General features: G+C 40.3%; 4 protein-coding genes and 6 gene segments (V, D, J or C); 6 read left to right on the plus strand and 4 right to left on the minus strand.

The window, feature by feature from the left end:
- Positions 1–254: 254 nt before the first annotated feature.
- Positions 255–28,691, minus strand: SUCLG1 (succinate-CoA ligase GDP/ADP-forming subunit alpha). Its single transcript, XM_053458132.1, has 9 exons — positions 28,565–28,691; positions 25,133–25,236; positions 21,178–21,294; positions 20,831–21,043; positions 20,004–20,061; positions 12,218–12,301; positions 9,729–9,880; positions 4,655–4,843; positions 255–488 (listed from the first exon to the last, which is right to left on the minus strand). The coding sequence occupies exons 1-9, from the start codon at positions 28,596–28,598 to the stop codon at positions 462–464; spliced, it is 978 nt and encodes a 325-aa protein (XP_053314107.1). The 5' UTR covers positions 28,599–28,691; the 3' UTR covers positions 255–461.
- Positions 28,692–33,239: 4,548 nt separating this feature from the next.
- Positions 33,240–35,575, plus strand: LOC128467908 (immunoglobulin kappa variable 3-11-like). The segment is given in 3 exon segments: positions 33,240–33,350; positions 33,577–33,891; positions 35,391–35,575. Coding segments are annotated over 3 exon segments (549 nt in total).
- Positions 35,576–51,157: 15,582 nt separating this feature from the next.
- Positions 51,158–52,184, plus strand: LOC128468823 (immunoglobulin kappa variable 4-1-like). The segment is given in 3 exon segments: positions 51,158–51,206; positions 51,415–51,729; positions 52,084–52,184. Coding segments are annotated over 3 exon segments (465 nt in total).
- Positions 52,185–55,773: 3,589 nt separating this feature from the next.
- On the plus strand, positions 55,774–56,866 carry LOC128478282 (immunoglobulin kappa variable 4-1-like). The segment is given in 2 exon segments: positions 55,774–55,907; positions 56,102–56,866. Coding segments are annotated over 2 exon segments (507 nt in total).
- Positions 56,867–61,608: 4,742 nt separating this feature from the next.
- On the plus strand, positions 61,609–62,506 carry LOC128478266 (immunoglobulin kappa variable 4-1-like). The segment is given in 2 exon segments: positions 61,609–61,742; positions 61,984–62,506. Coding segments are annotated over 2 exon segments (543 nt in total).
- A 4,399-nt stretch (positions 62,507–66,905) lies between these two features.
- LOC128469831 (immunoglobulin kappa variable 3-15-like) lies at positions 66,906–67,665 on the plus strand. The segment is given in 2 exon segments: positions 66,906–67,046; positions 67,286–67,665. Coding segments are annotated over 2 exon segments (429 nt in total).
- A 7,113-nt stretch (positions 67,666–74,778) lies between these two features.
- On the minus strand, positions 74,779–76,840 carry LOC128470763 (nicotinamide N-methyltransferase-like). Its single transcript, XM_053452985.1, has 3 exons — positions 76,690–76,840; positions 76,084–76,291; positions 74,779–75,202 (listed from the first exon to the last, which is right to left on the minus strand). Exons 1-3 carry the CDS (start codon positions 76,838–76,840, stop codon positions 74,779–74,781), a joined length of 783 nt encoding a protein of 260 aa, XP_053308960.1.
- Positions 76,841–82,747: 5,907 nt separating this feature from the next.
- On the minus strand, positions 82,748–86,675 carry LOC128471744 (nicotinamide N-methyltransferase-like). Its single transcript, XM_053454074.1, has 3 exons — positions 86,525–86,675; positions 85,092–85,299; positions 82,748–83,171 (listed from the first exon to the last, which is right to left on the minus strand). Exons 1-3 carry the CDS (start codon positions 86,673–86,675, stop codon positions 82,748–82,750), a joined length of 783 nt encoding a protein of 260 aa, XP_053310049.1.
- Positions 86,676–89,781: 3,106 nt separating this feature from the next.
- LOC128472269 (immunoglobulin kappa variable 4-1-like) lies at positions 89,782–95,545 on the plus strand. The segment is given in 3 exon segments: positions 89,782–89,901; positions 90,141–90,423; positions 95,482–95,545. Coding segments are annotated over 3 exon segments (396 nt in total).
- A 47,251-nt stretch (positions 95,546–142,796) lies between these two features.
- Positions 142,797–144,179, minus strand: part of LOC128472412 (nicotinamide N-methyltransferase-like) — a 1,671-nt gene continuing 288 nt past the window's right edge. Inside the window, exons 2-3 of the mRNA XM_053454286.1 lie at positions 143,836–144,043; positions 142,797–143,226 (exon numbers count right to left, since the gene is read on the minus strand). Coding sequence (XP_053310261.1) covers positions 142,797–143,226; positions 143,836–144,043 — 638 coding nt within the window. The remainder of the gene's footprint in view (positions 143,227–143,835; positions 144,044–144,179) is intronic.

Consider the following 144,179-nt stretch of genomic DNA (forward strand, 5'->3'; position numbering starts at 1 on the left):
AAGAAACTGATTGTATCGTGCCGCATCGGACCTTTATACTAATTAAGAACAAAATATCTAACAAAGTTATTATTAGGTAATTTCAGCAACACAGGGAGACACGATGACTTCTTTAAAACCCACCAATGAGATAGTTCCCAGGGTCGTACAATTACACCAAGAGGGTTTCTTTCTAACTCATACATGTGATAGTAAAGTCAGAAAGTTTAAGTGATCTACAAAAAAATTGGATAAAATGAAAGCCGAAACGTGTCTAGCATCCAAAATAAATGCAAGAATTTATTTGGGAAGGACGTACAGTCATATGAAGAGACCCATCTTAGACTCTGTGTTAGGAGAAATAAAATAACAGTTATGGCTTCATGTGGTGGTGCAAGACAATGGAGTAATCCTCGGTACGCAACAGAAACAAGATGGACGATATGGTGGAAGTGTACGGAGAAGACCTCTCTTCCGTTCTTCTACAGCATCTTCCTCTTCTCAAATTCCTGTGGAGTGAATGAATACACATTGATAGTCTGTTAACACCAAGAAATGTTCTTATAAATAATGGAATTGAAACAAAATAAAAATGCAAGAACTAAACATAGCAAGCGTGACACAGGGGGATACGGCTGGGGAGGATGCAGGAACTCTTTGTGCCAAATCTTCAGATTCATAATCTCAATAAATCATACAGGACCTTTCTTAAATTAGAACACAAGCCATCAACTGCATACTTAACCAAAATTATACAAATTGGATATCAGTTTGTCATAATAATGTTTCATCCGAGTGGTGAGCGGTCATTTGCTGCCATCTACCGTAGTATGGAGGGAAAGCACACACACACATTACTATTTTAAATGGAATCCTGCAGATTTGTCAGACATCTTCATATAAAGAACTCGATTAATCCATTCAGTGTAACGTTCAATCTGACGCAGCGTTGCTGTTTTAATTCTAGAACCGAGTCCATGGAAGGGGCTGGGGTGTACACTAATTCAGAAATAGTTTGTTTAAACTATGTAACACCAGCAGTTGAAATTAATATTATATATATATGCAGGGGAAAAAAAGGACCGGTGTCTGAGGATTAAATAAACATTATTTCAACGATAAACGTAAAAAAGGTTTTCTTTTATACTACTGCATGATACAAAATCTCAGCGATTCATTAACTGGTGGATGTTAGCTTAATTTTGAGGTCTTAAGAGGTTTCCAGACACGTACTCCATCGATAGGTTACAGATCTGGAGAAGGTGAAAGAAAGTAAAGGAGAATAATAAAGTAAACTAGTTGGAACTGCAACTATTCGGGCAGTTACAACATATTACAACATACGCTGAAAAAAAACTAAAAAGGTCTGCTGTATGATTAGAAACCCTAACTTTTCTTATAAAAATAAATATATATATATATAGGAACACCTAAAAGGAAAACTGTATCGGCTCACATAAGAAGGTATAGCTTGTTTCTGAATAAATCAATAGTTCCTCGACGTTTCAGAAAGATCTAAGAGAACCTCAGTTAATTACGAAGAGCCTATGTAAGATTTCGGCTTTGACGAGGCCACATGGATAATTTGTGGTCCTTGCACAGAGGTGAAGAGTCTAGCGCTACGAGTCTATGAGAGGATACGGCGGAGTCTCGCTATATACCTTCCGCGGCTAAACTGTGAACATGAGCGCTGGTGAAGCTGCAGCCTGAGGGTAGAGGGGCTTCCCCAGCAAATCTACGCCTCAGTGATATGTACAAAACTGAACATCTAGAAACGGTCTCTCCCTCCCATCAGGGCAAAACAATCACGGCGTAACAATGTTCATATTAAAACGTGATATAGTTTATGGAGATATATAGCTGAGATCTGGGGCAGAAGGGGACAAAACAAACACCTCAACTAGATGCTGCCCTGCTGCTGCATCTGACCTCCTCCTCCGTGGTCTGATGATTCCTCAAGCAGCCAATCAGCAGCAGGAAAGCTCTCCCATAGAAATCAATGGAATTGCTCTCTGCAAGGCCTTCCAAGCATTTGCAAAAGGGATACGATGAAAATATAAAGGGGCCATGCAGCAATCATACCCGTTAAAGTGCATCCGATGGCTGGAATGGGCCTTCAGACCGCTGTGACGCCTCTATTAAAAGGGACAGTGTAGCATCCAAAATAGCCATAGCCATGAAAACCGCTCATTAAATGCATTAAATGCACGTGTAGCTACCCACAAGGTACATTTGTTTCCTGTGCTTTCCTTTAGCAGAAGCCGCTGCACAAAACTCTTTCAACGAACCGAGTTCCACGCCAGGTTTTGGCAGCTTGAAGCGCCAATCTGCTGCAAGAAAGCCCTCCCACTGAAAGTATGTATACGCGTATGTATATGGGGGTCCGGCTAAACACCCTGTGGCTCCTTGGTGAGCTGGAGCTGGATGGTGGGGAGTATAGTCTGCATGGACAGTAGTAAGCAGTAGATTGTTTCAGCCAAGCGAGTCTCCTGCAAGCCAAGAAGCTTGGGGACAGAGAAATAGCGCATCAATGGGTGGAGTGTCCCCTATAAGAGTTATACATACATACATTCTATCTTTTGGCTTTTATGAAGCAGCACTATTTTTCCATCTTTATTTGGTTTGTGATCCCCATTAGAATAATCATTTTATTTGTGAAACACAATTTCCATCACTAATTTAACAGAGCAATGGAGAGAAGAAAAAAAAAATAAGATGTCACTTGTCATGTTTTTATACAGAGGCGCTGAAAATACTAAAATGTATTATTCACCCTTGTTACAGGTCCTCAAACCATGAAAACTTGATGATAAATGATACTTCTTGGAGATGCAGAATCGTGGTGAATAAATATCCAGATTTAATTCATATTATAATTCTCTGCTATAAATGACCTATACTATAATATATATATATATATATATATATATATATATATATATATATATATATATATATATATATATATATATATATATTAAAAAGTATAGGTTATATAATATAATAATATAATTGCCAGCTCTTCTGGACAGATTGTAAAGGAAACCCGCTTACCAACACTACCGTAAAGCAGCGATATTAGTTTATCACACAATAAATTGAAAGCATATTTATCTCCGGTATTGTAAGAGTACCGTCTGTATCGCTATAATGAAAGAGCTACTGTTGGGTGCTGGAAACAAAAGAAATTATTGGAGTACATGACCGGTACTTTACAATTCCCGTTGTATTAACCAGAAGCGTATGACTAAGCTGCATTGACTTTTTGATGATTGATTTGGTACAAAAGCCTTTTGTAATAGTTCTGCTTATCCGAGAGACGTTGCTCATCTCGCCAGTCTCGAGCCTAGAGACTAGTAATCAGATAATCTGGTTTTGTTTCCAGGGAAGTGAGAAGTCTCGACAACCCACTTTATTCTATACAGAAAACTTCAACGTTCCACTCTCACAAATCACATGCTGAGCTATGAGCTATATATTGGATTAATGAATTGAAGGTGTGTAGCTATGCATGTGAACTATCAGTAAGGATTTTTATTATTCACTTTTTACCTTCTTTTTGGTTACTTTTGAGTGCTTGCTCAACAGGTCCAGCCAAAATGTTCCAAGGGACAGGGTTTCAGACCTCCGTAAATTATACACAGGGGAGGAGGGACTCTATCTATACAGGACCGACATACAAAACCATCAACAAGGTACAGAGGTACCTGAAAACCACAACTCATTTGGCATCTGACACTATGTCGGAACGTGCAGCTCAGTCAGTCTACTGGCTGGTAATAATTTAGCAGCCATCAAAGTAGATCCAACAACCGGGCGCTGATGGTTTCAGGTCTGGAATGCTCACCTGCAGCATGTGTAGAGAGCGGTGTGTTCCGTGCGCATGAATGTATAGCGTTTGCATTGTAGCGAGAGTGCAATATGATTGATTAAAAAGTTCAGCATTGGTCATGCCTAACAACATAACTATCGCGCGTAACAAGCGACAATCAAGGAGATTGCACAAAATGTAACGCAAAACACACCTACGAGAGGTTTTTCCTCCTCCTCCTCCTACGGTCTTCAAACAAAAAAGTAAAAGCAGTATAAAAACACATGTCGCACTTAAGAATTAAAGGTATCTGGCAGGTTGCTATTTGAAGTGATAAAACGCGCGGAATTATCGTGCTTCGGAAAGCAATCCAGCCAAACCTGCCGCGAACACAATCAGGATGTGTGCGACAATTACATGTTATTAGGAGACAAAACGAAGTTGTTTGCAGCTACAAAATACCTCCAGCCTTACTGAATGCAACGTTTCGTAAGTAGCGTGACTGCGTGCCGTTTCCTGACAGCTGTGCCGTTATGGAGATATTTTTTTTTTTGCCGTTTGCCTGCCACTGTGCCAAATGTAATTTTAATTCTACGCAATTAAGTTTGGCTCGCGCTGGATGGCGTTGCGACCGGGTTTGACAGCGAGATTTTAGCCGTTTTGAGTGTTTTGTCCATCTACGGTTGGAAAATAAACAAGAAAGGGGGAGGAGGGGGGGGGATATTTCTGCTTCCAATTCAAACATCTGATATAGATGAAGAACGCATTGATTTAACAATCACAACCGCTCGGCCCTGCTTAGAGGCTGCTGTGTCGCAGTCAGCGGTACGATTCGAGAGAATATGGAACATCTGCGCGAGTTACCTTGTGCATGGTGCTGCCCAGCTGAGCCGGAGACATACTGACAACCACGCCGGCTCTCTGCAAAGCGGCAATCTTCTCTTTCGCTCCACCTTTCCCGCCCGCGATGATTGCCCCGGCGTGTCCCATTCTTCTGCCTGGGGGAGCGGTCAGCCCAGCGATGAACGAAACCACAGGCTTGGCGTTAGGGCCCTAAAACAAAAGACAAAAACAGTTAAGAACAAAATAAAAAAAAACAGAAGAGTGGGTAGAGATCATAAAATTTCCCAAGAGCTCGGCAATCGATGGCAGACGCAGAAGAATGGTACAAGCCTCGGGCTTGCTGTGGAGTCTGTTCGCTCAAAGTGAAGCAGCGCATGAACTTGCGCGGATAAGAGAGACAAACTCAGGAAAGACCAACAGATGTCAAGGCTGAGCGAATGAATGAGATTATATAAAAGACCACCCAACACCCCATTTCTCACCAAAACGCTGCGGTAAATAGACAAAAAACCAACTACTTAGAACATTTATAACAAACTTCACAACGCGATTTATAACTATTCTCCTGGTCTCAAGTAGTTTCATGGTTAGCATTAATTAAGTTAAAACGGGCAATGTCTACGCTTTCAAATACATTTTAGATAAGTGAATTAGTCTACAACACGGGCTGAAGTTTTCAGAAAACACAGATCAGTAAATAGCAGAGCAAATGAACTTTCGCACTAAATAAGAAAACAAGAATAATCGATGTTAGTAAAGCAGGAGCATTTATCCTGCCAGGACAAAGCAGCAAATTAGGAAATTCTTTAATTATTTAGCCCATGGTATTAACAAACTAACCCTCGAGTGGCTGATATGGAATAAAGTAATCGATCACTTACAAGTTTCAATGTTTGTCCCTAAGCACAGGAGCAAGGAAAACGCAGGGGCGGAAAAAGTAACGGAATGCCCCTTGAAATGTATGTATAAAAAGCCATTCTGATCTCGATATATACTACAATCGTTGGTATAGGTTCAAATTCTGTTAATTTTGACTTTCTTCCACTGCCGTTTATTCTGAAGCACGTTTTTTAAGCCAAAATGGAGTAAGGCTGAGTGGTTTGAATCGAGAGCAGATGTGAAAGTGGCTTAAAACACTACCCTCTTCAAGTGACTGTCAGGAAGACGGGGCAACAGGGACCCGGAGCCTGGATGCAGAGCGCCGTCTATCATTATCTCAGACAGACTTGGCGTCGTCTCTGAAGATGGCACAGAGAACCCATTTCGTGCAATTATAAAAAACATCGCAAAATAAATGAAAAGCGACTTCGCAAAAACGGGTTGGCCGCGAGAAAACGGAACTAGTAACCCTTTATGATGCCGAGCACATCAATCCCCACAACCCCTCTACCTCATTTCCAGCAGGCAGGTGCTTTCTACTCCTACAATACATCCCTCCACATAGAACGGGTATCCTCTCCGCTACTCGAACAGCCTCCCCATGATGTATAGCGAAGACAAGAAGACTAAAACCCCGATGAGTATTTGGGAGTTGAGATGCTTCACTTCATCTGAACCCAGAGTTTAGCGACTGAATGACAACAAAGTGTTCCGCTATTAAAAGGGAAACTCCTACCGTTTTTGTTACTAGTAGTAAAAAGAAAAAAAAAAGTTTCTCAAATCATTGTTAAAATAATAGTTTTCACACACAATGTTTGTTTAGATTGCTGAATATTAGTTAAGGCTAGTGTTCTAGCCCTTTTCCTAGGCAAGCGTCCCCTTATAATACTGCCGCATGGTAAACGATAGAATGGCTCCATCTTAATCACCTAGTGGCAGCCTCTAATGACTAATCAGTCTTTTTTTTCCCCCTCCTAAGTCTTCTTACCCCAATTATTTATTGGGCTTAGGGCTATCCCAGCCTTTATATGTATATTCATTCACCTTTTTTGGACATATGAAATAATGACCACCAGCCACAGCCTCTCTCGAAGTCTGTATATCGCATTCTATGGAAACCCATCATAGGAGGGCGACACGGCATTGGCTGGAGGCCAACCCCTGGCCCACCTCATATTCACGAAAAGAGAAGTACCAGATGGAGCAAACGGGGTGAAAACTCTCTTCTCATCGGTTCTTTGGTCAGATGCTCACAATGACCTTTCCGTATTCCCAGCATGTCCAGCTCGGCTTGTGCATGGCTTGCTGCACCCCTTGTCATGGCTACAACCCCACACCTCTAGGACCCCCTACAAGCACAAATCATGTGAAAATCCTATCCGCTGTCATTGGCATGCCTTGGTCAAGCCTCGGGTTTCTTAAACAATATGGAAATATTCCCGTATAAATAAATACACAGAGGTTGCGGATCCCTCTGGAAAATAAATGATGTTCTATTAAAAGTTACAGTCAAGTGTCACACGCAGCCCCACCGATAAAGAACGCAAATTTAAGTATTTTAAAATGCATTTTGTTTTATCCAGTCTGACAAAAAGGGAATATGTTGGTCATTAGTGGACTACAGGACAGAAGCCTAGCTGAAATGAGGAGATTTAAAGTGAGTATATACTGTATTAACTTTACTTCGCAAAGTTCTGAGTCACAGATTAAACTTTTTAATAAGTAGGAATGTACAGTCCCGGCGTTCCAGAGCGTCTACAAGCGTCACCAATTATTTATTGAAGTTTTAAAATAACAGCCGCTTCGACAAAAAGAGATGAATGTTTTAATAGCTGGCAGAACTTTGAGCAAATGGATTACCCCCCAAAAAATACATTGTGCTTCAGTAGCTGTAGCCTTGGTCCTGATCAGAGATGGATGGACACCAAAGCCAGAGACGGGAAGCGTTTCCTTCTTACTGCTCCTTCAGTTCAGAAACTTATATTTCTCACAAATACAATAGATTAGTAAAAAAAAATAAAAAAAAAATAAATTGTTTTAAATTGTCTGTCATTCACGGGTTAATTAGAGCCAATCATGGTAAGAGGCAGCAGTTCCTCTATTAAGAAAGCAGTGTCCCGGAAATTGCCTCTGTCCTTTATATTTAAAAAAAAAACTAAGAACTTTAAAAAAAGAACTAGAATTAAAATAAGAATTGTGAGAATTCTGGAAATGCCAGCCAAAATAAATAAATAAATAAATGGATGTTTAATAAACCTTCAATTCTGTGGCTAGCATCCCACATGGTTAAGAGACTTTTTAATTGTAAGATAAATCAACGCATTTAGAAAAATACATAAAACCAACTAAAAGTAAGATTAGATAGGATAGACACATGCTGAAAACATGCAATGGCAATCACACGGGGGGGGAGGGGAGACAACAAAACCTGTTGGAGGTTAATGGCCTTGGCCTTTAGGGAGCTATCCACTTTCATTTAGATTTTTTCCCATTTAAAGATTTTGCGTACATTGTAGAGCTGAAACAACGAATCGATAAAATCGATAATAATCGATAACGGAAATCATCGATAACGATTTCCGTTATCGATTAATCGAGTGATCAATTCGTTGTTGGAGCACTCGGCTCCTTTTACTTACCTCCGCGAGCGTTCCCCGCTTCTGCTACACGCTCTGCAGTCTCCGCCTTCTTTCAGCTACGTGACGGATGTGACGCGTTCCGGAGGTAAGTATTCTTCATGTCTATGTGCACGGATCGCACAGAGCCACTCGCACAGAGCGAATCGCTCTGTGCGAGTGGCTCCACTCGCACAGAGCGGTTCGCTCTGTGCGAGTGGCTCCACTCGCACAGAGCGGTTCGCTCTGTGCGAGTGGCTCCATTCGCACAGAGCGGTTCGCTCTGTGCGAGTGGCTCCATTCGCACAGAGCGGTTCGCTCTGTGCGAGTGGCTCCATTCGCACAGAGCGGTTCGCTCTGTGCGAGTGGCTCCATTCGCACAGAGCGGTTCGCTCTGTGCGAGTGGCTCCATTCGCACAGAGCGGTTCGCTCTGTGCGAGTGGCTCCATTCGCACAGAGCGGTTCGCTCTGTGCGAGTGGCTCCATTCGCACAGAGCGGTTCGTGAGTGTGGGTGCAGGGCAGAGTGGGGGTGGGGGTGCAGGGCAGAGTGGGGGTGGGGGTGCAGGGCAGAGTGGGGGTGGGGGTGCAGGGCAGAGTGGGGGTGGGGGGTGCAGGGCAGGAGACTGGGTGCAAGGCAGAGTGGGGGTGGGGATGCAGGGTGTGAGTGTGGGTGCAGAGCAGAGTGGGAGACTGGGTGCAGGGCAGAGTGGGGGTGGGGATGCAGGGCAGGGTGTGAGTGTGGGTGCAGGGCAGAGTGGGTGCAGGGCAGAGTGTGAGTGTGGGGGCAGGGCAGAATGTGGGGGCAGGGCTGGGTGCAGGGCAGAGTTAGAGACTGGGTGCAGGGGCACAGTGCAAAGTGCTGGGTGCAAAGTGCCAGTGCTGGGTGCAAAGTGCCAGGGCTGGGTGCAAAGTGCCAGGGCTGGGTGCAAAGTGCTGGGTGCAAAGTGCCAGGGCTGGGTGCAAAGTGCAAAGTGCTGGTGCAAAGTGCTGAATGCTGGGTGCAAAGTGCTGGATGCAAAGTGCCAGGGCTGGGGCAAAGTGCTGGGTGCAAAGTGCTGGGTGCAAAGTGCCAGGGCTGGGTGCAAAGTGCTGGGTGCAAAGTGCTGGGTGCAAAGTGCAAAGTGCTGGGGCAAAGTTTCTTGAACAGTAATAGTCCACCTCTTTTCAGAATGTTTGGGGTTATTTTGTTTCATAAATATTGTGTTTGGGTTCTTGTACTTTGAAAATATTGTTTTTTATTACATCATAACAAAATAAGAATGTTAATGTAAATTTTAAGTTGTTTTTTAACATCCAGTTCATTAAATTCTTTTAAATAAACGAAAAATTTGCATATTGTTTTTTTTTATCCGATTAATCGAAAAAATAATCGGCCGATTAATCGATTATTAAAATAATCGTTAGTTGCAGCCCTAGTACATTGTACTACTTATTTGGAAATAAATGAGTTATTTTGGCTGACTAGCATGTAAGAGTCCCTCAAGGATCTTCTCTCCTCGTATCTGGTCTCAGACTCAAAAGACGGAAGATCTTTAAGATACTTAAACAAAAAAAAAACCTTTCCACAATATACGCCGAGCCGACGGTTTCAAACACTTACGGAATTGTGTTCCTTTAAGAAGTCAGCCGCATTTTCCTCGGCGCTGCCACCGATTTCCCCGATCAAGATGATGCCTTCTGTTTTAGGATCCTTCAGGAAGACGTCGAGGCAGTCGATGAAGTTGGTTCCGTTGAATGGATCTCCACCAACGCCTTCAAGGGTAGCATAAGGGAAGACATATTTGGGAACGTTACAAATTTAATACACCTTTCAGAAGAGAGAATTTAACAGAAACGTTCCAGCTAGTACACCAATACAGCACAAACCGGTTAAAACCAAACCAGCATTGATGGTAACCCCGTGATAGGCAGGCTTTGTGGGTCTGGCCGAGACGTGTATGTATGCATGCATGTAAGTATATTCATTAACACTCAGGTTTTACTATTATCAAAGTGGTCTTCAGGGAAAGTCTCAAGCAGTGGTCCACAAGCTTGTTCTCCACTAGCTACTTGAGAGGTCATGGCCACCGGCCTGATGAATCCTCCACACTTACCCTTCACAATTAGTATGGCTTCCTTACAAGAAAATACGTACCTCGTCTTTTACAAGATGTACAGATTTTAGAGTAAAAGGGTCTTGGCGTCTCCCCTCTACATTGACATCACTCCACAAAGTGGTAAGTGATGGCAGAGCATGTTTAGATTTATACAGACTGGGGTCGTAGCCAAGTTTTAAAACGAAATTTATTCTCGGTGTAGTCTGGGTACGGATATCAATGTCATCATCGCTCCGCCGAGCGGACCAGGCAATGAACTGCTCGAGCAGAATATATCATATCTTTTTAACTGGAAAAGGACCAGGGGTAAATTGGTTTAAATACTTTAAATAAGATAAAGTAACTGTCAGAAAATCAAACTGACTGCCATAATCTGGTTTCTCGGAGAGACACAAAACCTATTATTTACCAATTCACTTTAAATTACGTTTAATGACATTTTGATGCATGTCTGCTACCTCGGGCTCTGCGGATCGCTTTGCAGCAATGCAAAGATATCCTGCCCCGGGAGCCCTGATTACATTCAATGAAAACCTCCTCTCTCATATTGTGCTTCAGACGCCATCGAAAGGAAAATAGAAATCTCAATGAAGACCATAAATAAAGAATAAAAGTTTGACGACTGCTCGACAGCCCTGCTTTACTTTATGTACATATAGGAACGCAATATCATAATTTACGGATTCTCAACTTTCCATCGTGAAATATTCTCTTAATTGCGTCCATTAGCTGAGTTCTGCAGATTATCACAATAATGTGCCCGCAGCCGATTAACCGACACAGTATGTAACAGACTTTGATGGCAGATGGGACCCATTCGGCCCCATCTAGTCTGCCCATTTCCCCTGATATCAGATTCAAACCTTAATCAGTCGTTGGTCTCGTCTTAGATTCAGGACACTAGATGGGTATAAGTATAGATATACTTAGGACTTATTAACATATGTGCACTCATAAAGAGGAGCATTTATTTACTGTCTGGGGTACTTTTTGACTTGTAGCTACCTTCAACTATGGAGGGTGGTTGTTTTTTCGTGTGCATGTACACTCAGGATAAAGGTCAGCCGATTATATTATCTTACCCCTGTGTGAACGCAGCGAGGCCCCATTACAAATATCGACATTCCGGCTGTCTTTAATTATTGCCCACCAACGCCATTGCAGAACATGCGCTATACACATCCAACACACTATCCTTTTGCACATTTGATTGACGTTCTCACTTCTATTTTACATTCATTTATTTCCTTATAACCTCTGTATAGCCGAATAATAACTCTTCCCAAAGCAAAATAACAGGGCCAATGAGCACCAGAGGTATTTGTACGCTCGTATCGCAGGCGTTTTTCGTTGAATTATAAAGCTTGCAAATAAGGTGAAAACCCCGTTAAAAAAACCTGCGCTCGCTGCGAGTTACCTCTAAACTCATGGGTGGCCAAACAGACTCCGGGCTTTGCAATTTTCACCATAAACCGCGATTAGCTCCTGTAAAGTATATACTGGGTTTTCACCGATACCCGGCGGCAGAACTGCTAAGTCCCATAGGTCAGGGAGTTAGGGCTTCTAAATGTTACAATCTTAAATGTGTTTGCCTTGTTCTGAGATATAGAGAACCCATTCCTTGCATTGGATCAGCTTCTCCACCAGGTTACAAACTCCCACCATGGTGGACAATTACTCTGCCTACTGCATTGAACCAACGGGCACAATGCCCCTTTTTATGCATATGGAGCCTGCCTAGGGGCTCACCTAGCCACCAATCACTCTTTATATATGAATGTGTTAGTGTTAGAATGTCTTTGTGTTAGAATGTCTTTGTGTTAGAATTGTAATGACATCTTAACGAACAAGAGGATCTTGCTTCATTAAGCCAACATCAAAATGTATATATGCATATATTTTATATAAAATGGAAGAAAGGTATTGTTATGGTATATTAAACACGGATTTTCTTAATACACTACACGTGTTCCACTAAGCACAAGCTACATACCGATGCACAACGACTGCCCCAATCCAACCTGCGTTGTCTGATGAACAGCTTCGTAAGTCAGAGTTCCAGATCTCGACACAATACCTACAGGAGGAAAAAAAACAAAAAGTTTAACTTTATATAGATGTGGTTTGATGCAAGCATCTAGGCGAAAGGCATTTGCAAACGTAGACGCAGAGAGATGTTTTAGGAAATCAGAGAGTCAAATTCTTCCAGGAATCGTTTTTCATCTCTACATATATTGGTGTGTTTTACGAGCTACATGTGGTAGAGCAGTGATCTGTCCTGAATATAAATGCAGCTACTGCACTGCTGTTCTGTATATCAAAAGCCACAGCAGACAGCTCCAGCAAAGCTCCACTGGTGCGGAATGCAGCTTTTAATATAGAATGTGACGGCAGATAAGACCCATTCGGCCCGTCTATTCTGCTCGTTTTTCCTGCTGTTGAGTCAGACCTTAATCAGTTGTTGTTCTCGTCTTAGATTCAGGAGCCATTTGCATGTTACTGTACCGAGGCATTCGATTGGCACTGTTTTTAAGAATGACGTACAGTGTATGTCATTAGTCCTCTGGGGACACCTTTTCATGGCGTACCTGGCATGTCGGTGGTCGCAAAAGGGTTACATTTATATTTTTTAATCGCACAACCAGTCAATCCCATAAAAAGGTAACAGCAATCAAAGTGAGATAAATAATGCAGGTTTTAGCGCAGGATGTGCTTTAACTAGCTACATGTCTCTTCTATGGGGTGTCTATTATACATATTACCCTATTGCTCACCAGGTGCGGTTTCATCTAGAAAACTCACTTGTCTGTATTCTCCCGACATGGCAGGTCTAGTGCACTTAGAAGTGCAAGCAAAGGCATTAAGAGTATGCTTTTTGCCGTGTCCCAATGCTAGCTGCTGGACTCAGGACTGAGCTATAGGGTCTAAAAACGAGGGTTTTCAGGGGGGCAGTCGTATTTCAGATCCTTGACGTCACTATGCATTATGAAGGACCATACCCAATACGTTTCTGCCGCCATAACTGCTTGGCTGGCCCTGAATAATGTATGGTTCAATCAGTGAGACTTCTCTCCTCACAGACTCAGTTATGCATTATGCAGGGCCAGCTTAGCCCTTCTTGTTGAAGAAGCTTGCAGATGAAATGAATGTTAAAGTGAGAGTTGACTCTTCAGCTCTCATTCAAACTCTCCTGCCATCTGCCCCTTTAGTGAATAGACCCCCCTCTTACAGAACCTGCCCCACATGCTATGAGCCCGTCCCACGAAAGGGACAGAAGGGCTTTGGCTCTCTGCAGAGGATTTCACATAGAAACACGAGGTTGGGATGACTGGCGGATTCCTACAAAAGCTTCAGTCATCTAAATAAATGTTCCCTTAAGGTCATTGTACCGCATTTCAGTGACAAGAAAACAAGACTGTAGCGTTTATCTTCTGACTTTTCTATTAGGTTAGCAACAAAACCCCCCAGTGATTTATCGTATGTTTTTTAGTGCCCTTATTTCGCACCGAAGTGTTCCGCCCTGCACATTCTACAAAGGTTTTTTATTCCATTGGAATTTCAAGTTAACTCTAAGACTGCGCCATTAAGCTACCACTTTATGAGCGCACAAAAAAAAATATATCTACCAAATGTAATTGCATTCTTATTTGATTTTTCAATTTTCAGTTTATGGGTACTTTCCTCCGCGAAGACCTGCGCAGAATGCTAATTCTGTCGCCTTCTATGGGATTCTGTTTAAGTTCCAGTAAGGTATAAAAATACACTAGTCAGAGAACCTAATTATCTTCTGAGAGCACAAAAAAGATTTTGTCAAGGGCTCTTTGGAGTTTTTTTTTCCCTTCCTTACAGAAACCAGCAATTCTTCTAATGAAAAAGTAGGGGGCAAAAAATACACCGATACACAGGAGACCATAAATTGCCCGTTACCAATAACACCAGTGGGATATACCTGTGCGAGATGTGAAGAGGTCCGCTGTGTCCGATGGGAAAAACCCATTCTCATATATAAAATAAAAATAAATATTTGTTCCATCAGCTTACGAGATCTAGCAAAATGGAGCACCCCTCGCTTTGGGGGAGCGGCTTTGTGATGGGTGTGGCTAGCTGGGGCAGGGTTAGTCTCAAACAATTTAAATTTGTATGGGGCGGGAGGGGAAAAGGGCAGAGAGTGGGCATGACCTGAAAAACACAAGAAGTGGGGCTTCATCCGGAATCTCCAGGCTAAACCTAGACAGTTCCCAGACATCAGTACTGAGAACAGGTACTTTTATTATTCAAATTTCTAGAGAAATAAAGTATCACAGGCGTATCTCCTCAAACTTTATTAAAGCAAACAAGAAGACACAAAATAAACTGAAATTGGAAAACACCACCACCTACTGACGGAATCGTATTCTAACCAAACGGTTTCGTCAACATTATAACCATTGCCGTTCCAAAAGTGCTCCACAATATTCCGATTCAAAACATAAGTGGAAGCGAGAATTGCTGAAGTGGAATGGTTGCTGTCACAGCTTTTAGCGTAACTAAAATGTATCAATTAAAGTTACCTACAGCTTGTACTTTTTGTTTGTGGTTAATCACTTTGAGTATTATATATATATATATATATATATATATATATATATATATATATATATATATATATATATATATATATATATATATTTTTTTTTTTTTTTTTTTGGTCAGTGACCAATTATCAGCATTCTCTTCACTGCAGTAGTAACCATTGCGTCTTTTAACTCTTTAACAGAAGGCCCCTGTGTTGAGCACGGAAGACTTCCGTTGGGAGGGAAGATGGCTGCTGAATGGCTCAAAAGGGTGCGTTTTTATTACAGCAAATTAACAATTTAACTATATTAAATTTAATATACATGGCTATCTTTTAGGGAATTTTAGTAATTAAGTTAGCCATCTCTGGCAAGATACAAGGCATCAGGAGGAGATATTTTTTTAAAGTTTGATATAAATAGTTCATAGGTATGTATAGCTCTACATGCTTAGATCTATATAAACGAATAACGTCTGTCAAAACAGCTATATAAAATAGATGATTATGCTTTCAAAATAACCAGAAATGCAAAGATTCTGAAAGCTAAAAGAAAACATTTGAAGTCTTTTTTTTCCTAAGAATAACTATCGCTTATGTCTGCCAAACCCCAAAATGTAATCTTTGAACATATACTTTTGGTGTATTTGGTTCATTTAATTTTGCAGATTTCCCCCTGGGGGCTAATTGCCGATTGTTCGCATTATTACAGTTATTTAACGTGAGGTCAGTCGGAATTCGGAACAAAATGTGTCATAATTTGAAAAGACCAATTTCTACGCACACAATTCCATAAGCTCCAAGTTATCCCGGCAGTTTCTTCTCTGTATATTATTACAGAAGGGCTGCACAATGCCACGGGGGGAAATAAGTAGACTTGTCCCCTCTGTTCCGTTTATGAAGCCCAATAACCACGTGAAAAATTACTAAGAAATTATTTAAATTCACACCGCCTCAGGTGACATCACAGCAGGCCGATCGGCTAACTCAAAACCTCCTGTTAATTTACGAGCCGCCGGAGAAGGAATTGTACCGACCGTACACACAATTCCCTCTCCAGAGACCATCCAAGAGCAGGCAAATCCTTTGACTAGAACTGAACTCCTGACAAAAGTAAACAATCGTAATCAACGCAGAATCTTAAACGGACTCTTATTAAACCTGCTGGCGACAGAAAAGAACGGAAATATTTTGGACGGAGTCGACTATTTATAACCATAGTTAACCATCTTCTCGGGATGCGGCCCCGCTGATGTCGGTAGGGCGGTTCCCCGGATGAAAATGGGTGTGGCTGGAGAGGAAGTGGGCGGGGATGGTGCCTCAACACTGCTGCCTCAACCCGGAGTTTCTCAGTGATGAGCCGGAGACCCAGAGAAGCATGGGGTTTGTTTCGAGGAGGCCATAATTATCATAAATTGTTGTCTAGACAAAAGAAGACCATTGGTATTCTGTTGAGACAAAAAGCTAATGCCACCGCAGGGTATACCGCATTTGCTCGATTATAAGACGAGGTTTTTTCCAGAGCAAATGCTCTGAAAAATACCCCTCGTCTTATAATCGAGGTCGTCTTCTAATCAGACCTCATTCTGCTGGGGCCGTGCTGCTTACCGGGCTTTGATCGCGAGCAGCAGGAGAACAGGAAGCTAGCACAGTCCTCACATAACTCTACCTCCCCCTCCTTCCTCTGGGGGCGGGGCCAGAGAAGTTGCTAACACAGCCGGGCCCCTGCAGAACTCTGCGAGTGGGAGAGTGGCATATAGAGGGTTAAAAGGCACATCATGGGGCAGAGTGGCAAATAGGGGGGTATAAGGCATTTCTGGGGGCAGAGTGGCAAGCCTGGGGGCAGATGTGCATAACTAGGGGGCAGGTTGGCAAATAAAAAAATATATTTTTCTCAATCATAGCTTTTATTAAATATGAAAATTAGTTTACATGAATTAATATTTACTAGTAAAACTTTTCCTATAGGCTTTTTGTTTTTTTCCTAAATTAATATTTTGATTTTGGGGGGGGGTCGTCTTATAATCGAGCAAATACGGTACTAAAGGTAACTAAAGCTCAAAACAATCAAATTCAAATAACCATAGAAAAAAGTAGTTAAAAATTTAACCCTTTTCGCACCCAATATCTTATACCTAGCAATGTAATTACCAAGCTCTTTATACAAATAAATATGTGAACACAAGATTTAATTTGTATTCGTTTATTCCAAGCAGTATAAAATTTAAAAGAAAAAAAAATGCGCTTGTTTCTATATATACACTAATATCTTTACTTACATATGGGTATCGGAAAGTACAAAAACAAATATATACAGAGGAGTTATTTTTGAGTAAGATTTCTGAACCATTGAAGTATATTTATAATGTTCATCAGTACCATTAGAAATATGGGATTTTTAACTCCTATTAAAGTGAAACAAGAAGAAGAAAAAATATATACCATAAAGGTTTTAGTGGTTCCCACCTTGGAGTTAAATTGACATGCCTGTATACAACTGGAGACGTGCGGCTATTCCTAATGAGACATCTGATAAATATGGATTTTTAGCTATCTCCCAGAAGATACGTCTGTGGGCTCGACAATATTTTGCTGGCAAGATGAAGACTTAATATAAAAGAAAACAGACGGGAGATAGAATATGACCCCTGTGGTTTCCAGTAGTTTTAGGCCCAGGGATGGCCCAAGACATGGTGCTGTCTGGGTCCAAGGATAAAATGCCCCCCCAATCACATGTACAGTTTGCCAATTAAGCTTGCACTCTAAAATACTGCATAACTACCCGCTTCTCTTGTATAAGAGACACATTTCTTTACTGTTGGGGTTTATTACTTTCAGGGAGTTTTTTTTTGTAGCCCAGAGAGTGCTACATATATATTAACATACACATATAAGCATCTAATCATGAGCAAAAATTAAGTAAATTAAACAGTAGGTGAAAGAACAACAGTTTCTTCATCATGAAAGACCCACAAACTTATTTTACATAAAAAAAATAAGTAAATGTTTACTTTTAAATTATAATAAATTGCATGCTATGTGGGTATATCTACAATTGATTCCCTTTGCAGGACATTGAAGATCTCATCTTGAAGTGGCAGGAAAAATCTCACAACGGCAAAATTAAAAAATAAAAAAATAAAAAAACCCACACCTTTTATTGAATATATTTAAATAGGTGATACAAATTGAAAATATCAAGCATGCGCTGCGTTAAATGTGAATAAACTCATGAGTTGAATTCACATTTCACATAGCATGCTTGATGTAATAGTTTCATTTTTTTATCCATTTTTAAATACATTCAATAAAAGTTAGTTTTTTTTTTAATTTTGCAATTGTGAGACCTTTCCTGCCACTTACAGGATTGCATCTTTTAAACAATAAATGTTATGGTGATCATAACAATGCTGAATGATCACGATTTATAATTTATAGAATGTAAGGGCCCTACTCACGTGGCGTTCTGTAAGTCAAATATACTACTTGTAATGTCCTGTCCACCCATTGTACAGCGCTACGGAATATGATGATGCTATATAAAAATCATATAATAGCCATATATCATGATCGTAATTCAGGAAACAAAAAAGGAGCATGCCTCAGAATTATGAAGAAGCTCTGTGATCAGGCGGTCACCTGAGGCGAGGGAATGATGTATTCACAACTATGAAGACACCTTTGCCTTAATATTGTAGCGAATGATTCATGTCTGTATAGTGCAATACATCTTTTTTTCCCCAAAAATGTCAATGAAACAAGAAAATGTTTGGTCATAATGTATGTTCTGGACATGTGGCATGGCAGATTGTACAAAGCTATGCAATAAATAGTGCACTCTTAAAATGATGGCGATGCCGCGTTCATCGCCTTTTGTGCCGAGAAATAAAAAAATAAATAAAAAAGGAAGACGAAATGATGGCTTCTGCAAGGACACAATATTTTCTCATAAAAAAGTACTTTCTGGTTGATGAAAAACCAAGGCGGATTTGGAAACGTCCTTCGGAGGCTATAAATATAACATGGGGCTTTTCCTTGTAGACAGTATATCAGTCTATGAGAGACAAGTTCTCGCTAACAGAGGTTAAAATATATGTGCAAAGCCATGGGGGGGTTAAGGAAAAAGGGAATTGTTTAAAGATCCAAGTATGGACAATAACAGAATTCTGTACAAACATACAGACAAGTAAGGCTGCCATTATAAAGGATAAATTAAAAAACTTCTGATTTTTAGCATAGCTACACATTCGTCAGTTTAAGTGGCAGGAAAGAGCTCCTACCGAAACCAATGGGAGCACTTTCCATACATGGTGGGGGTCTGCTCAGACCCCACAGCCATCCTAGAATCAGCGCTGGATCTGACTGGAAGAGAGTATATCATATGCAGGTTTCCAGCCGAACACATCTTGGGCGCAGCATTTAGCTGCAGATGGGGAGAAGGGAAAATACATACGGGGGGCTTCTGCATTCGCAAAATGGAACCATTTATCTGTGGTACGCATTTAACTGCATATGATGCCTGGGGGTCCCTTTAACCAGCTTGAGTTTGCTTTTCAATCACTATATCAGTTTATAGATATCAGGTTGCAAGTTAGGGACTATTTTTAAGTGGAGCGAATCGTCAGAATTAAAGGCTATACAAAGCGAAATGTAACTGTGTGAAGAGTAGTAGATTCCAGGAGCAGAGCTCCAGTAAAAGCTGCACAAGCAAACAGGCTAAAGGAAGGGGGAAAAAAATAAATAAATCAGGATGTGCATTAGGTTACCCTAAAGAATAAATTATTTTCTTTAAATATCACTATATTAAGCTGATACCGCTAAACTCCTTCAGTCTAATTTTCTTGTCATTTATTTTACTGATTGCACAAATGATTTGCGGGCAGAAAACATAATTGGTTCGGTTCGTTGAATTTTTTTTTTTTTTTTTTTTTTTTTAACATCCTTCCACTTGCTTTTAACCACAGTAAACGGATATTAAGATTAAATGAATAACGGCTATCACGGAATTTAGCTGCTTTCGTACGTCAGGACGCGTCTCCCAAGTCTTCACCCTCCAGCACGGTGAAATGGTTCGTCGTTGTATATGGAGATAATGTTATGACCACTTGCATTGAATGATGAGAATTCGTAGATTACGTTAAACAGAGACTAACACATATTAACATATATTATATTTTGGTGGTAAAGACCAATTATACGGGTTGAGGGCTTGACATTAATAACTCACCAATGCGGCCTTTCTTGTGAATGTGACCGGGCATGATTCCAATCTTACATTCTCCGGGCTGAAGGGGGAGGAGAAAATAAATTACATAGGCATAAACCAATAAAAACTTTAAAGAATATTTAAGTTGTATATTTCTTTTGCTTGTATTTTTTTATTTTGCATTGAAGATAAACCCAGGAAAAGTTCTTACAACTGAGAATATCTCATCAAAAGACAAGACTTCTGCAGAGTACACAGTATCAAACCACAAGGAAATAATAATAAATAAAAAAAAAATTAAGTATTAACGTATTTTACTTCATTTTTATTTCACATTGCAACACACTATAGATAACACTAAAAAGTCAGAAAATCTAGCATCTGAAGAGGAAGGACTACTGTGAAAACAAACGTTTTACACAATAAAAAAAAATATATATATTTTTTTTTTATTTTTGTTTATAATTTGCCAAATGTGGACATTTTGAAATTAGAAGTAATGAACAGCCGTCTTTAGCTGGGCATTTTCGAAGGATGGCTTTGTTTTCATTTTATCTTCTCAAACTATGCACTTCAAAAGATGTGCCACAACACACGTTTAACCAAAAAAGTATTGGATGTCTGAACTCGAAAGCCACGGGGCATAAAGGCATAACGCAATAAACATATGATCTCATGGCCTAAAGAAATGATATAGAAAAATATAGGTTGGTCTAAGTACAGCAAAAAAATCTGATCTCCACAATGGGCAGGTTTCATCACTTCTACATGGCAGCTTCTTGGACAGATAGCATTGTGGGCTAATCTGTCTTAGAAGCTGTGACAACACACAAAACGTGCCAACTCACATTGATGACTCCAGGACAGTTGGGTCCTATTAATCTGGTTACAGCCTGGCGAAGGAGCCTGTGCTTCACACGCACCATGTCCTGTTGAGGGATTCCTTCAGTAATACAAACTACCAGCGGGATCTCGGCTTCAATAGCTTCATGAATAGCAGCACCAGCGAACGGAGGGGGCACGTAAATAACAGTGGCTGTTGCACCGGTCGCTTGCTTGGCCTGAGGTGAGGAAAAATAGAGAGGCGAAAGAGGGCTTCATCAAGAGTCAAGACTACAATAGCAAAAAAAGAGGCTTCTGTTATAGGCACATCATTTAGCGAAAACATCCCATCTTTTAGGAATTCCATTATTACCTCTGCAACCGAGTTGAAAACAGGTAGGCCGAGATGAGTGCTGCCTCCTTTACCAGGGGAAACACCTCCGACTAACTTTGTGCCGTATTCCAGCGCCTGCTGGCTATGAAACGTGCCCTGAAGAAAACAGAAAAAAATAAAAATATGCAATACATTAAAATAAAGCTACAAAAACACGAATGAAAGTATAAAGTGTATTTAAAGAGACTTCGTTATAAGTAATATTTAATAATGAACACAAAACAAAGATATACTGCTCACGTCGAGTAGAGCCAACAGGTTGATGGAGCTTTAGTAGATTCTGATGCGCTACAATTTCTACAATGGTCTATAATTCTTTGGTTAAGCGAAATCCAGTAGAGCATCATGGGAGTTGTAGTTCAGAAGCAGCCATGGCTACTAGCTTCTGACTATGCTTACAACGAAAATACACGTGAAGAAAGAGGTGTTGGACCACAGTTACAAAATGTAATTCTGTCCATGAGTTGCGAGGGAGAGTATTATATTCATCCGCCTTTGCAGAGTGATAATGCGGCTTCGTACTCGGCACGACCCAACTATTTCTTAAACATCACAAAAACCAACGTATTTATATAAAATAATATGAAACCACGCGGGTAAAATCTAGGACAAGAGAGATGAACGATAAATGGAAAGTCTTATGTCCCCGACATCTCTGCTATAGAAGAATACATGTTAAGGTACTCTGTGAGTGACCCTCACCCTAAGCGAGTACTTTAATAAACAAAAAATCTTACCAATTGAAAAGTAAACTAAGCACTTAGCGGACACAGAATTTGCAGCCATGTCCATGGTCCAACTGTTTTTGCCACTGATTGCCGGCTTCAAGCAGCCATTCAGTGGCAAGAAAAGTTGGATCGTGGAAGAATGAAAACTTTGCTGAAACGACAGCCCTCCCCTATTACGGATTGACAGCTTCAGCAACCAATCAATAGCAAGAAAGTGCTTCCACTGAAATCAATGGGAAGACTCTACACGTGTGTACTGAGGTCTAAACAGACCGCTGGATGCAACGTTCACTTCTGCAAACTATGAAGCTGACTGGTGGTGAGTACATCACGTGCAAGGAGAGGAGTTCAGCTAAATGTACCACCTGTATGGTTCGTTCATGTAAATTGGTTAAAGATACTCCGTTAAAGCAGAGGAGATTTGTCAGACACAAGCACAGCAAAAATACACATTAATCCACGAACCACAACTCCCATTATCTGACTCTACCTTAATGAATGCTGTCAGTCATATGGGGGGGGGGAATAAGTTAATGGGGAGAAAATCAACCAAATCCTGAGAACAAGAAGTTAAGATGGCTGCTCTATTGGTATACACACAATGAACAAGACGTAGACATTTAGAAAATAAGATCGGCTGACAACATTTATCTTTAATAAATGTAATCATTTATAATTTAGTTCTCATCAGACTGGTTTGGGTTTAAACTGAATAAAATTACTAATTTTTAAAGAAGATATAGATGATCCAGTGATTCTATTCAGAAGATCGGAGTCCGATGGGACTGGGTTTTTGCCATTCCGTAATTCAGATTCTGCACTTTATATGCAGACGGGACAATAAAGCCATGTGCCAAAATCTAGACAGCATTCCCTGTCAGTAGAAGACGAGTAGGATACGACTATAGAGAATAATGTGAGCCGGTCCGGTCTATAATCCATAATATCCGGAAAAGATGAAATTGAAAGTGTTTGAAAAGAACCCCTTTTAGCTTGTACCCCTTCCAGGCCATATCACTGAACCTACTGTCTATACAAAGCAGGACACACTTATCACTAACATTTTAGCTCAAATATCTGGATAGTATAATATCTGAAAGTAAGTGCAAGTGACCTTATGTAAGTTGCTTCACCATCTAGAGCAGGGCTTGACAAATTTGTTGTGAATCTCGGCGCCAGGTAAAAAAGTTAGGAGCCAGGATTTTTTTAAACTAACAGTTGGTCAGGAGGGATCCGATCATCATCAGCCCACCTACTAAACTCACAGCGTTTGACCTGGAAGCACCCTGGACTTTCAGGTCAGTGCTGTTTTTTTTTTTGTTTGTTTTTTTAACTCTTTCGATGCTGATGTTCCATTGGAGCACAGCATTGACTGATATTTAGTCCCCACAAGCTTGTGGGGACAAATGTTAACCCCTCCAATGCCACAAATGTGTCATACACAATTGTGGCATTGAAGGGGTTAACGCTGCACTGTCGCTCTCATGGAGCGATCAGGTAGCAGGGGGGCGTTGGGGCTGCTCTCCACACTCATGTGGAGACCAAAGAACCCTCTCCCCTGTCCCTGAAGCTGCCTCTGGCAGCTGGGACTCAATTGCTGGTCTATAGACCAGCCACTGCCTACAGGAATCATCAAAGGGCTTGTGGAGGCTCGTTTTTGCTGTTGCTGGTCTGCCTGGGCTTCCAGGCAGACCACCAGCAGCAGAGCCCCGTGCAAAACGGGAATTAACCCCTAAATGCCGCGATCGCGGCATTGAAGGGGTTAACGCTGCACTGTCGCTCTCATGGAGCAATCAGGCAGCTGGGGGGTGTTGGGTCAGGTCCCCACACAAGTGTGGGGACCCAATCAACACACAACCCCCTTCCCTGAAGCTGCCTGTGGCAGCTGAAAACACGATTGCTGGTTTTGCAGCAACCACGTTTTCAGCCTACAGAATCACTCTGTGGGAGTGATCTCAGGCTCGGGGGCGGGCTCTGAGTGGCTGTGCTGTCTGCCCAGAGTCCTGGGCAGACAGCAGCAGCAGCGCCCCGTGTGGTAGCTCAGCCTCTTACATCCACAATTTTTTCTGGATGTAAGAGGCTGACAAAACCTAGGCGCCAGGACAAAATTCTCTGTCGCCATGGCGACCTGGCGCCTGGGATTTGTCGAGCTCTGATCTAGAGTGTTATTGTGTTTGACCAGGGCCCTCCTGACTATTTTCTGTAAATCCAAATTGCTTCAGGACACACTACTTGTAAGGTCCTGCTTACCTATTGTACAGCGCTGCGAAATATGATGGTGCTATATCAATCTATGAACAATAATAAATCATTTGAACATTCTTTTCACAATTTGGGTGAAGTACTCCATTTCAGCCAGCAGGTGGCAGCAATAAACTGGTCGATCTGCTATGTGTCACAGTATGACTCTTTACAAAGTGATATACATTAAAGATGCAGTGCCTGCATGCTTCCGTTTGTCAGTTCACCTTGTAAGAAGAAAAAAAAGGCTTATTCCTGCCAAAAACGCAGGTAGTTTACATTTTGATGCAACCGCTCCAGAGCAGAATTTAGTTTTTTTATAAATACAGGTTTTCTTTTTTTAAATGCTTCTCAGGCAGAATAATAAGGATCGTGAGAGTTGTAGTTCACATCTTGTGCATAGGTGTGTTTCTTTAATAACCCCTGAACGAAAATTGATGTGGCTGGCACATCATTTGGGATAAAGGACCTTAGAAAGTGGTCACTTTCTTCACTCTGCAGGTGTTGCAGAAGGGGAACATCAGGTTTCAAGAAAAGGTCAGAAAAAAACAATTTCAAAAAATATAAAAAAATGACATAGCCAACATCAGTAGATTTCAGGTAAAGGATAACTTTGCATATACACAGATTTGCTAGCAGCGAAACAAGGTTTTTTGGACAAAAAAATATAAAATGGATTAGACGGGGTTAATGTTGTAAATGACTATTGTAGTTGAAAAAAGCCGATTTTCAATGGAATCTCTTCATAGGCATAAAGAGGATCTTTATCACTCCCATCACCCCTGGGTTCTAATGGCACGTTGTGTTCACTAATCCAAGTTTAATTTCCTTGTTCTCCATGAACAGCTGAGTGACCCCAAACTTTTGAAAAGTAGTATATATAAGTACAAAATATCTATATACACACACATATACTATACGAACATAACACAAACCATCATCTGTAATAATCTTATGAGGGTTACCTGCTTTCCGGTGAATCCTTGGCATATTACTTTAGTGTCCTTGTTAATGTACAAGTTTTTCCTAGAGGCTGTGTAAGAGCAGTGCCTAACTCCATGCTGCTGTGCTGAAAGACAAAAAAAATAAAATAAAAATTAATATATATAGGGAAAGATTTAGGACACGCCGCAGACATTTTTGCTATTACCATATATTTTGTTATTGAATTTTTGTAATAAGTGTGTTTTTTTTTTTTTTAATTAAAGGTAGGGGGTTAATTTTCGATTTCGACCAAGTGAATCATGAATTTTCAGTTTCAGTCCAGAATTTTCATTTCAGTGCATCCCTACTTGTTACCCCATAGAATATTTTAACGTACCTTGCACTTCGACGTATACACAATACAATTACAACACAAGCCAAAATCGATTTTTACCAAGTGTTTAACCATAACGTAGCCATTTTCACATTTAACCCATTCATGCAGCGAGTAGTCAGAGACAGATGAGAATAATATATTATTAGCCGCTGTTACGGTTGTTGTATGGAGTTCATTTATATTTAGGTCTGGCTAAAAAATAGCCATATAAGAGACTGCATTGTGCATGCACTCTTCACCTGTGCCTACCTGGCTATCCTTGTCACATTATGACAATGCCGAGAGGGTGGTAGATAAGTGGAACAGCCTCCCAGCAGAAATGGTAGAGGCTAACACAGCAAGGAAATCTAAACATGCATGGGATAAGAGTATAGCCAAGAGAAAGTAATAATTAAGGTCCGAATCCTTACATCAGTAAACATGGACAGACTATTACTTACCTGCCGCCACATTCTATGTTTCTATCAGAGGGGTGGCAGCTGCCCCCGCGGGAAGTTTGGGGAGTTTCTCATTTTCATTACACATTACTTTCTTGTGTTAACACTTTTTCAGGTTAAAACTGCCCTAAATCCAGAATGATGGCATCCCATGGGCCAAGTGCACCAGAGAAACAATCATGGCAGGCAGGTAAAAGGCTAACCTTTACACGATGAATATTATATACAGTGAAGGAGAAAGTAATGATACAGTCTGGGGCCGTTAGCAGTAATTGGAGAATGACCTTTGGACGAACAGGAACATGTATTAAATACTGACAGGTCAGAAGTTCAGAACCTGTTGAGTGTGTTTTGTGGAGAATGAGTACAGAGGGCAGCTCCTACGGGGGAAGCGAGAAGCAGCTCAAAGGTCACAGCGGTGGCTTCGTATCCTGGAGTTTAATACATGATGCACTTTGCTCTAAATGAAAAAGCACCCCCCCCCATACAGGAGAGATCCGAGGCGCTATATACAATGAGAGAACAGCCAAAAGAAGCCTGGGAGGAAGGCGGCCCCCGTCTGTATTGGAGTTCAGCAATAGTTCAAAAACTAGAAGTCAGATAGAGCAGACTCATCCATGATTTAAAGCGTACTGCTTTTTGATCTCTTTACATTAACCCCTTCCGGGTGTCCACTGATAAACATAAATATAAGAAACTTGAACAGGACGGGATGTGCGGGACAAACATCCGGCTCCTGGATCTAGGAGGAGGCCAACGGTGGATAAAGGTCCGAGTCTTTACAGCAGGAAGAAATATGAGCAGACTAGACGGGCCAAAGGGGCCTGGCTTCTAGGTGAAAATGTTTCACGTTTTCCTACAGTTTGTTACAGTTAGAGAGGAAATTCGCCTAGAAAAACCCAACTATCAATAAATGTGTTTTTCCCGGTAACATTTTGAGTACTTTCACACATCGTAGGCAAATAAGTACGGTTTTTCACATCAGAGAATCCACCTAAACAATACAGAGTATGGATACAATATATTACATAGCGATAAACAAAAATTCTTCTTTAATGTTTGGGGTCACACATGAAATGGATCAGAAATCCAGCGCAGGAAGGGTTAATGTTGTAAATAACTATTGTAGCTGGAAACGGCTGTTTTTTTTAATGGAATCTCTTCATAGGCATACAGAGGCCCTTTATCACTCCTGTGTTCCAATGGCCCTTTATCACTCCTGTGCTCCAATGGCCCTTTATCACTCCCATCACTCCTGTGCTCCAGTGACCCTTTATCACTCCTGTGTTCCAATGGCCCTTTATCACTCCTGTGCTCCAATGGCCCTTTATCACTCCCATCACTCCTGTGTTCCAATGGCCCTTTATCACTCCCATCACTCCTGTGTTCCAATGGCCCTTTATCACTCCCATCACTCCTGTGTTCCAATGGCCCTTTATCACTCCCATCACTCCTGTGCTCCAATGGCCCTTTATCACTCCCATCACTCCTGTGTTCCAATGGCCCTTTATCACTCCCATCACTCCTGTGCTCCAATGGCCCTTTATCACTCCCATCACTCCTGTGCTCCAATGGCACGTTGTGTTCACTGATCCAAGTTTAAGTTTAAAAGGCTAATTGATTGCAAAAGGGTTTTAACAGTTATGTTACAGCCAGAAATATCCTTGTTTTCAATGAAAAAACAGCTCAGTGACCCCAATATTTCGAACAGGAGTGTGATATATATATATATATACACACACACAGAATATATATTTCCAATGCACACTCAATACCTGGTCCAGAGGTTTGTAAGTTGTACCAAACCTGATCTCACGGATTGACGATCCCCCAAAGCAGCAAATAGCGAGTGCCAAATGTTATCGGGGTAGCTTAACCCTTGGTGGGTATGATACGCAAGGGTCCACAGACATAACTCACTCATGGCACATCTGAAAATCAGCAGGATTCTCAAATATGTCTACCGGGCCCCTAAACAAAAACAGCGGAAGTCCAAGCGGGAAAAATAAACTGACCAGAAAACTTCTATGATTTGAGACATCAGAGACTAGAGAACTACAGACCTATAGCGTAAAGCAATCCATGCCCATTATGTCTAACGTAAAGACTCAGACCCTAATCCCACGCATGTTTAAATTCCCTTACTGTGTTAACCCCTACCACTGCTGCTGGGCGGCTGTTCCACCTATCTAAGCAATGTCAGCTTAGCGTGACCTTGGAAAGATCGCTGCACCCGTTCGTTCCGGACGCTAATTCAAGCAGTGTGGCTGCAGGTATAGAAGTTCCTGTGAAAGCCAGAAATGGAGCCAGTCGTGGCCTCCTGGCAGGGTGACCCACCTCACCTGGGCTGCACAATAGTCTCCGGCTTGCTTTGCCCTGGCAAGTCTGGCACACTGCAGGAGGTAATGGGTTAATAACAGGCAACAGCTGCTTTTTGCATGGAAGCAACAGGTTATAGCAGAGACTATGACAGGACCCAGGCCACAATACCCACACCTGGCTCTGTTACCACCTTGCACCGTGCCACCCTTGCCCTCTACAGCCAGTCTATGCCCAGGCCTCGGGGATAAATGCCCCACACGCATGTTCCCTGACACCAGAACCTAAGAGGTTAATCACAGCGCACGCATGACACATACCCAGAAAGCGGGCGAGTATTCTTCCCTGCAACATGGTGGGGTCCTTCGCCAATGACAGACCCGGGCCCTAGGGACGGGAGCAGAGGCCGGATGGGGAGGGGTCTGAGGAAAAGGACCCAAGGTTGACTAAATAGCTGCCTGACTGAAAGGTTGTTTTAATAAAACGGAAAAAAACCTCTTAATTTACACATGCATAGGGCTGTCCTCGCAGCATTGGATGATATAATCTGTACTTTATAAGCTGGGAAATAAATTGCGTTTAGTATACGGTTGTCAACGATATGTCAGGAGCGCACGCCCGCTCTGTATAATATAATAGAGAGTATGGTACGTGTAGAGTGGCCGCGCGGGGGATCATGGGAACTGTAGTTCTGTACAGCAACAGGTGGCATTCCGAAACTCCAAAATAAGTCTTATGAGGAGCGTCAGTCAACCTTTGAAACACAGATATCGCTTACACTTTTTCCTCTTCTGAAATCCTTCTTTAGGAGCTCCAAATACATAATTTACAATGCCTTTCAGAGAAAATATGCATGAAATGACCACTTAATCACAGAAAGACAAGTATTTATACGGAACATATCTGCCATATACAGCCGGTATATTTTATTTCTTTGTTCTATGACAAGCATTAATGTCTATATATTACCCATGTGATTCTGCCCAGGTGGGGGCATTTCCTTGTGATGGTATAAATGGCCCGTTCTGCACACAGGGGCTCAGTGATCTGTATCAGACCCGAGTGCAGCGATCAAGATGATGTCACACAGCTGTTTGCTGATCATATTAATCATCTGGGCAAATGGTGAGGATAAAACAGCCTTTTGTTTAAGACAATGAGTTAAGCCTAATATAATCACGTAAAAAAAAAAATGTAATATTCTTATAATTTATTGGTATATAGGGGCATCTGTGATCTGCATCAGACCCAAGTGCAGCGATCAAGATGAGCTCCATGCTTTGGATGTCTGTGTGGTAAGGAGACCTCATTACCATACCTGGGAACTCTTTGGCTCTGGCTATCTGGCGCGCCCCCCCCTTGCGGGATGCAGAGAAGCGTTCCTGCTGATGTCATGGAACACTCAGGGCCGGCCCAAGACAAAATGCCCCCCCCCCCATACTTACCTTACAGCAGTCCTGCGGTGAGTCTCCCTGCTCGGTCTCGGTGCCGGCTTGTAATGCTGAGCGCCGGAAATGACTTCATCTTCCGGCGCTCAACATTATAAGCCAGCACCGAGACCGAGCTAGAGGGCTCGCAGAGGAGAGAGAGAGGAGCGGCGAGCGGGTACTGACAACTTGGTAAGATAAAACCACTCGGCACCCTCTCTCTCTCTCTTCTTGGCTTTAAAAAAAAAAAGGGCAAAGTGCCACCCCTTCAAAAGTGGCGCCTGGAGCAGTTGCCCCACTCGGCTCCATTGTCGGGCCATCCCTGGGAACACCCCCAATTTTTGGAGGGGGAGTGGGTTGTGCCACAACTCTGCTCCCACGACCCAGAGATTTCCCGCCCAAAGAAGCGACACATCACCCAGAGAGTTCCCAGGTTTGTCTGTTACCTTCACTAGTAGTAGTCTAATCTAATATGCTGTTGAATAAATACCGTCAGAAACCAGGCTATCATATTCTGCGGCGCTGTAACAAATCCTGAGTTGTATCCCTGGTAAGCCGGGATATATTAAAATTTAGCAGCAGAGAAGGAATGGGTGTCGGTAAAACGATTAAACCCATTAAACCAATTTACAGACATTTTCATTAGTAATTAAATTTACAACAATGTGTCTGTGGAGGCACTTATTATTTTTAAATAAAAAAACATATAAAAATTACGTTCAAATAGTTCATAGCAGGAATAGTGTAATAGTGCAGGCGGCAGCCATTATGGTTTTGATGCCCAAAATGTATTCCATCAGAAACCAGGCTGCCGTCCAGAGGGTATACCGTCGGTGGAATATTCTGCTAGGCATAGGGGGGCAGATGTGAGGGGGCTGCATCTGTGCTACAAACCATGCGTCCGATCGTCCTATTGGCACTATTCCCTTACCATGTAGTAATCATGTTGAGAAGCAATTTGACGTCATATCCCGTCGCGCAACAGCGAGAACAGTGGTGCGGAGGTATGTACTGGGGGGGAGCCGGTGTGGCCACGAACTGGGGTGGCCACCCCAGCCTTAGCACATACAACACGCTGGATTTGAAGGTATGCAGACCGGTTAAGTCGTAGTGGGTCTAGACCGGCTTTCTCCTAATCAGCAAAGTGGAAGCAGAAGATGCAACAGGGCTACAGCTTCCCCTCACAGTGGTACAGAGCTGTACAAAAACCTTCCTCTTCATTCAACAAACACTTTGGTCACCAACTGGGATTTATGCCACACTGACTAAGATGAAAAAGTGCATGCAGGTAGTGACAGAGGGGACTTACTTTGTCTTTATCTCCCACCAGGACTACTGGAACTTCAGTCCCCCTAATACCCCATTATAATCCATCATGTATATACTTATCCTCTGCACCCATCACTCTAGTAACACCTCTCCCCTCTATCTATCTCTTCTCCGGCTACATCTATACCTCAGGATTTAATTTAAAATTATCTGACGTTTTCACTTTTGTCTCTTGTATAATTTACTCCCACCTCTTTCTGGATTGTAAGCCCTTCAATACGAACCCTCCTTAGCCTTTGTATTTTCATTGTCTCTTGATGCACTACCTGTTATGTCCTGTTTACCCATTGTACAGCGCTACAGAATATGACTGTGCTATATATAAATCAATAAAAAATAAGTGTCACCCCCAGTGAGACCACCTGCAATTCATAAAGTGGTTTATGTGAAATGTGAAGAATAAAAATGTTCATTCATCACTTCGATGTCTATGTGGTACTATGTATCCACGAGATGTTATATTGTATACCCTTTTATTTATTTTTTTATTATTCAGGCTGTATTTTGTGTACATTGTGAATCAGATCTGAATAAAACTTTTAAATAGCAAGAAAAATAAATATAATAGAAAATAAAAATGTCCAGAAATGCTCACATACCTAATATCCTTCCTACTAATAAAATAAAGTTAAAAGCAATCTCTGGCAGAAGGCCTCTCTGTATCTTGGTCGGGTTACAGCGGTCTCCTGAGATACTTTTTCCAAGATGCTCCAGCGCTCCTTCACACTTGATCAATAGGCCCCCCATCCCAGACGTCAATCACTGCTTAGCAGGCGTCCTCCACCTTTCACATCCAGCACCAGGGAGACCAAATATAATTGAACATATCCAGCCATGTACTTAGAAGCTCGCCATCTGCTGGTCACTACATAGGAACTGCAGGTAAATCAGTGACAGCAGTAATTACTGTCACCCCAGAGCGGTTACAGTTAAAATCCCCAAAGAAACTTTTGTTTAGGGAAGACACTGAATGGTCCTAAATTAAACCTTTGGTTATGCAGGATATTAGCAATATGCCACATTCCTATTGGAGTGTTGATACAACAATGTTGCAACTTTGGGGGCCTTAGTTCGGTTGCCGGAAGTCTGCTATCTCTTTCCCTTTTGACACCGGCCGTTAACCCCCCTCCAACCCAGCAACTTTGGTAGTGCTTTATTATTTGGCAAGGCTTCTTCTTACTTCTTTATGTTGGGAGATGCTGTTATGTGGTCCAGTGGTTTCTCTCTGAGTTTTTTGTAGCCACAGTGGCGGAAAAGGTCCCCTGGTCAGTTCAGAGTTTAATACCAAAACGAGCTTGGGGAGTCGTGTCCTGTAAGGGCAGGTTATTTAACGTTGTTAATTATTCAATTGTTGTCACTTTTTTGGGGAGTTTGTGACAACAAAACGGTGGCTAACACCTTACCCATGTGTTGTTACAACTATTAGGGCTGATGAATTTTCATCACCTTCAGCCAGAATTAAGCTACATAAGTATATTACTGTCTTTCTTATTTAAGACTGAATGGATCATATTAAACACAAATGATCAATATAAGGTAAGCAATATGACATACATATAAAGTGACCCCAATATCATAAATAAAATGGTGGAATACCATTTTTATATCAAAATAATCTTCTGCACAGAATCTTCAATAATAGGTATAGTTATGAAAAAAATAACATAACGCAAACTCTACAAATAAACACCAAAAGCCCCCAAGGAATATTACTCACAAAGGAGAGAGCATGACATGCAACTAAAGTACTCTCATCAAGGGTTAAATATACAGTGAAAGAATTTCAGGTGAAGAACTCAAGGTGCGTTAAAAAAAAGCATATATGTTTATTCTTCCAAAAAAAACCAATATATAAAATATTATGCTTACATGGATCAGAATTTACTGTGCTTTCTAATTTTTTTTCTTTTTAATCAAACACATTCTTGGAACTTTCTGGCTCCGCTGCCCAGCCCGTACGATGCGGGTAGGATGCCCTACTGACATCGGGAGGCACACACTATTTTTAATGGGGAGTGTGTGGCGTGCAGCAACGCAGTGTGACTTTTATTATCATCCTTTTGGATGCCTACATTCCTTATGTGTTCCTTATTGTTATATTAAACCAAAGTCTTTATTAAAACTTCTTTATTGTACTCTGTGTAATACTCATGTATTACAAATTATATGAGAGGCGCTAATTTCCATATATTCCCCATGTGAATCTGCCCGGGGGGGGGCATTTCCTTGTGATGGTATAAATGGCCCGTTCTGCAGACAGGGGCTCAGTGATCTGTATCAGACCCGAGTGCAGCGATCAAGATGATGTCACACAGCTGTTTGCTGATCATATTAACCATCTGGGTTCATGGTAAGGATGAAACTGCCTTTTGTTTAAGACAAAGAGTTAAGCCTAATATAATCACATCCCGCTTTTATAATTTATTGGAATATAGGGATATTTTGTCTCATGAAAGTATTCACAAGTATTGGAAATTCCAAAGTTATTTGTGTTTCATGTAAACATGAAAATAAATAAATTCAGCACTATTATTCTGCACATAAAGTTAACTTTATTCATATCCCCCAATCCCCAGGATCCTGTGGACAGATTGTGATGTCTCAGACTCCAGACTCTGTCTCTGTGTCACCAGGAGAACGCGTCACCATGACATGTAAAGCCAGTTCTGGTATTAGCAACTACCTAAACTGGTACCAACAGAAACCAGGACAACCCCCAAAGCTCCTGATCTATTATGCCAGCAGCAGACACACCGGGACCCCAGAGCGGTTCAGCGGCAGCGGGTCGGGAACTGATTTCACTTTAACCATCAGCGGAGCGCAAGCAGAAGATGCAGCAGATTATTACTGTCAGCAGCGTCAGAGCTGGCCTCTCACAGTGATACAGAGCCGTACAAAAACCTTCCTCTTTTGTTATTTAGTTTCTAAACATCAGAAATCATCTGTTTAGTAGGCAAATGGATTTTTAACCACCATCATTCGATATGTTCTGCACAATGGATGGTCCAGAAGGGTTAATTATTATTATTAACCCCCTATCCCATTGGGAAGAAAAAGGGGGTGAGGAGGGGGTACTGCATGGGGTCAATTCCTTACATTGTTCATTTAATCATAAATTAAGACCCCATTCCCCTGTGCAGGTGGGTGATTAGGCTGGGATTATATTCCACAAAATGCATTTTATTACGTCCTATCCCATCCACATTGATTCTTATTTTTGTTTTCTTTGTATTCAATGATTCCCTTGCATTTGTTTAGTGGGGGGGCAGTCACATGTCCAACTCTTATTAGCACCTTGAGGATTATTAAATGCGCATGTTGGTTAGTTTTGAGTTGCAAATGCGAGACAACTTTATTAAATTTTCTTTGCAAACTTTATTTTTTTTCCAACAGGCAGGCACTTGCAGCCTAGTGAATCGACCCTAATGAAGCAGCAACGGAATGATCTGTAACGTTATTTGTAATGAGTTAATGGCCAGCTAGTGGTTAGCATTAACTGGATGGAAGGCTGGTAATTTTAGACCAGTTGGTTGAGGTGTGTGTGTGGGGGGTGCACCTCAATGGCTTATGGTATGGTTTGGAGCAGTTTTGGCAAGGATGAGTTATTTGTTGTTATGTTATTATATTAAAATAATAACTAATAGTTACTTCTAATGAATGATATATTAATGTAAAAAAAAAAAATGCTCCGGCTTGTTTTCTCCAAGGTCAGCTGCTGGGGAGTGGGGGTGATGGTGGGCATGCATGGTACTCACTACCGTCACACATGGTTTCTTTTCTCTCCACCAGATGTCAGTGTGGTATTTCTAATGGTCTCTTACAAAACAGAATCATCAGACATCTGCACATTTTGAAATTCCTGTAATAACTAAACTTGGGTGCCAGCCAAGTCCTCATGTTCGTCTTCATCTTCATGAAAAAACCCTTTATATTCCACAAATATTCTCTCATTCCCGTGTTCCTTTCGGGTGAATATTCGTGTACGTTCTTCGTGGTTGTTTTTCTCTTCCTTTTCTGACGGTTTTCTAGCAGGGGTTAATACTGGATCAACACGGTAGCGGTTAGCAGCAGCTTTGGCGACAGGATTTTAAAGGTCCATAAGAGCGACTACATTGGTCTACGGCAGGGGCCTCCTCTGGCATCAACCAATGAAAGGCAGACTCAGACAACTGCTCTGAGCAACTTGGTTTGGGAGGAATGGGGATTTTATTCTCCCTGGCAAAGGGCATGGCAAGGTACACCTCAGAGGATCTTGGCCTGGGGAGACGAATGTTTTCCGCGCCAGGTCCTGGCATCAACCAATGAAAGGCAGCTGATTTTTATTTCCCTGTGTGAGTTATATTTTTAACATTAATATTGAATACATATTATATTTTGTTTCTGTCCTCAGAATGCCAAGGAGAGATTGTGGTAACTCAGACTCCAGAATCTGCGCATGTATTTCCAGGGGACCCGGGTACCATCAGCTGTAAGACCAGTAGCAGTGTATATCACAGCGGCTATAGTGTTATAGTACGGCACTGGCACCAACAGGAACCAGGACAACGCCCAAAGCCCCTTTATGATGGTCTATGATGCCAGCAATAGATCCACCGGGACCCCAGAGCGGTTCAGTGGCAGTGGGTCGGGAACTGATTTCTCTCTTACAATCCGCAAAGTGGTACCAGAAGATGCGGCAGGTTATTACTGTCAACGGGGTTACAGCGACCCTCTCACAGTGATACAGCGCTGTACAAAAAACTCTGCATTCAATAAATGCTTTGATTACAAATTAGGGTCGGTTTATGCCATACTGACTCCTGGGGGAAAAGGCATTACTGTCCTTTTAAGTACATTTGTTTTATGCTTTCCAGATTTTTAATGACATATTTAGACGTATGAAATATTTTGTTATATATACATACCTGCCCACTTATTCTCCAGGCATCCTGGTACAAAAGGGGGGAGGCTAAAGGGGGACCTTTTAATGTGTTGGGGGAGGTGGAAGTAAGTCTTCTCCCAATTAACCCCTGGACAGCAAGCTGCAACCAGACTAATGAGGAGCCAACAACTTCAAATATGTGCAAACATTAACCCCTTAACGACAAAGCCCATACATGTACGGGGTTGCCGTGCAACGTGATAACGACAGCGTCCACGGAATCCGTGGGGAAAGCCCTCCCCGGAAAAAAAGGCTGCCGCCGCACCGATCTTTAGAGATCGTGGCTACGTCCGGCAAAAACAGCTTAGGAAGCGATCAGAATCGTCTCCTAAGCATAAACTGTGCTGCTGACATGCCTCAATATCGAGGCATGTAGCAACACAACCCCCCTACCCCTATAGCCTTGTGATTGCTCCGAAGAGCAACCATAAGTGCCATCCTGTAAATGACGTTGCCGTCCTTCACAGGATGGCATCAACAATAGAAATGAGTTCACAGAGGGTCTATCCAGACCCTCTTGAGAACTCTCAAGCTCCTCCTGGAGGTTGAATACAGGTACTGCATCCAACCATACAAGGTCAATGGAGCCCAGCTCACTAATCAGGGTGATTAGTTAAAAAAAAAAAAAAATTAATGTTCAAAAATGTTTAAAAAAAAAAATGTAAAACATATGGTAACATGTAAAAATCCCCACTGTCACCAAAAAAAGTTTTTAATGAGCAAGTCCTACAATTCTTTATCTTCACAAAAATTCCCGCATGGAAAAAGTTAAAATATTGGCATTATAAATGCCCATAGGGTATCTAGTTGTATGAAATGTATGACTTGATGGGGTAAATTGAATTGGCCGGGTTCAAAGATGTCCCAAATATAGGACATGGGGGCTGTAGGATCAGATGTCTAAATGGCAAAAAATACACACCTCACAAAGGCGGCCTTTTACCTCCCAAATAATAATAATAATTGACACGGACATATACCAGGCGCTGTAAATTCATACCTGGAGTACAACATGTGTGAAAAAAATACAAAAATTTGAAATACCTTGGGGTGTCTAGTTTTTAAAAATATATGATTTGATTGGGTAAATTGCGTTGGCCGGCTTCAAAGATACCCGAAATGGCACATGGGGGGAAGAATTACTAGATTTGGAAAAAATGGTTTTGAAATAGCAAAACTCTACCTGTACTTATTGCCCCATAATGTGCAGAAAAAAGCAAAAAAAAAATCCATAAAAACATTGGGTATTTCTAAACTCAGGACAAATAGTAGAATCTATTTAGCAGTTTTTTCATTAGTTTTTGCAGATGAGTAAAAGTAAAAGTTTTTTGTTTAAAAAGTGAGAAAAAGTAATTTTTTAACAAAAAATCCCCATATTTTATCATTTTTTTATATTAAATAAGATGATATGATAAAATTGTATCTAAAGAAAGCCCTGTTTGTCCTGAAAAAAAAAATATAATATGTGTGAGAGCACGAAATGAGAAAATCACAGTTAAACAGCAACACTGAAAAACGTTAAAAGAGCCATTGTCCCACAATATACTACGAGTAAGAAACAGTATTGTCCTTAACCCCTTAAGGACAATAGGGGTTTTTACTCGTAGTATATTGCGGGACAATGGCTCTTTTAACGTTTTTCAGTGTTACTGTTTAGCTGTGATTTTCTTCTTTTCTCATTTCATGCTCCCACACATATTATATATTTTTTTTTTCAGGACAAACAGGGCTTTCTTTAGATACCATTCATTTTATCATATCATCTAATTTACTATAAAAAAAAATGATAAAATATGGGGATTTTTTGTTAAAAAATTACTTTTTCTCACTTTTTAAACAGAAAACTTTTACTCATCTGCAAAAACTAATGAAAAAACCTGCTAAATAGATTCTACTATTTGTCCTGAGTTTAGAAATACCCAATGTTTTTATGTTTTTTTGCTTTTTTCTGCACGTTATGGGGCAATAAGTACAGGTAGCGTTTTGCCATTTCAAAACCTTTTTTTCCAAATCTGGTAATTCTTCCCCCCATGTGCCATTTCAGGTATCTTTGAAGCCGGCCAATGCAATTTACCCCATCAAATCATATATTTTGAAAAACTAGACACCCTAAGGTATTTGAAATGCTGGTATTTTAACCCTTTCAATGCACTAATTTTACCACCACCCTTTGTGAAACTTTATGGTAGTAATTTTTTTGGTATTTTTTTCACACATGTTGTACTTCAGGTATAAATTTATTGCTCCTGGTATATGTCCCTGTCAAACACTTCCCCAATATGTGTTCAGTAACATCTCCTGAGCGCAGCAATACCCCCATGCATGGGTTTGTAGGGTTATTTGGGAGGTAAAAGGCCTCCTTTGTGAGGTGTGTATTTTTTTTGCCATTTACACATCTGCCCCATGTCCCATATTTGGGACATCTTTGAACCCGGCCAATTCAATTTACCCCATCAACTCATATATTTTTTAATACTAAACACCCTATGGGCATTTGTAATGCCAATATTTTAACTCTTTCCATGATGGAATTTTTGTAAAGATAAAAAATTTTAGGACTTGCTTATTAAAAACTTTTTTTTTTTTTGGTGACAGTGGGGATTTTTACATGTTACCATATTTTTTTAATTGTTTTTAAACATTTTTGACCATTTTTTTTTATTATTATTATTTTTTTTTTTTACAAGTCACTCTCATTAGTGAGCTGGGCTCCATTGACCTTGCATGGTTGGATGCAGTACCTGCATTCAACCTGCAGGAGGAGCTCGAGAGTTCTCAAGAGGGTCTGGATAGACCCTCTGTGAACTTAGATCTATTGTTAATGCCATCCTGTGAATGACGGCAACGTCATTCACAGGATGGCACTTGTGGTTGCTCCTCGGAGCAATCACAAGGCAATCAGGGGTCGGGGGGGTTGTGTTGCTACATGCCTCGCAACACAGTTTATGCTTAGGAAGCGATTCCGATCGCTTCCTAAGCAGTTTTACCCGGGCGCTGCCGCGATCTTTGATGATCGGTGCGGCGGCGGCCACTTGTGAGGCTTCCGTGGATGCTGCAAAGCCGCCGATCGCGGCGAAAACGCAGCGACCGCAGCGATGCAGCTATTTAACGGCAGCCCGTACATGTACGGGCATTGTCGTTAACACGTTGCACGGCAACCCCGTACATGTACGGGGATTGTCGTTAAAGGGTTAAGGGGTTAATAAGGAGGTGAGAGTAGGTTCTCACCCTATTGAGAGTGTACCTTGATGTGGCGGAGTTCAGCATAATCTGTAGCCAGCACCAGGTAAGAAACCCACTGTGTGCTTAATGTGTCTGTATGTGAAAATGTTTTTTCTGTTTATATGACTGTGTGTAATGTCTGGTAATGGAGGGGATTATTTGTCTGAAACTGCTCATGTCTGGTAATAAAATGTGTTATTGGTCTGAAACTGCTCATGTTTGGTAACAGAAGGTGTTAATTGTCTGAGACTGCTCATGCCTAGTAATGGAGAGGGTTAATTGTATGCGACTGCTCGGACATATATTATTAAATACATATATTATTAAATCCGAAATCGGCATGGTTCTGGAGGTTTCCTAGTAATTCCTATAATAGAAAAAAAGTATTTTATGTGCGTATGGCAGTGAGTGTGTATGTGAATAAGTGTGTATGTGATAAGTGTACAGCCTTTCCCCTCATACTGTTTCACTTCCCCCACAACCACCACCGAGATTGACAGCTCGCATTTGTGTGTGAATTTAAATTATTCCACTAACCCTGACTATAACAGTGCTACGGAATCTGATGGTGCTATATAAATAAATATAATATATGTACTATAAAAATAAAACATACGCCTATGTATGTAATCTCATCCGCTCCATACTGTGCCCATGAATGGCAGAAATTAAATGTGGTCACCCTAGCCCTCACTGGTAGAGGCGTCTCTAGTCTTCAGTGATGCTTCAATGACGTCTTTGGCACCAAACGGCTTGTCTGCATCATCTTTGCTCCCAAATGGACTATTTGTGTCCTGAAACGCCTTGGCTGCGCCATCTTTGTATTAAATGGCTTGTCTGTGTCCCCAAATGGCTTTTCTGTGCCATCTGGGTACCCAAACAAATTGCCACGAAGAGAAGAGAAAATTCCGGTGGTGTGGAGGGAAGGTCATCTGGGGAGGGGGAGACCATTTGTTCTGTAAGCCCGAAAACTTATGATGGCGGCCCTCCTGCTAAATATTATACTACATGTGTGAATTTGGCTACCTTTAGGACTGAGAACTTGGTTGTTTGATTTTGATAGCAAAAAAATTCATTTAATGAAAATCTAAATGTATTAACTTATAATTAATGTATTATAATAATAATGTAATAACATTGAACTAAATACAGTAATAGATGGTCTTACGTCATACTTTCGCTTGGCAAACAACTTTGATTTTGACGTGCCATGAGAATTTTTCCTTAAAATAGGCCGTTTTGTGTACTATGAGTACTTTTTAGTAGTTTTTGGAAAGAAAATTTGGTTCTCATTGCTTATAACGTATTCTTGAGAGAAAATTTATAGGACTCAACCAGAAAAAATGACTGGCAGAATCAAAAAAATAGAGGATTGGTGGAACATGTATGGACCGCTGCACTAAACCCAAGCTTTGGTTACATCTCATCACAATCTGAATCTCATCCCCAGTTTGGTCAAAGTAGGCGTTATTCTAACATTTATATACACTGTAATGAAAGCATTCCTTCTGTTAATCAACAGCTGATATATTGAACTCTCTATCACAGTGGCGTCACTAGGGTTGGTTTCACCCAGTGTAGTAACTCTTGCTGTCACCCCCATGGACCACCTGTAACAGACCATGCGGATCTCATCACCTTGTGTTCGCTCATTGGTCCCACCTCTGTCTGTCATCCTGTGCATTTGCATCACTGGCCAGCCCCTGGTTGTCACTCTCGCTGATGGTGTCATCCAGTGCGGTCCTCACCCCCCTAGTGACGCATACTCTGCAAATACTCGTGTATTACAAATGATATGAGAGGAGCTAATTTCCATATATTCCCCATGTGAATTTGCCCAGGTGGGGGCATTTCCTTGTGATGGTATAAATGGCCCGTTCTGCAGACAGGGGCTCAGTGATCTGTATCAGACCCGAGTGCAGCGATCAAGATGATGTCACACAGCTGTTTGCTGATCATATTAACCATCTGGGTTCATGGTGAGAATGAAAGTGTCCTTTGAAAACAGAAGAGTTATGCAACCTTTAAGCAAAATATAAAATATTCTTTCACAATTTACTAAATATAATCAATTTTTTTATGTTAAAAGTACACTTAATTATTTTTGACTATTTTCTTATCTTAATAGTTTAGTTAAATTCAATTCTTCACTATTATTTTGCATTTAATGTTAAGTTTACGTATTTTCTCCCAATTCTCAGGATCCTGTGGACAGACTGTGATGACTCAGACTCCGAAATCTGTCTATGCGTCACCAGGAGAAAGCGTCACCATGACATGTAAAGCCAGTTGTGGTGTTAGCGACTATGTGAACTGGTACCAACAGAAACCAGGACAACCCCCAAAACTCCTTATTTATGATGCTGACAACGGATTCACCGGGGCACCAGAGCAGTTCAGTGCCAGTGGGTCTGGAACTGATTTCACTTTTACCATCAGCGGAGCGCAAGTAGAAGATGCAGCAGATTATTACTGTCAGCAGACTTACAGCGACCCTCTCACAGTGATACAGAGCCGTACAAAAACCTTCCTCTTTTTCACTAAGTCTGCAGCATCAGATATGATCTGTTTAGCTGCTACGTGGGGTATTTATACAGCTAAAGATAAGGATTTGCCTACAGCGAGTAAATATGTGCATTAACTTTATTTTTTGGTCTCTTTTTCATTATATTTATATAAAACCCCAAATATTTCAGAAAGTTACACAATGTAAGAAATATAACTATTTGTACCCAAATATATATTCTTTCTTTCTTTTGGGGACAGGTCGCAAAGAAACACACGCACACAGCAATATGTATTATAAGAGTATATTAATAGGAAAATTCAACTACAGCAATTAATGGTCTCGAATTACAATACAACAACAAAAGCAAACACGAGTAACACTGACAAAGCTCACTGCATGTCCCGGGCGTCGGGAACTAGACCCCGAATATAGGCCGCACCCCCACTTTAAAGACTTAAAATGGGGGGGGAAAGTGTGGCCTATATTAGAGCCAATACGGTAATAAAAAGACATTATAAGTACTTACTTATAAAAGTATCTAGATTCAAAATTAGTGCCTTCACTTGTATTTAGCACTGGATGTACAAAATTGCACTAAATTTTCAAGGAAATAAGTAAGGAAGCCGCTCCTGTCCGCTTTGTGGTATTCAGGCTGCAGTCCTCTGCGGGAGACGATGTACCAAATGTGTTTATAACAGACAGAGAATCTCCTCTCAACATGTTTTGCTTGCGGACCTTTCCAAGATGCAGACTCTTCAGCTGTGTTATATATGTGCAATGTTTAAAAGTGACATTATATGCATTTAAACCTTTTTACATACAACAATTCAACACACCAATAAAACTATCCTTTAGTATACACAACATTCTTTTTTATGAAAATCATATAACTCTAAATCTATGTTTATCCTTTTTGGATTAAGATATTTAATTGGAACATTCATTTCATTTCTTTCCTACCCTACACTTTAAGGAAATCTATTCAATTAGGTTGCATATGTTTTATACCTATTAATTTGAGACCAGTTGGTTCCCTTTGATGTTTGTCTGTAAATTAAGTAGATACAGTTTGCGCTTCATATTCATCCAATAAACTATATTTTCACTCCGTGTGATGTTAGTTTAATATTGAAGGATTTCCCAAATACATTGGAGGGAAAAGTTAAGCATGTATATTGACCAGATGTCACTGAATTCAAAAGTGACACCTGACAGAAGCATGTGTAAACCAGCACTGCCCCCAGTGTTAGAAATCCGTATTGCGCCTTCACTGACTTCAGTAGTCTCTCGACTTGAACAGGTCCCATCAAAGTCAACAGCGAATCTTCGATGGACTTCATACCCACTATAAGAGGCATTAGGGGTAAACAGTTAGGTAGGGTTTGTGTTTTTACACTACTTGTTAACACCCCCCCCACACACACACACACACATGCACACATACATACATATGAAAAGAAACAATAAATAACTGCGCACTCTGGTGGCTAATCCATGTGTATGAGTGAATAATAAAAAATACATAAACAACAAATCAAAAGTGCTGGGAGAAACTCGAATGGATCCATATATATATATACATATATATATATAAAACATGACATAAACACTATATAGTGTAGTAAGTAGATAAATGTGGAGGATATAAATACAAAGACAGCTCCTAACATTATATAGGGCATAGAATAGCCCTTTAGAAAGGATCTGTGTCCTTCTCGGATATGGACTCCCTCAAGGCAGTATATGTAGAAGACAGAAAGCCGGAAGGTGTTTTTTTATATACATACAAATTCCTACTGCCTGTAAGAGCAGTGTGACCGCTCATAACAATATGATTTGTGGCAGGAACAGTTCTTCTTTACTTGTGGAAAATTATACCAGTGAAAAACCCAGCAGTAAATACAAAAGAATGATCTGCAAACGTACTGTATGTTTTAACCCCTTAACGACAAAGCCCGTACATGTACGGGGTTGCAGTGCAACGTGATAACGACAATGCCCGTACATTTATGGGCTGCCATTAAATAGCTGCATCGCCACGATCGGCAGCTTTACAGCATCCACGGAAGCCTCACAAGTGAGGCTGACTGTGGATCTGGGGAGGAAACCCCTCCCCGGAAGAAAAATGGCGCCCGGCTAAAACAGCTTAGGAAGTGATCGGAATCGCTTCCTAAGCATAAACTGTGTTGCTGACATGCCATATAGACATATCGAGGCACATATTGGGGTGTTGTTTGGCAGTAACATATACCAGGAGCGGTAAATTTATACCTGAAGTACAACGTGTGTGAAAAAAATAAAAAAAAATGTTACTACCATAAAGTTTGGCAAAGGCTGGTGGTAGAACTAGTGCATGGAAAGGGTTAAAATACCAGCATGTGAAATACCTTGGGGTGTCTAGTTTTTAAAAATATATGGTTTGATGGGGTGAATTTCATTGGCCGGCTTGAAAGATACCCGAAATAGCACATGGGGCAGAATGACCAGCTTTGGGGGAAAAAATGGTTTTGAAATAGCAAAACGCTACCTGTACTTATTGCCCCATAACGTGCAGAAAAAAAGCAAAAAAAAACATAAAAACATTGGGTTTTTCTAAACTCAGGACAAATAGTAGAATCTATTTAGCAGTTTTTTCATTAGTTTTTGCAGATGAGTAAAAGTATTTTGTTTAAAAAGTGAGAAAAAGTAATTTTTTAACAATATTTTATCATTTTTTAATAGTAAATTAGATAATATGATTAAAATAATGGAAAGCCATGTTTGTCCTGAAAAAACAATAAATAATATATGTGGGAGCACAAAAGGAGAAAGAAGAAAATCGCAACACTGAAAAATGTTAAAAGAGCTTTTGTCCCACAATATACTACGAGTAAGAAACAGTATTGTCCTTAAGGGGTTAAACATTAAGGACAAAAGCACCATTACTCCCGTAACCTTACCACCAGGGATACATCCACTAATTCCACTTATGCTGTGAAACCTACAGGTAAAGGGAAGAAGTACCCATATCAACTGAACAATAAAACCAAATAATCTACCCTCAAGTCTGATTTTCATGACATTACCTAAAATAAAGAGGATTGTTAGAACATGTTTACAGCTCTGAGGTAATCACAGACTTCACATCATAAAATATATTTTTATTGACGGTTTTGTAAGCGTGTGTTAAATTCCCAATTATTTGCACAGCTCCATTTATATAATATAAAGTCTATAAAATTCAAATATTGATTAGATTGGGGAAATTAAAATGAATACTTACTTGATTCTGTAATTTGCACATTCAATTTAAGATTTAGATTTAGTTTAGTGCATTAGAATTTGAAAATGATTATTATTATTAGCGTTTTGGATGCCTACATTCCTTCTGTGTAGGTTATTATTATATATCAAACCAAATTCTATCTTAAAACTTCTCTATCATACTCTGTATAATACCCCTGTATTACAAATGATATGAGAGGAGCTAATTTCCATATATTACCCATGTGAATCTGCCCAGGTGGGGGCATTTCCTTGTGATGGTATAAATGGCCCGTTCTGCAGACAGGGGCTCAGTGATCTGTATCAGACCCGAGTGCAGCGATCAAGATGATGTCACACAGCTGTTTGCTGATCATATTAATCATTTGCATTCATGGTGAGCAATTGTTTTACTAAATAAAAACAACTGAATATCAATCTTGTAAATTAATACTAAACGGAATGCAGAAAGTTCCTAATAGTTTTATGAAGAAGTAGAATTCATATCATTAATTGTTTTATGTTAAATTAATATTTATTTCCCCGTGTGCTATAATTTTATATTAATATTAAATACATATTACATTTTGTTTCTGTCCTCAGAATGCCAAGGAGAGATTGTGGTGACTCAGACTCCAGAGTCTGTATCTGTTCTTCCAGGGGACTCGGTTACCATGAGCTGTAAAACCAGTAGTAGTGTATTTTATAGCGGTGCTAATAGGATGAACTGGTACCAACAGAAACCAGGACAACCCCCAAAGCTCCTGATCTATGATGCCAGCAGCAGATACACCGGGACCCCAGAGCGGTTCAGCGGCAGCGGGTCGGGAACTGATTTCACTTTTACCATCAGCGGAGCGCAAGCAGAAGATGCAGCAGTTTATTACTGTCAGCAGCATCGCAGCTACCCTCTCACAGTGATACAGAGCCGTACAAAAACCTTCCTCTTTTTCACTAGGTCTGCAGCATTTATATGAAGAAGTAGAATTCATATACCGTGTTTGCTCGATTATAAGACAAGGTTTTTTTCCAGAGCAAATACCCCTCGGCTTATGATCAGGGTCGTCTTATATTCAGACCTCAAATAGGTCTGACTATGAGACTAAGATAGAGATCCCCCGCAGCGATGCAGGGGACCTGGATCCTCCTGTGTTATCCCCCCCATCACTCACAAAATCCTGCAAGGCTAGATGATTTTTGTTCCCCCCACCCCTTCTTTTTTGGCATGATTGAGGATGGATGCTGTTCCCCAGCCAACATGGAACATCTTGGGGTGATTAACGCATACGTAAGAAATATACATTAACACATACAGATCAGGAGTGGAGAACCCGGCCCGTGAGCTGCCATCTAGCCTTTTTATATTTTTACACAAGTTCCTGGCAGGAATGGTGGGCGTTTGGATGCATCCCAACTGTCTCTCTTTGTGGTGAACAGTCCTGATTTTCTTTACTCTATGCTGCTGCCCACCAAGCTACATCCCCTGCCCCACTTTTCAGAAAGAGGTAGAGCTCGGTTGGACCGCAATCTGATGGTTCTAATATCATCCTAGGACACTGGAGAATGCATAAAGCACATGTGCAGAACTTTGTGCATGCGCAGTAGTGCTTAACTTTTAAGCTCCTTCCCTGGTATTCTGATTCAATAAATGTTGGGAGGTGTTTCATTGTGCATGCGCAGTGTTGTGCACATGCACAGTATCGCTTATCTCCAAACGTCTGCCCCCCACGTCCTAATTTGCAGGGGTAGAAGTTGGGAGGTACACTATATTTAACGTTTCCCCAAAACATGCCCAATCTACGCATCAGCTCAGGGGAAGTTGCTGAACATAAACTGATTTTTCTTCTGCAGTTGCACATATGCTGAGCGAAAAATCAAAAGTAACATTGCAACGTATAAGAAATAAATGTAATATGCCATATCACGTGAACGTAAATGTGTAAAAGTGAAAAAGTAAAATAGTGATATACTTCCCAAATAACCGCAGCAACCCAAAAAAGGCACTCTTCCTTAGGGTGCGAATATACAGATATGGCGATGATTGGGGCGCAGGTATATATAAAGGAAGAAAACAAATGTATATAGTGTAAAAAAGTATAAACACTAAAAATGTGGAAAAAAATATGGATGCACTCACAAACAAACGGAATGCTTCAAGCTTTTCAAATGACGTGAAAAGTAGAATCTTTAATTTATCTTCATACAAGATCTAAAAAATAAAACTGAACATGGTGCAGTATCTTCGATAAACAATGTTGATTATTAATATTGCACTCACAGTTCATCCATGCACGGAGTGCATATAAAAACGAATAAAATCCACCGGGAGGGGAGAGGAAAGAAAGTCCCGTGTAGTCTTTCCTCGTGAGTACAAAGTCCACCGTGGGAATTCCGTAGGGTCCTTCTGACGCGTTTCGCCGTATGGCTTCTTCAAGAGAAGGGTTTGCTATCCTGTATTGTTCTATATTCGGTGTCGCTATTCTTTTTATGCATGTATCCCGTCGCATCCTCTGACGTACGCTCTGACGTTTTCGTATTCGGGCGCGTTCGGATTTTTCGGCTTTCTCCGTCTATTGTTCATTATTGGAGTTCCGATTTCTCCGTGGCGAAGCCGAACGGGGGATAGCATGCAAACGACAGTGTTCTATTATATAGTTTACTCAATGTGAGTAAGTCAAGAGAAAAGAAAAGAAATTAGTCTGATACCATGTCAAATTTGTTATAATATTGTGGAACTGGTTTAAATAAAAAAAATTTTGTGAATCAATTAATGTGATGTTGAGAATCGAATGCGGTAGATCTAATTTAAATAAAATAAAAATATTAGTCGTGAATCAATTGGCGTGATGGGTGTTCTTGGTGTATAAGTATAGTGCACTTTGTATAAATGTGAAAAAATAAATGTGATGTAGGCACTAAATATCATTACATGATAATAGCTCTATCTCAAATACCTGACATATAGATAAATATATATCTCTTAAAAGAATGGTAGTGATGGGTGCTGTGATGGTTAATGATCATTAATTTTAGTTGATAGATAAATAGATATATGACTTAAAATGGCAACAAAGAGATTATATATAAGATACTGTAAAAGAACTGCATACGTATATATATATATGTATATACATTAGACCTGATTTAGAAATATTAATAAATATGTCTAAATCTCTTTGTTGCCATTTTAAGTCATATATCTATTTATCTATCAACTAAAATTAATGATCATAGAATTTTTACTTAGAACTCCACTCATGATTATTGTAATTCTATCTGATACTTTTATCACTATAGCACCAAAATTATACTCATTATAACTACATCATACATCACACACATAATTATGAAAACTAAACACCATTTTTAACCATCACAGCACCCATCACTACCATTCTTTTAAGAGATATATATTTATCTATATGTCAGGTATTTGAGATAGAGCTATTATCATGTAATGATATTTAGTGCCTACATCACATTTATTTTTTCACATTTATACAAAGTGCACTATACTTATACACCAAGAACACCCATCACGCCAATTGATTCACGACTAATATTTTTATTTTATTTAAATTAGATCTACCGCATTCGATTCTCAACATCACATTAATTGATTCACAAAATTTTTTTTATTTAAACCAGTTCCACAATATTATAACAAATTTGACATGGTATCAGACTAATTTCTTTTCTTTTCTCTTGACTTACTCACATTGAGTAAACTATATAATAGAACACTGTCGTTTGCATGCTATCCCCCGTTCGGCTTCGCCACGGAGAAATCGGAACTCCAATAATGAACAATAGACGGAGAAAGCCGAAAAATCCGAACGCGCCCGAATACGAAAACGTCAGAGCGTACGTCAGAGGATGCGACGGGATACATGCATAAAAAGAATAGCGACACCGAATATAGAACAATACAGGATAGCAAACCCTTCTCTTGAAGAAGCCATACGGCGAAACGCGTCAGAAGGACCCTACGGAATTCCCACGGTGGACTTTGTACTCACGAAGAAAGACTACACGGGACTTTCTTTCCTCTCCCCTCCCGGTGGATTTTATTCGTTTTTATATGCACTCCGTGCATGGATGAACTGTGAGTGCAATATTAATAATCAACATTGTTTATCGAAGATACTGCACCATGTTCAGTTTTATTTTTTAGATCTTGTATGAAGATAAATTAAAGATTCTACTTTTCACGTCATTTGAAAAGCTTGAAGCATTCCGTTTGTTTGTGAGTGCATCCATATTTTTTTCCACATTTTTAGTGTTTATACTTTTTTACACTATATACATTTGTTTTCTTCCCTTATATATACCTGCGCCCCAATCATCGCCATACATTGCAACGTATGCCTAAAAAATACTAAAAAATAAAGTTCCTACAAACTTTGGCCGACGACAGTGATGACATTGCTGCCTGGAAAGTGTCAGAATGACCCTGGTTGATTCATAAATATGTGCTTTTATGGGGTTTATACAATTGGGGGGCTGCTAAACTTTATCAAATAGGAAATGGACCCAGCAAACCAATTTCTAAAAATCTAATACAATATTCGCACAACTCTGGTGGAATACAGGTACTGCATTCAACCATGCAAGTCAACGGAGCCCAGCTTTCTAATCACAATCTGATTAATAAAATATTTCAAAAAATAATTAAAAAAATTAAATTACTAAAAAAATAAATTAAAAAAATGTAGTAAAATTAAAAAATAAATATGCAGTGATATCCCCATCAGGAGAACTATCCAGTTCCAGCAAAATGTAAAAACGTCCAAAAATAATACAAATAAAGAAGATTAAAACAAAAGTTTATTATTAGGAGCAAGTGCTAAAATTAGCGCTGTTTCTTCCAAACAATTCTGACCTGAAGAGAGTTAAAATAAAAGCATTTCAAATACAAATGCGTGTCTTTTTTGAAGTGGTCGAGTTCAAAGATAGGGCGTAGGCACGCACTGACCAAAATGTAAAAAATAAAGTGCACCTCCCAAATGTGGCTTTTTAGCCCCCAATCATGGTATTTGTGCATGGAAAGGGTTAAAATACCAGCATTTCAAATACCTTGGGGTGTCAAAAATATATGTTTTGATGGAGTAAATATCATTGGCCGGCTTTAAAGACACCTGAAATTGCACATAGGACCAGAATTATCAAATGTTTGGGGTATTTCTAATCACAGGACAAACAGTAGAATCTATTTAGCAGGTTTTTTCATTAGTTTCTTTAGATGAGTAAACGAGTTTTCAAATAAAAGTGCTTTTTTAATAGGAAATTAGATGATCTAATCAAAACAGTATCTGAAGAAAAAAAATATTTAACTTGTGTTTACATTAAATGGGAGAGGAGAAAGCACGAGCGCCGCAAAAGCGTTATAGCCTTCGTCACACAGTACAAAAAATAAAAAGCAACCTGGCCCTTAAGGGGTTAAATACCTCTTGTTAGTTTTAAGAAGAAAAATATATCTCTTATGAATAAGTTAAAGTACTTTAGTGGCCGTATTAATAGGACTCATTCATAAAAATTACCCTCAATGCTGCTTTTCAGAACAAAGAGGATTGTTAGAACACGTATGGATCTCTGGGCCGAACACAAGCTTTGGTTATGAGATCTGAATCCCATGTGTGTTTATATAATAAAAGCTTTATTCTGCTAGAAAATAAAGTCTTACTGAATATACGGAACATCTCAATCATACTCATTATAACGCTCCTATGCTTGAAATGATATGAGAGGAGCTAATTTCCATCTATTACCCATGTGAATCTGCCCAGGTGGGGGCATTTCCTTGTGAGGGTATCTGCGTTTATGTACATCTGTGTTTATGTAATATAAAGTATATAAAATATTATTTAGATTGGGGAAATTAAAATGAGTACTTACTTGATTCTGTAATTTGTCTATAAATAAAATGTCCACATATCCCAATCAGTACATTCAATTTAAGATTTAGTTTAGTGCATTAGAATTTGAGAATTCCAGTCTGATGATAATGATGATGATTATTAGCCTTTTGGGTGCCTACATTCCTTATGTGTAACTTATTCTTGTAACTCACACATACGTTTAACCGTCTCTATCATACTCTGTATAATACTCGTGTATTACAAATGATATGACACAAGCTAATTTCCATATATTCCCCATGTGAATCTGCCCAGGTGGGGGCATTTCCTTGTGATGGTATAAATGGCCCGTTCTGCAGACAGGGGCTCAGTGATCTGTATCAGACCCGAGTGCAGCGATCAAGATGATGTCACACAGATGTTTGCTGATCATATTAACCATCTGGGTTCATGGTGAGGATGAAACTATCCTTTATTTTAAAACTGAAGAGTTATGCTTAACATAATCACGTCCGACTTTTAAACAAAATATTAAATGCTGAAAGACAGCAGCAAAATGTTTTTGTTATAGTTTTATCTTAATATTTTTGTTAAAATGTTTAATTCTGCACTATTATTTTGTACCTAATGTTAAGTTTATTTATTTCCTCCCAATCCTCAGGATCCTGTGGACAGATTGCGGTGACTCAGACTCCAGACTCTGTCTCTGTGTCACCAGGAGAACGCGTCACCATGACATGTAAAGCCAGTAGTAATGTATACGGCTATGTAGCCTGGTACCAACAGAAACCAGGACAACCCCCAAAGCTCCTGATCTATTATGCCAGCAGCAGATACAGCGGGACCCCAGAGCGGTTCAGCGGCAGCGGGTCGGGAACTGATTTCACTTTTACCATCAGCGGAGTGCAAGCAGAAGATGCAGCAGATTATTACTGTCAGCAGAGTTACAGCGCCCCTCTCACAGTGATACAGAGCCGTACAAAAACCTTCCTCTTTTTCACTAGGTCTGCAGCATTTATATGAAGAAGTAGAATTCATATACCGTGTTTGCTCGATTATAAGACAAGGTTTTTTCCAGAGCAAATACCCCTCGTCTTATAATCAGACCTCAAATAGGTCTGACTATTAGACTAAGATCCAGATCCCCCGCAGCGATGCAGGGGACCTGGATCCTCCTGTGTTATCCCCCCCCAACTTACCGGTGCTTCTGAGTCCCCGGTGCTTAGTCCGGGCAGCATAATTGTATTATGTTAAATTAATATTTATTTCCCTGTGTGCTATAATTTTATATTAATATTAAATACATATTATGTTTTGTTTCTGTCCTCAGAATGCCAAGGAGAGATTGTGGTGACTCAGACTCCAGAATCTTTGTCTGTTCTTCCAGGCGACCCGGTGACCATCAGCTGTAAGACCGTTATATATTTCTAAAAGAAGACCCCTTGAATATTTCCGACATGACACTTACTTTCTTACATCGCTCACAAAATCCTGCAAGGCTAGACGATTTTTGTTCCCCCCCCCTTCTTTTTCGGCATGATTGAGGATGGATGCTGTTCCCCAGCCAACAAGGAACATTAAAGAAAATTAAAAGAAATAATATCCCATGTCTGTCGAGCACATACATAGCACATATGTGTAGTTATTATAATTACCTTTTATTAACTAAGCGCCAGCAAATTACACAGCGCTGTCCAACTTCAATGGGGTGATTAACGCATTCGTAAGAAATATACATTAACACATACAGATCAGGAGTGGAGAACCCGGCCCGTGAGCTGCCATCTAGCCTTTTTATACTTTTACACAAGTTCCTGGCAGGAATGGTGGGTGTTTGGATGCATCCCAACTGTCTCTCTTTGTGGTGAACAGTCCTGATTTTCTTTACTCTATGCTGCTGCCCACCAAGCTACATCCCCTGCCCCACTTTTCATAAAGAGGTAGAGCTTGGTTGGACCGCAATCTGATGGTTCTAATATCATCCTAGGACACTGGAGAATGCATAAAGCACATGTGCAGAATTTTGTGCATGCGCAGTAGTGCTTAACTTTTAAGCTCCTTCCCTGGTATTCTGATTCAATAGAGGTTGGGAGGTGTCTCATTGTGCATGCGCAGAGTTGTGCACATGCACAGTATCGCTTATCTCCAAACGTCTGCCCCCCACGTCCTAATTTGCGTTTCCCCAAAACATGCCCAATCTATGCATCCGCTCTGAGGAAGTTGCTGAACATAAACTGATGTTTTCATCTGCAGTTGCACATATGCTGAGCAAAAAATGAAAAGTAACATTGTAACGTATGCCTACAAAATACAAAAAAATAAAGCTCCTACAAACTTTGGCCAACGACAATAATGACATTGCTGCCTGGAAAGTGTCAGAATGACCCCGGTTGATTACTTTGGGTTATCTTCTATTCATAGATGTGTTCTTATATGGGGTTTATACAATTGGGGGGCTACTAAACTGTATCAAATAGGAAATGGGCCCAGCAAACCAATTTCTAAAAATCTAATACAATATTCGCACAACTCTGGCTCCCCTTGCAGGTGGAATACAGGTACTGCATTCAACCATGCAAGTCAACGGAGCCCAGATTTCTAATCACAATCTGATTAATAAAATATTTTAAAAAATAATTAAAAAAATAAAAATAACTAAAAAAATAAATTAAAAAAATGTATTAAAATTTTTAAATAAATATGCAGTGATATCCCCATTAGGAGAACTATCCAGTTCCAGCAAAATGTAAAAACGTCCAAAAATAATAAAAATAAAGAAGATTAAAACAAAAGTTTATTATTACGATCTAGTGCTAGAATTAGCGCTGTATCTTCCAAAAATGTTTGACCTGAAGAGAGTTAAAATAAAAGCAATTCGAATACCCATGGGGGGGGCTATTTTTAAGTGGTCGGGTTCAAAGATGGCATACACAGAAAGAAAGGTTGGAAAGCAGCACCCAGCAGCGAAATGGTGCACGAGCCAGGGCACCACCAAGTCCCAATATAAATCCAAAATAAAGAAGCAGAGGCTCAGCACCCACATGATAAGGTGAGTTTATATCATACAGCCTGCGTGAAATAAACTCACCTTATCATTTGGGTGCTGAGCCTCTGCTTCTTTATTTTGGGTTCAAAGATTGGGCATAGGCACAGACTGACCAAAATGGAAAAAAAAAGCGCACCTCCCAAGTGTGGCCTCGGGGATTAGTGAATTGAAAGGGTTCAAATACCAGCATTTCAAATACCTTTGGGTGTCTAGTTTTCAAAAATATATGGTTTGATGGGGTAAATTGCATTGGCCGGCTTCAAAGATACCCAAAATTTCACATGGGGCAGAACTAGCAGATTTTTTCCTCAGGAGGCGAAAAAAAAGACTCTTTAGAGGACCTGAACCTAACACAGGAGCTGGCGAATATTCATGGAATACAAAGATTTTTTTTCCTCACGAAGACGAACACGAAGAGTTGGCCGGCGCCCAAGTCTTCTTTCGATTATTGGGCCACTTTTCGCTGTCTGAACCATGGCTTAATCATACATGTGGTATATCCATCTGCTACCACTAGTGGCCACCCTCCTCCCTCTGGAGTGCCCAGAACCCAATTACCAGGTACAGCTGAGCCTTATTACCTGAGTGGAGCCCTGCCTTTAAAGACCTGCCCTTCAGTGAGGGCTTTGGCATTAACGTTGGAAGACTGCTTTGCTCTGGACCTGTACCTGACCCTGCATTGTTCCTGCATTGTTCCTGCATTGTTCCTGCATTGTTCCTGCATTGTTCCTGCATTGTTCCTGCATTGTTCCTGCATTGTTCCTGCATTGTTCCTGCATTGTTCCTGCATTGTTCCTGCTGTCCGCCTCTGCCAGCGGGCTTCCCTGCTGTCTGCATCTGCCTCGGCTCCCCTGTCTCTGCCTCGGCTCCCCTGTCTCTGCCTCGGCTCCACTGTCTCTGCCTTCGGCTCCCCTGTCTCTGCCTTCGGCTCCCCTGTCTCTGCCTCGGCTCCCCTGTCTCTGCCTCGGCTCCCCTGTCTCTGCCTCGGCTCCCCTGTCTCTGCCTCGGCTCCCCTGTCTCTGCCTCGGCTCCCCTGTCTCTGCCTCGGCTCCCCTGTCTCTGCCTCGGCTCCCCTGTCTCTGCCTCGGCTCCCCTGTCTCTGCCTCGGCTCCCCTGTCTCTGCCTCGGCTCCCCTGTCTCTGCCTCGGCTCCCCTGTCTCTGCCTCGGCTCCCCTGTCTCTGCCTCGGCTCCCCTGTCTCTGCCTCGGCTCCCCTGTCTCTGCCTCAGCTCCCTTCTATTCTGTTTTCAAGTCCTGCTAATCCGTCTGTGTGCCTGTCTGTACCTACCTACCCATCAATATGCATAAAGGGGTACAGACAAACTCCCCAGTATCCCCTGCACATGGGCTCCTACGCGACCTGCTCGGCCGGGTCCTGACAATTATGCTTATTTTGCAGGACATCAATATATTTTCCCACTGTTAATTTCCAGGACTGTTGCCCCATTTCAATAGATTAATAAAACCAATTATCTACCCTCAAGTATGATTTTCATCTCCTTATCTAAAAGAAAGAGGATTGTTAGAACATGTTTACAGCTCTGAGGTAATCACAGACTTCACTTCATAAAATTTATTTTTATTGACGGTTTTGTAAGCGTGTGTTAAATTCTCAATTATTTGCTGCGTTTATGTAATATAAAGTCTATAAAATATTGTTTAGATTGGGGAAATTAAAATTAATACTTACTTGATTCTGTAATTTGTGTATAAATTTATAGTCCACATATCCCAATCAGTACATTCAATTTAAGGTTTAGATTTAGTTCAGTGCATTAGAACTTGGGAATTCTAGTCTGATGATAATGATGATTATTAGCCTTTTGGGTGCCTACATTCCTTACGTGTAACTTATTCTTGTAACTCACACATACGTTTAACCTTCTCTATCACACTCTGTATAATACTCATGTATTACAAATGATATGACACAAGCTAATTTCCATATATTACCCATGTGAATCTGCCCAGGTGGGGGCATTTCCTTGTGATGGTATAAATGGCCCGTTCTGCAGACAGGGGCTCAGTGATCTGTATCAGACCCGAGTGCAGCGATCAAGATGATGTCACACAGCTGTTTGCTGATCATATTAATCATTTGCATGCAGGGTAAACAATTGTTTCATTAATTAAACACAACTGGATATTATTTCTTGTAAATTAATACTAAATTGAATGCAGAAAGTTCCTAATAGTTTTATGGAGAAGTAGAATTAATACCATTCATTGTTTTATGTTAAATTAATGTTTATATCCCTGTGTGCTATAATTTTGAATATGTTATAGTTTGTTTCTATCCTCAGAATGCCAAGGAGAGATTGTGGTGACTCAGACTCCAGAGTCTGTGTCGGTTCTTCCAGGGGACTCGGTTACCATGAGCTGTAAGACCAGTAGCAGTGTATATAGCAGCACCTATAGTGTTAATGGGTTGAGCTGGTACCAACAGAAACCAGGACAACCCCCAAAGCCCCTGATCTATTATGCCAGCACCAGACACACCGGGACCCCAGAGCGGTTCAGCGGCAGCGGGTCGGGAACTGATTTTACTTTTACCATCAGCGGAGCGCAAGCAGAAGATGCAGCAGATTATTACTGTCAGCAGACTTACAGCGACCCTCTCACAGTGATACAGAGCCGTACAAAAACCTTCCTCTTTTTCACCAAATCTGCAGCATCAGATTTGATCTGTTTAGCTGCTACGTGGAGTATTTATACAGCTAAAGACAAGGATTTGCCTACAGCGTGTAAATATGTGCATTAACTTTATGTTTTGGTCTCTTCTTCATTATAATTATTTAAAACTCCAAATATTTTAGAAATTTGCACAATGCATTGAAAAGAAATCCCCAGTGAATCGGTGTTTGGATGTATTGAGCGCTTTCCAGGATACGGTATAATAAAAGAGAAAAGGGATAATAAGGGCTACAATGTTATAAGTAAAGGAGTCCACAAACATTTGGTCGGGGTACAGTAGGTATGAATATATTGGGAAAGGAACTCCATGCCCTGTAAACCTTGCAGACTATGTATGGTTAGTTTTTTAAGAAAACAAAATGATGTTTATTAGAGTCTAAAGTTTAATCCTCACACATTAGAGTTTGTGAAATCTCCCCACTGGTTTTCTAGCCCAGGGCTGAACTGGGGATTAAATCAGGTTCTGGCACTTTAAGGCCGGTGGCTGATGAATGACATACATTTAGTGAACGCAGCGCTCTTTCACTCTCAAAGTGTGAGATAAAGATGGCGGCTGAATCTGCTGTGACAGCGTATCTTAAGGTGAGTGAATGGGGTGTATTTATTAACCTGTGAGTGGGCTGCATGTTGTAAATGTGAATTACAACAAAGTTCCAACCCATTGAGTTGTAAGGTGACTTGTGAGTCCCCCATTCACAAACATCATTAAACTAAATAAAATTAAACAGTGACCTTTATTAAAAATAAGAAATGGGGCAACGCTTGTCTTTTCGTCTTCCCCCACCCCCTGCACAGAACCATCATATTTTACCACATATAAGAACCATTGGGTTGTCGAGTCTGCCCAATTTTCCACTTTTGAAGGCTGAAACCTTATTCAGTCCTTAATCTTGCCTTAGATTCTGGATAACCCCATGACTGCCAAATGCAGTTTAAAATGTTCTCACTGTATTAGCTTTTACCACTTCTGCTGGGAGTCTGTTCCATTAACCTACCGCCTCTCAGTAAATTATACATTACACCTAAGCCTCTGATCTTTTAGTTTTAAATTATGGCCTCTTGTTCCAACATTTATCCTCCCTTCAAGTATAATTTTTCTGCTGTACTTTTTTGGGATGGTGGGTTAATTAAATCATTATAGAGCCCAAGTATAGCCCCCATATCCCTTATATTTCAAATGCCCTTCATGATGAATGTACCCCATGCTATTCCTATCCCTCACCCTTATCTCGCTCAAATGGGGTGAGAGGCATCACATATTTTTTTTTAAGATATTAGAAAGGCACTGACCCCGTCCCACTCTTCCCTCCCTCCATCCATCTCTTCCCCATTGGATTTAGAATGTTTTGTTACACAAATACACAAATAAAACAACCTCACCTACCCTCCCCACCTCTACGTCTCCCAGGTACGGCGGCTGAAATCCACCCAAGTGCTCTTCGGTGTTACAGAACCACCAGATGTCACTGTGGGATTTCTCATTGTCTCTTATGAGACAACCTGATCAAACATCTGCACATCTGAAAACCTCTGTGCGATCGTTTTCAGATTTAGTGGTGAAATCCACTTTCCGTTCCTGTCTATCCAGTATATCTAGTGTTTAAAGTGTTTATCTAGTGTTTAACATTATATGCATTTTAACATATTTTACATACTATAACTTAACATACCATGTATACACAACATTCTTTTTAATGAAATTTGTATATATTAGATCTATGGTTATCCTTTCTGGATTAAGATATTTAAGTGGTACAGTCATTTAATTTCTTCCTTACCCTATGCTATTCAATAAGGTTTCAAATGTTTTATACCTATAAATTTACATATTTACATACATACACACAGAGCCGGCCTAAGCCGTTGTGGTGCCCTGTGCGGACTACTCCTCTGGCGCCCCCCTCTCTTCCCCTTCAAACTACTCCCCCTCAAACTACCCCTCCCCTCTGCCCCTTCAAACTACCCCCCCTCTGCCCCTTCAAACTACCCCCCCTGGCCCTTAAAACTACACCCCCCCTGCCCCTTCAAACTACACCCCCCCTGCCCCTTCAAACTGCACCCCCCCTCTGCCCCTTCAAACTACTCCCCCACCCCTTAAAACTACACCCCCCTCTGCCCCTTCAAATTACCCCCCCCTCTGCCCCTTCAAACTGCCCCCCCTCTGACCCTTCAAACTACCCCCCCTCTGCCCCTTCAAACTACCCCCCCCACACACATATTTACATACATACACACAGAGCCGGCCTAAGCCGTTGTGGTGCCCTGTGCGGACTACTCCTCTGGCCCCCCTCTCTGCCCCTTCAAACTACTCCCCCTCAAACTATCCCTCCCCTCTGCCCCTTCAAACTACCCCCCCTCTGCCCCTTCAAACTACCCCCTCTGCCCCTTCAAACTACCCCCCCTGACCCTTCAAACTACACCCCCCTGCCCCTTCAAACTACACCCCCCTGTCCCTTCAAACTACACCCCCCCTGTCCCTTCAAACTACCCCCCCGTCCCTTCAAACTACACCCCCTGCCCCTTCAAACTACAACCCCCCTCTGTCCCTTCAAACTACACCCCCCCTGCCCCTTCAAACTACACCCCCCTGTCCCTTCAAACTACACCCCCCCTGCCCCTTCAAACTGCACCCCCCTCTGCCCCTTCAAACTACTCCCCCCCACCCCTTCAAACTACACCCCCCCTCTGCCCCTTCAAATTACCCCCCCTCTGCCCCTTCAAACTGCCCCCCCCTCTGCCCCTTCAAACTACCCCCCCACACACACTTACCTTGTTGCCAGAGTCCTGCGGTGAGAGCGGGAGGCATCCGTCTTCTCGCTCTGCCACGGTGCCGGCATTTCATGTTGAGCGCCGGAATAGTCCGGCGCTCTACATGAGATGCCGGCACAGCGACGGAGTCACGGAGAGTAAGGGGCGCCGAGCGGTTGCTGAGAACTTCACGAGCAACCGCTCGGCGCCCCTGCCCGGGACTTATATTAAAGCATCGGTTTTTTTAAAAAAAACTTTATTTAACATGAATGATGTTAAATAAAGTTTTAAAAAAACGCGATGTTTTAAGTTAAGTCCCGGGCAGGCGCCCCTGCTACCATGGCGCCCTGTGCGGTCACACAGGTCGCACACCCCTAAGGCCGGCCCTGCATACACATACAATTTCCTACTGCCTGTAAAAGCAATGGAACAGCTAATAAAAATAAAAGTTGTAGCAGCAAAAGTTCTCTTTTACGTGTGCAAAATTCTAACTGTGAAAACCCCAGCAGTAAATGTAAAAGAATGAGCTGCAAACATACAGTATGTTCAAACATTAGGGACAAAAGCACCATTACTCACATAACCTTTCCACCAGGGACAAATCCACCAATTGCATGCGTGCTGTGAAACCTACAGGTAAAGGCGAGGGAATGTAATCCTGGAATGAAGGGAAGAAGGACTGGCGGATACTCTCTGTATGTTCCTATGAAGCTGCTCTAATATCTACAAAGAATAAAACCAATTTTTGTGCTTTAGCAATGAATTTATTTTTGCCAAATACAATCCACGTGGCTTAGAGAGTGAACTGGTTTGTTTGGGTTACTTCATATAATCCATTTTACAATATGGTATAGATATCAATATAAATGTGTCCTTGATCTTCCCCATTAGATAACCCTGCCTAGTTAGGGTACTCTGGTCTAGATGAATACTTTAAATTATCCTTATTTTGCCGGACATCGATATATTTTCTCACTGTTTATTTGCAGGGCTGTTATGCCCATACCAACAGAACAATAAAACCACGCTGTACCACTTCTCTGGAGTTCTCTACCCCATTCCATGAGACTTTCTTCCTCTTATTCTAATTTCAAACCCACCTATTCCTCTAATTTCAAACCCACCTATCCTCTAAATCAAATACTCTGATACTGCATTAGTAGAGCATGTATTTGATATTTATTAGAAATCAACTATAAATAAATAAAATACAAGCAATTTAAAAGTTTTTTAAAGGAGGCAAAAAAAATTATCTTTAGAAGATATATTCCTCCTACATTCTTCGTTACGGATTGAAGTCTAGGAGACTCTATTGGTCGCTCGTACTGACCTTTAACTCCTGGAGCAGGACTGGTCTTCCAAGGCAGAGTTTTGCTGTGAGGAGTTAATGGTCCGTACAAGCGACTCTATTGGTCGCCGGCAGGGAGCTCCTTCATTGGTTAATGCCAGAGAACCTTTAACTCCTGGAACTTCCGAAGACCAAGTTCCGCCGCCAAAAGTTAAAGGTTTGTATGAATGACTCAAGGTCGTCGCCAGCAAGAGCAGCTGCATTTCATTGGTTGATGGCAAAGAAAGCCCCCGACAGACCTTTGGTGCCAGACCTTTTGGTGCCAGATCTGCTGCGTACTGCATTAACCCCGCTATTAACAGTCTTTAAAAAAAAAATAAGAAAAGAAAAGAATACGAAGAATGTATACGAATATTCGACTGAACCTAACACAGGAGCTGGCGAATATTCGTGGAATACAAAGATTTTTTTCCTCACGAAGATGAACACGAAGAGTTGGCCGGCTGTTCATTTCCAGGACTGTTGCCCCATTTCAATAGAATAATAAAACCAATTATCTACCCTCAAGTATGATTTTCATTTCCTTATCTAAAATAAAGAGGATTGTTAGAACATGTTTACAGCTCTGAGGTAATCACAGACTTCACATCATAAAATGTATTTTTATTGACGGATTTGTAAGCGTGTTTTGTAATTTTCTGTTAAATTCTCAATTATTAGCACAGCTGCGTTTATGTAATATAAAGTCTATAAAATATTGTTTAGATTGGGAAAATTAAAATGAATAATTACTTGATTCTGTAATTTGTGTATAAACTTATAGTCCACATATCCCAATCAGTACATTCAATTTAAGATTTAGATTTAGTTTAGTGCATTAGAACTTGAGAATTCCAGTCTGATGATAATGATGATGATTATTAGCCTTTTGGGTGCCTACATTCCTTATGTGTAACTTATTCTTGTAACTCACACATACGTTTAACCTTCTCTATCATACTCTGTATAATACTCCTGTATTACAAATGATATGACACAAGCTAATTTCCATATATTACCCATGTGAATCTGCCCAGGTGGGGGCATTTCCTTGTGATGGTATAAATGGCCCGTTCTGCAGACAGGGGCTCAGTGATCTGTATCAGACCCGAGTGCAGCGATCAAGATGATGTCACACAGCTGTTTGCTGATCATATTAACCATTTGGGCTCATGGTGAGGATGAAACTATCCTTTATTTTAAAAACAGAAGAGTTATGCTTAATATACTCATGTCTGACTTTTAAGCAAACTATTAAATATTCCTTTATCATTTTTAAACTAAAATAATATTTTTAATGTTGAAAATACACCTAAGCAGTTATAGTTTTATCTAAATATTTTTGTTAAAAATCTGAATTCTGCACTATTATTTTGTACCTAATGTTAAGTTTATGTATTTTCTCCCAATCCTCAGGATCCTGTGGACAGATTGTGATGACTCAGACTCCAGACTCTGTCTCTGTGTCACCAGGAGAACGCGTCACCATGACATGTATAGCCAGTAGTAATGTTAACAGCTATGTAGCCTGGTACCAACAGAAACCAGGACAACCCCCAAAGCCCCTTATCTATGCTGCCAGCACCAGATACAGCGGGACCCCAGAGCGGTTCAGCGGCAGCGGGTCGGGAACTGATTACACTTTTACCATCAGCGGAGCGAAAACAGAAGATGCAGCAGATTATTACTGTCAGTACTATTACAGCACCCCTCTCACAGTGATACAGAGCCGTACAAAAACCTTCCTCTTTTTCACCAAATCTGCAGCATCAGATATGATCTGTTTAGCTGCTATGTGGAGTATTTATACAGCTAAAGACAAGGATATGCTACAGCGTGTAAATATGTGCATTAACTTTATGTTTTGGTCCCTTCTTCATTATACTTATATAAAACTCCAAATATTTTAGAAATTTGCACTATGCATTGAAATGTATTGAGTACTTTCCAGGATACAGTATAATAAAAGAGAAAAAGAATAATAAGCAGTGGCAACTCTAGAAACAATATATAGGGGGGGGCACACAAGATACCACAGTCAAACTGGGGGGGCATTCATAATTTCCAAAAGTAATGTGCTATGGAATTATACTTTTGTTATTGGGCTAAAATAATACTTGATCATTCAACATGGGAAGCCACAATTGAGTGTGACTAATCCTTGAAATAAATATTATAACACAATAAATAACTTTTCCACTAAATGATTTCAGGGCATTGAACGTTTTGACCCCTGAAGTCACTACAACTTCAAGAGGGCATTTTATCTCTGGATAAATATAAATGAAATAATTCCTACTGTAAGTTAAGTGCCAGGAAACAGATGACCAAACACACACACCAGGACAGGCTCTGCCACACCGACAACCAAACACACACACACACCAGGACAGGCTCTGCCACACAGACACCCACACACATCAGGACAGGCTCTGCCACACCCACATCCAAACACACACACACACCAGGACAGGCTCTGACACACTGACACCCAAGCACACACCCTAGGACAGGCTCTGCCACACTGACAACCGAACACATACAAGGACAGGCTCTGCCACACCAACACCCAAACACACACACTCAATACACATCATGCCTAGGTTCCAGCACTTACACATCCATGCTATCTCACACACACACTCATTCATATACTCATTCATTCACAGATTCATTCCCTCAATCACGCACACTCATTCAAACACCCTCCCCACTCCCTTACCTGCACTGCAGCTCCTCGATGCCGCTCACAGACTTCAGCAGAGGATGCGGCCTCCCTCTGCATTCTCTGGTACTGCACAGAGGAAGCAGGACTGGAGCAGAGTCACGTGATGTCACGTGAACTCTGCTAGGTTCCGCTTCCTCTGTGCTGTACAGAAGAGCCTCCCACAGGTAAGTAGCAGGGCTCGAGGTGCGGCCCGCGTAAAATCAGTTACCCTGGCTTCCGATCTTATGTGGGCCGCACCCTCTCTCTCCTCCGCATTAAAAATAAATAAATAAGGGAAAAAAAGGCGAAATTAAAGTCGCATTGCGACTTTATTCCAAATTCGACAGGGGGGGCAAGGATTAACCGAGGGGGGGAAATTGCCCCCCCTTGCCCCCCTGTAGCGACGCCACTGATAATAAGGGCTACAATGTAATAAGTACAGGAGTCCACAAACATTTGGTCGGGGTACAGTAGGTATGAATATATTGGGAAAGGAACTCCATGCCCTGTAAATCTTGCAGACTAACTATGGTTAGTTCTTAAAGAAAACAAAATGATGTTAATTAGAGTCTAAGTTTAATCTTCACACATTAGAGTCTGTGAAATCTGCCGGCAAGGGAGATTGTTAAAGCACATCGGGCAGACGTGCCGGCAGCGGAGGTTGTTTACCCGCATCGCCGCTGCCGGTGAACGTCTGCATGATGCATTTTACACCCCCCCCCCGACTTACCAGAGCAGACTCCCGGGTGTCTTGCGGGGCCGGCGGGAGACATCTACGCAATACGCGTATACAACTTCCGGTGTTGCCCCCCAGGCTGCCCGAAATCTAATCAAAGCGGCAGCTGGGTGCTGATGCAGCCGGCCGGCATCAGCACCCAGCAGCCGTGTGCGATGGCCGTCTAGTGATGGGAGCAGCGTGAGGGGTGAAAGCTCCGCCCCCTCGCACTGACCTTTCACCCCTCACGCTGCTCCCATCACTATGCAGCTGGGAATGTAATCTGAACGGCCGATGCGTGCTGATGCCGCCGGCCGCCTCTGCTTTAATACTTTTTTTTACTTTATATGGCAAGCTGATCCAGCTTACCATATAAATAAAAAAAAAACTGTTAAAGTAGCTCCGGCCGGCGGCATCGGCCGTTTAGATTACATTCCCAGCAGTCTGATGGCTGCATAGTGATGGGAGCAGCGTGAGGTGGAAGCTCCGCCCCCTCGCACTCGGACTGCTGCAGCACCGGATGTCAGGTCAGTGGCATCCTGTCAGCATAGAGGAGAACAGTGTGCAGCTACCAGGAAGTCAAGAGAAGTAGAAGGTGAGTAAAATAATGTATTTTTTGTACTGTATAATGTTTTTTGTATTTGTTAAAAACAAAAAAAATCGGCATGTGTGTGTATGTAAGTGTGTCCCCCTATATGCCACTCTGCCTCCAGAAATGCCTTATACCCCCCTATATGCCACTCTGTCCCATGACATGCCTTTTAACCCCCTATATGCCAGAGTTGCATATAGGGGTATAAGGCATATCTGGAGGCAGAGTGGCATAAAGGGGGTTAAAAGGTATATCATGGGGCAGAGGAGCATATAGGAGGGTATAAAGCATATCGGTGAGGCAGAGTGGCATATAGGGGGCATAAGGCTTTTCTGGAGGCAGAGTGCCCCATGATATGCCTTTTCACCCCCTTCATGCCACTCTGCCTCCAGAAATGCCTTATACCCCCTATATGCCACTCTGTCCCATGACATGCCTTTTAACCCCCTATATGCCAGAGTTGCATATAGGGGTATAAGGCATATCTGGAGGCAGAGTGGCATATAGGGGGTTAGAAGGCATATCATGGGACAGAGTGGCATATAGGGGGTATAAGGCATTTCTGGAGGCAGAGTGGCATATAGGGGGTTAGAAGGCATATCAGGGCGGCAGAGTGGCAAGCCTGGGGGCAGAGGTGCATAACTCGGGGGTAGGTTGTCAAATGAAAGGAAATAAAAACCAAACATGTCTCAATCATAGCTTTTATTAAATATGGAAAAAAATAGTCTACATGAATTAATAAAGAAATAAAAGTTTCTTACCAGAATATCGTGAAGAATAATGTGATCAGTGTTTTGTTCCACTGAATAAAATGGAACTTTTTCATCTAAAAATGTTCGCAGTAGTAAATGTTTTGATCCCATTATGTGTAATGTATTTCATTTATTAGGGCCTTTTAACACTTTTGCTTTCTGGCATTTTAATACAAATAATGAGATAAAAAGAATGGCACATAGTGTGACTCGGGTGTGTATAAGGGGTGCGCGTGGGTATAAGAGCTTCACCGTGAGATAAACTGGTCTCCAAATTTTAAACTGGGGCTGGTCTCCAAATTTTTCCAGTCCCAGTCCGGCCCTGATCAGCTCAGGTGAAGTTGCTGAACATAAACTGATTTTTTCATCTGCAGTTGCACATATGCTAAGCAAACAAACAAATGCAACATTGCAACGTATGCCTAAAAAATACAAAAAATAAAGTTCCTACAAACTTTGGCCGACGACAGTGATGACATTGCTGCCTGGAAAGTAGAATGACCCTCGTTGATTACTTTGCGTTATCTTCTATTCATGAATATATGCTTTTATGGGGTTTATACAATTGGAGGGGCTGCTAAACTTTATCGAATAGGAAATGGACCCAGCAAATCAATTTCTAAAAATATAATGCAATATTCGCACAACTCTGGCTCCCCTTGCAGGTTGAATACAGGTACTGCATTCAACCATGCAAATCAATGGAGCCCAGCTTTCTAATCACAATCTGATTAATAAAATATTTTAAAAAATTATTTCAAAAGAACGTAGTAGAATTTAAAAATAAATACGCAGTGATATCAACATCAGGAGAACCATCCAGTTCCAGCAAAATGTAAAAACGTCCAAAAATAATAAAAATGAAGAAGATTAAAAAAAAAAGCTTATTATTACGATCTAGTGCTAAAATTAGCGCTGTATCTTCCAAACAATTCTGACATGAAGAGAGTTAAAATAAAAGCATTTCAAATACCCAATGCGTGTCTTTTTTGAAGTGGTCGGGTTCAAAGATAGGGCATAGGCACAGACTGACCAAAATGTAAAAAATAAAATAAAATTTCAAATACCTTGGGGTGTCTAGTTTTCAAAAATATATGGTTTGATGGGGTAAATTGCATTCGCCAGCTTCAAAGATACCCGAAATTGCACATAGTGCCAGAATTACCAGATTTCTAATCTTAGGACAAACAGTAGAATCTATTTAGCAGGTTTTTTTATTAGCTTATTTAGATGAGTAAACAAGTTTTCAAATAAAAGTGTTTTTTTTTAATAGGAAATTAGATGATCTAATCAAAACAGTATCTGAAGAAAAAAACTATATTTAACCTGTGTTTACATTAAATGGGAGAGGAGAAAGCACGTGCACCGCAAAAGTGTTAAAACAGCCTTCGTTATGAAGGATTCAAAAAATAAAAAGCAACCTGGCCCTTAAGGGGTTAAATACCTCTTATTCTCCTAGAAAATAAAGTCTTTTAATGTACTGAACATCTCTATCATACGCGTTATAACACTACTATACTTGAAATGATATGAGAGGAGCTAATTTCCATAAATTACCCATGTGAATCTGCCCAGGTGGGGGCATTTCCTTGTGATGGTATAAATGGCCCGTTCTGCAGACAGGGGCTCAGTGATCTGTATCAGACCCGAGTGCAGCGATCAAGATGATGTCACACAGCTGTTTGCTGATCATATTAACCATCTGGGTTCATGGTGAGGATTAAACTATCCTTTATTTTAAAACAGAAGAGTTATGCTTAATATAATCATGTCCGACTTTTAAACAAAATATTAAATATTCTTTTATCGTTTTTAAAATATAATGAAATTTTTAATGTTGAAAGTACACCTAAGCAGTTATAGTTTTATCTAGATATTTTGTTAAAAATGTGAATTCTACATTATTATTTTGTACCTAATGTTAAATTTATGTATTTTCTCCCAATCCTCAGGATCCTGTGGACAGATTGTGATGAGTCAGACTCCAGACTCTGTCTCTGTGTCACCAGGAGAACGCGTCACCATGACATGTAAAGCCAGTAGTAATGTTAACAGCTATGTAGCCTGGTACCAACAGAAACCAGGACAACCCCCAAAGCTCCTGATCTATGGTGCCAGCAGCAGATACACCGGGACCCCAGAGCGGTTCAGCGGCAGCGGGTCGGGAACTGATTTCACTTTTACCATCAGCGGAGCGCAAGCAGAAGATGCAGCAGATTATTACTGTCAGCAGTATCAGAGCTGGCCTCTCACAGTGATACAGAGCCGTACAAAAACCTTCCTCTTTTTCATCAAATCTGCAGCATCAGATATGATCTGTTTAGCTGCTTAGTGGAGTATTTATACAGCTAAAGACAAGAATATGCCTACAGAGTGTAAATATGTGCATTAACTTTATGTTTTGGTCTCTTCTTAATTATAATAATATAAAACTCCAAATATTTTAGAAAGTTGAACTATGTATTGAAATGAAATCCCAAGTGAATCAGAACAAGGAAAGAGGCAAATTCATACAATCCTGTATTAGTATCATACAATTAGTTTTCTAGCCCAGGGGTGAACTGGGGATTAAATCAGGTTCCGGCACTTTAAGGCCAGTGGCTGATGAATGACATACATTTGACGCACGCAGCGCTCTTTCAGTGTATAGTGTGAGATACAGATGGCTGGATCTGCTGTGTCAGCGTATCTTAAGGTGAGTGAATGGGGTGTATTTATTAACCTGTGAGTGGGCTGCATGTTGTAAATGTGAATTACAACAAAGTTCCAACCCATTGAGTTGTAAGGTGACTTGTGAGTCCCCCATTCACAAACATCATTAAACTAAATAAAATTAAACAGTGACCTTTATTAAAAATAAGAAATGGGGCAACGCTTGTCTTTTCGTCTTCCCCCACCCCCTGCACAGAACCATCATATTTTACCACATATAAGAACCATTGGGTTGTCGAGTCTGCCCAATTTTCCACTTTTGAAGGCTGAAACCTTATTCAGTCCTTAATCTTGCCTTAGATTCAGGATAACCCCATGACTGCCAAATGCATTTTAAAATTTTCTCACTGTATTAGCTTTTACCACTTCTGCTGGGAGTCTGTTCCATTAACCTACCACCTCTCAAGAAAGTATACATTATACCTAAGCCTCTGATCTTTTAGTTTTAGATTATGGTCTCTTGTTCCAACATTTATCCTCCCTTCAAGTATAATTTTTCTGCTGTACTTTTTTGGGATTGTGGGGTATAATTGGGCTCATTATAGAGCCCAATTATAACCCCCATATCCCTCATATTTAAAATGCCCTACATGATGAATGTACCCCACGCTGTGAGAGGCATCACATTTTTTTTTTAGATATTAGAAAGGCACTGACCCCGTCCCACTCTTCCCTCCCTCCCTCCATCCATCCCCTCCCCACCTCTACGTCTCCCAGGCAGGGCGGCTGAAATCCACCCAAGTGCTCTTCGGTGTTACAGAACCACCAGATGTCACTGTGGGATTTCTCATTGTCTCTTATGAGACAACCTGATCCAACATCTGCACATCTGAAAACCTCTGTGCGATCGTTTCCAGATTTAGTTGTGACTTTGTGAAATCCACTTTCTCTCAGTATCATCAGGCGGTATGTTTTTTATTATTTTACAAAATCAGCACTGGTATTTTGGTGGATTTCACTAAATATTGCAATCCCTTCAGTGATAGACCAAAAAAAATAAAATGAAAAACATGTTATATTCCCATCTCCCATCTGTTATGAACCTATTACTCACGCGCTCCTGGTATTCAGCGAAGAGTGGACACATCGTAGCGTCTCCTCCCCTGCTCGCTGACACAGAAGCGAGCAGGGTTTCCGTGGCAATGCGCCCCCCTCCGCCTCCGATGGAGGCCGGCAGGGAGAGGAACGCGTACAGAGGTTGCCACGGAGACGCGTCTCCTCCCCTGTGCCGGCAGACGGAGAGCGGCAGAGGAGACGTGTAAATGTGTTGCTATGGCAACGCATCTCTTCCGATGACGCCGCTTTGGCGCCAAATTCAAAGGTACTGATCTTACAGTAACCTTTGCTCAGGTATCAGCTGGACTGCACCTTATACCCAAGCGTTGTGCGCTATTCTTGACTACCCGTGTACCAGACCCTCTTCAGTAAATTCAACGGGCTGCAGTGGTCAGTACGCTAAAAATGGTGGATCAGCGACAGGGTCATGGGCGGCCAAGATACCGCGGCACACCTTCAGAGGTCTAGTGGAGTCCATGCCTCGACAGGTATATAAGGAATAACACCACCTTTCCAAGGCAAGTATGAACTGTTATTCTATCCACTAGGGAAATCTCAATTGAAGTAATAGGATAAACAGTATGTCACTTCATAAAGTGCAAACATGTTACTGAGTTTATCATAGCTTTGTTCAGTATCTTGAAGGTTCACAAACGGAGCATGTTCACATGTGTCCCTGGCAGGGCCGGCCGAAGACTTAACGCCGCCTGAGGCGAAGTTTAAAATGCATTTTAAACTTCGCCGACGCCATTATTTAACCCCCCCCGGTACTTACCTTTAAAGAGTCCTGCAGTGAGTCTCCCTGCTCTGCCACGGTGCCGGCTTGTTATGCTGAGCGCCGGAAATTGACGCCACTTCCGGCGCCCAGCATTACAAGCCGGCACCGAGACTGAACAGGGAGACTCGCCGCAGAGGAGAGAGAGAGAGGGGCGCCGAGCGGGTAAGCGAAAACCACTCGGCGCCCCTCTCTCTCTCCTCCACTTCAAAACGAGCAACAACAAAAAAACGCTTGGGGCAGCAAAGTGCCGTCTGGGGCAATTGCCCCAGTCGGCTCCATTGTAGGGCCGGCCCTGGTCCCTGGATCCTTATGTAGATATTTCAGAAGTTTTCTGGACATCCCTTTCCAAAATTCTATGTAATCTTAAAAAAAGGATATATAAAACAGCAGGTCTCCACAAGAAGTATAACACTTTAAAGGTTTATTGTATCCATTGAAAAGTTCCTGAAAATCATCCACAAACAAACATGGCCAAGGCCCGCCAATAATCCCAATCGCTAAATATAAACGCATAAGGGTTCACGAACAGATCCATTACTCTCCGCTATAGGGTGACCTGGAGGAGGAATCCTTTGTGTAGGAACCGTATAAAAGACAGCTACTACACTGTAGGTATACTGTATTAGTAGTAAGCTGTCTAACGGTTTCTTCTGTAATAATACCCCTATTTAAAGCCATTTGTAATAAAGAAACTGATTTTTTTTTAGTTAATTTTTTTGTTTTTTATTTTTATTTATGCGGATGCCGAAAATAAATTTAATTTTGTATACTATTTCGATCCTTTGAAGTGCCTGCTAATCTTTTGATCACATGTGACTGCAATTGTTGCTTATTAACCACTAAAAGGCTACCATAATTGCTACACTATACATTTTTTAATTTTTTTTCGCTTTCTGTTTTTGTATTAACTATTCGGAGGACAATTTTAGATTGTGAAGTTTGTGACAGGTTAATAAAGATGGCTTTTTTAAATATTTTTGTTTTATATATATTTTGTGTCACTTTAGCATATGAACCATGAACATGAACTTTTTTTGTTAACAGAATCTACTTTTGCTTTAATGTGATCAGTGGGATTCACTTCTAATTTGCAAAAATAGTCCATTAAATGTCTCTCGCATTCTGAAACATAATCTTTAGTGGTTAAGAGGATGAGCCCCCCTTATCTGCTGCCTTAAAAGTCAATCGGTTGTTTACGCACAGTCTCTCATGAGCTTGTATTGTGTAGTAAGATAACAATATTATGTTGGGCATTGTTCCTGTTTAGTCAGATCATTAAATTGCTTACTGCTGTCTTTTTATCAGTCTTGATGTTAGCTTTATGGAGGACTAGTCATGTGAACGTTCTCAGCCATAGGACATTTAACAGAATTGCCCAAGCTTTTCTGAGAGGAAACAAGGCCACCAGGAGTAGCATTCACAACTGACAGGTTCTGTGAATGCCTTTTATCCAAAGTTGGTGTAATTTGTAAGGATTTCAGATAAACATGCTTGGAGTTGAAGGATTGATTGACTGATCAGCTTGATATATAACTGTTTTTTACGGTCTGGCCCATTCTAACCAGAGCCATTGCAAAGATGAGGAACTCGCCTCGGGCACAGGTAAGTAGCTCTAATATCAGTTGGCATATCTCACAACTCTTTTCTCTTGGCAAATCAGAAAATGAGAACATTTGCTACTGTGCATGTGCACGTGCGCAATAGCACTTACCTCTTAAGCTCTGGGGGAGGGGAGCTTACTGCACATGCGCAAGACCATGTAGAGTTGTGAGCATGCAAAATATGCATTCTCCAGTGAAGGAAGAGAGAGGAAAACAAAGAGGAGAAAGTGGAAAGGAAGAGAAGAAAGGTAAGAGATAAGAAGAAAGGGGGTATCTATTGAGGAGAAAGGAGGTATCTGATGGAGAGAAAGGAAGGGTAGATGATGAGAAGCAAGAAGGGTAGATGATAGGGAGAAAGTGGTGCTGTAAGCTGCGAGCCAGTATGTGTATATGTTTGTATATGGGCAGTCAGGGCCGGCCGAAGACTTAACGCCGCCTGGGGCGAAGTTTAAAATGCCGCCCCCCGCCGACGCGGGGGGGGGGGCGGCATTTTAAACTTCGCTGACGCCATTACTCCCCCCCCCCGGCACTTACCTTTAAAGAGTCCTGCCGGCGAGTCTCCCTGCTCTGCCACGGTGCCGGTTTGTAATGCTGAGCGCCGGAAATTGACGCCACTTCCGGCGCTCATCATTACAAGCCGGCACCGAGACTGAACAGGGAGACTCGCCGCAGAGGAGAGAGAGGGGGGCCCCTCTCTTTCTCCTCCGCTTCTAAACAAACAACCAAAAAAAAACGCTTGGGGCGGCAAAGTGCCGCCCCTTCTAAAGTGCCGCCTGGGGCAATTGCCCCAGTTGGCTCCATTGTAGGGCCGGCCCTGTGGGCAGTATATGGACAGGCATGTGTAAGTGCAGTGTTTATGTATGTATATGGGCAGTGTATATGTATGTAAATGGGCACATGTGTGTAAGGGCAGATCATATGCGTGTATACGGCAGTGTATGTGTATATGTATGCTTATGGACAGCCGTGTGTAAAGGCAATGTAAATAAAATAACCTCTGTAGAAATATATTGGGGGTGGTATCACAATTTTCAATTCTTGCCTACGGAGCAAAAGGAGCTAGTTACGATTCTGCTGATAATTCCCACACAACAGCATACTTAAGAACTTCAGATATCAGGATACATATGGAACTTAGTAAACCCAGCATCTTGAAACACTGGCTTCCTCCTCCATTGACATTAAAAACATTGCTCAAACCTTGTTTATATCTTTAATTGATTTATTTAATTCCAAATTCACAGATCTCAATTCCTAAATATACAGATAACACAATTAAACCAATATCAAATCTAGATATATTTAATCAAAGCATAGAGGCTGGTAGCTAGTAGTGGCACTGACAGCATGTTTGGTTATATTATATTTACCACTTAGGATGCAGGTAGGAATTATTCATTCAGCACTGATTATGCTTTCCAATTTTATTTACTGCATTTAGAAGAACATTAATTCTACAATATACTTCAAAGCATAGATAAAATAATTTCTTAAAGATAGCCATAGCTTGCATCTTTTGCTTTTCTTAAAGTGATTGTTGTGGAAATATTTTATATTTTTTTTCAGATAGTTACTTAAAATCTGTATTCAGTGGAGGCTCCTCCATAGGAGCACATGCACACGTGAACCTCCAAATGCAAAAGGAAAAATTGTTTTGCAAAATTAATCAAAAATCCATTTTAATCTAAATTAGATTAAAAAGGATTTTTGATGAATTTTGCATTTTTTTTCCCCCTTTGCACTTTGGGGTTTACGTGCCATAAAGCCTCCTGTCCCCTGATGTAGCCTGCCTATGCCTCTTCCTATTTGGCTCAATTGCTGCCGTGCTTGCTAAAGCGCCGGCTGAGCCGCCCATTTGAATCGTGTTTGCACATTAAAAGCTGTGCGATCGGGGGAGGAGCTCCCAGCCGTCAGCTCCCAGCCAACAAACTGCCTGCCCAGCCCGGAGTCTCCCCGCCCTCCCCAGTGTCTGACTGCAATCCCTGCAGTCACTCTAATGATTGTCCCCGCCCCGTTCCTGATAGATTAGTTGCTGAGCAGTGTGGACGGTAACTGTGAGTATAAAATTAATATTCGGGCTGCTGAAAGTTAGGGGAGGTGGGGGTTAATTTAGGGGCAGTTATGGTTGATGGGGTGTTTAGGGTTAATTTAGGGGCAGTTATGGTTAATGAGGTCTTTTGGGCTAATTTAGGGGCAGTTATGGTTGATGGGGTGTTTAGGGTTAATTTAGGAGCAGTTATGATTGATGGGGTCTTTAGGATTAATTTAGGGGCAGTCATGGTTGATTGAATGTTTAGGGTTAATTTAGGGGAAGTTGTGGTTGATGGGGTCTTTAGGGTTAATTTAGGGGCAGTTATGGTTAATGGGGCCTTTAGGGTTAATTTAGGGGCAGTTATGGTTAATGGGGTCTTTAGGGTTAATTTAGGGGCAGGTATGGTTGATGGGGTCTTTAGGGTTAATTTAGGGGCAGGTATGGTTGATGGGGTCTTTAGAGTTAATTTAGGGGCAGTTATGGTTGATGGAGTATTTAGGGTTAATTAAGGGGCAGTTATGGTTGATGGGGTGTTTAGGGTTAATTTAGGGGGCAGTTATGGTTGATGGGGTCTTTAGGATTAATTTAGGGACAGTTACGGTTGATGGGGTCTTTAGGGTTAATTTAGGGGCAGTTATGGTTGATGGGGTCTTTAGAGTTAATTTAGGGGCAGTTATGGTTGATGGAGTATTTAGGGTTAATTAAGGGGCAGTTATGGTTGATGGGGTCTTTAGGGTTAATTTAGGGGCAGTTACGATTGATGGGGTCTTTAGGGTTAATTTAGGGAAATGTATTTTAACCTGTACATTAAGTAGTAAATGTACAGTTAATTTTCAAAATGTATATATTGTGAACCCCCATTGGAATTACCCACCAGCCGCCACTGCCTGTAGTGAAAATATCCAGCAGCATATTCTTGCCTAGGCTGACAATTTGGGGGGGCGCTGGTCATTAGCCATTTGTTATATTCTGTTCTACTTAGCAGAGCACTGGGATACCATGTCTTAGCTCTGTCCAGAAGACACATGGCATCACAAAATGCTCAACTTTAGAGCAAATGGGGAAAATAATCATGTAAGTCAGAATCAGTTAGTTGAGATGGCAGTCCCCATGGTACACATATAAGGTAACTGTTTAAATACATTTATACTGCTTATTTTTAATTTGTAAGTGACATTATATAAGTTTATGTAGTGTATGTAACTATAAAATGATTTGAGAAAAAGACAGATCCACCTGTAGCAGATTTGCTTTAACTTACTTGACTTACTTCTGTTTAAGTGCTGTGATAAAGGCAACTTTTTCATGATCTATGACATCATAAGAAGCTTTCCTAGTTTGGGTTTCATATGTTTCAATAATATATCCCTCATTTTTTATAGCAGATTTCAGAAATTCTTCATCGAATGTTAAGATATTATATTTGTGCTCCCCAATCATGAAATGTTTAACATTGATATCTGTAACCAATACCAGACGGCCGCCTGGTTTTAGTAAAGAGGAGATTTTTCTAAGATTGCTGATATAAGCATCTTTATCTATGCTTATGACATCCAGGATCCACATACAAATGAGACAGTCTGCTTTCGGTAGCACTATTGGGTCGGTGGGGTTGTCCTTACTAAAATCACACTTCAGAATGCGTTTAATTTTTCCTCTTAATAATTCTTCTTTTTCCTTCCACCCAACACTGGAAAAACAAAAAATAGAAAGTTTTCATTCAACTTAAAGGAAACATAATCATATATTCTGATTCTGTATTTTTTTTTTGTTAATATAAAAAATAAATAACTAAAACACTTTATATTTCCAAAAATGTTGGCCAAGACATGAGTCTTCCAGAAATATATACTTTGATGAATTCATTTAATTTGGTGACTTTTTTATTGTGTAATTTATCTAATTTATCACATACACCTTTTGAATAAAACAGTTCTTAAAAAACAGTTTATTAGTTATTCACAGGTAAGCGCTGCAGGGAATCCTCCTCCCTGGCAGCCGGGGAAGGTATGCGCGAGTCGCGTAGACAACCTCCTCTGCTGCCCATACTTTCTCGGGCGCTCGGTGATAGAAGCCCCGGTGGAAGTGCCGGCAGCAGCGGAGGTTACCAGACAGGAGGATCCAGGTCCCCTGCAGCGCTGCGGGGGATCTGGATCTTAGTCTCATAGTCAGACCTCTATTTGAGGTCTGATTAGAAGATGACCCCGATTATAAGACTTTGCTCTGAAAAAAACCTTGTCTTATAATCAAGCAAATACGGTATTTTATCTGTTGAGTAGGAAAACACTCTAGATGAAGTATCTTTAATATATATTTAAATGAAGCAACCATATGCAATTTGTTTCATAAGGTAAAATATGAAAATATGCAATTCTGGGATATTTCTGATACTTATGTTTTCATATCTCACTCCTTGATGTAAAATGTATTTCACGTAGCATAGCAAAGTTTTCACCTATAGAAGCGACACCTCAGTTTATGAAACTAAAATGACAATTCTTCTACATTTGTCCAATAAAATCTTTTTAACCATAGAAAAAAACTTGAGAATAAAGTATACATGCTCCCCACCTTCTTCCTTCCGGATCCATCATATATGTCGAGGCATGAGACCAATCAAAAGCCTCTTCATGGTTGTTTATCCATTTTTCCATTTCCGAAATACAAAGGTCGTTTAACTCTAATAGAGTAATTTCTTTGAAGAACTCACAAACTGTGATGAGCTGATACATAGCTGGACCAATACTGATATCTACCAACATTTCCCCTTTGATATGACCTGCGATAGAAGTAATCATTAAATTATTTAATAAATGTCCTACACAGGGCTTTTCAATATTATGTGGGTAAATGAAATACATATGCATTAACCTGCTTATAATATCTCTAGCGATAAGGGTTAATCTTCATTATAATCAGTTCCACTTCCATAACTGAGGATTGTTTAGTAGCTGGATATTTACAAGACCATATTATAGTGAGAAACACAAGAAAATCCCATATTTATATGGAAAAGGTATTTTAGAGTAAACCATTTACTGCAACACCAACATTTAGTAGTTAACCAATTAACCATAGTTAACCAATTCTAAGGAAATATATTAAATATCTAAGATGAGAGGAAAGAACATCAAAGATAATTGGGCAAATATTGGTCAGTTTGGGGGGAAAAAATACCTGAGACAAGCTCCTTATGAAGATAGCTCATTGGGTTTATGACAGCTTCTTCTAGAAGTAGTTCATCAGTTTTAGGAGAAAAGTACGTATCAAAAAAATGTTTCGGGTCACACGGATGGAGGTGATAATGCTTAAGAGGGGTTGAATCCATCCTATTATCCTGTTGTTTTAAAGCAGATAGATTAAATGCACATCGGCGCTCAGTTTTTAAGGAAATTCATAATAATGTTATTTTTTTTAACCTATCACAGATCATAGGACTATAAGCATTTTTTTATGACCCTATCACATGGACTCCAACAGGATATTCATTAGTAGAACAGGATGTTAGGCACTCAGCTTTAAATCTAATTTTATTCTGGAAGATGCCACAGTCATATGACAACCAGAAAGATTGTTTTTAAGGACCAGGCTGTTTTTTTTTAAATATTTTGTACCCTTCTTGACCTATTGCAGTGTTTGTGTTTAGCTGTAATTTGTGTCCTCTCCAATTTAGTGTATCCACAAAAGTTATATATTTTTGTTTTCTTCAGATACCATTTTTTTGGTAATATCATCTAATTTACTAAAAAAAAATATGAAAATTTGAAAAAAATTGAAATTTTTCTCACTTTTATTTGAAAAAATATTTTACTCATCTAAAAAAGCTAATACAAAACCTGCTAAATAGATTCTACTATTTGTCCTGAGTTTAGAAATACCCAATGTTTTAATGTTTTTTTGCAAGTTATAGGGCAATAAGTACAAGTAGCATTTTGCTACTTCAAAACCATTTTTTTAATCTGGTCATTCTGCCCCCATGTGCAATTTCTGACATCTTTGAAGTCGGCCAATGCAATTTATCTTCATCAAACCATATATTTTTGAAAACTAGACACCTTAAGGTATTTCAAATGCTGGTATTATAACCCTTTCCATGCACTTATTCTAGTACTACAACTCTTTGTCAAACTTGACGGCGCCTGGTAAATGTCACTGTCACAAAACACTTCTATGTGTGTTCAGCAACATCTCCCGAGTACAGTGATACCCCCCATGCATGGGTTTGTCAGGATGTTTGGGAGGTAAAATGCCATATTTGGGAAGTGCGCATTTTTTTTTTGAGATATCTCATTAGGTTCATGATAGCTTCTTCTAGAAGTAGTTCATCAGTTTTAGGAGAAAAGTACGTATCAAAAAAATGTTTCGGTTCATATGGATGGAGGTGATGATGCTTAAGAGGGGTAGAATTCATCCTGGTATCCTGTTGTTTTAAAGCAGATAGATTAAATGCACATCGGCGCTCAGTTTTTAAGGAAATTCATAATAATGTTATTTTTTTAACCTATCACTATCATAGGACTATAAGCATTTTTTATGAACCTATCACATGGACTCCAACAGGATATTCATTAGTAGAACAGGATGTTAGGCACTCAGCTTCAAATCTAATTTTATTGTGGAAGATGCCACAGTCATATGACAACCAGAAAGATTGTTTTTAAGGACCAGGCTGTTTTTTTAATTTTTGTACCCTTCGTGACCTAGGCTGTTCTTACATATTGCAGTGTTTGTGTTTAGCTGTAATTTTGGTCCTCTCCCTTTTAGTGTACCCACAAAAGTTATATATTTTTGTTTTCAAGACAAGAAGGGCTTTCTTCAGATACCATTTTTTTGGTAATATCATCTAATTTCCTAAAAAATCACTTTTATTTGAAAAAATCTTTTACTCATCTAAAAAAGCTAATACAAAACCCGCTAAATAGATTCTACTATTTGTCCTGAGTTTAGAAACACCCATTGTTTTAATGTTTTTTTGCAAGTTATAGGGCAATAAGTACAAGTAGCATTTTGCTACTTCAAAACCATTTTTTTAATCTGGTCATTCTGCCCCCATGTGCAATTTCTGACATCTTTGAAGACGGCCAATGCAATTTACCTCCATCAAACCATATATTTTTGAAAACTATGTCCTAATTAGGCCATCTTTGAAGCCGACAAATTAAATTTACTCCATCAAACATGGGAGTTAAGCTGTAATACCACCAATCTCTGGCTCAGTATGCTGTACCGTATCTGTTCAGTAAATGTTATTTATTTAAACTTATTTAATTTATTTATAAGTAAATTTTTTCAGATTCCTAGTTTTTTTTCAGTTCACATACAGTTTACAAATTTGTGAAATAAATATTATATTCTTTTTGTAGCGGGGTGCAACATACAGGATCTACCCTGGGTGCCAAATACTCTATGTATGCCCCTGGCTCTCAGAGCGGTCAAAATGCGTCCTGGTATGGGTTTTCGGTATCACTGAATGTCACACTATCGAGGCATTTCAGCGACACCATTGATGCTTAGGAGGCAATCGTTGATCACCTCCTAAGCTCTTTTAAAACGGGCTAAATATATATATATATATAGACTATATATATATATATATATATATATATATATATATATATATATATATATATAATGTAGTATAGACTGTTTTAACACACATATATACACTACCCTTACAAATGCTTGCCCATAAACACACATGCCTACCATTAAATACATACGCACATTCATGCTTGCCCTTACATAAACATCCTCACTTAAACTTGCCTTTGCATCCACATGCTTGCTTGCCCTTACACATACTTACCCTAATATACAAACACTTTCAAATCACAAATACGCTGATGGACCTCACGTTCCCTTAATTTTGGGCTGGTTAGAGGCAAATCTGTGATCTCCCCAGCAGGCCTGACACCTGTAATTTCACTGAAAGTACCGTACTTACCGGCGTATTACACGCACCGGCGTATAACACGCACCCTCGCCAGAACCGGAAGTGCGGGAGACGCGGCTGCAGATCGTGCAGCACAGAAAGTTATCAGCGCATAACACGCAGGTAGGGTTTAAACTTATTTTTTTAGATATAAAAGTGCGTGTTATACGCCGATAAATACGGTAAGTAAGACTGCAAAAAACAGAATGTTGCAGAATCTTGTAATACCTTTTTTACTGGACTAACAGTATTTAAAATAATAGACGAGCTTTCGGGAGTCCTCCCTTTATCAAAAGCATTTCTGACCAAGCAAGTGAAAAACACAGTTTAAAACTGACCAGTACATGTTCTGATACAGGGTTAAAACAGGGGTTAAAACAGCAAGGTAGATAATTTGCAGACAAAAAACTAAGAGGGTCGTAAATAGTAGGAGAGAGGAGAGATGGTTTACTTGACAAGACAGAGCCTTATTACATAATTGACTTTATCTTTATTCTTGATAACCATGTTGCAACGATTTGCTTCGGGGGAGGGAAATAACAGTTTAGAGTTTTTGTTTTTATATTTGAAAACTCAATACATTTTTTTGAAAGTAAAAGAAGTTTAGCAGGTTGTAGAAGAGCAGGAGGGACCCTAGAGGAGGAATGGAAAGAATGCTGACTACAACCCTAGTGTCTGTACTAGATAAAGTGATAGACATATAGACAGACTCCCGCTATGCTTACGGAGTCCTGCGTGAATTTTGTGGGAACACGTTGTAAAACAGGCAGACCGCATACCTGACCTACTAGGAAAGTAGCAGCTAAAGCTGTTAAATGCCAGGCACATCAGCGAGCAAAAGAACTAGCAAAAAAGGTTAAATAAATATGATAGTATCATGGATGGGGTAATAAATGAGACCAGCAGTTCTATCCATGCCCTCAATAAAGAGATGACCCAGAAAAGTTGCCATGCAAAACAGAATGGCCTTGACTACTTATTAGGAATAGAGGGCAGGACTTGTGCTATCATAGGTGAGGAATGTTGTACTTGGACTTGAGACTCTCATGACCCCTTGGAAGCACACTTAAATAAAGGCAAAGGAATTGCTAAAAACTAGAGATATATCTAAGGAGGAATCCTTGGGGTCTATCTATCTAGGTGGGGTCTATCAGAGTTGGGTTTAACAATATGCTTTCTAGTCCCCCGAAACCGATAGTACTAGTCATAGGATTGATTTTATTGTTTTTTTATTGCCTGGAAATTATTAATTTGTTGTATTTCTCATTGCAGTAAAAATGTGAGTACATCCACCCTTTAAAAAGGATGACATAACAGCTACAAAGATGGCCCAGCTCAAATGCCTGACCTTCTTGAACACTCCTCAGTTCCTTGGAAGTTGGGTGGTGGAAAACCCCTTTGAAAGATAATCCCACGGGTGCACTACAGCAATTTAAGCACCGCTCTAGTAAGGATTCAGTGCTCTGAGAGTGATTCTTGAGCCATGGCGCATCTCTGGGGAGCTCCTGCCACCCTGTTAGATAGACAAGAGTGTGTGAAGTGTGTGTATTCAATAAAGATGTGTGAACGCCATGATGAAGTGGCAACTAAAACGCAGCCAGGAATAGACGCTTGGCATCCCATGATGTATGGAGCTTACCTGTATACTTTATGAAGTATGAGCTGCCCGAGGGGTCACTTACAGTAGGAAGGCTGGTTAGAAATTTAGATGTGTGATAATACAATTATCAAAAGGGTGAGCAATGTTAAAGAAATCAAATAATTCCAGCATTTCACCTGTATTCTATAAAACTTGTGTTTTTGCTGAGAACTAGTTATATTCTTTTTTGCTTATAATTGCATGAAGAGAGAAAATTGCACCTAATCAACTGTTCTGCAAGATAAGGGGACTTATTCAAATTGTTATCTCGGGCCTTTGTGAATTTGGCGTTACCATGTTCAGACTATAAGAAGTCCCTGTTTTATCTCAATGGGGGCGCGCTCAGTTTACATGAAAGTATACGCATTTATGTCACTTTATTGTCATCTCACTTGAATAAATAACTCCCTTAATTTAAAACAGCTGTTTCACATTGATTTTCCACAACACTTATGTTATATACTACTAATATGCATATGTTCTTAGTAGTGGTGTCAGGAACACTAAACTATCCCTTTAGTTATGTGTAATTCATGCAAGCTTGCTGAGGTAAACTTGACTCAACTGCCACCATGACTGCATCTTGGCACACTGTATGTAAATGTGGAGGAAAAGATATCTAGATCATGGGAATAGGAAATTAGGATGGCTGCTGCTTTAACCCACAACTGCGTAAACAGACAGGGGTACAACAGGTTCGAGGATACAGAGATGACAGTTTCACTCAATGGATGAAATCATGCAAATAGTTTATTAATCAAATCAAAATACATGCATAATAATCAGCAACAAAAAAGGAATTCAATAAATTAGGTTCACGTCCCTTCCTGCACTGGGAGATCCCCAAATCTATATGCAGCTTCTCAGTGCGTCTCTGTCACCATGCACTAGTCCACGGCAGAGTCTCATCATCGCTGGAAGGGGCTCACTTTTATATCTTTTAGTAATACATGAAATTCTATTCAATTATTTGTCTACATGATCATTAACTATTGTTAATAAATTCTGTGGTTCATTAAAAAAACAGGATTCTCATGCTCTACTCCCTATCTTATCAGCCTGGGTTCTCAAACTCCCAGCATACCTTGGTTCAAGGACATATTTAACTGTGTTTAGTCAAACTAAATCATTTTGCATAACATCATCTTGATTTAAAGTTCATGTTATACTTTATACAGAGAATTGCTGAAAAACAAACATATTAACCCTTACACCAACATGCCTTCATCACACTATTAACCCTTTCACTTCACAATTCTCTTCCGGGCACCACAGCTGCTCCCATGATACACAAAAAGGCAATAATTCAGCGCATACCCAGCAAATACCATTCAAAGGAATACATAAGGAATACATATGACCATATATTGCTATATAACCTATCACTATGTCAAAGTACCCCAATCTTGGTGAGTCCCATCTCATTTTCCATGGCTATATTACTTACAAAACAGCGTAATCAGTGGGACTGCTTTGCATTTTAACACAAGCAATTTAAAGCCTTCTCTGGACACCAATAATGAGGCACCTGTGTGGCAGGTGGGGTTTTTAGTATATACAGATTATTTTGTTTTGCAGTCATCATTTTATATTTTTATTTTCTGCATACAACCATAAAACAAGAGAAAGTGACAGATCCACTTTAAGATGTTTGGCTTTTAACATTACTCTGGTTTAAGTGCTGTGAGAAAGGCAAGTTTTTCATAATCAATGTAATCAAGGCAAACCTTCCTATCGTGAGCTTCGTAGGTTTCAATAATATACCCTTCATTTTTTAAAGCAGTTTTCAGAAATTCTTCATCGTAGGTTAAGACACCATATTTGTGTTCTCCAACAATATAAAATGTAGCATTAATATCAGAAACCAACATCAGACGGCCACCTGGTTTTAGTAAAGAGGATATTTTTCTCAAATTGCTGATATAGGCATCTTTATCTGTGCTGATGACATCCAGTACCCACATGCATATGATACAGTCTGCTTTTGGTAGCTCTACTGGGTCTGTTGGGTTATCTTTAGTAATATCACATTTGAGAATACTTTTAATTTTTCCTCTCAATAATTCTTCTTTTTCCTTCCAGCCACCACTGGAAAAAGATAGAAAAAGCAAACCAAACAGTGATATAAACATCACTTATAATTTTTTTAAGTAGTGTTAATAGATCCTTACTTTAATATAATTATCCCTGCCGACATGATCACAATACATACCACATACCACTAAACAGCTACCTTTACGTATTTCATAATCTCTGTGTATCAATTTGAGTATGTTATGCTTCATATATGTACATTAATGTGTAAATTGATTGATCTAAATAAATGATAATATCCAAAATATCAATTCTATATCAATGTAGGGGTAACACAGGTTAAGAAAATTGTTTTCTCCTTAAGTATCAGGAAAACAAGAGCTAAATTTTCCCCATGTTGTTTTATGTTTTACACGTCATCCAATAAAGATGTGGTTTTCTCAAATTATCGATGTGCAAATTAATCAGGATAAAACATTCATGTTTATTGACCTTTAAAGTTTTAGTAAGCAACTTATCATCATTTAACTGTAATTACTTGTTTAGACAACTTGGGTGATTGTGACTAATAATAAAACTGGCACCAGAGTGGTATATAGGGGTATAAGGCATTTCTGGAGGCAGAGTGGCATATAGGGGTATAAGGCATTTCTGGAGGCAGAGTGGCATATAGGGGGTTAAAAGGCATTTCTGGAGGCAGAGTGGCATAAAGGGGGTTAAAAGGCATATCATGGGGCAGAGTGGCATATAGGGGGGTATAAGGCATTTCTGGTGTGGCAGAGTGACAAGGGGGGTTGCAAATAAAAGGAAATAAAAACAAAAAATATATTTTTCTCAATCACAGCTTTTATTAAATATGAAAAAAAAGTTAACATGAATTAATAAAGAAATAAATGTTTCTTACAAGAATATCGTGAAGAATAAGGCGATCACTGTTTTGTTCCACTGAATAAAATGAAACTTTTTAGTCTAAAAATGTTCGCAGTAGTAAATGTTTTGATCCCATTATGTGTAATGTATTTCATTTATTAGGGCATTTTAACACTTGTGCTTTCTGGCATTCTAATACAAATAATGAGATAAAAAGAATGTTTTATAGTTATCTGTATGGCAAATAGTGTGACTCGGGTATAAGGGGTGCGTGTGGGTATAAGAGCTCGACCGAGAGATAAACTGTATGGGACTGCTCTCCAAATGTTTCCAGGGCTGCTTTTCATTCCCAGTTCGGCCCTGTCCACAGCCTGCTGAGAGACTACTCTCTTAAGGACAGTCTAGAGGCTGACTAGCCCCATCTCCCTCAAACCCTTACACTTCTCTCCTCACCCACCCCAGACACCCCACTAACCCATTTCCCCAGGCTGTTTCCATTAATGTGCTAACCATATGTGCCATGTCTGGAATTGTAATTGTACACTGCTTTTACTGTGTTATTGAGCTTTCTGTTAACTGAAGTTGTACTGTAACATGAGTCGCAGTACTACTTATCGTCTTTCTGTTCTACAATACATTAATATCTTTTGTGGTATTTTTGTCAACTAAACTAGCTTGGGGGCAATTATAAGTTAATAATTTAGTTTTTCAGATTTCTATTTTTTTCAGTTGACATACAGTTTACAAATTTGTGAAATAAATATTCTTGCCAACATTTCATTTTTGTGTGGGGGTGCCATATACAGGGTCCGCTCTGGGTGCCAAATACTCTAGGTACACCCCTGCTATAGTGTCAGTTTCTTTGTATTTTTTTAAAATGTTCACCTGAAATTTTTAGAGTTTAGCCCTACAGATAACAGAGCAATTTATCATTTATTATTTGGATTACTAATTTAACAGAGGGATGAATTGCAAATTGCAGGATAAGGTACCACAGCAATGACTATGTGTGTACATAATTATATATATATATATATACACATGTACATACATGTGTGTGTATGTGTATGCGTATTACCTTTTGTGTGTGTATGTGCTTATTACCTTTTTCCTTCAAGATCCATCATAAACTTTGATGCGTGAGACCAATCAAAGGCTTCTTTGTCGTTGCTTAGCCATTTATCCAGTTCTGCGACGCAGAAACGGTTAAATTCCAATATAGTAATTTCTTTGAAGAACTCACAAACTGGAAAGAGATGACAAATACTGGGACCAACAGTGATGTCAATCAGATTGTAACCTTTAACATGACCTGCAGCACAAAGAGTAAACAAGCTGTAATGCTGTAGATGAATAAAAAACATGGAAATTCATTATAATTGGACTGCAGAGTTAAAAAAGAAATCGTAAAACAAATTCCCCAAAGTGATTTGTTTACATTTTGACACTGATGGTGGTACAGCATAGCTCCCAACAATATATACTGAGTTTGATGGTGGTACAGTATAATATATATATATATATATATATATATATATATATATACTGAGTCTGACATTTGAATACAGCAACTGCCATCGCCACAACCATAATACAGTATAACTCCTATTATATAGTGATCCAGGCACTGAGGGGGGTAGAGTGTATCTCTTATCATTATAGCAAGATATACACATATGGTGGTATGACATATCTACCATCACTATATACTGTGGCAGACATTGGTGGTGATACACCCTAACTCCCATCATTATTAATGAGCCAGACATTGGCAACGCTACAGCATAAATCACAATATCACATGGGTTTATTAATATCACTTTTTAATTTTATATGCTGGGGCATTGGTTCAAGCTTTTCTTGTTTTCACACCAAGTAGCTGCATTATGTCCAATAATGATTCATTATTAAGGGCCAGTTTAAGCATATAAAAGGACCAGCTAGAAGAAACTATGAAAGGTTGGCCCATCAGAATGCAAGAATATGAAATTGATTCATCACAGATCAACACATAGGACATTCCGCAGCACCCAGTTTGCACACAAAGGACTTACCCCAGCACCCACATTGCACCCAAAGTAACTGCCTTAGCACCGAGGTTGCACCTGCCTCTGCACAGCCCTGGCTGGGACTTAAAATCTTATTTGGGTAAACTATATCAATAATGCCAATAAATAATCCAGATTTGTCTGGGAAAAGGTGTTGTAAAAAGAAAAGAAAGTCTATTATTTATGTATATTATTTATGTACTGCCTTAAAGAAGAAAACTCTATCGTACTTCTTTAAAGGGTCATACTTGGGTAAAATAAAAATAGCTTTTACAAAATAAAAATAAAAAAAGGAAAATAAAATATGCATTAGTCAAGTTTATTAGTGTAAACAAGGTAAATCTAATATATAATATCTTCCTCCTCTTCAATTTTTGTTAGGTCCACACTCCACAAGTAGGAGTAACAAAATGTAGGAGCAACCTAAGGACCAAATGTCAAAAATACTTTACATAACTTAAGCATTACTACATCACAAAAAAAACATACCTGACACAAGTTCTTTATGCATATATTTCATTGGTCTCCAGATGGCTTCCTCTTGAAGTTGTTTATTGGTGTTGGGAGACAAAAATGCATCAAGATAACATTTTGAGTCAAATTCATGGACATGATAATATTTAAAAGTAGTGGAATCCATCGTGTTATAAAATCCAATTGTGTTTTGTGAAGCTAAATTAAAAACATATTGTAGCTCAGTTTATATATAACTGTATCACATGATCCTGATATTGGTTAAGCATACATGTTGTTTGCCTTTCTCACACATCTTTGATAAGGAGCTGTTTCATCAGCCCATCACATGGGACCAGGATTTTCCTTAATAGAACAGGATTTCTCAGCATGTGGTTATGTTAGACACCAGAGTTGGGTTGCAGTTTCTTGTGCTATGGACCACAATGTTTTCATTTTGCAAAGCATGGGAGGCTGACGTTGTGTGTGTCAATAAGTAAGCTAGTAGTTATGTATTCAGTCAGTTTGTATTTAAAAAAGGGTGTGGAAGAGGGTGATCAGGCACATCATGAGCTTTACTGGCCCTGTCCATAATATAGGTCCAAGAGAATTTATACTGAATTGAGAAAGGACCAAAACAGTATAGGAGTAGGAGGACTTTGGAAAAAGAAAACTTTGGCTCAACTACTTTACTCTTCACAAACCAGACCAGATATCGTACTAGGACACAGTTTTATTTGTATATAATAATTTAGATGTTGGGAAGCGTTATTGGGACAGAGCTGCATGCTTAATACGTTTTTGATTTACAAAATCTTGTAGTTGAGCCAAAACTCAAAAAAGCAAATTTTTTTTGTAATGTGTAATTGCTACCATTAAAAATAGGTACATCCATTCAAGATCATTACACCAGAAGAAAACAGTACCTGCTTAGTACTCGACCATCTCTTTACTGAGAGATCAGTGGTAATGGTTAATACAGTAACAGTAGTGTTTCCTTGCATTCATCCAATAATGGATCACATCTTGGATATGGCCTGTGGAAGACTGGGCTTTCTTCCCTGGTGTGTATCTGACCTCTGACAGCTCTTCTGTATATTTGTGCATCATATTTCCCGATGTAAGACCTTGGAAATTCTCTTAGACCAAAAGCTGCCCCCACTTCCTGGCACCTCTTATGCTCCTTAACGCTTCATGCTGTTGCCATGCTTTAGTGTGGGACAGCTGTGGTATGAATTGGTATATGTGAGTTCAGCCATGGGCAATAAGGAGGACCAGTTGTTCTGCTCAAAATAAGCGTACATCCCAAAGAACTGTTCTTTTGCTATGTCTGTACAGAGGTTACCAGAAAAGCTATGAATTCTGAACCCTGGTACAAAATGTCTAGTCATAGTATAGCCCAGAAAGCCTATTAAAACATCTGTTAGGGCCTGTACTATAGGTGGGTTGTGCAATGAAAAGTAATCTGCTGCAACAAGGAGAGTGGTGCTATCTCAGAAGGGTCAACAATAGAGTCTATTGCCACATGTGTCAATGTATTTGTAGGCAGAGGCGTACCAAGAGTATTTGGCACCCGGGGACGGATCCTGTATGTGGCACCTCCCCTGTTATCACCTGTCTGTACTTACCTGTCTGTCGATATTCCTCTCGGAGTACAGACAGAGCCTCAGATATCCCCTGTAATTGGGCACCTACCTGACCTGCTGGCCCGGGTCCTGACACAGATATCACATACTTGAATACAGTCTATTTTAAGGCACCACAAGTATGGTTGTAGGGCCTTAAATGTTTTAAGTGGACCAAAGTGTCCACAAAAAGAGGTTCATATGTGTTTGTTAGTTGTTCAATACTGAGAAATTTTTATTTTAGCAAAATGTAAATGATGAGGCAAAAATAATGGGATAAAAAGGAATAAAGTGTTCAGGAAAAGCTGACAGCAGTAGATTTAAATCAACATCGTAGTTCATCAGCCAGTACAGCCTTTGTGCCAAGAGTATCAATGAGGAAGACAATTAAAGAAGGCATGACTAATGCCCATTTAGTTAAGCAATGAGGTCAGTTTTCTATCAAATTCGAGGTACAGGAGATTGTTGATCTATACCACCAAAACAAATATGTCAGGTCCCTACCTCCTGGCACGTCACTGCAGCGCACCTGAGGCGGCGTGAAGTTGCGGCGGGGTATATGCCACAGGGCCACAACCTTCCCCTCAAATCATGTGTCTGCACTACAGGATCAGCTACACCTAAACATCACAATAACACACCATATATTACTTGAAAAAAAAAACGCTTTAAGGGGTTACCTTCCTACATCGCTCACAAAAAACAAAAATCTTCCTAGAATAGAGGGTTTTTTCCCTCCCATTTTTTTGTCAGGCATAATTGAGGACAAACACTGTTCCCTGGTCCACCTTGAAAATGAAAAAAAAATTAATAAATCCCATGTCTCTCAAGCACATACATACTACATATGTGTAGTTATTATTACCTTTAATTTCTTGAGGGCCACCAAATTACACAGCGCTGTGCAATTTAAATGGGGTGGTTAACACATACATGAGAAATATACATTAAGACATACAGACACATCAGGAGTGGAGAACCCTGCCTGTGAGCTGCCATCCAGCCTTATGATAGCATTACACAAGTTCCTGGCAAAAGTGATGGGTATTTGGATGCCTCCCAACCGTTTGGTACTTGCCAATGTCTCGTGGAGTCAATTTTTCTGTGGCTGAGATCAAAAGATTTAAGTAAAATAAAAATATAGCTTACAGGAAAACAGGATTCATTCAAACCTTTTTATACAAGCGGCTATTATGGCTTCTATAACAAGGTAAGCAAAAAGTACACGATAACAAGAACCATGAAGGTTAATAGGTATTATTTGAGTTTTTACAAATAATTTATATATACTGGTTTATAAATAAACGTGTTCTAAAATGTACACCTTGAACAATGTGGCTCAGGTTGTGTCATCTGAATTGTTAGTTTTAGGAAGAGAAATATATTTCTCATTAATAATTTAAAGTACTTTAATGGCCGTATTTCATAATAAAGAGGATTGTTTGAACACGTATGGATCTCTGGACGGAACACAAGCTTTGGTTATGTCACATCACAATCTGAATCTCATGTGTGTTTATGTAATAAAAGCATTATTCTCCTAGAAAATAAAGTCTTTTAATATACTGAACATCTCTATCATACGCTTGAATGCTTGAAAGGATATGAGAGGGGCTAATTTCCATATATCACCCATGTGATTCTGCCCAGGTGGGGGCATTTCCTTGTGATGGTATAAATGGCCCGTTCTGCAGACAGGGGCTCAGTGATCTGTATCAGACCCGAGTGCAGCGATCAAGATGATGTCACACAGCTGTTTGCTGATCATATTAACCATCTGGGTTCATGGTGAGGATGAAACTATCCTTTATTTTAAAACAAAAGAGTTATGCTTAATATAATCACGTCCGACTTTTAAGCAAAATATTAAATATTCTGTTATCATTTTTAAAATATAATGAAATTTCGAATGTTGAAAGTACACCTAAGCAGTTATAGTTTTATCTAAATATTTTTGTTAAAATTTGAATTCTGCACTATTATTTTGTACCTAATGTTAAGTTTAAGTATTTTTTCCCAATCCTCAGGATCCTGTGGACAGATTGTGATGACTCAGACTCCAGACTCCATCTCTGTGTCACCAGGAGAACGCGTCACCATGACATGTAAAGCCAGTAGTAATGTACACGTCTATGTAGCCTGGTACCAACAGAAACCAGGACAACCCCCAAAGCCCCTGATCTATCACGCCAGCAGCAGATACAGCGGGACCCCAGAGCGGTTCAGCGGCAGCGGGTCGGGAACTGATTTCACTTTTACCATCAGCGGAGCGCAAGCAGAAGATGCAGCAGATTATTACTGTCAGCAGTATAGTGGCAGCGCACAGTGATACAGAGCCGTACAAAAACCTGTACTGCAGTAACAGATATGATCTGTTTAGCTGCTACTTGGAGTATTTATACAGCAAAAGACAAGGATATGCCTACAGCGTGTATATATGTGCGTAAGCTTTATTTAAATATTAAAATCATATAGCAAATAGTGTAGAGCGTACACTAGTTACAAAATGTGATTGCTGGGAAGAAAATAATAAAATTGAACTCAAAATGAAGGCTACAAGGTACGTCCCACAATATGTGTATATAGATAAAAAAACAATCAAGAGGTAAATACAATTACCTAGTGCTGAACTCAATATATATATATATATATATATATATATATATATATATATATACATACATATATATATACAAATAAGTGCATTAAACCAAAACAAATCTGAGCTAGATAGTGAGAATCGAAAATAGGGATAAGGAAGGATCATTCAAACAGCTTTCCTGATACAATGTGTACTGTCCTCAGGTTCTTGACAAGTATCTTCCCAAGCAGATGCAAAATAATAGAAAACAAAAGAAACAAAAGGTGCAATATGTTTCTTGTAGGAATAGTGAAAATGTATAATGAAAAAAATGTCTATGAATGGTCTCTTGCCTTAGAGAAAGGAGCTAGTCCTGCTCCCTAAGTAGTAAAGTGTTCTTATCAGGAGGTCCAGCTAGAGAATAATTGGCAGGAACAGATATGCTTTGAACAGAAATGCAATAAAATTGTGTATGTTTGGGAAAATAGTATGACCAAAAGAAATAAAATAGAAAAAAAGGATTGACTCTTGCCTGGTAAAGGGAGCTAGATCCCCCTCCCTAAGTGTCCTGTCACAAGGAATTTAATTGTTTGGCAGCTGTTCACTGACGTTCACGGACGTACACTCGTATTATAATGGACATACTATGTATGTATCAACAGCAAGAAATAAACACATCTGGGAAAGGCTGAGCTTGATGGACGCATGACCTTTTTTCCAGCCTATCTAACTATGTATATAACTGAAAACACTCATAAACATTAACAATATAAACCAAATGTGCGGGGGTACTTATAGACAACTGTGCTAGATGTGATTAATACACTATTCTAGAGCCCTGTGCAGGACGGCTTTTTTAATCCCGCTGCCGCTGATTTTTTGCCCAGTCCCGCCCGCTCTCCCGCAATGTGGGTGTTCCACTCCCCCCCGCTCCCGCCACATTTGTGGCCAATCACGCCCACCTCCTTACCTGAACTGCAGAGTTCCCGCGCAGTCCCTGCCTTCTCGCTGCTCCCTCACAGCGTCTCTTCTCTTGCTCCGCCCATGGGAAGTCATGGGAAGTGACGTCACATCCCGTGACTCCGTTTTGTTCCTGGGCGGAGCAAGAGAGGAGACACTGTAAGGGAGCAGCAAGAAGGCAGCCTTGCGGGACTGCGCGGGATTACCGGGACCCGCAGGTACAGTGCCTGACCGCCCGCAGCACCAGCAAGACCGCCCGCGCCCGCAAGTTTTTTGGCGGTTAATCTACACTATTCTATCGGTTGAAGTAAATACTCCTTACAAACAGTTGCACACATATCCACTTAACTGTATTATACATAACAGTTTACAATCTATTCACCTATAAACATTGTTTTAAACCCACCTAAAATAACAGGTGACGGCACACAATTAGGATTCCATTTTATATCAGCAATTTCTTATACTGAACTTCGGCCAAACCTGTACATTGCCCTACTGAAAGTACATGTGCCATCTACTGTCCCGGGAGTAAAATAGCATCAAAACTGCTCTTAATACATAGGTATATAACAGCCAACAATAAAGAAGATAATTCTCACACACACAAAAGACGGGATGTTTATTGTCACCATATTTTACCCCTGTCCTCTACACTTGTGTACAGATTGGTATTCCAGGCGGCCAAGGAAAGGGTCCATTTAGAGGCCTCTTTCCCTATCAGTTTAAAGTGGTCCGCACGATAGACAGCTTCCACACAAAATGTGCTTGAGTGATCTGTCTGGGCCCCTTACACGTATGATAATGTTACAATTACATGTCTCATCTCTTTGACTGCAGTTACTCCGAGTGATATTAAAAAAGTTATTTGTCTTTAATGAATGTCACTAGTATAAGTAAAATGAGATAATGCTTTGAGTCCTGGTGATGGCAGGGAATGTATGGGGAAGTAGGGTAATGTTTTGTTTACTATTACATTACATTTTTTAATCACACACAATAGCAAAGTGGTATAAATGTAGAAGAGGACCCTGCTCTTGTGAGCTTGAACGTCCCCACCAGCAGATCATTGAGAGGTCACCTCCTTCCTACAGGGTCCTCCACAGATTCTCAATGTCTAAAGAATTCTACATATAAGTAATGTTTAGGCAGCAGTAGGTTTTCTGACAAATATCTAAGGTCTCTGCATTCATTGTCTATGTCTCTATGACATTGTGAGGTGAGGTGCAATTTCAGGATTTTTGAATATTGGAACAAATGTATAAATTCAGAGCCTGAAAGTAGAATAACTGAGAGACTATCTGTACATTTCATTTAGCACAGTAAGACAAGACTGCGGGCCATAATTATTAAAGTCAAGGATACAAGGATGTGCTGTGATGAAGGTAGAAGATAGAAGTTTAAATAGAATGTTAAAGAATGTTAAAGAAAATGTTCGGTCTCATCGCTTCTTAAATAAACTGGTGGACTGGGCACACAAATGGCAGATGAAATTTAATGTAGATAAATTTAAAGTCATGCACCTCAGGGTAAGGAATGTACAAGCAATTTACACCCTAAATGGTAGTGAATTAGGCATAACAACAAGTGAGAAGGAATTGTTATAGACAACAAACTAGGCAACAATGTGCAATGTCAGTCAGCAGTTGCTAGGGCCATGAAGGTATCGTCATGAATAAAAAGGGGCATCAATTTGTGGGTTTAAAATATAATTTTGCCTCATAAATCAATGTTCCCTATACATAGATTGCAGTCTAACAGGAATTTTAAAGAATATATTTGAAAGGACTTTTAGTTTAAGGACACTTTAGAATCCTTCCTGTTGCTAACCTAAAAAAAAGGCTGCTCTCGTGTACGCATTCCATCAAAGCAACTAAAAAAAAAACGTAAAAAATCCTAGTTCCCCTATTACTCAGTCATTCAGATCCTTCATCATTTTGGTCATCACCACAAAATATCTGTCTATGGTTCCACACCTCTCTTATCTCCTCTTTCTTTTAATTGATCGAAGACTTATCTCAGGCTGCCACATAACTCTTGATAGCTTATGTTCTCATAATATTCATGATCAACCCCAAAACACATATCTCCGAAGAAACATATCATTTCTTTAAGTAGTGTTAATAGATCCTTCCATTGATGTAATTATCCCTGACGACACCGTCACAATATGTACCACTAAAGAGCTTACGTATTTCAATCATCCCTGTCTATCCATTTTAGGATGTCATGCATCATATGATATGTAAATTAATGTGTACATTGATTGAACTAGCTAAATAAATGATAATATCCAAAATATGATATATATTGTATATCAATGTAGGGGCAACACAGGTTAAGAAAATTCTTTTCTCCTCAAGTATCAGGAAAACAAGAGCTAAATTTCCCTCATGTTGTTTTATGTTTTACATGTCATCCAATAAAGGTGTATGGATCGGCTTTCCTTTATAAATCTTGATATTCACAATGATGTGCAAATTAATCAGGATAAAATCATTATATTTATTGGCTTTCACACAGATCTTTAAAGTGTTTTTAGTAAATTAACTGTAATTACTTGTTTTAGACAATTTTTAAAAGACTTGCAATCTTGGCACTTGCGTGGTTTGTCAGGGGTAAGTTGATTGATACAGGGGCTAGATTTACCCCCTTCACCCCTATTCAGTGGAGATGGAGGGGGTTAATTTATAATATAAACTCCAACATTATGCCCCCTCACCCTCTAAAGGTGATGGGGGATAATAAAATGAATAAAATACCCATGGGAGGAATTAAGGCACCCTGCCCCTCACCACTTGCCCATCGGCATGTCGAGGAGGTTAAAATACCATCACACGTGTATGGATCCTGTGGCCCTACACATTCTTCTATCCCTGTCCTGCAGAATGGGTATTAAGTAAATATAAACTCTATTTAAAAAAGCTATTGACCCCTTAGACATGTATTGATGGAAGAAGTGAAGCATGATATGGGGTCTGTAACCCTCGAAAGGTTTTTTTAAAAAAAAAACCTTCATGTTGTTCTATGTCATCATGAAAAAAGGTGCACAAAATCCTATAAAACGTCATGAAGTAAATAATGGTGCATGCTCCCATGTGGAATGCTACCAGCAGGTCCCCGGTGCAAGGGACTGCCTCTCTATCTCGCGGGAACCAATTAGCATAATCGTTGTGATTGGCCAATTTCAGCGATTGCTGTGATTGGCTAATCACAGCAAACACATGGCTCACTAGGTGTCTCTCGGCCTCAATCTTTAGTGTTTACTGAAGCTGTTCAGTGATACATTGTGTTTCTAGGAGAGCAGAGAGAACCGTGTTCCAGAAGATACAGTTTCTATATATTCCAATTCATTTGCCAGAATTGGGGATTAAGTCTGTGGGCAAGGTTAAAAAATATTAAAACTATAATTATAAATATTGTGTGTGGGGATTGTTATTGGAAATTTGGTGGAACTTGGGGGAAATTAGAGTGTGGTTAAGTGTGCAGGTATGGAAACATTAAAATAATTAAAATACATTTTTGTGGGCAATTGCAAAAGTTTGAGGGCAGTTTAGGTAGGTCAATCCATCACACCATGATGAGCCTGGGTGCCTGCCAACATGGTGGTACCCAATTTGCTACCTTTTACATCAATAGCTGGCACAAGTAGCCAAGCTGTCACAAATGCAGTTTGGGAGCCACACCATTTTTAAACTTGTTGGATCTTAGAGCTCACTAAACTATTCTGTATGCACCACCCCTGGCATTTCACTAACCTGGTGAAAATTTTAGAGGTATAGCCCTAAATTAGCTGATGGACATTATAAAAAAACGTCGACTCTATCCTATTGGAGTAAGCCGCCAACCTTAGCTTTGCCTTATTTTTCATGCAGTGATGACCAGGGATAGATTTTTAATATTAATTATTGACCCATCATATAACAGGCTTTATAAAATAAGACAGATTGTAGACCTCCTACCTAACACACTCCACAGCAGAATATCTGCATCAATAAACACCTTCTCCTTTCGAATTTATGAGGGAAAGGACTCACACTTAAATCCCCCAGGCTGCCCAGGCTGTGGGTAGAAGTGGTAAAATTATTTGGGACCTCATCCTACTCCTTCGTTATTATGGGTATCAACTATACGTGAACAGCTTATACATGGGTGTCTCTTTACTTCAAATGGTAAAGATTTGCCAACGCAGCTGGTACATACAAGGCAAAGTCGCCGTCCTGTGATGGCTTTCTGCCATAATGAGTTGTTGCCACTAAAGTAGACTGCAAAGATTTGTGTATGTTGCCCGCAATATACCGTATTTCCCCATGTATAAGATGCACCTTTTTTCGAAAAAATCTGGGGTATAAAAACTAGGTGCGTCTTATACAGTGGTTTTAGATTGCAGTTACTACTTCCCAATCCCTCCCTGCAGTCACACTGACAATCGGCCCCGCCCCTTTCTGATTAACAGTCCCTCTCTGCACACTGACGGTTGGCCCCGCCCCTTTCCTGATAGCGTCCACATGGCTAAGCAACTCATCTAACAGTAAGTAAAAAATGTATATCTGGGCTGCTGAAAGTTAGGGGAGGTGGGGGTTAATTTAGGGACAGTTATGGTTGATGGGGTCTTTAGGGTTAATTTAGGGGCAGTTATGGTTAATGGTTTCTTTAGGGTTAAGTTAGGGGCAGTTATGGTTGATGGAGTCTTTAGGGTTAAGTTAGGGGCAGTTATGGTTGATGGAGTCTTTAGGGATAATTTAGGGGCAGTTAATCGATGGGAGTCATGAGGATGATGAGTATTAATTGTATGATAAATAAAACTTGAGTTCAATAACTATGTAATACTTTTTTTTCAAATCCTATACATGGGGAAATACATACCGTATCGTGTCCATTGTGATAGCATGTGCTAGAGAGAAAAATGTTACTAAACCAAATTGCTAAGCAGACTACAATATGCATATAAGCATTTTTTACTTGACTGACCAGTGGCTGAAATCAAAAAATCAAAAAAGCATAAACAAAAACATATGTGCTTTTTGTTCCCCAGTATTTTGAACTGGTGGCCTGCTAAACAGTCCCAAATTTGACCACACAAAGTAAAATTTGAAAATGTTAAGTTTGTAAAAGGGAATGGGCATGTTGTGCCCTGTAACTTCAAAAAGCCATAAAAAACTATTTATGTGGGGTATTTCTGTAATCTGGAGATGCAGCTGAATATATTTCAAATGGTTTCTCTGTAGTTAAATGTAATCTGTGCAAACAACCCTAAAATTGCTGAAAGGTTGGTGAAAAAAAGAAACAAAAATTTATGTCCATTTTCCAGGGATTGGTGGCCATTCAGGTAAATTCACACCTGAATTACAATTTCTGTGATACAAAAACACAAAATAAATTACTACCACAAAGTTTGACTTTAGATAGTAGTAGAAGAATAAGTGTATGGAAAGGGTTAAAATATGATCATTAGAAATACCTTAGGGTGTCCAGTTTCCCCAAAAATATGGGTTGATAGGGTAAAGTGCATTAACCGGCTTCAAAGATGGCAAATGGGGCAGAATGAATAGATTTGGGGGAAAACATAGTTTTGAAATAGCAAAACCCTACTTGTACTTATTGCCCTATAACTTGCAAAAAAAAAACAAAACATTAAGTATTTCTAAACTAGGACAAATAGTAGAATCTATTTAGCAGGTTTTGTAGATGAGTAAAAATATTTTTCAAATAAAAAGTGAGAAAACGTGCTTTTTTCAATTTTTCATCATATTTTATTATTTTTTGATATAGCAGATTAGATGATATGATCGACCTTAGTATGTATTTTAAGAAAGCATTTCTTCTCCTGAAAACAACAATATATAACTTGTGTGGATACACTAAATAGGAAAGGAGAAAATGATAGCTAAACAAAAGTGTTAAAAAAAAGTCTTGGTCATGAAGGGTACAAAAAAATTAAAAACAGCCTGATCCTTAAGGGGTTAAATAGATTTTGTGAGTTTCAGAGAATCACCAACTTGCCTTTCATTGCAAAACATTCACATATTAATATGCAAATTGTTTTACAAGTGTTAGGACACGCAACTGAAGTCAAATTCACCCCCTTGTGTTTTTCTTTATAACCCTTAACTTGACTGACTACCTGATTTCTTCAGTGGATCGGCTCAAGAGATCTGACTACAGGTGGATAAATCTTCTTCAACTGCTATCTCCTGGTCAGATGTTCTGTGTCAACAGACACAGACAGCCAACTCCATACATTCTGCACATCACTATACTGCAGTATTTTAAAAGGAAATATATATATACATATATTTAGATATATATTGTGACGCCGTACACCCCAGGGAGATGATTTGCTTGGAATTTGGGTGCAGGTGCTATACAAGTCACAGGTGCTGGGCATTAAAACCTCTGGAACCTGGTACTTTGAGAGACTGTTGGGGGAAGACAAAGTTCCCCTGAGCTCCCAGGGCAAGGTGGGCCCTAAAGAAGACCATCCCTAAGCCAAGTGAGGCAATGCCTGACCCGACCTATTGTGTGTTTGGGGGAGGTTTTCCAGAGCCTGGCTTAGCTGGGTCTGGCTGAGAGGTCTAGTTAGTGGCTGTTTAGGCTGGTCAGTCTAGACCAGCGTAGTATAGCTAGAGAGGGATTCAATTAGGAGCTAGGTTTGTATATTCTATCATTTTGTTTTGGGGTGTTTCATTTGAGAAGTTGAAAATAAATCACTGTTTTGTACAAGTCAGTGTTCCTGAGCCTTACTGCCCTAGAGGACTGTGCTTAAGATCCCAAACTGTGGCATTTACGGCCCTCCTGCTACAGGGTTTGTCACTATATACTATATAATACATATGTGTGTGCTTATTACCTTTTTCCTTCCAGATCCATCATAAACTTTGATGCGTGAGACCAATCGAAGGCTTCTTCATGGCTGCTTAGCCATTTCTCCAGTTCTGCGACACAGACATCATTAAATTCCAAAATAGTAATTTCTTCGAAGAACTCACAAACTGCAAGGAGATGAAAAATACTGGGACCAACAGTGATGTCAGTCAGCATGCCCCCTTTAACGTGACCTGCAGCACAAAGAGTAAAACAAGCTATAAAACAAATAAAAGGACTTAAAATCCTATTTCAGTAAACTATGCCAATATTGCCAATAAGTAATCCAGATTTGTCTAGAAAAAGGTGTAGAGAAAAATAGAATGTTTATTATTTATTTACTTCCTCCGCCTTAGTAACTTAGTAACAAAGCTTGTACATGTACGGGCTCACAATGTATTGTCCTTAATGGGTTTTAAGAAAACCCATTGTCCATAAGGGGTTCTTCTTTAGAGGGTCATACTTGATTAAAGTAAATATAGCTTTTACACAATTGTTATGACAAAATCAGCTTTCAAAGAAAAGTATCAAGATAGCAGTGTAATAAATAATGCAGAAAAAAATCCAAGAATAGATGAAACAAGGCCCCAGAACTAAAAACACAAAACAAAAAGGCAAAATAAAATATGTATTAGTTACATTTCTTAGTTTAAACAAGCTAACTATAATATATAATATCTTCCTCCTCTTCAATAGTATGCTAGATCCCCTCTCCACAAAATGTAGGAGCACCCTAGAGGACCAAATGTCAAATAACAAAAAAACATACCTGAAACAAGTTCTTTATGCAGATATCTCTATAGAATCCAATTGTGTTGTGTGGAGTTAGAGTAAAACATATTGTAGCTCAGTTTATATAGAAAAGCATCACATGATCCTGATATTGGTTAAACATAATTGTTGTTTGCCTTTGTCACAGATCATTGGTAATGAGCTGTTTTCATCAGCTCATCACATGGGGCTCTACCAAGATATTCCTTAATAGAACAGGATTTCTCAGCATGTGGTTATGTTAGACACCACAGTTGGGTTGCAGTTTCTTATGCGATGGACCACGATGTTTTCATTTTGCAAAGCATGGAAGGCTGTCTTTGTGTATGTCAATGAGTAAGCTAGTAGTTATGCATTCAGTCTGTTTGTATGTATAAGAGGGTGTTGAAAAGGGTGATCAGACACATCATAAGCTTGACTTTATAAGCATGCTTTATAAGATAGGTCTAAGCAGTAGCGTACCTAGCGGGGGGCGGGGGGGGGGGCGGTCCGCACCGGGTGCCGCTCATCAGGGGGGTGCCAACTTGCCGGCACCCCTCCAGAGACGGACAGTAATGTCCGCTGGAGGAGCAGGCTCGCAAGAGAGCGGTATATACCGCTGTTAAAGACCTCCGATACTGCTCCCTTGCAATCCGTGCGGCAACTGCTGCTGTGCAGAGGGCACTGTGGGCGCGGCTTCAGTGCCGCCGGGATCTGACAACAAACCCCGGCGGCACTGAAGCCGCGCCCACAGTGCCCTCTGACCCGGAAGAAGACAGAAGAAGAGGAGCGAAGAGGAAGACTGCTGTACGAAGAAAATAGGTAGAAAAGAAGGTAGGAAATCATTCATTAAGACTGAGTGACAGTGAGAGTGGATTGGTATGTGTGGAATCTGTGGATTGATATGTGTGGAATCTGTGGATTGATATGTGTGGATTGGTATGTGTGGTATGTGTGGAATCTGTGGATTGATATGTGTGGAATCTGTGGATTGATATGTGTGGATTGGTATATGTGTGGATTAGTATGTGTGGAATGTGTGGATTGGTATGTGTGGAACCTGTGGATTGGTATGTGTGGATTGGTATGTGTGGTATGTGTGGAATCTGTGGATTGGTATATGTGTTGATTGGTAAATGTGTGAGAGTGATGGGTGTTATGCTGTACCATTTCCAATGTCTTTTTCATTATAATTATGCTCTAAAGTACATCATAACTCCCATCACTCTATACTGTTCCGTACAGTGGCAGAGCTGGGAGACAGAGGCCTTGCACCCCCACCGCAGGGTGCTGGTCAGGTTCTATGTGGGCAATGTGGACGCTGGCTTTGGGGTGTGCAATCTGTGATCTATGCCTGTAATTTAGGGTGTTTTATCTATAACTTTAATGCTGAGTTTTTGTGTGAATTCCAATTGATCAATACCTGCAAAGCTGGGTTTGTGTGTTAATGTGTTGGTCTGTATCTGCTATGCTATGTTTCTATACATTATTTATGTTTACCAGCAAATACAGGATTTGTATGTCTTATTCAGTTGATCAATACTTGGGGTGCTGTTTCCATGTGTTGTTTATTTGATCTATACCTTCAGTGCTGAGTGATTTCCAGTTGATCTATACCTGCAATGCTGGGTTTGTGTGTTCTGTTGATTTATACCTGCAATGCTATGTTTCCATGCATTATTTATGTATACCTGTAAATACAGGATATTTATGTCTTATTCAGTTACACGTGCTGTTTCCATGTATTGTTTATTTGATCTACACCTGAACTACAGTGAGTAATTAAAAGAGAGTTGTGGTTTAGTGACGTAGGGGACAAATGGACTTTGGGGATGATTACGGGGAGAGGACCTCCCAATGTCACGGTGCAGTCAGAAGAAGGGAAGGCTGTACTGACTCTCACAGTCTTCCCCTGATCTGCAGTTGAGGGCAGTACAGCATAATCCCTCTCACTATACATCGATCTAGACATTTACAATAATGCAGCATAACCCCTACCACTATATACTAAGCCAGACACTGAAGTGGTAGGCCTACACCACATCAATGGCTTTGTATATAGTGATATGGGTTATGCTGCATTATTGTAAATGTCAGGCTCAATGTATAGTGATATGGATTACACTGCCCCACCGTCAATGTGTGCTCAGTACAAAGTGATAGGTGTTATCCTGTATCACCGGCAATGTGGGCCTCAGTATATAATAACAGTTATGTTGTACCACCGTCAGCGCGTGCCTCAGTATATAATGGAAACAGTTATGTTGTACTACTGTCAGCGCGTGTTTCAGTATATAATGATAGCAGTTGTGCTGCACAACTGTCAATGTCTGCCTCAGTGTATGATGATAGTTATGTTGTACTACTATAAGTGTCTAGCTCAGTATATAAAGATAGCGGTTATGCTGTACCACCATCAATATCTGGCTCAGTTATAGTGATAGGTGTTATGCTGTTCCACTGTAGTATCTGGCTCAGTGTATAGTGATAGGAGTTATGCTGTTTCACTGTAATGTTTGCCTCAATATATAATGAAATTACTTAAGCTGCACCACCGTCAATGTCTGTCTCAGTATATAGTGATAGGTGTCATGCTATACCACAGTCAGTGTCTGGTTCATATGGTATATATAATCATGAGTCGACATGGCAACACCACTATATATGCAAATGCTTAAATGAAAAGAGAACAATGTTATGGTGACTCCTGATTATAATATCAGAATTTTTTTTAGTTTATAGTGTCTTTAGCTGCTTAGCCAGTACTTAATTTGTAATGTTTGTCACTCATTTGTTAGGTCTTCTTAGAAACTTGTTGTGTTTGTTGTTTTTGGGGGGGGGTTATTAAAGAAAGCACTATTATATGTTCAGTAAATGTTATTTAAACCTATTTATTTTACTTATAAGTTATTAATTTATTTTTTCAGATTTCTTGTTGTTTACAGTTGACATACAGTTTACAAATTGGTGCAATAAATATTCTTGCCAACATAATTTTGTAGATGTCTTTACATTTGGGGGGGGGTTGCCACTTACAGGATCCGCCCCGGGTGCCAAATACTCTAGGTACGCCCCTGGGTCTAAGAGAATTCATACTGACATGAGGAAGGATGAAAACAGTATACTGCAGGAGTAGGAGGAATTTTGGGGCAAACTAAGCTTTACTTAAGCTTTACTACTCTTCACAAACAAGACCAGAGATCTTTATTGTAATGTGTAATTGCTATCATTAACAATAAGTATAATTATCCAAGACCATTACACCAGAAAAAAAAAACTGTACCTGCTTAGTACTCAGCCATCTCTTTACTGAGAGATCAGTGGTAATGGTTAATACGGTAATGGAGTGTTGCAATACAGTAACCGAGTGTTGATCCAACAATGGATCACATCTTGGATAGGGCCTGTGGACGACTGGGCCTTTTTGTTCCCCTGATGTGTGAGTGACCTCTGTATATTTGTCCATCATGTTTACCCAGGCTACCTTTTGTGAATTATCTTTGACCAAAAGATGCCTCCATTTCCTGGCTCCTTCATGCTGCTGCCATGCTTTAGTGTGGAAGAGCTGTGGTATAATTTGCTGTATATGTGAATTCAGCCATGGATAATAAGGAGTACCAGTTACTCTGGTCACAATTTGCTTACAACCCAAAGAAATGCTCTTTTGCTATGTTCTCACAGGGGTCACCAGAAAGGCTATGACCTCAGAACCCTGGTCAAAATTGTCTAGTCACATTGTAGCCTCTACAATTCCTGCTAGAGAGTGTCCACAAAAAACAGAAGCATAATGTAAGAACATGTGATTATAAAGAATAAGGGTTCAGGAGATGCTGACACTGCAGTAGATTTAAATCAACATCATAGTGCATCAGCCAGTACAGCCTTGGCGCAAGAGTATAAATGAGGATGAAATTTAAAGAAGGCATGACTTATGCCCCCATGGATAAGCAATGAGCTAGGTTCCTTTTCTAATCAAATTCAAGTTACAGGAGATTATTTTGATTGGTAGGTGGTCACCTTCTGTACCTTAGAAAAATTCCCCAATAGTCCTTATAACGAGCGCGTGCAAGTCTAATTTTTAGAGACATTTCTAGCATTAGTGCTAAAGGTTTAACACTAGAACTAGACTTGTGTGACCAAAAACACTTTTGACACAAATTTTGTTTAGTTTTTTTGGCTCATTCATTTTCAGACAACAAATTTTGTTTACTTAAATTTTGGTTTGGATGGAATTCTAAGTTTTTTTTTTCCAAACATGAATTCATTATACAAAAATAAGTCTCTCTGTCCGCTCCATAGTCCTGCCTGTGCCCCCTGCACTCTCCCCTATACCCACCTAGAAACAAGGTTGAAACTTTATTCCAAATACGCCTTAAATCATACCATAAACAAGGCAGCCAATGAGAAAGCCTTTTTATAAATTACACATAAATTACATTCCTACCCTATGCAACAAGTGTTATGTATATAAGTAAAGCTTCCCAAAGAAACAAACCAAAATAAAATACATAATGTATGTATGTACAAAAATTATATCTAGTAGATATTATACAAATAAACCTTAAAAAAAGACCAAGAGCAGCAAAAAGACTCTATAACATTTATTCTAGAAAAATTATAATTTAATCCTTTGGGTATCAGCGTATTTAACTGAAAAATCCAAAAAGTTTCTCTTCTCTACAGTTTTAGCAGTCTGTTACCCAATGTCATCTGCTCAATAGCAAAAGCTTTTAATTTAGTATCATCTTTATCGTGTAGCAATTTAAATTGTTTAGAGACTGAATGTTCTCATAGACACTCCGCATGTTGTATCTATGATCTTTTCTTGAAACATCTTGTGGTCCTTCCAACGTAATGGAGTCCATAACGGCATTCCAGCATGTAGATGATCACAAATGGTATCTCCAGACAGCAGTAGCGGAACTACCGGGGTCGCAGGGGTCGCGACTGCGACCGGGCCCTGGAGTTCTGCCAGTCAGGGAGGCCCAAGGGGTGCCGAACGGTTGCTGAAAACCACCGCTCGGCAACTCTTGGGCCCCCCTGACTGACAGAAATCCAGGTAGCCTCCGCTCCCCGCTGCTGCTGCCGCCGTCGCCTCCGCCGCCTGCCTCAGAGCTGCCCAGAGTGCAGTTTTGGGAGCGTGAGGCGTTTGTCTCGGGTGCCGGCGCTTCACGCTGCGCGCCGGCATATGACGTCATATGCCGGCGCTCAGCAGTGAAGCGTCAGCACCCGAGACAAACGCCTCACGCTCCCAACACAGGAGTTGACGGTAAGTGACCTACAAAGGGGGGGTAGGGAGGGAGTGGGTAGATCGTGAGAAGGGGGGGTAGGGAGGGAGTGGGTAGATCGTGAGAAGGGGGGGTAGGGAGGGAGTGGGTAGATCGTGAGAAGGGGGGGTAGGGAGGGAGTGGGTAGATCGTAAGAGGGGGTAGGGAGGGAGTGGGTAGATCGTGAGAAGGGGGGGTAGGGAGGGAGTGGGTAGATCGTGAGAAGGGGGGTAGGGAGGGAGAGGGTAGATCGTGAGAAGGGGGGTAGGGAGGGAGAGGGTAGATTGTGAGAAGGGGGTAGGGAGGGAGAGGGTAGATCGTGAGAAGGGGGGGTAGGGGGGCAGAGGGTAGATCGTGAGAAAGGAATAGATGGGTTGGGGGTGGGGTGGGGGGGCCCTTAACAGATTCTCGCACCGGGGCCCTGAGGTTTCTAGTTACGCCCCTGCCAGACAGAATAAGAAGTTAATCTGACAAATCTAGAAAAAGCCATCAAACTGAGAGAGCCATCAGTTTAGGAATACATTCCCAGTAAGGCCAGTGTGCAGAAAGCAATATCTCTGAAGTACCCTAGATAAGTAATTTAAGGTTTTAACATTATTTGAAGTAAACTGTCTTCTTTTTCTTTCCAATTTACTTAATTCGGCTTTACATATTTACCCTGAATCATGAGAGTGTTAGGTAATTAATTTTTACAACACGCCCTTGAGCCTTGAATGTTCTGTTTCTAGTGTAAAACTCTTAATCTAAATCAGTATGTTTATTTTTTATTTTTCTGAATTATTAGTTTAAATCATATGATAACTGCAGGCATTAATAATATTTATTGAATATTTGCCCATTAAATATTTAATATTACATTTTAAAAAAAAGATTCCTTGCATGGAATAGGAAGCCTAATAGCTAAAATGTTGGGCATAATCCGATCAATGTGGATAAAACAATATATAATCTGAGTGCCCTCATATGTTATAAATTTACAGGTAAGTGATTATATACTGCTGTGCACCATATAATATAAAAACCTATATTGCATCCCCCATTCACTTCTGTACATTAATTACTTTTTTCTATATATTTTTGGATAGTCCCTTTCCTTGGGCCAAAAATCATTGGTGTATGGGCTGTTTTTTTGTAAGTCTTTGTTTTTATTACCTTACTCCTACCAGGTAAAAGACAAAACTACAAATGTTACTGAAGCAAAAGCCGCTGTGGAGGAACTGTCGAGACACTGTCTGACCGATGTTGCAATAACATCATAACATTTCTGGTAATAGTAATTATGATGAGCTCTCACAGCTTTCAATACTTTGAATATCCCTGACACATGCTGCTATAAATGAGGCATTAGTCACATGAATTCAATTAAAATCTCTGCAAGAAAACACCTTGAGAACTGTTGTGTTGATGCCTGTTTACGAATTGCGACTTCAAGCTTTAATACCAAGGACTTGACTCTTCTGCATTAAAATATATATAAAAATAGACAAATAATGTCTTAAAACTTCTAACTAATGGTAATAGTTATGTAGTACTGACTTTTGTCTTATTGGTTTGAATAACAGTCATGTGACCGTGTTTTAGCATACATAGGAAGTTAATGGTCTTTAGTTGAACTCGTTATTTTGCTTTGCAAACTTTATGAGCCCCTGAGGAAGTTGGTTTGAATGAACAAAACGGCATTTGGACTGCCTTCATTACATCCATGGCGGGGAACCCCTCGTTCTCCATCTGTCAATTTAGGTTGAACGTTCCCTCATATGAGGGTCCCCTCTAGTCACTTCATTATTACATTATTCCAGTGCACATAAGGAGGGTGGGGACATCTGTGGAGCGGGACTCTATTTTATTAAGCGGTTAAGCATTTCTATTTCAGAAGTGCCATTTTAACTTTTACTATAGATTAAATATAATTTTTATACACATTTATCCAGACGTTATTATGATTTTCGTTTTTCTTTTTATAATTTATATACGATGACCATTCCAACTTGCTTATACATGCTAGTACAGGAGGAGATGAGGGCTGTGGTCTTGGAAGCTCACAATCTATTAGAGGGTTGAGGTAGAATACGACAGGTGAGGATAATTTCATTGTGACAAGGGTCATTTAAAGTCAGAGGCGTGGAAATTGTATAGCGGAAAGAGCGATTGGTTTCTTCAGGATAAAGAATGAGGGTGTTAGGAGGACAGGTTGTGGAGAAGTAAAACCAACGGTTACTCAGCTCTAAAGCCTCCACACGTCCTTGCATGTTTCCGTACAAACACATTGGGACTTTTATTACTGTCAGGGATTTAAAGGTTTGATATAGGAGAAGTATGGAATAATAATTGACAATATTCAAATATACATGTAACCATACCTGGCAACTCCCTGAATCTCACCTGGAGACTCTGGGTGAAGCGCCACTTATGCAGGTTTCCGGGTCACTGCTGGGAAACTCGGGCTTGCGGGAGTGGCGTTGCAGCACGTCCCACTCACTGCCAACTTTCCCTCCAAAAAAGCATATGTCCCACGACTTCAGTTGGACTCGGTGAAAGGTAGCTGGAGCTATATTTGTTCCAGGTATGTATATAAAAACATGCCGTGTGCTTAACAACATTCTGCTGTTCAGGATTTTTGAAATATATAAGGTTAAATAACGCCCCCAGCTTCAATCAAGTCTAATGTTTTATTTAGTCTCTCTTCTGCATTCTATTCTACCTCTAACTTAACTTAGAAATTTATATATATATATATATATATATATATATATATGTAGGGCTATATATGTAGCCCTGGCACTAGAACTCCTCCAGTTGCCATGGTGATGAATTATGCACCACAGAGTTCTGCATATAGCAGACTGACTGTCTTTCATCAGCCAGTATTATGTGTAAGCCAATCAGTTGGGATTTTTGGAAAGGAAAGGGAGGGTCAAGGCATCCATTTTAGAGATTGAGGACCTGAAGAAGAGGAGCCAGGAGTGATGTTTTGTACAGATACCCTGGAGAATCTAAGCCAGTCTTACTACCCCAGAGATTAAGAAATCTGAAGCACTCTGGGGCAAAAGAAGCTACATTTAGTCAAGCATGAATTAGTGGTTGTTGGAGTTGAATCCAGCCTGAACACTTGGTAAAAATACCTGCTCTCTTCAAAAGAACAGACCCTGGGACGTGTGAGTTGTTACCAGTCTCTTCCATAAAGCTTTGCTGTCAGCCTAACCTGTAATATCATCTACTACATTGAAGGGCCCCACCTAAGTGCACCACCGTTTCCCTGGGGAATCTGGGGCTGGGTTACTGCAAATTGGACACAAGCTACACTTTTTTGAGGGGGTATTGTGAAAGTGGGCATAATTGTCTAAATTGTGCTATTGCGTTCTGTATAAATGTTAGGTTAAGAGCTGTGTGCTTACGTAGTTTATAGTTACTGATGTTCTAATATCACATAAAGTATAGTCTGCTACAATATATTTAGTGGATGTCATTCCTCTTGTGAAAAAGGTTTCTATTGGGCCTTGTTTTTTTTTTTTCTTTTGTTATTGTAAAGTTATTTTCTTATTGGAGTCACTACTTCATTAGAAAAATTAAGATAAGAAGCCAACCTTTTCACAGTTTCATTTATAACAAAGTGCAAATGAAAAAAAAACCTCCAAAATGTATTCTGATTTTGGAAATACCTCATGTCACTCGTATCTCCATTTATTTTGGCACAGACAGGGTTAAATATGAGCTTGCGCGCATCACTGTTTGCAAACAAGTTTTTTAAAATGTGTTATGCTGGCAGTTGGGCCACAATAGCAGCCAGAAAAAGCAAAACTGCTGAAAAAAAATTACTGAAATAATGTGTGTTTTGTATTCAGCAACATCCTCTGATGACAGGAATGTGCATGTTTTTTTGTGACATTGCAGGTTCAAAATTGGAACGTGCGTATGACTGTTTTTCAAACATGCAATTCTGACAGATAAAATTTCAATTTAACTCCATAAAACTATATATATATATTTTCAAAAACTAAACAGCACAGAGAATCTGATAAGGGACATATAAAAAAATTATTTTTTACTTCCACTTTAAAATGAGGTGGACACTCTCCTGTGGCAAAGCAGCATGTATATACTTCCTCATTTTATTGTTAAAGGCTTTTAATATTTTATTTTGAACAAAAGTTATATTGGGTTCCTGAGTTTCTCAGAACTTCCCATCAAACCCTGCAAATTTTATGCAAATCCTTTCAGTACTTTATGAGAACCAAAAAAAAAAAAAAAAAAGAGTGTGAAAGAGCATAAGGGAGTAAATGAGGGAGTAAAATTGTGTCCAAATCATTTTGGTACATTTGCACAAATCAGGAAGATGCAATCACTTCTTTGGCACTGATAAACTCCATTAACACTTACATTCCTTTATCATTACCAACATATGAGAGGAACAAAGGAGTTAGTTAAATAAACACTTAACCTAGTGTTTAACATCACAAGGAATTTAATATATATATTTTTTTGTAGCCAGAGCAGTGTCACTTTTTAAAATATTATTGTTTTTTTGATTGTTTTTTATTTTTTTAATTTGAGATGTGGATATATGTAAAAAAATATATAAAGTTTTTTTGTGTGTGTGTCTGGTATAGCACTCTTTGTTTTAGTCCTAGATAACTGTCATGGCTAGAAGACCAGCAGTGCAGGAACTTGGTATCATCCACCGGGGTTCTGGAGCAGATCAGGACACTAGAGGAGCAAACAGGGTGGATATATATACAGAAAACGTAGTCGTTACACAAAGCCGAGGTCAGGGATAAGCGAGAATAGGATAGTCTAATAGCAAGCTGAGTCAAACATAGGAGACAGACAGGAACGTCAATACATGATAGGAGATTATTCATCCACAGCCAAATGCACAAGGCATTATCACAGGCAATGATCTAACATTAGAACCAGGTTTGAATATTCATTGAGATTAAATTTCCCACCCAGGATCGAAAAGGAGGCTTGGAACGCAAGGTGTCATGTACCTTTAAGAGGCTGTACGGATCCTGGAGGAAACGCGATTCCGTACAACCGATATTGGCCACAGGGGGGGTGCGTGCGCTAGAAAATGCCAGAGACCATGCGGCCGGCGTGGGTGGATCCTGGCAGCAGCTGCTGGCGTCGAGGGACTTTGGAGGGACGACGGTTTGGGCGGACGGAAGGTAAGTACTCCGTACTTACAGTAGTTACAGATAACTTACAGTATATTTCAGTCTTTTAATCAAAATCAACCTATTTTCCCTATTTTGTCAAATCATTACAGCTAAGGTTCTAACACTAATACATAAAGTAAAGGGGATAAAGGAGATTCCTGTCTTGTTCCATTTACTATATTAATATCTTTGGATCGAAAACTTGCATTTAGTACATTGGCTATTGGGGAAGAGTACATTGTCATTGTATCTTCTATAAATAAGGTTGGGAATCTAAATTTGTATAGCGTTTCTCTATATTTCCAATTTAATCTATTTAATGCTTTTTCAGCATCTAAGGATAAAATCAAGCATGACATTTTTTTGTGCAATCTGTGCAATGTTTATCAATTTCCTTTAATTATCAGATGTCTTCCTCGTATGAACCGTTCTTAATCTTTCCACTGCCCCACTAGACACCAGGGAGTCTGAAGCATGGATCACAAGTAAAGGGATGTACTGGTAAATCAGGGGGGTGTAGAGATTGGCATGGGGGGTTAAGAGTGGCATGGGGTGGGGTTCAATGGTTTTCTGGAGGCAGAGTGACATATAGGGGGTTAAATTGCATATCAGGGAGGCAGAGTGGCATATAGGGGGTAAAAGACATACCGGGGGAGTGGCAAATAGGGGGTTAAAATGCATGTCAGGGAGGCAGAGTGGCATCAAAATATGTAGTGTTTTTTAATTTCTTCGTAAATTTTTCGGAGAAAAAAGAATTCACCAGATAGTGGGGCATACATTTTTGCTAGTGTAATCTATTTGGTTAATAGTACAAAGTGAAATAATGTATCTTCCATTTGAATCAATAATACACTTTTTTTGGTTGATACCATACAATTGTATGCCATAGGAAATTCTTTAAGATCAAAAGTTGGTATTTTGTCTAATGCAAAGTGAGTTTCTTGAAAAAAGACAATTTCAGTACTGTGTAATAATAACAATAATAATAATATGCTGCAAAAAAAGGTTGTCATGCTCTTAACTCAACTGATTTTATAGGGCTTTATTTTATAATATTGCTATGATAGATCAATTAAATGAATAAAGTCATTGTAGTCCTTTTTAGCTTAGTGCACAGTAATTACTACACAAAAGTAGTTTGATATATGAAGAAGATCTGTTTCTCGCTTTTCTTTTTTCCTTTGCAATGTGAGAGACAGGCAGCTTCTGAGAACCCCGGAGGAAAACAGAGTAGAACAGGGATTAAATAAATCAGCAGTCATGTCAGATTTTAATGAAACTCCATGTAAACAATGTCATGTGGAAGAGTAGTTTTATTATGTGAAATGCTAAGTATGGCAGTGTATATCACTTAAAAGTAACCCCACATAGACGTCTTTTTATACTGTGTATTTATTAGACCTGTAGATTTAGATTCGTACAAGCTTTAAGTTTACGAAAATTGCCTGTTATGTACGTTTGTACAAATATCAGATAACGAGCCATGTGTCACGTTCTGCCCTGGCTGCGGAGCTGCATATCTGTCCTGCTTTAGTTTCTCTGCTTTGCTTTGATCCATTCCTGGATTTCCTTTTGCTTTGTTCTATTTTCCATTCCTTGCTTCTGCTCCGGCTCTTTGCTTCAGCTCTGCTTCCTTTATTAGGTGTGCCCCACCTGTGTTCTGTTTGTCTCAGTCTGCAGTCTGCAGTTTAACCCCTTCAGGACCGGGATTTTGATACTAACGTGTCGCTAAAGGACCAGAGCCGTTTTTGTGTTTTTGCCATGTCTTTCTTCAACTGTAATTTCTCTCTTATCAATTGGTGCACCCACACAAATCATATATTGTTTTTTTCAGCACAAGTAGGGCTTTCATTTGAAACCATATTAAGCTGGGTAGTACATTGTTTTGTTTGAAATAAACTGGAAAAAGTGGGGAAAAAATGAAAAAAAAGCATTTTTTTACAGTTTTGTATACATACAAATTGTACACACATTGAACCAATGGGAAAAAATTATCCCAAATATATTCATTAAGTTGTCCTGATTTGGAAACCACCCATCATGGCCAGGATTTTTATCTATTTTGACCAGTATAGGGCAAATATTGCAAGGCATGCATCACGTTTTTGAAATGCAATTTTTTTCAAATTTGGCATGGTAGTCTAATAACTGCAATAGTTGTCACAGATACTGATTATCCCCCCAAAATTATATGTTTATGAACAGTAGATAAGTCAAGGTGTACAACTAGGGTCATTTTGACACTTTTCAAACAGGGATTTTATCGCCAATTGCTGCCAAATTTTGAGGTATTTTTATATTTTTTTGGGTTTTTTTGCATATGTTGCAATGTTGCTTTAGATTTTATATTATATTTTGTATAGAATATGTGCAACTGCAGAACAAAACACCAAATTGTGTTCACCAACATCCCCCGGTTCCAACAAGGCCTCACATGCATGGTTCATGCATTTTTTGAGGAAGCTATGAGGGCAAAACTGGAACATGCGCATTTTAGTTTTCAAATTTGGAATTTTCAGAAATTGGTTTCCTGGGCCCATATCCCATTTGGGACATTTTGGAAGCCCCCCACTGTAAATTACCCCATAAAAGTATATATTTATGAACAGTAGACGAGTCAAGGTGTTCAACTAGGGTAGTTTTGACAGTTTTCAGCCAGCCATTTCTTCACTGATGTCTGCCAAACTTCACAGGGAAATTATTTTATTGCATTTTTAACGCATACATTTCAATGTTGCACTGAATTTCTTGCACACCATAAGTGCAACAGTGGAAGAAAACACCACATTTTGTTCACCAAGATCCCATGATTCCAACAAGGCCTCACATGCATGGTTCATGCATTTTTTGAGGAAGCTATGAGGGCAAAACTGGAACATGTGCATTTACATTTTTTTAAATATTTTTTTTATCAGATTACTTGTAAGTGACAGGTTTAGGCCGCTGACATCAATCAGGGAGACCGATCAATAATCAGCGACTTAAAATGTCACCGACAAGTGATCAGGTAATAATTATAATTTTTTTATTTATTAATAATTTGTGTTTTTTCATAATTAACCTAGATGACCCCTCTCTCTTTGTAGAGCAGGGTCATCCATGGGCTGCCATAATGATCCGATCACTCCTATTGGCTAGGAGCGATCGGATCAGCCCAGCATTTGACCTGGAAGCACCCTGGACTTTCAGGTCAGTGCTGTTATTTTTTTTTTTATTATTATTATTTTATTAATTTATTTATTTTTTTTTTATTTTTTTTTATTTTTCTTTATTATTATTATTTTTTTATTTTTTTTTAACTCTTTCAATGCTGATGCTCCATTGAAGCACAGCATTGACTGATATTTAGTCCCCACAAGCTTGTGGGGACTAATATTAACCCCTGCAATGCTGCGATGGGGGGTCATATACAATCGCAGCATTGAAGGGGTTAATTGAGGAAGAGGGGGGGTAGGGGTTAACTGAGCAAGGGAGGGGGTGGGGGGCTGGTCTCCACACTCATGTGGAGACCAAAGAACCCTGTCTCCCTGTCCCTGAAGCTGCCTCTGGCAGCTGGGACACAATCTCCAATAGACTGGAGATTGTAGGGGAGGAGTCTCTCTGATCAGTCCTACAGGACTGATCAGAGGACTTCTGGGGGGTCGTTTTTGCTGTTGCTGGTCTGCCTGGGCTTCCAGGCAGACCACCAGCAGCAGAGCCCCCTACAAAACGGAAATTAACCCCTTCAATGCCGCGATCGCGGCATTGAATGCCGCGATCGCGGCATTGAAGGGGTTAACGCTGCACTGACGCTCTCATGGAGCGATCAGGCAGCAGGGGGGTGTTGGATCAGGTCCCCACACTTGTGTGGGGACCCATTCAACACCCCCCCCCTTCCCTGAAGCTGCCTGTGGCAGCTGAAACCGCGATTGCAGATTTTTCTGCAATCGCTGTTTCTGCCTACAAAATCACTCCGTGGGAGTGATCGTAGGCTTGGGGGCGGGTTTAGACAGGCTGTGCTGTCTGCCCAGGAGTCCTGGGCAGACGGCAGCAGCAGCGCCTCCACGATCACCGCGATTGTGGTGATGTGGGGGCGTTTTTTGGAGGAGACGTACCTGGTACGTCCCGGTCTACCGGTGACTGTTAACCAGGAAGTACCAGGTACGTCCCGGTACGGAAGGGGTTAAGGTTTGTCTCTGTGCTGTGTTTGGTTTACATGTGTGGTTTGTTTTGTATCTTGTCTGCAGGGATTAGCGTTAGGACCCACCGTCATTGGAGTACTTTGGCGTAGTGGTGGGCTAAGCATACTATGGCCATATCATGTGACGAAATCTCCAATAGTTATCTTGTAGTCCTAGGCTAGTTTCTGTATTCATGTTTGTGTGTCTTTTATGTACCTTTGCCCTTCTTCCTTGAATCATCTGAGGATTCCGGTTCCTCTCTCCTCTCCCCATGTCCCTGTTAAGATTTCCTATCCTTGCTTAAAGGAAGAAGCGTCCGAGGGTTCCGGCTCCTCACTCCTTCCCCTGTGTTCCTTGCCTTCTTCCCTGTCCTTTGTTGTGCCCTGTACCATGTATGTCTTGTCAGGTTATGTTTATTCCTTGTCTTGTGCCTGTTTATACTTTATGCTATTCATGTCATGTTTCTAGCCACTTCTCATGTATATCCTATATCATGTTTCTTGCCTGGTCTCCCTTTCCTTTGCTGTGTTATGTGTCTGCTACATTAACCCTTTGCTTAGTCTTCATTCTCCCAGCCTGCAGCATCCTGCTCGTGATCTATGTGCTATGCTTCATGCCTGCTCCAGGGTGCCTGCAGGATTCGCTTTGTTCTGGACTCCATCTGCTGCCATATCAGGGCGCTGGTGTTTGGCTGCACTTCCTAGGTGCTCAACGCCTGGGTGAGTGTGGTCACCCTGCACCAGGCCCTGCCCCAGACTCCACTGCTGCATCGTGACTCCTGCACACAACTACATCGGGCGCGCTGGGTCCTTCCAGTCACCAGCTTGGACCCAGTCCGTGACATATGGCCGCAGGTAAACGATCAGGAGTTCGCGGAGTGGAGTTTGCAGCGTCAGCCCTTCCAGTGGGCCTCCGTACCCGTCAGCCCTTCCAGTGGGCCTCCGTACCCGTCAGCCCTTCCAGTGGGCCTCCGTACCCGTCAGCCCTTCCAGTGGGCCTCCGTACCCGTCAGCCCTTCCAGTGGGCCTCCGTACCCGTCAGCCCTTCCAGTGGGCCTCCGTACCCGTCAGCCCTTCCAGTGGGCCTCCGTACCCGTCAGCCCTTCCAGTGGGCCTCCGTACCCGTCAGCCCTTCCAGTGGGCCTCTGTACCCGTCAGCCCTTCCAGTGGGCCTCCGTACCCGTCAGCCCTTCCAGTGGGCCTCCGTACCCGTCAGCCCTTCCAGTGGGCCTCCGTATCAGTCTGCCCTTCCAGTGGGCCTCCGTACCCGTCTGCCCTTCCAGTGGGCCTCCGTACCCGCTTGCCTGTGCCTGTTCCTGCCTGAGCCTATGCCTGTTCCTGCCTGAGCCTGTGTCTGTTCCCGTACCCGTGCCTGAGCCGGTACGCATGCATGATCCACTACCTGAGCTTATGCCGGTACCCTTGCATGAACCAGTACCTGTGCCTGGCCCGGTGGTACTCTGTTCTCGTCCGCCCTGCAAGAGGGCTTCTAGCCATGCCGTGTGCCCTGGAAGAGGGCTTCTAGTCGTGTGCCCCGCAAGAGGGCTTCTAGCCATGCCGTGTGCCCTGGAAGAGGGCTTCTAGTCGTGTGCCCCGCAAGAGGGCTTCTCCTTGTTCTAGTACCTGCCTTGTTCCAGTACCTGCCTAGTTCCTGATTCGCAGCCAGCGCCCCAGTAAGTGGACTCCTAAGTTGAGTACCCTGTAAGTGGGCAACCTGCCGTGTACCCTGAAAGAGGGTTTCCTGAGTTGCAGCCAGCGCCCCAGTAAGTGGACTCCTAAGTCGAGTACCCTGTAAGTGGGCAACCTGCCGTGTACCCTGAAAGAGGGTTTCCTGATTTGCGGCCAGCGCCCCAGTAAGTGGACTCCTAAGTCGAGTACCCTGTAAGTGGGCAACCTGCCGTGTACCCTGAAAGAGGGTTTCCTGAGTTGCGGCCAGCGCCCCACTGTGGACTCCCAGGAAGAGTGCCTGCATCCAGGCTACCCTGGTAGAGTACCCTGCAAGTGGGCAACCTGCCGTGTGCCCTGCAAGTGGGCAACCTGTTGTCTGAACCTGAACCCGTGCCTGTGCCTGAACCCGTCCCTATGCCTGAACCCGTGCCTGAACCCGTGCCTGACCCTGAACCTGTACCAGTCGTGTCTGCCCAGCAAGTGGGTTACCTGCCGTGTCTGCCTTGTCAAGTGGCTTATCTACCTTGCCTTCGTTTGGACTAAATGTCAGCTAGAGTCAACTTCCTCAATCCTGTTCAGTCATTCTGATTCCTGTTTTTGGAGGAGATTGGTCTACTAGCGGCAGTGTTGGTCATCGAAGGACTTCTACGTTTTTCAGACTCCGTATGCTGGTTCCTGGGTTGACTAGTTTCTTCGGTCTTCCGTTTGAGAGCGGGCCTTCCTTCTGTTGATGTTTCTGTTCGCGTCCAGAGGCCGCTCTTTCGGAGGGGGATTGTGTCACGTTCTGCCCTGGCTGCGGAGCTGCATATCTGTCCTGCTTTAGTTTCTCTGCTTTGCTTTGATCCATTCCTGGATTTCCTTTTGCTTTGTTCTATTTTCCATTCCTTGCTTCTGCTCCGGCTCTTTGCTTCAGCTCTGCTTCCTTTATTAGGTGTGCCCCACCTGTGTTCTGTTTGTCTCAGTCTGCAGTCTGCAGTTTAAGGTTTGTCTCTGTGCTGTGTTTGGTTTACATGTGTGGTTTGTTTTGTATCTTGTCTGCAGGGATTAGCGTTAGGACCCACCGTCATTGGAGTACTTTGGCGTAGTGGTGGGCTAAGCATACTATGGCCATATCATGTGACGAAATCTCCAATAGTTATCTTGTAGTCCTAGGCTAGTTTCTGTATTCATGTTTGTGTGTCTTTTATGTACCTTTGCCCTTCTTCCTTGAATCATCTGAGGATTCCGGTTCCTCTCTCCTCTCCCCATGTCCCTGTTAAGATTTCCTATCCTTGCTTAAAGGAAGAAGCGTCCGAGGGTTCCGGCTCCTCACTCCTTCCCCTGTGTTCCTTGCCTTCTTCCCTGTCCTTTGTTGTGCCCTGTACCATGTATGTCTTGTCAGGTTATGTTTATTCCTTGTCTTGTGCCTGTTTATACTTTATGCTATTCATGTCATGTTTCTAGCCACTTCTCATGTATATCCTATATCATGTTTCTTGCCTGGTCTCCCTTTCCTTTGCTGTGTTATGTGTCTGCTACATTAACCCTTTGCTTAGTCTTCATTCTCCCAGCCTGCAGCATCCTGCTCGTGATCTATGTGCTATGCTTCATGCCTGCTCCAGGGTGCCTGCAGGATTCGCTTTGTTCTGGACTCCATCTGCTGCCATATCAGGGCGCTGGTGTTTGGCTGCACTTCCTAGGTGCTCAACGCCTGGGTGAGTGTGGTCACCCTGCACCAGGCCCTGCCCCAGACTCCACTGCTGCATCGTGACTCCTGCACACAACTACATCGGGCGCGCTGGGTCCTTCCAGTCACCAGCTTGGACCCAGTCCGTGACACCATGTCCCCAATGAAACTGCTACAGGAAAGAGATGGTCACGGCCTGGGGACCGCTCCAAGAGTTAAAGGTCTGTACGAGCGACTCTATTGGTCGCTGGCCAATAGAGACGCTTGCACGGCCCTTTAACTCCTGTTGGCGAACCTACGGATTTCCACTCCCGATAACCACTGCGATGCTGCGTAGATGAGGTAGGCTAGATGGGAAGGGACCAGGGAGATTAGTAAACGAAGACGAAGATTCTTTGCATTGTGTGTCTTCGTCTTCATCCACGTTTTGCCGCTGCCATGTTTGTATGTTCAGTATTCGGGCTCAACAACGATAACGCACCCTTCGTGTTCATTTTCATGTTCGCGCGAATACGAATGCACAAGTCTAACATTTATACAAATATCAGATAATGGGCCGTGTCCCTAATTAAACTGCTGGAGGAGGAAAGATTAAGACTCATCATTCATTTGCCATGTTTAGCATCCATTACACGCCATTTTAGCCCCATTACAATCAGGAGAGAGAACATTACCGGAAGCTTCATCATTTTGGCAGAGGTTCACACAGAATTATCTGAGGGCAAAATGGCAGCGCTTCTGGTGACATTCTCTACCCTAATCCTCTGCCATTTTGTTGCATGCTTACCGGAAGGTTATGTCCACGGAGATGTGGAAAAGAAAGAAGGTATAAAAAATAGAGAAAAGAGGAAAACTAGTAGATTAAGAAAAAAAAAAAGGTGCGAGACATGGAACTGGAAATGGTCGGCAGAGAAATGAGTGAGACATCCAGAGAGCGTGAGAGAGAGAGCGTTAATGTATGAGAGAATGTGGATGAGAGATTGGGAGTGAAAGAGCCCTCAAATCTCAGACCAAAATTCATAGCTTTTTGCTTCATTTTCATCAGTTTTATAGGTCTCGTTTTTTGGAGATTCGTACATATTGATGACATTGGCAAATTTTATTAAGCTTGTAATTCATACTCATTAAAATGCGCATATCTAACAGTTAAATGCACTTTTAATGTATATGATAGCTGGGTGTCCTTTTTACATTTATATGTCTCAATGAAAATTCATAGGATTCTAACCCCAATGTACTTACCTCTTTCCCCACCGCCTAGTTTGCCAAAGTGCATCATTTTGATTTATGCCCTGTCAGCCAACACCTGCTCTAGTGAAAGCACCAGGAGATTCAATGAGGCGTTTCCATGCACATGCGAAGAAAGTTCTCCCATTGATTGTAGCCAAAAATTGGATAAAAGCAAATCAAGAGGGGGTTGTGCACTGCAGCCTAAAGCTATAATCTCTAAAAATAACTTGTCCGGACATGTAATTTGGATTGTTGTATTACTTTATTCATTTATAACATGAGCAAAATATTTTAACCCCTTAATGACAAAGCCCGTACATGTACGGGCTCAAAATGCATTGTTTTCAATGGGTTTAGGGACCGCCCATTGTCCTTAAGGGGTTAATATAAGGCATCTTGAACATCATATCATATGGTTTAATCCTGATGGTATTTATTCAAACAATATGCTGCTAGCAGAAACGTTGATACACATTAATAACTCCAAATCAAAAATATTTTAGCAAAATGGTGATTTTTCAGAGTGTGATTTCACCTATACCTATTCAAGGAGTCGATATTTATCCCTTTCTCTGTTTAATTGCAATGAGAAACATAATTTTCTCATAATCAGCAATATCCGTCATTGTTTTCCTGTTTTTAGCTTGAAACACTTCAATGCTATACCCTTCTTCTTTTAGAACTATTTTGATAAATTCTTCATCATAATTTAATTTACCAAATTTATGCTCCGCAATTTTATAATATGAAACATTTAAAGACCCGATCAATATTAGACGACCACCTTCTTTTAACAAAGAGGAGATTTTTCTAAAATTGTTGATATAATCATTTTTATCTTTGCTGACAACATCCAGTCCCCATGCACTTATGACACAGTCTGCTTTCGGCAACAGTGTTGGTTCAGTGGGATTATCTTTGGCTAAATCGCATTTTAGAACATGTTTGATTTTACCGTATTTGCTCGATTATAAGACGAGGTTTTTTTCAGAGCAAATGCTCTGAAAAATACCCCTCGTCTTATAATCGGGGTCGTCTTCTAATCAGACCTCAAATAGAGGTCTGATTAGTAGACTAAGATCCAGATCCCCCGCACCGCTGCAGGGGACCTGGATCCTCCTGTCGTCGCCCCCCCCCCTCCCCACACACTTACCGGTGCTTCCGGAGGTGAAGTTGGCAGCGGGGGTTTGTATGCGTCCGTCGCAAATACCTTCCCCGACTGTCAGAGATTAGAGTTCCAGAGTTCCTGATCTCTGACAGCCGGGGAAGGTATTTGCGACGGACGCATACAAACCCCCGCTGCCAACTCCACCTCCTTCCGGCTGCCGCGGAATGAGACGTCAACCCGCTGCCCCGGCAATGCAGCAGGAGATTGGAAGCACCGGTAAGTGTGTGTGTGTGTGTGTGTGTGTGTGTGTAATGCCTTACACCCCTATATGCCACTCTGGCACTTAGGGGGTTAAAAGGCATATTATGGGGCAGAGTGGCATATAGGGAGGTATAAGGCATTTCAGGAGGCAGAGTGGCGTTAAGGGGGCATTTAATAGAGCACTCTGCCCCCTGAAATGCCTTATACCTCCCTATATGCCACTCTGCCCCATAATATGCCTTTTAACCCCCTAAATGCCAGAGTGGCATATAGGGGTATAAGGCATTTCTGGAGGCAGAGTGCTCTATATAATGCCTTTTAACTCCCATAATGTCACTCTGCCTCCTGAAATGCCTTATACCTCCCTATATGCCACTCTGCCCCATAATATGCATTTTAACCCCCTAAATGCCAGAATGGGATATAGGGGTATAAGGCATTTCTGGAGGCAGAGTGGCACATAGGGGGTCAAAAGGCATACCATGGGGCACAGTGGCATATAGAGGGTTAAAAGGCATATCATGGGCCACAGTGCCATATTGGAGTGGCAAGCCTGGGGGCAGATGTGCGTAACTGGGGGACAGGTTGGAAAATACAAGAAATAAAAACAAAAAAAATCTTTTTCTCAATCATAGCTTTTATTAAAAAAAATAGTTTACATGAATTAACATTTACTGGTAAAACTTTTTTCCTTTGGGGTCGTCTTATATTCAGGCTTTTTCTTTTTTTCCTAAGTTAATATTCAGATTTTGGGGGGTCGTCTTATAATCAGGGTCGTCTTATAATCGAGCAAATACGGTAAATTCATCTTTAGTTAGATAAGTTACATAAAAATAAAATTCAGTCTCTGGTTATAGTGTATCCTAAATAGAGCTTCCACAATTTACACTCGATAAACAGTATTTTTTATACAAAGGCTCAGGCAGGAATATTAGAACAACCCCATGCATAAAGGGCGGTGGGCAATGTTACCTTATAGCTGTGCGTATGTGCATACACGTTTTGCAACCAGGGCACAAAAGAAATGTATGTGTGCACAAAAGATCAGTTAGTGTTTAACACAAAATTTCCCAGTAGTCCACCTCCCGGGGGCTACCATTGCATTTTGTGTGTGGCCGGATAGGTCATTTGAATAGGAGATCAAAATCCTTGATCTCCTATTCAAACTCTCAGTGCGTGTCTGGCTGTCAGTGTAGCATCGGATATGAGATCATATGTGGCGCAACGCTGCCTAGCAGATGTAGAGTGGAACACCACACTACAGAGCTAGAGGCAGACTGCCAGGCTCAGAGACCAAGGATAGGGAGGTGAGGGGAGAAATATGAAAGGGGACATGCTGAGGGAAGGCATGAAGATGATGGGGAAATCATGCTGGGTGAATACAGAGATGATGAGTAGTTATGTTACTGGGTATGAAGATGGAGGGGGTGATAATGGTAAGGGATGAAAATGGTGGTTGGGGGAAATATGTTGATGATGATGAGGGTATGAAAGCGACGGTTGCTGAATAATTGCATGGGATGGATATTAATCATGGTGTGAGTAGCTCTACATTTGCACACACAGACAGTATATACATACATACATATATGCACTCACTCTAACACCTTACACACGCATACACACAGGCCCTCTAACACCACTTACACATACATACAGACATACATACGTACATATACACACTCCCACTGTAACATTATACACTTACCTATACATACACACAGCCACTCTAACACCGTATACTTACACACACACAGACATATATATATATATATATTCATACATACCCATGGATATACAATCCATTTTTATTAGCCATGAGGAGGAGAGGATATGCCAATTTCAGGTTTACATTTACACAAGCATTCAGTGCACTTTTCTAACAGGAAGAAAAATTGCACAAAGTTAGATTTCTGCCCTCACAAACTACTAAAAAATACAGGAACGATTGGTGGTGGACACATGTTAGGTGCTCAGTACTAGAATCAAAACTGCTATGCAAAAGTAAGAATGAGCAAAGCAATAACCAATAAAGAGTAAAATTGTATTGAATGCCCAGGAAATCCTTTTCAGAGGCAAAATAATAAAAAATCAATAATACCGCAGTTCACAGTTCACAGCAGAGTTTGTAACAATGCAGCTGCTCCTAGATTATTAAAGGGCTTGTATGTATGGGCTTGTGAAAATGCAGAAGTCTGCAGATCACAGCAGAACTTGTCATACATGTGAAAAAGTCCAAGCTTCACAGAGAATGTAGGCATTAAGTAAATAGTGTTATCAATTGAGTAAATGGTAGCATAATATACTGAGAACACAAGATCAGTGAATACTAAAAAGGATAAGTAAGCTCCATATAGTGTGCATTAGAGGACTGCATTGGGAGGCGGGACCCGCCAAAAAACTTGCGGGCGCGGGCGGTCTTGCTGGGGCTGCGGGCGGTCAGGCACTGTACCTGCGGGTCCCGGTAATCCTGCGCAGTCCCGCAAGGCTGCCTTCTCGCTGCTCCATTACAGTGTCTCCTATCTTGCTCCGCCCAGGAACAAGGCGGAGTCACGTGATGTGACGTAACTTCCTGTGACTCCGCCTTGTTCCTGGGCGGAGCAAGAGAAGAGACGCTGTGAGGGAACAACTCGAGGGCAGCCTTGCGGGACTGTGCGGGAAATCAGGTAAGGAGACGGGCGTGATTGGCCACAAATGTGGCGGGAGCGGGCAGGATTGGCCACAAATGTGGCGGGAGCGGAACACCCACATTGCGGGAGCGGGCGGGAGCTGGATTAAAAACAGCGGGAGCGGGATTAAAAAAGCAGTCCCGCGCAGGACTCTAGTGTGCATCACATGACGGTTCTGTTGGAGAATTTAACACCCTGTTTAGCACTCTACACTAGAGCCCTGCGCGGGACTGCTTTTTTAATCCTGCTCCAGCCCGCTCCCGCTGTTTTGAATCCCGCCCGCTCCCGCAATGTGGGTGTTCCGCTCCCGCCACATTTGTGGCCAATCCCACCCGCTCCCGCCACATTTGTGGCCACACCCGCCTCCTTACCTGATTTCCCGCGCAGTCCCGCAAGGCTGCCCTCGAGTTGTTCCCTCACAGCGTCTCTTCTCTTGCTCCGCCCAGGAACAAGGCGGAGTCAAAGGAAGTGACATCACATCACATGACTCTGCCTTGTTCATGGGCGGAGCAAGATAGGAGACACGGTAATGGAGCAGCGAGAAGGCATCCTTGTGGGACTGCGCGGGATTACCGGGACCTGCAGGTACAGTGCCTGACCGCCCGCTCCCGCAGCCCCAGAAAGACCGCCCGCCCGTGCCCGCAAGTTTTTTGGTCCCGCGGGACCCGCCTACCAATGCAGTCCTCTACTCTACACTAGATGTGCATTAACAAGAGGTTGAGTACTGAAAAGCACCACCCTGTTATTGAGTGTATTTGAGTTAAAAGATATAGATTAAACAAAAAGCATGGCAGTTCAATTTTTAACTAAATACGGAAGTGGATCCTGGGATAGATAAACAAAAATTATTATTTTTTTTCTCTGGTCATAAGATTATAAGCAATTTTATGAGGCTATCACAAGGGTCTCCATTAGAATATTAATTAGTAGAACAGGATGTCAAGCAGGATGTTTAATCTTTCTTTATTGTTGGATGTTTGAACTCATAATGATGCCGCTGTGGAAAACCACAAGGTAACAACAAAGAAGACATTTTATGATGCACCTGTAAGATCAAAAAACATGTAGAACTAGTAATATCTAGTCCATTTAAAATACCCAAATTTAAAAAATAGAGGCAGATAGTAGTAGTAATGGTAGGTAGACTGCAGCTTCTGTAATGTTCAGTTGACAACTAAACGTAATAAAAATTGCTATACACCACAGCATGCAAGTTACAAAACAACACAGGAGTAGGTGGAAGCTGACTGACTCAGATTCAACTTTACATCTCCACTTCTCCAAATCAAATATCAAGCTGGGCCATACCAGACATACCAAATATCACACATAATGTTTATTTATAAAATCCTGCACTTTAAGTATTTGATTTCAATCTTTAGTGCTTTATCATAACGGCCATTTTTCATTGTATAGTTTGTGGAGATAGGGATCGTAGTGTTAATAAAATCCTACAAATCATAATTAAAATAGTTTTGTCTATTTACAAAATTGTTGTTCTTCATATATATATATATATATATATATATATATATATATATATATATATATATATGGACTATAATTGTGAGATTCTGAATAAGATTTTGTTTTAAACTAAGTAAAATATATTGTTTTTTTAACTAAAATGTTAAATAAAGTATTAATGTTGGTGCATAAAGTATTTACTCATTCACACAATTCATCTACACATTAATTCATTCACACAATTCATCCACACATTGGACTGAACTGTACAATATGTGATTTGAGAAAGACGGACCAGTTTTAAGCTAGCTCATATCAGCTAAGCTTTTATTTTAGAACGTGTTAGTGTTGGTGCACATACTATGGATTCTGGTATTCTGTTGTTGGTACTTTTGTCAAACCCATTGGGAATATGTATAGTAAATGTATGCAAAACAGTAAACATCACTACCCACCATCATTGTACTCAAATAATTTTGAGAGACAAACAGATCATCACTTACCTTTTCAAAGTATTGTATTTATTTAATCTATTTATATGGATTGAAGAATTAATGTTTTGTTAGCAAATTTTGCAAGATTCAGGTGAGTACATGCAAGATTTAATCCAATTCTCATGGCTTCAGCTGAAACTGCAAACATGCAAACTCCAATTCTAGTGAATATGGAACATGCTTTGCTTTAGCTTGAGAGTGCATGTAACCTCACTGGACAGATTCCTCAACTTCTAAAGTAAATATACCCAAATCTTCAGTGTTTCTGCACTTATGACACAGTCTGCTTTGGTAATTTTATTTGGTCTGTGAGGTTGTTTTTAATCATTTCCTGATATGTTTAATTGTATTACCATAAAACTGGATTTCAAACAAACCAATCAGAATCACATATATTATTCATATATCTAACCTATAAACCATATGAGTATTTAGTTGACTCTATAAATCATTGTAAAAGTTATAGTGTATTTATCGTGAAGCCATTTTGATATTTTTTTCTGTTTTCAAACACCATGTATAATGTTTATAAAGAGCACTTCAGGTCTTTTGTTTTAAAGTGATCTTTTTACAGTATCAATGGAATCTGATAGCTGGTTAATTGTCTTGGTTGCTATGATGATAAGACCTAGAGTAAAGGGGAAAGGAATCACATAATAATGTCTTATTTTTCTAGGTAGAAAAATAGCCATATTAATTAGAAGATGATGTTGAGAATATGTGTCTATACTCAACCTTTTTTATTCCAGGTCCATTGGGAACTTTGATGTATGAGACCATTCATATGTTCCTTGGGGCTTTTCTCAATTTATCCAGCTCAGAGATGCAGAAATAATTGAATTCTAATATTGTTATTTCTTTGAAGGGCTCACAAATTGTAAATAGCGAAAAAATAATTGGCACTGTGCTACTATCAAGTAATGTGTCTCCATTAGGGCTGCAACTAACGATTATTTTAATAATCGATTAGTTGGCCGATTATTTTTTCGATTAATCGGATAAAAAAAATGAATGTAAATTTTTCATTTATTTAAAATAATTTACTAAACAAATGATGTTAAATACAAACAGCAGAATAAAAAAACTTTGATAATAAATTTCTTGTCTTTATTTCCCAACCAGCCCCCCAATATATGCACATTTGAGCCCAGGCTTGCTACGCTGCCTCCCAGACATGCCATGCTGCCCCCCCCCACATATGCCACGCTGCCTACCACAGCACTCCACGCTGCCTCCCACATATACCACTCCACGCTGCCTCCCACATCTGCCACTCCACGCTGCCTCCCACATCTGCCACTCCACGCTGCCTCCCACATATGCCACTCCACGCTGCCTCCCACATCTGCCACGCCACGCTGCCTCCCACATCTGCCACTCCACTCTACCCCCCCACATGCCACTGTGCCTGATACGCCTTATACCCCCTGAAACACCACTCCATCCTCCCCAGACATGCCACCCTGCCCTCCCCACATATGCCACGCCATGCTGCCTCCCACATCTGCCACTCCACAATGCCTCCCACATATGCCACGCTGCCTCCCACATCTGCCACTCCACGCTGCCTCCCACATCTGCCACTGTGCCTGATACGCCTTATATCCCCTGATACCCCACTCCATCCTCCCCAGACATGCCACCCTGCCTCCCAGACATGCCACTTCTCTACCCCCAGATATGCCACTCTACCCCCAGATATGCCTTATACACCCTGATACACCACTCCGTCCTCCCCAGACATGCCACACTGCCCTCCCCACATATGCCACGCCATGCTGCCTCCCACATCTGCCACTCCACAATGCCTCCCACATATGCCACGCTGCCTCCCACATCTGCCACTCCACGCTGCCTCCCACATCTGCCACTCCACGCTGCCTCCCACATCTGCCACTGTGCCTGTATCAGCAGGGAGGCAGCGTATCGCCTTATATCCCCTGATACCCCACTCCATCCTCCCCAGACATGCCACCCTGCCTCCCAGACATGCCACTTCTCTACCCCCAGATATGCCTTATACACCCTGATACACCACTCCGTCCTCCCCAGACATGCCACACTGCCCTCCCCACATATGCCTTATATACTGTATATGCCTTATACCCCCAGATATGTCACTTCACTGCCCCCAGGATTTAGATTCCCCTAAATTAACCCTAAACTCCCCATTAACCATAACTGCCCCTAAATTAACCCTTAACACCCCCTTAACCACAGCATCCCCTAAATTAACCCTAAAGACCCCATCAACCACAGCATCCCCTAAATTAACCCTAAACACACCATTAACCACAACTGCCTCAAATTAACCCCAAACACCCCATTAACCACAGCTGCTCCTAAATTAACCCTAAACACCCTATTAACATAACTGCCCCTAAATTAACCCTAAACACCCAATTAACCATAACTGCCCCTAAATTAACCCTAAACACCCCACTAACCATAACTGCCCCTAAATTAACCCCCACCTCCCCTAACTTTCAGTAGCCCAAATATATATATATTTATATATATATACATATATATATATATATATATATATATATACACACACACATACACATATATATATATATATATATATATATATGTACATATACTTACAGTTAGATGAGTGTCACAGCCATGTGGTTCTGGCCTGGAGAAGGAAGGGGCGGGGCCAGTTGTCACAGTGATTACAGGGAGGGGGAGTAAGTAGGAGCTGCTGCTGTGAGACGGTGAGTCAGACTAAACGGATTATATAATGAGGGGGATTTTTCAGAGCGTTTGCTCTGAAAAAACCCTCATTTTATAATCGATAATAATCGATTCAACTAATCGATAATGAAATTCGTTGCCAACTAATTTCATTATCGATTATTATCGATTTTATCGATTAGTTGTTGCAGCCCTAGTCTCCATTAAGACGATCAACAGCAGAAAAAACAAACAGTTGATTGCACATACAACTAGCATTAGGATTTAAAATAAGTGTCAGGACAGGGGTGGAAGCCCATCGGCAGGGCACACAGCTTAGAAGCCGTCAGGAAGGGCACAGGGCTTGGAAGCCCTCAGGCAGGGCACATGGCCTGGAAGCCCTTAGGTATGGCACATTTGTTTTCGTACCACAATTTTTTTCCCTGCCCATTCGTTTGGGCTGAAAAATTTGTGGCCATTTTAGATGGCCTTGTTTTTGCCTGGTGCCCACATTCACCTTCACTCACTCATTCACTTTGTCTTTCTCATGCTCTCTAAATGTTTTCCAACCTTCTCTGCTGACCATGTCTGCTTCTGCCAACCACTTTTACATTTTTCTCCACATCTTCTTCTATCTTTTCCCTTCTCCTTTCAATTCTATCTGCACTTTTGAATACATGGCACCAGGATACATCAATGGAGGCTCTACCTTGCCACAGGACTTTAAGATCTGCTGCTGACGTCTTGGTGCCAGATACCACAACTCACCTTTAGAGGTCTAGTGGAGTCTATGCCTTCATGAGTCAGAGCTGTTTTGGCAGCAAAAGGGGGCCTACACAATACTGGGCCGGTGGACATAATATTATTGCTGAACGGTGTAGATAGATAGATAGATAGATACACTATATAAGTATTTCCCTGAACAAAGCATTTTCAAAATGTCTTGGTATGTCCCCAGCATACCAAGACATTTTGGACAATGCTGCGCTCCCAACTTTATTTGCTTTTCGTGTATGTGGTTTTCCCTTTTTCAAAGATATATACCATATTTGCTCAATTATAAGATGAGGTTTTTTCCAGAGCGAATGCTCTCAAAAATACCCCTCGTCTTAAAATCAGGGTCGTCTTATAGTCAGACCTCAAATAGGTCTGACTATGAGACTAAGATCTCGCAGCGCTGCAGGGGACCTGGATCCTTCTGTCCCCACCCCAACTTACCGGTGCTTCTGAGTCCCTGTGTGTAGCCGGGGCAGCGTGCAACGGGGGTTGTCTGCGTCCATCGTGCAGACCTTCCGCGGCTGTCAGAGAAATTGAGAAATTATTTATCGTAAGTAAAGGTAGCAAATTTGTGGCATCCAACCATATAAAATGTAACATTAATACCAGAAACCAAGATCAGACGGCCGCCTGGTTTTAGAAAATATATTTTTCTCAAATTTCTGACATATTCATCTTTATCTGTGCTTACGATATCCAGTGCCCACATAGATATGATAACATCTGCTTTGGTAGCACTACTGGATCTGTGATATTGTCTTTAGTAATGAATATGTTTAATTTTCCCTCTTAATAATTCTTCCTTTTCTTGCCACCCACCACTGGAAAAAAACATAGAAGACATTTTGTTAGGGAAACACATATAGGGATGTTGTTTGGCAGTGACTCATACCAGGAGCTGTAAATTCATACATGACGTGTGAAAAAAGGACCCAAAAAATGACCACCACAAAGACTGGTGGTAGAATTAGTGCATGGAAAGAGTTAAAATACTAGTATTTGAAATACCTTGAGGTGTCTGGTTACAGACAGAGTCAGTAAAATGATTAAAAGTCACACAAATTGGTACAAAAGGAGAAGCCCCTGTCAGCTTGCAATCTTGTCAGTCTAGTAGGGGGAAATTAATCAGTACCAGAGGACTGCCTAAATACATAAGAGCTAATCGAGTCAAGACAATCTGCACAGGTTGTTGGTCATTCAGATGGCTTGATTATGCTTCTTCACTGCCCCATCATGCTAGGTTTTAAAAATATTGGCATCTATTTAAAAGAATGGGGGTACAAGAGAATATATGTTAGGTTAGTGTGTATCTGGATATGTAATTGTGTGTACATGTGTGTTAGGGCAGGGCTCGACAAATCCCGGTCGCCATGGCGACAGAGAATTTTGTCCTGGCGCCTAGGTTTTGTCAGGCTCTTACATCAAGAAAAAATTGTGGCTGTAAGAGGCTTAGTCACCACACGGGGGCGCTGCTGTCTGCCCAGAAGTCTGGGCAGACAGCACAGCCACTCCGAGCTCGCCCCCGAGCCTGAGATCACTCCCACGGAGTGAGCCTGTAGGCTGAAAACGCGGTTGCTGGAAAAGCAGCACTCGTGTTTTCAGCTGCCACAGGCAGTCTCAGGGAAGGGGTTTGTGTGTTGATTGGGTCCCCACACAAGACACAACACCCCCCAGCTGCCTGATCGCTCCATGGGAGCGACAGCGCAGCGTTAACCCCTTCAATGCCGCGATCGCGGCATTTAGGGGTTAATTCCCGTTTTGGGGGCTTTGCTGCTGGTGGTCTGCCTGGAAGCCCAGGCAGACCAGCAACAGCAAAAACGAGCCCCCACAAGCCCTTTGATGACTCCTGTAGGTATGGAAGCCTACAGCAGTCATCAAAGAGACTCCCTCTGCAATGGCTAGTCCATAGACCAGCAATTGAGTCCCAGCTGCCAGAGGCAGCTTCAGGGACAGGGGAGAGGGTTCTTAGGTCTCCACATGAGTGTGGAGACCAGCCCCAACACCCCCCCCCCGCTGCCTGATCGCTCCCTGAGAGCGACAGTGCAGCGTTAACCCCTTCAATGCCGCGTTTGCGGCGTTTTAGGGGTTAACTCCCGTTTTGTAAGGGCTCTGCTGCCGGTGGTCTGCCTGGAAGCCCAGGCAGACCAGCAACAGCAAAAAAACGAGCCCCCACAAGCCCTTTGATGATTCCTGTAGGCATAGAAGCCTACAGCAGTCATCATAGACTCCCCCTGCAGTGGCTGGTCTATAGACCAGCAATTGCTTCCCAGCTGCCAGAGGCAGCTTCAGGGACAGGGTGAGAGGGTTCTTTGGTCTCGCCATGAGTGTGGAGACCAGCCCCAACACCCCCCTGCTGCCTGATCACTCCATGAGAGCGACAGTGCAGCGTTAACCCCTTCAATGCCACAATTGTGTATGACACATTCGTGGCATTGCAGGGGTTAACATTTGTCCCCACAAGCTTGTGGGGACTAAATATCTGTCAATGCTGTGCTCCAATGGAACATCAGCATCGAAAGAGTTAAAAAAATGAAAAAAAATTAATTAAAAAAAACAAACAGCACTGACCTGAAAGTCCAGGGTGCTTCCAGGTAAAACGCTGTGAGTTTAGTAAGTGGGCGGATGATGATCGGATCCCTCCTGACCAACTGTTAGTTTAAAAAAATCCTGGCTCCTAACTTTTTTACCTGGCGACTATAATCACAACAAATTTGTCAAGCCCTGTGTTAGGGTATGTTAGTGTTTGTGTGATTCATATGATTTATTTATTGTCAATTTTATTAGTATACATACAGTGATCCCCTGCTGATTTTGTACTTTTGCCCACTGACAAAGACATGATCAGTCTATAATTTTAATGGTAGGTTTATTTGAACAGTGAGAGACAGAATAACAACAAATAATTGAATAATTGATTTACATTTTACTCAGTGTTTAATCAGTATTTGATCCTCTATCAATCAGCTGAGATTACGAGCACTCTCTTAAAGGAAATCAATCAATCAGATAAACCTGAGTTGTGATGCTCATGGTTTCTTATGGATATAAGGATCGGTCAATTTTTCAGTTTATTTTGGCTGCAAATAAGCACTGGAACCTTATTGAAATTGAGCACATTATTCATTTATTTTAATGAGACCCTTCCCCTTGCACTTTTACTAAAGCAAATGACTTGTATTCCCCCCCGATACAGGCTTAAGGCTAGGTTTCCACTTGGGTTTTTGTCCGGCGTTTTTTTCTTGATGAAAAACGCCAGGAAAACTGCCAAGAAAACTGCCACTGCATTTACCTGCGTTTTGGCGTTTTTTCTGCAGTTTTTTCTGGCGTTTTAGCCTTTCTGTGGAAATTGCTTTTTTTGACCTTAGGCAGTTTTTCCAGCCTTTACAAGTTAGAAGTTTCACCCAGCTAAAAGGGATTAGGATAAATGGCAAGTATCTGCCCTCTCCTGATGTCATTTAATTGGTAGACCCTTTTGTCTCTTTTCTGTGGTTTGTAAGGCATGCTTTATTTCGAATGTCTGCTCCTCTGGGAAGATTGGCCCCAAATGATGGTGCAAATTGTTTGCTGTTGCTTTTGGCACGCAGGATCCAGTTGATGCGTCGGGTATGTTTGTTTGTAATGGCATGTTTGTTCCAAATGGTGTAAAATTCAATATGAACCAGTCCAGGACTTTGTTTTGTGTGAAACTGTTTGTTTTCAGCCTATTTCTCGTAGGACACACAGATACTGGGTCCATCCTCTGCATTGTAACTGTGGAAAAAACGCCATAAAAAACGCCAAGGCAATAAACCCACATGGCTTTTTCATGGCGTTTTTTCTCTCCCATAGACTTCTATTGGAGAAAAAAAGCCAAGATTTCTTGCAAAAAACGCCAGAGTGTCAACATGCTGCAGTTTTGAAAAACTGCCACAGAGCCCAAAAAAGCAGAAAAACGCCAAAGAGGACTGAAAAAACGCCAGACAGAAAAACGCCAAGTGGAAATGGCATTTTGCGATTTCCTATTGAAGAACAGCTAACATCTGGCTGCAGCCGTTTTTCACAAAAAAACGCCAGGTGGCGCTATTGGCGTTTTTATAGGCGTTTTTAGCAAAAAAACCCCAAATGGAAACCAAGCCTAATAACAGAATATTAAAGCACTTACTTAACATGCATTCTTTATCATTAAATGAAATATTGAGACTATATCTTTAAATGTTTAATTAGCCCTTCAATACACTGTTCTGAAAATGAATTGTCCAAACATGTAATTCACACCATTGTATTGATTTATTCTGCAGCTTCACTCGTAATATGTGTGCAATCGTTTTATAGAATCCATTAAGCATCACAGCATGTAGCTTGCCCTAGATAATATTTATTTAAACAGTAGGAAAAATATTTTCACATTAATAGTGCTCATATCGGTAGTTTAACAAACGTGTAATTTTTCAGTTGTAGTATATGGTTTTAAAAGGATGTAATTTGACATACACACATTTAACCCTCTCTCTGTTTAAGTGCAATGACAAACACAGTTTTCTCATAATCCGAGTAATCAGTTGGTGTTTCTCTATCTTTTACTTGAAACACTTTAGTGATATACCCTCCGTCTTTTAGAACTTTTCTGAGAAATTCTTCATCATACGTTAGGGCACCATATTTGTGCCCGGCAACTATATAATAAGAAGCACTGAAAGATCCAAACAATATCAAACGGCCCCCTGGTTTTAGCAAAGAGGATATTTTTCTAAAATTGATGATGTAATCATTTTTATCTTTGTTGATGGTTTCCATTGCCCATGCGCTTATGATACAGTCTGCTTTTGGCAACACTATTGGGTCAGTTAGACTATCTTTGGAGAGATCACATTTCAGAACACGCTTGATTTTACTTTTTAACAATTCTTCTATTGCTTGCGTCCCACCACTGAAAAAAAAATTGAGAAATATTAATCCACAGTTAAAAACATAAATTATTGCTTTTGTTTTATTTTAAAATTTGTATCAAAAAGTTTGAATCAAAATATCCATAAGAATATATAGTGATGGAGGTGAACTTGTTTTTTTATGAACGAGATTTTCCTGAATCACATTTTACATGCCTCCTCCACATCTCCCAAGTATCAGATTTGTTAATGTAATTGAAATGTAACTAGAACATGTATTGTTTTATGTTAATAATTATTAATTCATATTAGTAATATTAATATTAGATATTTACTACACTAAATATGTTCATGATAGCTAAGTTAATCATCAGATGGTTCAGCTCTGACATCCAATTGTCATTCTCGATATAAAATGTGATATGTAAATTCCAGTTACTGGTGACTAAAGTCCAATGAATTGCAGCTACCAAGCTACATTTGGTAGCACTACTTATATGATACAGCTTTCAACATATAGCTTCTATAAACCAGCACTGGAACCTTATTGAAATTGAACACATTATTCATTTATATTATATATATATACTGATTATTTGTAAGATATATATATATATATATATCTTACAAATACACAGTATGTTTGCATTCTTACTTCTTCTTGAGAAAAACACACATTTTGGGTATATTTAAAAAAATCACCTTATTTCTTCCAAGTTCAACTTAAGATTTGACGCATGTGACCAGTCATAAGCCTCCTCGTGGCTGTTTAGCCATTTCTTCAGTTCAGTAATGCATAATCATTGAATTCCAATACAGTGATTTCTTTGAAGAACTTACAGATTGGCATAAGATGACTAATATTAGGACCAGCAGAAATGTCAATCAACATGTCCCCATGAATATGACCTACAGGAGATATAACAACTTTATCAAATAAAGTCTATGAACTGGCACTGAAAATTTATTTTGGTTAGGCTAGGTTTCCACTTGGGTTTTTGTCCGGCGTTTTTTTCTTGATGAAAAACGCCAGGAAAACTGCCAAGAAAACTGCCACTGCATTTACCTGCGTTTTGGCGTTTTTTCTGCAGTTTTTTCTGGCGTTTTAGCCTTTCTGTGGAAATTGCTTTTTTTGACCTTAGGCAGTTTTTCCAGCCTTTACAAGTTAGAAGTTTCACCCAGCTAAAAGGGATTAGGATAAATGGCAAGTATCTGCCCTCTCCTGATGTCATTTACTTGGTAGACCCTTTTGTCTCTTTTCTGTGGTTTGTAAGGCATGCTTTATTTCGAATGTCTGCTCCTCTGGGAAGATTGGCCCCAAATGATGGTGCAAATTGTTTGCTGTTGCTTTTGGCACGCAGGATCCAGTTGATGCGTTGGGTATGTTTGTTTGTAATGGCATGATTGTTCCAAATGGTGTAAAATTCAATATGAACCAGTCCAGGACTTTGTTTTGTGTGAAACTGTTTGTTTTCAGCCTATTTCTCGTAGGACACACAGATACTGGGTCCATCCTCTGCATTGTAACTGTGGAAAAAACGCCATAAAAAACGCCAAGGCAATAAACCCACATGGCTTTTTCATGGCGTTTTTTCTCTCCCATAGACTTCTATTGGAGAAAAAACGCCAAGATTTCTTGCAAAAAACGCCAGAGTGTCAACATGCTGCGATTTTGAAAAACGCCAAAGAGGACTGAAAAAACGCCAAACAGAAAAACGCCAAGTGGAAATGGCATTGTGCGATTTCCTATTGAAGAACAGCTAACATCTGGCTGCAGCCGTTTTTCACTAAAAAAATGGGCGTTTTTAGCAAAAAAAAACAAGTGGAAATCTAGCCTTATTCTTCATATGTTGTCGCCTTTCCCTGCCACTACTAGCACTATTATCAATTTAAACAAAGAAAAAGCCTCAGAACTGGTAATTTTCTGTTACCAAAAATACATTTAATTCAAAACTGTTCCTGGTAATAACAGAAAATGCATTCCTATAACTCCAAACTTTCAAGAATGTTTAACAAACAATAAACATATATATTTTGAAGAAACAACATACCAGTGATTAGTTCGTTTTGTAGACGATTCATGGGGTTTTCCATACCATCTTTTATAAGACATTCATCTGCTTTAGGAGAAAGAAATGCATCAAGAAAGTGTTTTGACTCAAAGTCATGCTCATGATAATATTTAAGATCAGTGGAGGACATCTTGTTACTGAACCCAATCGTGTTTACTGGAGAGACCAGAGCCTAGCCGACGAATGGTGGAGGAGAAGAAAGCCTTCCACGCAAGACGTCCTGCCGAGAGAACCTCCTTCTGCAGACCCCTGCAGGATTTACAAGATCTTCTGAGGCTCCCTCAGACGTATTTTCTTATATATATATATATATATATATATATATATATATATATATATATATATATATATATATATATATATATATATATATTTTTTTTTTTTTTAATCTTTTCTCTTATAACACTTGAAACACGAGAAACACAGAACACTTAAACCAGACGTTTTTAAATATTTGATAACATAATTAATAATGTGGATAACGCCCCGGTGTTTTTGGAGATTGCTGATAACCCAGATTATAATATTAGAAACAATTGGAGATTACACAAATCTTTATTAAAAAAATCCATTAAATACACAAGAATTGATCAATAAGGCTCAACATTTGTTGAAGCAAAACGATAATGGAGAAGTCCCAGACACCATTTTATGGTGAACATTTAAGGCCTATATTAGAGATGGGAACTAGAGAGAAAAAACGACGTGGTCTTTCTCTGTCGGAATTACACATCAAATTAGCTAAATTAGAAAGATCTAATAAAAATTATATAGTTCCCTCTACGCTTCAAGAGATAAAAAATGTTAGAAAAGAAATAGACACTAAGGAATTGGATAAAATCAATTGGATGCTTTTACAGCTAAAACAAAAATGGTATTACTCTAGTAACAAAATCGGGAAAACCCTCTCGAATAAGTTGAAATCTAAACGTAAATCTGAAATCACCAAAAAGATCATAGTGGATAATACTCATCATCTTACACCAAAAGCAATATCTAACTCCTTTTGCTAACTACTATGAATCATTATTTAATTTACCTGAGACTTCCCACTCTAAGCAGGAAATAGGTTTATATCTACAAAAATTAAATCTTTCTAAGATTACAAGCTCACAAAGGGAGTACCTAAATCAACCTTTTGCACTAACAGAAATAACAAAAACGATTAATGATATAAAGCCAGGCAAAGCACCAGGTTCAGACGGATTTTCTTCCCCTTTTTATGTCTTACTACAGAAGACCATAGCTCCACTGTTATTGAGACTTTTTACTTCATTGTCCCTGAAAGAGCAGCTTCCTTCAGAACTCTTGCAAGCCGCAATTATCCTGATTCTGAAAGAGGGTAAGGACCCTACTTCAACGCTGAACTACAGGCCTATTTCATTGATAAACCTTGATATTAAAATTTATTCCAAAATCTTAGCGCAAATGCTGAATAAAGTCATCCCTCATATCATCCACAAGGACCAGACGGGCTTTGTGGAGGGCAGAAGCATGTCAGATAACACCCGGAAAATTTTAAATCTTATTCATAAGGCCAGCCTTCACCAAACGAAAACAGCCTTTGTGGCACTAGATGCCGAAAAGGCGTTTGATCGCGTTAATTGGATATTCTTAGAGGTAGCATTAAGAAACTTTGGCATTGAGGGATTATTCAAAGACTGCGTGATGACACAGTACTCAAATCCAACTGCTAAAGTGGTGGGGCTTATGCTAGACTCTGGTTCCCTATAAAAAAAATGGAACCCGACAGGGTTGCCCACTTGCCCCACTACTATATGTCTTAAGCATCGAACCCCTAGCAGAAATAATAAGGCAAACATCGTATATTTCTGGCATAGAAATAGACTCTGATCCATTTAAAATATCTTTTACGCGGACGACGGCCTCTTGTCTATGACAAATCTGACCTCTTTTATCCCTGCACTCTTTAATTTAATTGATCAATATAGCTCATATTCTAATTATAAAATCAACCTTGGGAAGATACAGATAATTATGATCTGCCTTTGTCAAGACAAACTAAATTAACTTAGATCTCGGTATAACGTAGACTGGCAAGGGCAAATAATAGACTACCTAGGAATACAGATTACAAAAGATTTCCCTTCCCTTATAACTTATAACTACACAATCTTAAAGGAGCAATCCAAGATACAACTCTCTGGATGGAAAAATTGTGAAATCTCATGTCCCAAGTATACTTAAGAAAATTAGTAATAGAAACTCAGATAAGTGCCGGTGATGCTCCACCCATATTGGAACTTTTTTCCACATATGGTGGGAGTGTCCCCAATTTTTTTTTATATTAAGAAGAATATCTCGTACATATTTGGCCCCCTCTTCCATTCCCAGTTTCAACTGGTTCAACAGATGTTCTTGTTTCACCTGGACCTAGACAAATTTTCATTAAATCAAAAGATCTTAATTGTTCATGTTCTCCTTGCGGTTAAGATGTGTATGGCCAGGCAGTGGAGAAAAGAAGATTCAATTAGTTGGAAGTTAGTCCTCAATCAAATCCAATACCAATATTCAATGGAAAGAGGTTATTTCTCCAAAATCAATAATATCAGTAAATTCGATAAAATTTGGGAACCATGGAAATCAGCCCTTACGGCTGGTTTAGAGGAAATTGTTAATTAAAAAGGGCCCAAAATACAAGAATGTTAATCTTTTCCCCCCTGACTCTGGGTTCTCTTTTTACTTTTTTCCCATTCTTTTTTTTCTCCTGGGCATTAAAGAACATTTTATAGTAGACAGTCAACCCGCCCCGATAGAAAACCCTAGGCCCCCTTCATGAGGTTGTTTGATGGATGAATGGGACAGAATGATAGCATAATGTACATACTTATATATGTCTAAAACATTGGAAATTATTCATAATTTTTCAGGCCGATAGAACAACAGTTATTTACTGCATATTTTTTATTGCGATTATAAAGAATAATACATTTACAATGGTCAACATTTTTGTAACGCATACGAAATGGCTTGTTCTTGAAACAATAAAAAAAAAAAAAAAATACCCAATGCTATTTTAAAACCATTTTTTCCAAATCTGGTCATTCTGCCCCATGTGCTATTTGGGACATCTTTGCAGCTAACCAATGCAATTTATCCCTTCAAACCATTTTTGAAAACTAGACACCCACAGTTATTTCAAATGTTGGTATTTTAACTCATCTCATGCACTAATTCTACTACCACCCTTTGTCAGACTTTGTGGTAGTAATTTATTTTGTGTTTTTTATCACACAAATCGTATTTGAGGTGTGAACTTACAGCTCCCGGTATACGTCACTGTCAAACATCACTCCAATATGTGTTCACCCACATCTCCTGAGTACAGTGATACAACCCATGTATGGATTTGTGAGGTTGTTTGGACGGTAAAACGACACATAGAAGAAGAGAAGTGAGCCTTTTTTAACATGGAACTCTGACATTTGGTCCTTCTGTCACCATGACCTATTTGGGACATCTCTGAAGCCAGTCAGTTCAATTTACCCAATCAAATAATATATTTTTAAAAAGAAGACACCCTAGGGTATTTCAAATGGTGGTATTTTAACCCTTTCCATGCAATAATTTTACCACCAGCCTTTGTCAAAATTTGTCGTGGTATTTGTTTTTGTGGTGTTTTTTTTCACACATTGTACTTCAGGTGTGAATTTACAGCTCCTGGTATATATCACTGTCACACAACATCCCAAGATGTGTTCAGCAACATCTCTTGAGTACAGCAATACCACCCATGTATGTGTTTGTCTGGTTGTTTGGGGCGAAAAGGCCACATTTGCTTTTTTTAGGTCAGTCTGTGCCTATGCCCTATTTGGGAGAATTTCATTTACTCCATCAAACCACACATTATTTTAAACTAGCCCTATGGGTATTCCAAATGCTAGCAGATGCACAGTCTACAAAAAAGAGATCGTTCACCTCCTTTTCAAGCTCACATTGCACATCAGCGTAGCACTGGCTATGACATACTTTTTGGGACAGCTGAGGGGAGAAAAATGAAGAGGGACATGCTAAAGGTATAAAGATGATGCAGAACTAATGTTTGATGGGTATGGAGATGATGAGAAGTTATGTTACAGGGCATGAAGATGGAGGGAATGATAATGGTAAGGGATGGAAATGATGGTAGGGAGATATATGATGACCAGGGGGGTATGAATACGACAGTTGGTGGATAATAATTGTGGTGGGGATGGATATTAATTATGGTGTGAGCAGCTCTAAACTTACACATACATACACGCACTCACTCTAACACTTTACACATAAATACACGCAGCCTCTCTAACACCATTCACATACATACATATACACACTTCCACTGCAGCACTAATACACTTATCCATACATATACACACAGTCACTCTAACACCATAAACTTACAAATATATACACAGACCTATGGGTTGCAATCCATTTTTATTAGCCACGGGAGAGAGGCTGTGCCAAAATTATCTTGAAACAACTTCAGGTACATTTATACAAGCATTCGGGGTGAACATACTTTTGTAACAGAAAAAACTTGTGCACAGTAGTAGGACCACACTAGGGTGTCTCTGCTGTCTTAATAAAAAAGTAGTATTTGACAAGACTGCACAGGATGTCATCCATTCTGTGTTTAATCGTATTTTATTTATTGTGGGATACTTTAACTAAAAATGATGCTACTGTAGAAAACCACCAGCTAAAAACAAAAAACAATTTAAATATGTTTTATTAGGTATTGGTAAGACTAAAAAATATGCTTGATCTAAGTATGCTTTGTCTCTAAGTGTTCCTGTTATTGGAGTCTAATTCATGTTTTGCTTGGTGCTTGTATTTCTCTTTTGTGTTCCTTTCTCTATATTGGTTTTATTGTACATCAATCTATGGCCACCTAAATTTTCTTCCTCTGCATATCAGATTTTTTTGGGGGGGGTTTGCTTTTGGATTTGTAGTTTTTGATGTTGGTCTTAAAGTGGTAACACAAGGGTAGGGTAGACAGACATACAAAAAAGCCATGGCAAGGCAAGAGTGCCAGAGAGAACTGAACCTTCCACACACATAAAGTAAGTAAAGATCGAGGAGAAATGAAGCATACAAGATGCAAGATTACACTACCGCTACTACATACAGCACCCAAGTAAACATAATATATTGAGCAATATAACCTCCTGTAAGAAATCCATGCTATGGTTTTCAGGAGATAATAACAATAACTTGTTCCTTAGGAGGTCTAAAAACTACTTAAATACAACCTCGGGTGAACAACAACACATGACATATTGCACCAAAATTAAAGCCAAAATGGAGAAGCCATGTGTGAAAAACTAAGTACACCTTATGATTCAATAGCTTGTAGAACTACCTTTAGCAGCAATAACTTGAAGTAATAGTTTTTTGTATGACTTCATCAGTCTCTCACCTCATTGTGGAGGAATTTTAGCCCACTCTTCTTTACAACATTGCTTCAGTTCATTGAGATTTGCAGTCATTTGCTTATGCACATCTCGCTTAAGGTTACGCCACAGCATTTCAATCAGGTTGAGGTCTGGACTTTGACTGAGCCATTGAAACACCTTAATTCATTTCTACTCCGTCCATTCTGTTGTAGATTTGCTGGTGTGCATTGAAGTAGACACCCCAGATATATGGTATTGTGGTACCCAATAACTGCGACACCCAGTGGGGTCATGCACATTATGTGGCCCCACTATGTGGTACGGATATATATAATCAGTGTGTTTTAATGTTTGTTGGTAAATAGTGTGTGCGTGTGTATTAGAGTGTGGTGTTAGAGTATGCTCTTGTGTGTGTTAGCATACTGTATGACATTAGTTTTAATGTGTGTATGTCAGGATATAGTATTAGACAATAGACATATCCACTGGCTGAACAAGATATCACATGCTTGTTATTCTTTGTTCCATACAGGTTTGGGTGGTCCAATTCATAATTATTCAATTGAACAAAATATTGTATATGTTCAAAAAAGGACCTAAAACAAGATGGATGGGAGAAAAATATATTTTTTTAATTATTTGTTTTGCAGGGATGTTTTTACTGTATTACTATATATTACATAGTTTAGACAAAATAGACAAAAGGTGTCTAAATTAATTCTTGTATTTCTATTTTGACTTAAAATAAAGCATAAAAAACGTCTTGAGCCTTTTGGCACTAGCTTTAAAAAAAAAAAATAGGCTTGAAACACTGACATATTATATTCTCTTCTCAAGTATGCAAAACTATATTTTGATTAAGGTATGGATTGAAATACACATACATTATTTGCATGGGTTTAGTGGTTGTTGACTACACCTTTTGTTTTGCTCATTCCTATCAATAGGTGTAATTATCTGAGTTTTTGCATTAAATAGAGGTAATATAGGTAGAGAAATGCATGCAGAAAAATTGTCAGACAGAGGCATATAAAATGAGACATCATCTCATTTTTTATGAGCTGCTTTCAATATATAGTTGGCAGGATACACATACAATACAGTTCAAAAGTTTGTGGTCGCATAAGGGTTTGCTAAAGGTTTTTTTTTAACAATCAATTAGCCTTTTAAAAATTAAACCTGGATTAGTGAGCACAACGTGGCATTGGAACACAGGAGTGATGGGAGTTAGCAAGGGCCATTGGAACACAGGAGTGATGGGAGTGATAGAGGGCCATTGGAACACAGGAGTGATGGGAGTGATAAAGGGCCATTGGAACACAGGAGTGATGGGAGTTATAAAGGGCCATTGGAACACAGGAGTGGTGGGAGTTATAAAGGGCCATTGGAACACAGGAGTGGTGGGAGTTATAAAGAGCCTCTGTACACCTATGAAAATATTGCATGAACAAAATCTACTAGGGCGAAGGGTTGTATCGGGTCTCTGGCTCCCAGGCTTCTGCAGTCACCCTTCCCCAAAATGGAAGTATCAGCCAGATCCTCCAGAGGCTCCCAATGATGTGCTGCAATTTTGCTCTGTGAATGCTGGTCAGGCTGTAAACTGAGAGCTCCAAAACGATACAGCTGTCCAGTATAACTACCAATCAGAAGTCCAAAAACTGAATTATTCTAATAAGAGCCTATATGAAACCATAACATGTGAGTAAACAATAACATTTTGAATTTTATCAGCACTGATAAAGACTTGGGAGATTGGGATGTTCAAGTATGATTTAATCAGATCGCCTGACTGTTGGGAAACACAGGATCAACCCGAGCATGGAAAATTGTGTACCTACTTGTGTCACTTGCTGTCTGCCAGGCCTTGTTTCAATATCCTGTCACGTAGAGCCCAAAGTCTTGGGAACAGAAGGGAAAAGAAGCCTAAGTCTCCCAGCCTGTGTATTTTAACTAGTTTAGAGGCACATTGACAGATGTGTTGGGTCTAGAGCCATTAAGTGTTCTGGCACAGAGACCCCCCTCTGACAGAGCACTCACAGCTCTTATAGTGACCTTGGAATCCGGCCACTCACCCTCAGTAACTTAGATTAGGGCAAAAGACTGAGCCTTGGGATCAGACACTATTTAGCCATCTTTTGTTCCAGGGGGTTTAATGAGACCCTTCCCCTTGCACTTTTACTAAAGCAAATGGCTTGTATTTCACCCCAATACAGGCTTAATAACGGAATATTAAATCGCTTACTTAACATGCATTCTTTATTTTATAATGAAATAGACTGTATTTTTAAATGTTTAATTTGCCTTTCAATACACTGTTCTGAAAATGAATTGTCCAAACATGTAATTCACACCGTTGTATTGATTTATTCTGCAGCTTCACTCATAATATGTGTGTAATCGTTTTATAGAATCCATTAAGCATCACAGCATGTAGCTTGCCATAGATAATATTCATTTAAACAGTAGGCTGATAAATAAATAAAATATTTTCACATTAATAGTGCTCATATCAGTAGTTTAACAAACTAGTGATTTTTCAGTTGTTGTAGATGGTTTCAAAAGGATGTCATTTGACATATACACATTTAACCCTCTCTCTGTTTAAGTGCAATGACAAACACAGTTTTCTCATAATCTACGTAATCAGTAGGTGTTTCTCTATCTTTTACTTGAAACACTTCAGTGATATATTCTTCGTCTTTTAGAACTTTTCTGAGAAATTCTTCATCATACGTTAGGGAACCATATTTGTGCCCGGCAAGTATATAATATGAAACATTGAAAGATCCAAACAATATCAAACGACCACCTGGTTTTAGCAAAGAGGATATTTTTCTAAAATTGATGATGTAATCATTTTTATCTTTGTTGATGGCTTCCATTGCCCACGCGCTTATAATACAGTCTGCTTTTGGCAACACTATTGGGTCAGTTAGACTATCTTTGGAGAGATCACATTTCAGAACACGCTTAATTTTACTTTTTAACAATTCTTCTATTGCTTGCTTCCCACCACTGAAGAAAAAAAAGAGAAATATTAATCCACAGTTAAAATAACATAAATTATTGCTTTTGTTTTATTTTAAAATTTGGATCAAAAAGTTTTAATCAAAAAATCCATAAGAATATATAGTGATGGTGGTGAACTGTTGTTTTGGGGGGGAATTTTACATGCCTCCTCCACGTCTCCCAAGTATCAGATTTCTTAATGTAATTTGATTGTAATTACATGAGAAACTAGAACATGTATTGTTTTATGTTAATAACAATTATTAATTTGAATTAGTAATATTAATATTAGATATTTACTACACTAAATATGTTCATGATAGCTAATTTAATCATTGATCATCTGATGGTTCAGCTCTGACATCTAATTGTCATTCTCGCTGCTATAAAATGTGGTATGGAAAATCCAGTTACTGATGACTAAAGTCCAATGAATTGCAGGTACATTTGGAAGCACAACTTATCTGATACAGCTTTCAACGTATAGCTTCTATAAACCTCCTGAGTTGTGATGCTCATGGTTTCTTATATATATATATATATATACACAGTATGGTGTTTGCATTCTTACTTCTTGAGAAAAACACATATTTCGGGTATATTTAAAAAATTCACCTTCTTTCTTCCAAGTTCAACATACGATTCGACGCATGTGACCAGTCATAAGCCTCCTCGTGGCTGTTTAGCCATTTCTTCAGTTCAGTAATGCATAAATCATTGAATTCCAATACAGTGATTTCTTTGAAGAACTTACAGATTGGCATAAGATGACTAATATTAGGACCAGCAGAAATGTCAATCAACATGTCCCCATGAATATGACCTACAGGAGATATAACAACTTTATCAAATAAAGTCTATGAACAGGCACTGAAAATTAATTTTGGTTAATCATCATATGTTGTCACCTTTCCCTGCCACTACTAGCACTAATCAATTTAAACAAATAAAAAGCCTCA

The sequence above is a fragment of the Spea bombifrons genome, chromosome 1 (genome assembly GCF_027358695.1).
Source record: "Spea bombifrons isolate aSpeBom1 chromosome 1, aSpeBom1.2.pri, whole genome shotgun sequence".
In the NCBI taxonomy this organism is placed as follows: Eukaryota; Metazoa; Chordata; class Amphibia; order Anura; family Pelobatidae; genus Spea; species Spea bombifrons.

Bases quoted from the DNA above. Each gene is read 5' to 3' on its own strand.
- SUCLG1 (XM_053458132.1), bottom strand. From the start codon at position 28,598: ATGTTGCAGGGAAGAATACTCGCCCGCTTTCTGG. The intron at 12,302-20,003 runs GTGAGTTATTAA...TTCCTCCTGTAG, and splicing joins TCACAAGAAAGGCCGCATTG to GTATTGTGTCGAGATCTGGA. The intron at 489-4,654 runs GTAACTCGCGCA...TTCACTCCACAG, and splicing joins TGGGCAGCACCATGCACAAG to GAATTTGAGAAGAGGAAGAT.
- LOC128470763 (XM_053452985.1), bottom strand. From the start codon at position 76,840: ATGGATTCAACCCCTCTTAAGCATTATCACCTCCATCCGTGTGACCCG. The intron at 76,292-76,689 runs GTATTTTTTCCC...CTTCTATCGCAG, and splicing joins TCATAAGGAGCTTGTCTCAG to GTCATATCAAAGGGGAAATG. The intron at 75,203-76,083 runs GTGGGGAGCATG...TTGTTTTTCCAG, and splicing joins ATGGATCCGGAAGGAAGAAG to TGTTGGGTGGAAGGAAAAAG.
- LOC128471744 (XM_053454074.1), bottom strand. From the start codon at position 86,675: ATGGATTCCACTACTTTTAAATATTATCATGTCCATGAATTTGACTCA. The intron at 85,300-86,524 runs GTATGTTTTTTT...TTTGTGCTGCAG, and splicing joins GCATAAAGAACTTGTGTCAG to GTCATGTTAAAGGTTACAAT. The intron at 83,172-85,091 runs GTAATAAGCACA...ATCTTTTTCCAG, and splicing joins ATGGATCTTGAAGGAAAAAG to TGGTGGCTGGAAGGAAAAAG.